Raw genomic sequence first — 144,179 nt, 5'->3', positions numbered from 1 at the left:
TACAACAAATTATGGCGTGGTAGAGAGTTAGCAATTGCTCGGGCCTTCGGTAGTTGGGAGGGGTCTTACGGGCTGATTGTCCCTTTGTTGGAGGCAATAAAAAGGTCAAATCCGGGAACCCAATATAAAATTGTTTCAAAGCCAACCACTAAGCCAGGGTATCGTTTTTTCATGAGAGCAGCATGGGCATGGGGACCATGTATTGCCGCAGTCGGTCACCTCAGACCCATCATCAGTATCGATGCTTGTTTCTTGTCTGGCAGATACAAGGGTAAGCTGTTAATTGTAACCGGATATGATGCAGAGAACCAGTTAATCCCTTTAGCATTTGGACTAGTAGAGAATGAAGATTTTGAGAATTGGGGATGGTTCATGAAGTGGGTGAGGGAGTTTGTAATTGGGCGAAATAGATACATGTGTGTGGTATCTGACCGACACAAGGGCATAAAAAAAGTGTTTATTCAAGATGATTTGGGTTGGTGTGAGGAGAAAGGGGAGTGTGCTCACCGCTACTGCTCTCAACATGTGTTTGAGAATTTTGGAAAGCACACTAAGGATAAGGTAGCTTCCACTTTTTTCAAGGTTATGGTTAAAAAGAAGAAGAGAAGAAGATTGCAAGAAGGACTTGATGCAATCGGGAGGCGAAATCCTGCTTGGTTGGCTTATTTGGATACATGTGGCAAATATAATGAAAATGACGAGGAAGAACTGCCTAAGCCATGGAAGGTGTATCAATCTATGGATGATGGATCTCGTTGGGAAATAATGACTAGCAACGGTTCCGAATCGCTGAACCATGTCTTCAAAACTTCTCGCAGGTTTGTATTTTGTAATCCTCCTATTTTTTATTATTTTTTTCTTCACTTAGTTGTAATTTTAAATTCTCATAGATTACCAGTTGCCGCAATCATTGAGGAGACATTCTACAAGTGTGTCAGCTGGTTTGAGCAAAGAAGTGAGACGGCTGTGCAATTTCAAGTAGCAGGTCAGCTTTTTTCAACTCGCGTGCATAAGAAGCTGGATAAGCACATTGAGAAGACTAAAAAAATGTCAACACTTGCATTCGGCCATAATGAATTTATGGTGACCTCACATGGCGAAAAGATTAATTTTGACATGGAGAATGGCAGATGGGTACACACGTCTAGCGACTGCAGGTACAAGGTAATTCTGAAGAACGATCATGAGGTGGAATGTCAGTGCCAGAAGCCTCAGATGGGCGGAATACCATGTGTTCATGTGATGGCGGTGTGTCGTTTAAGGTAAAATTATGTTTTATTTAATTTGAAACTTCATATTAGGGACGGTACTACTTACTAATGTGTTAACATTATAGGAACTTGAATCCAAATGACTTCGTCAATTATTATTACAACATTCAAACACTCATAGACACATGGAGTGGTGAATTCCATGTGTATGACAATCAATGTGATTGGCCGGTGCACGAAGGAGATCTCTTAGTTCCAGAGCATCGGTTGGTAAAGTTGGGTAGGAGACGACACAATCGGATCCAAATGTGGATGGATGTATTGGAAGGACGACGAAAGGGTCACCGAACTAGTAGAGAAACTCTCGAGAGGAATGCGAGAAGAAGAAGGGATGCGAGAGGAAATACGCAATAGGGTAAGCTCTTAAAATTTGAAAAGTTTTATGAATTAACAATTGATTTAACAAATATATTTTTCCATTGCAGTTTCATCGTTCGAGGGGTGGTGATTTAATTGTAGTAGAACTTGTGTTTTTTCTCTTTAGATGAACTTATGTGTATTTTTATTGTAGTAGAACTCATGTTTTGCTTGAACTTGAATTGTAATAAATATTGTAGTAGAACTCATAAAACACAAGCAAGCATAAATCAAAACAGTCAGAATAACATGATAACTAGATAATAACTAAATAACAGTCCAGAACAGTACGAATAGCATAAAAGTCCAAACAGTCCGAATAACTACATCAAAGTCTGAATAGAAGCTACATAGATAAGAGTCAACTACTTGGTCGGTGGTGTATACGGCTCCTTCCTGGTCTTATGTCTCTTACCGCGCCCTAACTCCTCTTCTTCCTCCTCAATCTCCGAACCTAAGAAATTGAAAGCAGGCGTATACTGCCGCGATGGCTGTGGTGGGGTCTCCTCTGGTATCTGTCCAAACAAAACCTCCTCAGATGAGCTAGGAACTAACGAAGGACCAAAAATAGAAGCTACAGCAGTCTCTGCTAAGGATGAAGCTGTCTCAGTCTGGTACACTGCTGCACTGTCCTGTGGTGGTGGATCATCCTGTGTGTACAAGTGAGGATAAGAGTAACCCGGAGTGTATATGGTATCATACGTCGAACCCACGTCAAACTCAAAATCCTGCGATGGCTGAGTCGGCTCAAAATCCTGCGATGGCTGAGTCGGCTCGAACCGGGGCTCATCTTCCTGAAAATAGATGCTTAAAAATGAATAAGAGTGTTTCTCAATAAGTAGGTTATTAGAAAAAATGCACGTACCACTCGATCTCCAAAATGCTGAAATGCTGCCTCAGGCGTCGGTGCAGATAAGATCTCTGAAAGATCCGGCTCTGGGGTGCTCATCTGCTCCGCAGAATCTTCATCATTCATATCCGCCAAATCCTCGTATCTTGGAAGATCTGCTAGCCTAAGGATCTTGTCTAGCTGGTCCTTGTACCCGGCGACGACCACCGGAGGTGCAGATGTGCACAACAAAATCTTCCCTATCTTCTTCCAGCCTCTTGTGATCCCATATCTTGCAGCTCTCAGAACTTGCTTGATGTTCATGAGTAACTGCGAATAAACTATTTGATCAATATTTGAAAAGATGATTACCGTACATGTATTTGAAAAAATATACAAAACTTACAACTTGTGCAGCCGGACCACCGCTAGGGATGAAACCATACTGAGGCCAAATCGTGTCGCGTGGTACATGAAGCGGCTTCTTATTGATCTCTGACATCTGACCGAACATGTACACCGTGAATGCACAATTTTCCTGATACCACTGCCGATACTGCTGGTCCCACTCCTCGAAAGCATAAATCTGATACATATCAGGAACCATGTCATCCAGACTCATAGCCTCCAGTTGCTGTACATGCAAGGCATGCTCCGTCCGCCAATCCTTCATCACCGTAGTGCATAACGGTTGGTGAAGTTCATACCAGGCGTCCTTTGTGATAGGATCTGGGACTGGAAAAAACTGGGCCATACCAAACTGTCTCATTACCCGTCCAGGGTAATAATGCTCAACAACCTGGTAGTAGATAAGCGGCACCTGCAAATATAAAAGTCTAAGTTCCAATTGTAAACTACAATATGTTTATTAAATGTAGACTAGAAAATAAAAAAATAAATTCACTCGCACCTGAGCAAACCAGTATTTTCGCTCGCGATTGCAAATCGAAGGAAGTTTTGTAAGGAAAGAGTAAGGTTCTTCATCTTCTCCATAAACTGTGACGCGAAAATCATACGGCCTCCACTCGACATGTAGATCTGGAGTCATCTGCTCGAATTGAGTTCTGAAAAAGAAAACTCCTGAAGGCTTGCCGTGAGGGGTCGCGACAAAGTTCTTTCTAGCGCAGAATCTCTGAGCATACGCAGGACATGTCTCCCCGTCCGGATGACCCCAGTTTGGAGCCCAACCGGCCTCTAGTGGTTGCGGACGACCAAATGGAAATCTCGTCCACGACCAATGCTGAAGGAGACCAATCGGTCCGTACAGACCAGCTTTGTCGATCTATTTTTATACAAGTTGCGGTTATTTTTAATTCAATAAGAGAAAACAATTTATTTACAAAAAGAAGAGAAAGTATTTTATACCCGGCACGCAATGCATAAGGCTCGGTATAGACATGCCAAGACCGCTGCCCCCCAATTCATCTGTGGAGGGTCTGCCAAGTCCCTTAGCCACTGGAGCATACAAGCAGGGACGGTGTTTCCAGAGGAATCTGGAAACAACCAGCAAGAGAACAGCTCCATTATGTAAGCCCGTGTCCACCGATCTATCATCTCCTCAGACGCCTCTTCTTCCAATTTACCACTACAAATACGAACTAATTTAGTACAGGGTATGAAACATCACAATCAAAAACTTACTATTAGAAAAAATGCAACTTACTTGAATGCCGCCCGCAAAGAAGGGATACTAATGTCATTCTTTGATGCAACCTTCGACCTCTTGAGGGACCTTTCCTTCATCAGGTTGGGTCCCAACAGTTCTTCAACGTCCTTTGTGAAGTCCCCGTACTCCACACCCGTCACAGCCCGTCCAGTAATAGGTAGTCCCCAGAGACAACTGACATCCTGCAGAGACACTGTAATCTCTCCAACGGGCAGGTGGAATGTGTGTGTCTCTGGCCGCCACCTCTCGACTAACGCAGATAGAAGAGCGACATCTGCGACAATGGGGATCAGCTGTGAGACATGCCACAGACCTAAACTCTTCAACGCGGGAGCATAACGCTCGTCGTAGAGGATACTCATCTTATTGTTCCGCGTCCCCGTCAAGGTATGAGCCTGCATTTAATTTCAAAACATACAAACATATAACTTACCTATTTTTATCTAAATGAAAATTAAAATAATTTGCATTTCTCAAAACGTAAACTTACATATGCGTTTCTGATCTTGTGCTCCTCGAATTTATACCAGCAAAGAGGGCTGATACTCTCTTTCGTCATATTTGGAAATATGTTTCGGGCCAGTGATAAATCCAACTGTAAATCATCTTGCGTACGGTTTTCATTGGTACCGCTGGTTGACACCATACTAATATCAAATTTATCAATTTTGTCAATTTTGGCCTCTTTATTTAATTTCAAACAGTACAAATATCTATGGTAATTCAATAATATATCACCATTCTTGGATGAACCGGTAAAAAATCATACAATCTACGCTGATTCAGAAAAAAAAATTCCAAATTGGTCAATTTCCACTCTAATATATTACAATTTTTGGACATTTCTAAATTTGTCAATTTCTAAATTGGTACATTTCTAAATTCTAAATTCTAAATATAATTTATAAATTCTAAATACAATTCACAATTCTAAATTGGTCTAAATACACAAATATTTTGATATCCAACTTAACTAAACTAAACTACTATTTTGATTTAATTTACAATATACTACAACATACGATTTTGGTCTAATTTACACAAGTATCTACAAATTTTTTTTAAAAATGGTCTAATTTACAATATAATACTATTTTGATACCTACCTAAATTATACTACTTAAACTAAACTAAACTAGTTAATTAAATTAAACTAAACTAAACTAATTAATTATACTTAAACTAAACTACTTAATTAAATTAAACTACTTAAATAAATTAAACTACTTAAATAAATTAAACTACTTAAAATAAAAAATGACATTTACCTTTTTTTTCCGTCAGGTGCGCAGACAGAGGAGCGGCTTGGTAAAAAAATGCCACTGTCATTCCTTTTATCCGGATGCACCACGTTCGCCAAACCATTTAGCGAACGGGTCATCGGGAGCGGGTCGGGCGGTAGCGGGTCAGGCGGGCGGGTCATGTCGGAAACGGGTTCGCGGGTCGGTCCGCAAAATGGTTTTGTGAACGGATCAGTCCGAACGGGTCAGTCGGAAACGGGTCGGTTCGCAGAATGATTTTGTGAACGGGTCTGAAAACGGGTCAGTCGGGAACGGGTCGGTGCGCAAATTCATTTTGCGAACGTGGCGGAATCTTAAATTTATTAAATCCGGTGGTATTTATTTTATTCCGATTTATTTGGGTGGTATTAAAAAAAAAACGGCTCATAAAGTAAGTTGGTTGGTAGTCTAGTGATTTGAGCTCTAGTGGTTTCAATTCCCACTAGCCACATTATTTTGTTATTTTTTCATATATTACATTTTATAAATTAGTCCCCCTCTTTAAATTTTCTAGTTCCGCCCCTGGTTGCAACCGAGGCCAGTAATATACCTGGATCAGAGATTACATCAACAGTTTATCTCAAGTTGAGTTGGATGTAAAAAGTAAGAAATTTTTTTTTCAGGTTATGGTTTTTAACTTTCTAAAAACATCAAATTTGATATCAATTTGGTTCTCTCTTTTAGAAATACTAAGGTGATTTCCGAGCTTTCAATTGAGCAAAATCAACCTCGAATTTTTAATAAAAAGTAAGATGTGATTTTTTTTCCAACTTCTCTTAAATTAACTAATTAAGCTGTGATTTTTCATTTGAGGGCTGGATCCTCATGTTTCTTCTTCAAAAAAAGCTGTGATTTTTCAACATTGTCATTCTTTCAGACTTCAAGAACCATCATAATCTTTTTTTTTAACAAGTTCTAGGATTAGTTTGATATAAATAAAAGTGTAAGGACTAACATAGTTATTTTGTAAAATTCCCTAAAACCTTATTTTTCTCCCAAAAAAGAAAAAGGAATAATATATAACGTACTTCTACCAGGGAGTATGGGCCCCACAACTCTTTTCTGGGCTTGTCTTTAATGAGCGTGGACCTATCCATCATTTAATTATCCAGATAAGCAGTAAGATCTAATAATACAACAGGCCCATATGACTTAAAAGGGCTGTTTACAACTTTTAACTCAGAAAAATAATATTGGATTTATGGGCTATTCTTGTAGGCCCAAAAAAAGATTTAAAAAAAAATAGAAGCGTAGGTATGTTATTATCGAGGAGGGTTCCAATACTCATTTTTTTTATACTCATCATATCTCATATTTTATATTTTCATTTTCTTCATATTCAAAGTCCAAATTGTCGATCCGAACTGTTCAACATGATATCCATACTAAAATATGGTTAGGGGTGAAATTTTATAATTTTTGGAAATTTTTTCCTATTTTTTAAGATGGGTAGAAAATCATTGTCTTTTGAACGGTTCAAAAACAGTGATTTTGTACCTATCTTAAAAAATAGCAAAACAATTCCAAAAAATATAAAATTTCATCTCCATGGATATTTTAGTATAAATATTTTGTTGAACGGTTCGGATCGACAATTTAAACTTTGAAAACGAAAATATAAAATATGAGATATAATGAGGTATGAAAAAAAATGAGGCATTGAACCCTCCTCGTTATTATCTCCAAGTACCCAGTATACACCCTTGGATTGTCCAATTTTTTTTTTGTTATAAGTAATATTCTTACAAGTATTATACTAATACTTTATTTGCGAAATGATCCCTTAATTTGTACTTGAGTTTATATAAACCCTTATCGTTGCGGTTTTGATCCTCTTTGTGATCCGGATAGATGATCACAATATGATGTCGAAAATGCTCCAATTTTCTTTTCTTTTTTTGGTTAATAATAGTATATTTTGGAATCGAATTTTTAAGAATTGTTCTCCACTTCTTTTAAAATTTAAAATCCAACAAAATTTATGACTCGTTCAGTTGTATAGTATAAATAATATTTTCAACTTAGGCTAACTATTTTACTGAGATGCAAGCAATGTCTCTTCTCATAGCTTGAGAAGTAAACAATGTTTTTCAAACAATAATATCACACTACATACAATTAAATTGAATAAAAAAAAAGACTGCAATGGATCATTTTAGGATCATAGGTCTTTGGGTGGGGCATGGAAGAAACAAATTAAGCAATTAATGCTACTATTATATGGAGCTTTAAGCGAAGAATTGAGAGTAGGTCTGATGTCCATCGGATCTACTTTGGTTTGATGGGTTCAACTATTGTCTGATGTGTATTAAGATGTGTGCGCTTTACTTTAAATTCCATACAAGTTTGTTTTAATTTTTGTGCGCACAAATCTTAATGCAGACCAGATGATATTGAAACTTATTGAATCCAAAAGTGAATCCGCCACTCATCAGACCTACTCCTTTCTCTTAAGCAAAATACTTACTACCATGAGTTATTTTGTACAAATTCAAACAAATAATATCACACAAACACAAACACTCTAATTATAACCATGAGATATTTTGTGAAAATAAGGAGGATGTATTACGAACTTATAATGTTTAAGAAAGTAACCTTCAAAATTCTAGGCGTAGAAAAAAAAAATCCGATAAATTCTTAAAGCCACATGCAGTGGAAGGTAATTAATTTGGTTCAAATCATACACTTGTACGGTATAATTAATGGTATTGTTTAGGTCGTTTTCTAAAAAGAATGAATTGAAAGATTTAAGTACAAAACTAATTAAGTACTGAACAACATACGTATATACGCGACAATTCACTAATGTTTAGGTCCCAAGCTACGACGGGACATGTAGTATTCCTTTATTTTATATTTTATTTTAATTAGTATCTCAATTCTTAATATTATTAGAGTTTCTAATTTGAGATGACAGATTCTATTCAGATTTTACGAATGTACACGAGTTTCTTATTTAGAAATTATGTATAGAATTTTCTTATTAAGAAATCGTTTATAAACTCTACATAGTCGAAATCATTGGCTGGAGTTTCTTTAATTTTAGACGTGACCTTAATAGAAACTTTAATTTAAATTTCAAAAATGTGAGATTTATAAATTAAGATAAACTTGATTTCTATTTAGTAGTTAACATTTATTTAGAAATTAATTAAAATTGCTGAGATAGAGATGCTCAAGCAGATATGTTTTTAGGACTGAGTACCTCTAAAGTTCTTGACTGCGTAGAATTCTTTCAGTTGAGTTAAAATCACTTCAAAGTTTATTTGAAATATATAGAGGGTCTGCTTTATGGGGTAAGACTAAGGTGCTATGGTCTAATATTTGAGTTTTCAAAATTCAAACGGTCGATCCGAACCGTTCATTTTGTTCTCCATATTAATATGTGTTTTGAGACCAAATTTTACATTTTTTGAAAAATTTTTACTATTTTTTTAGATAGGTAGAAAATTAGTTGATCTAAAAAATTCTGCACCATTCAAATATTTTATTTTCTACCTATCTAAAAAAAATAGTAAAAAATTTCCAAAAAATGTAAAATTTGGTCTCCAAACACATATTAAGATAGAGAACAAGATGAACGGTTCGAATCGACCGTTTTAATTTTGAAAACTTGAATATTAAACCGTAGCACCGTAGATTGCTATGCAACCCATAGCACCTTAGCCTTACTCCTGCTTTATGATTCATGTCAGATTAAAGCCGCTCCCTATGCGCATGGGCGGATCTATTCAGGCCCAATGTAAGTTTCCATGTGTGCCTACCCCTGGAGCAAAATTGTGCCCAACCCTGGCCCAGAAAAAAATTAATTGGTAACCCTTCCGCTCAGGCCCAATCCTGCTGCCTCCACTCCGAGTCGCCAAAAGAATTAAATTAAGTTACGTCTCGTGGATCCCTTCACGTGAGTGAGTCAAAAGTATATATATATTATAAAAAGAAAAATAATTTCGTTGATCTCGTGGATGGTGGATCCCTACACGCGAGTCAGAGAAGTAAAAAAGGACCTAAGCTATTCATTCGTTGGAGAATCGGAGCTATAAAAGAGCTCCGCTTTGGAAGAGAAACTAAGTTAAATATAGGGTCTTTGTTGGCATAATCTCAACTCTCAAGTCAAATGAGAGAGAAGCAGTGTGCATTCAATTATAATAACGGGAATTAAATGGCTACATGCACTTTCAAGTTTTTCTTAGGATCTAATTTAGAGTGATAGGCAATTTCAGATTCCACTCTAAATTTATGATATGTAATTTAAGTATCTAATTTACGGTATGTAATCTTTTTGAACAACACTTCTCAAGTACAACGATGAATTGGGATTGGTTCAGGTTGGAATAGGTGTGTTGAGCTGTGATGTTTAATTTGGGTAGTTAATGAATTTGAACCCGGTTAGCTATTTAAATCCGATTAGTGCCCTATTCTGACGAGAATCCTGAATCCGCCCCTGCCTATGCGTTATGCATAGAACCATATATATCCTCCACCATGAGCATCAATATACACTAAAAAGGGAATTCACGGATATTGGTGTGTACTATGGACTAATATTTTTATTTTTCAAAGTTCAAATGGTCAATATGAACCATTTAACATGATTTTTATACAAAATATGTACTTGAATATCAAAAATTTAGAATTTCTCTACTAAAAAATAGGTAGAATATCACTTGATATAAAATATTCTATAATTTAGACCATTCAAAAGTAATGATTTTTTTATCTAAAAATTAGTAAAAAATAATATAAAATATAAAAAAAAAAGTTCGTGAGTACATTTTGAATTTTGAGAATAAAAATATAAATCTATAGCCTCATATCATATCCCATTTTTGCACTAAGTTTCAGTCAACTGCTCAGGTATACGTAACCACTAAAGTCAGCGTCTCATCATCCTATAAATTCCCCAAAATGATGGAAATTAGAAATGAAATTGACTGCTCAGGCATGCGTAACCACCAAAATTAGCGTCTCATCGTCCTATAAATTCCCCAAAATGATGGGAATTAGAAATGAAATTGAACCGAATAAAATGGATTTCTCTCTGTCTTGAGTCTGTCTCGTTTGTCGCCTTAATTCAAAGCATCTTTTGTTCGATTGTTACTATCAATTTTGTTCAAAATACGTCCATATAACATTTTTATAGATTTGTAATTCGTTGCCTACAACATCAATTATTATTAAATAAAAAATTCAAATTAAATACAATTGATGATTCTTAGTGATTTATCGTTGTATCGCGTGATCTTGTATAAACAAAGTAAAAAATTATATTTGAAACATTTGATTTGGGTTCATAGTTCAAACTTTGTTTTGAATTTTGATTACTAGCTGCGAATACAAACAAATAAAGGGATCTCACTGGGAAACAGAAAGGTTCGGATAAGATGGAACTACAGTACCACACAGAAAGGCCTCAGACCATTCTAGAGATATTATCCGTTGACTAGAGTCAACCATCAGTTGCTCAAGTCATTAATTATAATTTTTAAAATATGCACCAAAAGGTCTTTACCATTATTAACATATTTTATTAAAAGATTTCAGAGAATTTCACCGTCCAACTTCTCCTTTCACATTTTTTTCTCGGGTTTCTTTTGAACTTTCCAAGTCAACAACCAGATTAAGAACCGACGAAAGATGCCAACTACAAAAAGTCAAAAATAGACATAAATATGAGGTCGTATTTTCATAATCCGGATAGATCATAAATTTTTTAAAATAATAATTTCTGTGTAAAAGATGTAAATTTGAAAATACAAAATAAAGAATCATCTTTTGTGATATTATACAGTTACAGTAAGAACAAAAAGAAAATAATATGGGTTGGACCGGTAGAAGGACTAAGGACCACCGCATTAATTAATTGACAAAGAAATTTTGTAAGAATATGTTGCGAGGAGTATCTATGTTTAGTATTGACAGCACAAAGCTAAGTATATATGCAGAGTAGTTAAGATCAATGTAGTAGTTTTTTAGTCTTGATGCTACAAATTTATTTTTACAGTTAACAAATTTAAATTGTCGATCTGAATTGCTCAATATTTTCTTCATATTAAAATATACTTGGGGACCAATTTTATTTTTTGAAATTTTTTTACTATTTTTTATGATTTTTTAGAAATCTGTGTTTTTCAAATTTTTAGGAATCTGTTTTTTACTATTTTTTATAATTTAAACAATAATTTTCAAAAATTCTTAAAAAATAGTAAAAAAATAAATAGAAAAAAAACATACAATTTGCTTTCTAAGTACAATTTAATATGAAGAACACGTTGAGCACTTGAGATCGACTATTTAAACTTTAAAATCATAAAAATGAATTGATAGTATCAAGACTTAGAAACCACCATCTTAATCTTAGTATTGACAGCACAAAGCTAAGTATATATGTAGAGTAGTTAAGATCAAAGTATTAGTTTTTTAGTTTTGATGCTACAAATTTATTTTTACGGTTAAAAAATTTAAATTGTCGATCTGAATTGCTCAATATTTTCTTCATATTAAAATGTACTTGGGGACCAATTTTATTTTTTGGAAATTTTTTACTGTTTTTTATGATTTTTTAGAAATCTGTGTTTTTCAAATTTTTAGGAATCTGTTTTTTACTATTTTTTATAATTTAAACAATAATTTTCAAAAATCCTTAAAAAAAGTAAAAAAATATATAATTTGCTTTCTAAGTACAATTTAATATGAAGAACACGTTGAGCACTTGAGATCGACTATTTAAACTTTAAAATCATAAAAATGAATTGATAGTATCAAGACTTAGAAACCACCATCTTAATCTTAGTATTGACAGCACAAAGCTAAGTATATATGTAGAGTAGTTAAGATCAAAGTAGTAGTTTTTTAGTTTTGATGCTACAAATTTATTTTTACGGTTAAAAAATTTAAATTGTCGATCTGAATTGCTCAATATTTTCTTCATATTAAAATGTACTTGGGGACCAATTTTATTTTTTGGAAATTTTTTACTGTTTTTTATGATTTTTTAGAAATCTGTGTTTTTCAAATTTTTAGGAATCTGTTTTTTACTATTTTTTATAATTTAAACAATAATTTTCAAAAATCCTTAAAAAAAAGTAAAAAAATATATAATTTGCTTTCTAAGTACAATTTAATATGAAGAACACATTGAGCACTTGAGATCGACTATTTAAACTTTAAAATCATAAAAATGAATTGATAGTATCAAGACTTAGAAACCACCATCTTAATCTTAGTATTGACAGCACAAAGCTAAGTATATATGTAGAGTAGTTAAGATCAAAGTAGTAGTTTTTTAGTTTTGATGCTACAAATTTATTTTTACGGTTAACAAATTTAAATTGTCGATCTGAATTGCTCAATATTTTTTTCATATTAAAATGTACTTGGGGACCAATTTTATTTTTTGAAATTTTTTTACTGTTTTTTATTATTTTTTAGAAATCTGTGTTTTTCAAATTTTTAGGAATCTGTTTTTTTAGGAATATGTTTTTTACTATTTTTTATAATTTAAACAATAATTTTCAAAAATTCTTAAAAAATAGTAAAAAAATAAATAGAAAAAAAACATACAATTTGCTTTCTAAGTACAATTTAATATGAAGAACACGTTGAGCACTTGAGATCGACTATTTAAACTTTAAAATTATAAAAATGAATTGATAGTATCAAGACTTAGAAACCACCATCTTAATCTTAACGACTCTCGAATATATGTGAATGCTTTGTAAAAAAAAAAATGTAAGTATTACAAAGTGGCGTGGTAATAGTTTTTTTTTAGAGAAATTATCGCAAAAAATTTTCTAACTATCAATTTTTGATCGAGATTAATTGTAAAAAGTCGCTAGTGTATTTACATCTAGCGCGTACAAGTATTTATGCTTATGTGTGCAAATGTTCATATATAATATATTAAGCACTATGCTTAACATACCAAATCTCTATAAAGACATAACATATCAACTCTTTATGAATATTGGTCAGTTGGGCTTTAATTTGAATTTGAATCTTCTATAGATGCTCTATATCAAAAATAGAACTAGATAGTGTAAAATATTTAATAATTATTGATTTTTAACTTTTTTTTTAATGCCTATAGAAATATCAAGTATTGATACATATCACATCAATCATTTATATCTAATGAGTAAAGCTATGGTGTGATATGCTTACCAAGAGAGTTTGGTGAGCACAACTTCAAAAGTTCATCGGATCAACTTCAAATGTCAAATCAAAACCGTTGAAATCCATGTACTTCATGAGTGATGTATATAAATGCAAACTTTTAAAAGTTTTGAGTTTATTTGCTACACGGTCAAGCGGTCAAAGAAATGAATACTTTATAAGTTAATTTATGAGTTGTTTTATATATATTCAATTTTTATTATTTCTTTGACCGCTTGACCGTGTAGCAAATAAACTCAAAACTTTCAAAATTTTGCATGTACATGCATCACTCATGAAGTACATAGATTTCAACGGTTTGGATTCGGCATTTGACATCAATCTGATATACTTTTAGAGTTGTACTCACCAAACTTTCTTGGTGAGCACATCACACCCTAGCTTTGCTCATATCTAATATATCAAGTATTTATACCTAGCATATCAAGTCTCTATACATAGTATATTAACAAAAGAAAAAAAAAAGTGAATAGAACAAATGTGTGCCTAATAAATATATAAAAAAATTCAGAAGCTAAAATTTGAAAACTAGATTGGATAAACAATTTCGTGTGCCTAATATTTTCTCTAACATAACCAGCAAAAGGAAGAAAAAGAACAAATGTGTCCTGAATCAAATTTGAAAATGCAGAGAGAGTTCATATATATATATCCCTTTCCAATTTTGGGTCAGAATTAATGGTTTGTTTTTTTCATTTTTAGAAATTAGCTTGCAAATTAGTAAGAATGTATTTAAAAAAAAAAATACTGGTCGGACCGGTAGAAAAAGGATTAAGGACCACCGAATTAATTAATTGATAAAGAAATTTTGTAAGAATATGCTCCGAGGAGCGGCCATTTTTTTAATAACAAAAAAAAACATAATTTTAAAAATAACTCTGCATCCTATTTTTTTTCAAAAATATCCGGACCGCCAGGTCCACGGGTGGCCCAGAATAATAGCGGACCGCCCATCCCACGGGCGGGTCACTCCCCAAGCAGACCTCCCCCCCCCCCCCCCCCCCCCCCCCCCCCCACGAGCAGTCCTCTTTTTTTTTTTTTAGATCTTAATATTTTGATTTAAATAATTTTGTGAAGAAAAAGTTTTCTTGTTTAGAGTGTATGCCAAAAAATAAGACATTTATATATTTATGAAGTGATGTCGTAACTCTTTATAACTTTGATTTTATTTGTGAGTTAGATATCACAAGTCTAAATATAATACTAATTAAGGACTTGACTTTTATTTAAAAAATTTCAAGCTCTGACAGCTTTTTGATCTTCTTCTCTTTATTTATGGTACTAAAACAATAGTTTATAGCTACTAAAATATGTTCAAACCTCAAATTAGATATCTGTCAATGCACAAAGCACCCTAGACTGACCTCTGGTATGGTACCAAGTCCAAACTCAGTAGCCAAGCACTAGGCAAAGGCCACTGGTATAGTGCAATGCACTAAAAACATCAAATTTGACATCTGCTAGTAAATTAGCAAGTCTGGACTAATACAGGGACCAAAATGAAAAAATAATTATACCAGCATGTAGAGCATTCAAAAATACACATAATTGATACAAATTTCAAAAAAAATACGGGGGTATTTAAAAAAAAATAGAATGCGGGGTTATTTTTAAAATTATGTTTTTTTTTTTGGGTATTAAAAAAAATGGCCGCTCCGAGGAGTATCTATGATTAGTATTGACCGCATAAAGCTAAGTATATATGTGTTTATTTTGTACATGCATATGCATTACATCATGATTCACCCAATTGTTCATACATAATTAAATGGGAACTCTGAAAGAATTTTAAAATTCAGTAGCTTAGATATGGAAACTTTATAAGAAATTTTGTATTGCAAATATTACAAAATATTAGTTGCAATTTGTGATTTGACAACAATATAGGATAGGTTGGATATGGTGTATTGGTCTTCATAGAAAAGTAGTAGTAGTAGTAGTACAAGCTAAGGGGAAGATGAGCCTTCAAAAGATAAGGTAGGTGATATCTCATGGAATTTTTTTTCTAACATAGAAAATCCCATTTTTTTTTTAACTATAGGAATCTATATCAAAAATAAAATTTCAAATTTTAGCTGAAAAAAATAACAGTAAAGCAAAGGGCAAGATGAGCTTTCAAAAGATAAGGTAGGTGATATGTCATGGAAATTTTGTCTAACAAAAAAAAATCCCATTTTTTTAAAATAATAGAAATCTATATCAAAAATAAAATTTCAAATTTCAGAAGCTAAAATTTGAAAAATATATTGGATAAACAATTTATGGTGCCTAATATTTTCTCTAACACAAACAACAAAAGGAAGAAAAAGAACAAATGTGTCCTGAATCAAATATTAAGATACAGATATTTCATATCCGTTTCCAATTTGGGGACGGGTTAAAATCTTGTCTATCTTTTTTATTTATTTTTTTTATTTTTCTATCGTCTGCCTTGGATAAAATATATTGAACCAGAATTATTCCTGAGATAAATAGAAACTAGTCCACCGATTTCTTATAACCAACAAACAATTTTACAATATTTACTGGTAACACCACTCTTCTAACAAGATACAACAAAACAACAAAAACTATTCCACCTACACATATATATCTTCAAATATTCCAACAAAAATATAAAAAAATAACAGTATAAGAACCTATTTATTATAAATCAGTACTTCCTCCACCAAAGCCACCTATGAAATTGTTCCAAAATCCTTTTGAGTCACAAGGCAACATTAATATTTAGTTTGAAATAAGAATAATTTTTTTACTGCTTGCACCAAAAACTTGCTATTGCTGTAATTTGAGCCCTTAAATTTTGCACACTTTTGCGCTGACCCCCTTAGAAGTCAAAATATTTCTTTCCCAGCCAAATAATCCACAATTGTTGTTCTGGTGAAAACAATAATATAAACTAAATAATAACTTCGATTTTTTTTTTCCAATATTCGAAGGCAGTTTTTGAGTTATATATCTTCCTTATTTTCTTAAAAATAAGGACTTTCGTTCATCTCGATATTTGTTTAAAATCTCTTGAAGAAATTAAATATGCCTCTTCGAATAAAAATAAAAAGTCGTTATCATTTGTATTAAACTAGCTTCTTGTTCTGTATTCATTGAATAATTATACATAGAACTTGGAATATGAGACAAAAAAATGTCACATAAAGTGCAAATATCAAGTTGTGCATGGTTTGGAAATAGAAATAATAACGACAAACAAAACTAACGATCAATATTGACTTTTAAAATCAAAGCCTTTTGCGTATAAATTACGAAGAAATGAGAGTTTATTAAAGTGTAAAATCAATATTGCGTGCAATTGCCGAAACTTTTTGAGTTACCACTAAAATATTTCAGATATCACATTGATTTCTGCAAAATTGAAAACTTATCACGTGCACACCGTGGTTCTGTGCATAGCTAAAAAAGTAATATACATATTAATGTTGCATATGATTTCTGTTACCCACTTTATAATGCACAACATCAATCTGCGCATGACTCCTAAGTCATGTGCAGAACCACAGTGCGCACGTGCATATGAATTTTGCACAAATTAGTGATAAAATCATAATTTTAAAATATTGAGGTGGTAACTAAAAAAAATTCAGATGAAGTTGTCATAGAAATATTTTTTAATTAAATAATAGCAGTGTCTGTCTGCATATTCCTAAATCTTGCACAATTAATGATAATTAAAAACATAAATTTAATAGTCTCTACCAAGTATTTAAAAAATTAATAATAAAAGCATAAAAATGAATATGGAACATTAATTTCAAACTCTCCTTCAAAACCTCATAATTTCTCAATTATCCTTGGCTCCCTCACTGATGATCTGACGGATAACTCGCTGCTTTCCGTTGGTTCATAATTTATAAATTTGGTGATTTTATATCTATTTAAAAAATAGTAAATTTTTAAAATAATTTGTAATTTTTTTTTAATGATTTAGATCGACTGCTTGAATTTAAAATGAAAATATAATTCTATTGCACGGAACGATTAGTAATATGCATGTATCATAGCCTCGCTCATTATAATATAGTATTGATAATGATTTTGAATTCAGGATCGGAGAGGCAAACTTTCAAATGACAGGGTTCAAACCTCAAAAATTTCATATGGTTCAATCATATAAATTTCACAGCAATATGGGGGTCAATTAATTTATGGTAGTCATAGCATTTTATTCTAAATTATATAGCAAAGTCATGTATAAGTAAGATTTGAAGATGAATGGGGTCAATTGACTCCATTTATTGTTAGTAGATCTGCTACTTATGCTGATAATGATGATGACTATCATATCATAAATATGTTTAACTTTTTTTATTTGTTTAACAATTTTAAAAGCTGCCCCAGTTTCATCTTAAATACTCAATATAACTATTTTTAAATACTAGACAATGCACACTTAAATTGATTATAGCCATATGTGCTTGTTTGCTGACAATGTTGTAGATGCACATTTCGGACATGTTCGGTTGCCAGTCGGGAACGTAAATGAGTTTGGGTTCGAATCCAATTTGAATGGCCGAAACACTGTTCCCGTGGGAAAAAAAATTCACTCTGAGTGAATTTTTTTTTTCTCACATAAACAGTAAAAATCGAATAGGCCTTCATCAAATTAGTTGGAGACATTTTGGAGGTGAGGACTAAGTCATTAATATTTCATTTATTAATATATCTCTTAGTTTTAAAGTCGGAAAGATAGTTTCCTTTCTGCATAAGAAATTTGAAAGAATCATTCTTAGAAATATTTTCTTAACCATGGCATTTTTCTTAACCATGTATTTTTGCTAATAAGGAATTCTTTAATCATGCATTTTTCTTCTTTAAACTAATAATAAAGTAGCTGTGGCCTAAATTATTTTTTCCAATCTTTAATTAATTATAGTCAACAAGAAAACTTTCTACGCCGAGTTGCAAATAGTTATTTCAGATATGGACATGCACAGCACCACAATATCGAGATCTTTCAGCTCTTTTAATAATATATCATAAAAAAATATGCAAAATATGTGATTGACCTTACAACATGTGCAAATATATATTTCTGATAATATGTTTCACGTGTGAAAATATAAAAAACAGGCAACAGCAGGTCCCCCATCTTGTCTTGACGCGGATACGTGGACCCGTTCTTTTCACACGGGATAAGTGAAGTGGCCCCGTTTATCGGTCTACACATTAAATGCTACACTTTATATCCTGGTTCATGACTTTCTTTCCCACTGTATACACATCGGTCTAGGCATTAAATGCTACACTTTATATTCTGGTACTTAGACTTTCTTTTCCAACTATATAAAGAGAGCCGTGCTTCTCTAGCTGGAGCAAACGCAGATAAAGAGATAGAATAACTTGATAGAGAGAGAGAGAGAAAGTACTGAGTGAGATAAGTGTATTTTAGAGAGAGAAAATGGAAGACATGGGAGCAGAGTACATATCATACTGGGAAACCAAGATGTTCTTGGAAAATGAAGAGCTTGACAGGTAAGCAATCATTCATTAATTCGTGATGAATTAACAAAATTGAGAGCTCTTAACTTAATTTCCTCATTGGGTTATTAGAAACAAATAAAGAAATATATACACAGATTAATAATTTTTCGATACTTGCTTGTATTATTTTGATAAACAATGCTGGTAATTTGTTAAATTGAAATGAATTAATACTGATTTAAAGATTTTTCAATTGTGAAGAATCTATGGATTTGATGGATTAGAGGATGCAATGTCATGCCAGGATGCATTGTCATGCCAATACGACTCGAGCTCGCCTGATGGCACCACATCATCACTTGCTGATGGTGGCGTTGCTTCTCCTTCTGCTTCTTCCTTGGCAAACCCCAATAAAGCAATAATGATGGAGAGAAATCGGCGAAAGAAGCTTAACGAGAAACTATACACGCTCCGAAGTGTCGTGCCTAATATCACAAAGGTGAATTAATTTTCCATATATATGATTGTAAGAAAAATGAAAAATTGAAGTTCAATTGAAAATGATCTGAAGAAATTGTTTTGATTTCAGATGGATAAGGCGTCGATAATAAAAGACGCAATCAGTTATATTCAAGAGCTGCAAGACGAGGAAAAGAAGCTACAAGCAGAAGTTACGAAGCTCGATTCAGTGAATGAAATTAAACCGAGTGCAAGTGAAGATAGTGAGATTGACCATTTGATGAGATTCTCGCCTCCAAAGAAGAAGAAGGTGATGTCGACATCATCGTTACCTCTCTATTTAAGCTCTTCCATGATTGAACTTGTCGAGGTCTCTCTCTTTCTCTAATAACCATAGTTAATTTATATGACTTGTTAAGTATGAATTAAATAATCAATTAAAAGTGTCTAATTGGCTCAAACTAACAATTAATTGGTAGACAAAAATGATAAATTTGAAAAGGCACATATGACACAATTGATGCAACATTGTGTGTTAAAAGTTGCAAGTTTGAAATTCAGAATATATTAATTTAGATAATTCGAGTCTATTTCCTAATTTCATTCTTAAAAATGATTTTTTAATTGTTTGCCTGTGATTTAATATGAACATAAATCTTACTTCAATTTTGCAGCTAAAAGTGTCTGAAATTGGGGACAACGTACTAACCGTTAGCCTGACATGCAACAAAAAGACAGGCACTATGGCCAAGCTATGCCAAGTGTTTGAATCTCTCAACCTTAAAATCATCACTGCAAGTATTACAGCTATGTCTGGTAGCCTTCTACATACTCTTTTTGTTGAGGTATAATTTACTTTTATTTATTTATTATTATTTTTTTAATTACGTAATATTTTTACATAAAAGCATGACCTCACCATGGTGAGCTAATGAGCCTTTTGACCTTAAAAAGTGAGTTGATTTGGGTCTTTAGCATCTAGAAGTGAAATGATTTTTTTGTTGCACTTTGTTGAATATATTTTGGGGAATACTAAGATTCCTATATGTTAAGAGTGTCCTTTTCATTGACATATTTACATAATTCTCTTAAAATTTATTAATTTTTTTTGGAATGAACAATCACATAAACACATTTTGCACAAGTAAAATGAGCCCAAAATAGATTGGAATGGACAGCACAAATTAAATAAATAAACATGAGCTTTTTTATTTTAATGAAAATGTCGGCAGTAAACTTGCTACCTGACCTTCAAAAAATAAAAATAAACATGAGTCCCAAATGACAAATTTCTGTGTGGCACGAGTTTAATGTTTAATTAACATTTTTTAATCTCTAATGCTATTGAAGTAGTAGAAATAATCACATGGCTAAAATCATTTATAAAAATTGACAAACTATTTTATTCTAAAAGGGCACATGGAACGTGACAAATTAAGTTTAAAAATTTGGAAGGGGACACCTCGACACGTGACCATAAACTATAAGAGAAAGAAACTTAAAATATATATCACACATTGAAAATATAATTGTTTATCTTTTCATCCACAAGTTACACGCGCTGATTAAAACAATGAAAACGATAGCTTTTCGGGGAATTCGCATCCTCTGAGATATCTCATATTTTGCGGGACGTTTTGAAATATCACAACCGTTCAAAGGCGTTTTGCACGAATCGTAAAGCTCAAATAATACTGGCCTTGCGCTCTCCCCGAATAGGCACTGGACACGTTGGTCACGCAAAATGTGAGATATCTCAGATAATACGCACTCGTTTTCGGGTTTATAATATTGTAACGAGATACTGAGATCAACCTGTCACATCATTCATTTTCAGATTCGCATTATTTAACGGTTGCCAGAATGCCAGGTCAGTTGTTGATTAGGATTTGTTAGAGTTGGTTGTAACAATTTTAAAAAAAAATGTGATATATTAAAGCTATAAAATTAAGGCTTTAAATTAATTTTAGGCTGTCGTCTAGATGCCGTAAACATAATATATATAAATAAATCGTTATTAAGATTACATTTTTATATTGACAGGAAATTAATTTAATTTTTTCAGACTGAGAAGATGGATCGTGTTCAATTGAAGGAAAAGATCGAGGCGGCTATCGCAGAGTTCGACACGCCGAAGAGTCCGATCAGCTCGATGAGTTTCTAATTGAATCACAGTTAAGATGATTTTTAGTCAATGGAGCGCAAATCTAAAAGGCAATTGATATGATAACAATAACACATGTAACATATAGATCTGAGCTTGTGAGTGAGAAAGATATTAGCTATTGATATAACAATGAGTGTGTATTGAATTTTGAAGATCTTTATTTTCTAGAACTATTTTATGTTTCATTATATTTATAAGAGTGAGTCTATGATACTATGCATATTACGATTTGTTACCGTACTACGGCTCTATATTCGAGTTTTCAAATCCTAACGGTCGATCCAAACCGTTCATCTTGTTCTCCATATTAATATGTGTTTGGAGACCAAATTTTACATTTTTTGAAAAAAATTTACTATTTTTTTAGATTTATTGAAAATCACTGTTTTTGGATGGTCCAGAATTTTCAGATCAAGTGATTTTCTAAATATCTAAAAAAATAGTAAAAAATTTTCAAAAAATGTAAAATTTGGTCTCCAAACACATATTAATATGGAGAACAAGATGAACGGTTCGGATCGACCGTTAGAATTTGAAAACTCGAATATAGAGTCGTAGCACGGTAACAACCCGTGATATGCATAGTACCATAGACTCATTCTATTTATAATGAAAATGTATTTTGTACAGTGAATAAGATAATTACTTTTTATGTAAGAGATCGCATGTTTGAAATACGAATTTTCATCTGAATATTTAAAGTACTAAACCCATTTTTATCTCTTAAAAAATGTGCTGTGTACATTTTTTTAGATGCTTCCACGTTGAGGAGTTGTATTCGGTGCTTAAATACAATAACATAACTAGATAACATGCTAAGTCGATGCTTACACTATAATAAGTTATATTTTATTATATTTTTAAAATATTTATTTTTCCATATCAGAATTTACCATAATTCAAGCTTAAAACATTTTTTTATCATAGAAATAAGTTTATAATAATATGAATCTGATAGTACATTATAAGGAAGAGGATGGTTCAAATGCCTCCATGTTTTTGTGCCTCTATCATGCCTCCATCTTTCTTCATCATTTTCAAAGTTCAAACAGTCGATCCGAACCGCTCAATCTAACCTCCAGACTAAACTATGTTTGGAGACCAAATTTTATATTTTTAGGAATTTCTTTACTATTTTTTTAGATAGGTAAAAAAATACTGTTTTTAGATGGTTCAGATTTACTGATTTTGTACCTATCTAAGAAAATAGTAAAAAAATTCCTAAAAATATAAAATTTGGTCTCCAAACATATTTTAGTATGGAGGTTAGGTTGAACGGTTCGGATCGACTGTTTAAACTTTGAAAATGATGGAGAGAGATGGAGGCATGATGGAGACACAAAAACATGGAGGCATTTGAACCCTCCTCTATAAGGAATAATATGGAACTTTGTTCTAAGAAGATAAATATATTTTTAAAAGTAAAAAAAGGTAATTTCTATAAAATATTTTGATTTTAGCAAATTTTGGATAACATTTTGTCGAAAGTCTAAAGACATGTACAATGAAAGATAACACAATAAGTTGGACAAACTTTCTTATAAAAATACAAAAAAAGTTATAATATTTTTTAAAAGTTTATTTTGCACATTAAATACATCAAATATTTAATCTAAATAAGAAATTAAACATGACAACACTTATATTTGATAAATTAAATAAAAAGATGTAGAACTGTCCTCAATGGCTCAAATCTAAGACTTGTGTAGTTACAAGGCTCGATCAATGTTTACCTTTAGCCGCAGAGAATCCCTGAAGACCAATGTGACAACTTCGACCAAATAAATAAAATATGACATAATTAAGAAACTTTAAAGTAAATTACGTTTTTATATGTGAGATGATATACCAATAATTTTCATTGCGGCAAATTTTATAAATTGCTCTATCTTCCAAAAATTTCAAACAAAATATGCTCAATAAAATACAATAAGAGATAATTTTAAATTTTTTTTACGTTTTTAAAGTGCACAAATTAAATATTGAAACATTTAAACTGAATTGAATGACGAAATCAAAATTTTAAGTTATGGAGATCAAACGTGAATGAAAATTATTTATATAAAATTTTCATTTTACATCAGGGTTAATTTTAAATATCCATAATATTTTATTCTAAACTATATAAAAAAAATGTACAAATACAAGATTTTTGAAAAATAAATAAAGTCAATTAACTATTATTTTCTACATATGGATCCGCCTCTCTTCCGATCACCCGTGCTCTATGTAGTGAATTCACATCCTTAATTCTCGATACCGTAAGAGATAATCTTTTATAATTAGTGGATTCAGACTGTTATTTTAACTTTGCACGAATCTTGAAACCCAAATAATGTTGTTGAGAGTAACTCTTATACCCTATTTAGATGGAGAGTAGAGGAAGGAATGGGAGGTAAAGAATAGAAGAGAATGGAATGTAATAGAAAGGAAGATTAACATATTTAACCTCTTCGTGTTTGGATAATTAATGAGAGAAAATAAATTTAACTTTTATTTCCGTCTTATTTCTTGTTTGGTTGATTAAAATTTAGGAGGTTAATGAGAAATTCGGTGACTGCTTTTTTTATTTTTATGGTTAATGATACCTCGCATATTTAGCCTATATTTGACTTGATTTCGTACCAAATTCACGTTCTAAATTGTCAAAATCATGTGCATTTCATTGATATATCTTTAGAATTTGGTACTGCTGAGAGTTTGTTTGTTTTCTGCAGGATTGGAGCAAAATAAACGAAGAAATGGTGTTTTTGGACTTTCTGGTACGGCCCTTACCAGGCTTAGTACGGCCCTTACCAGACTTAGCCGATTCAGCCCATCTCCCATCTTGTACGGCCTGGCCGTACCACCTTGGTACGGGCCGTACATAGATGCCGCCTGACAGAATTCAAATCTAGGCAGAGGCTATTTAAAGCGAGGGATCTCTCCATTTTCGAGGATTCCATTCCATTCCAGATTGAGAGCTCAGAGAAAGAGAGAAAGAGAGCAAAGGAGCAAGGAGAGAAGAAGGAAGAGGAAGAGGCGAAAATCGACGGATCAACCTCTTCTCCACATCCGATCTTCGATCTAGTTCTATCATGCCTCTCTTTATCTCTTTACTTGTATTTCTGGACAGATCCATGACTTGTGAGTAGTAGATCATTGTTTCTAGGGTTTGTAGATAGATTTTCTTGATTTGTGTTGCTTTTCTTGATTTGGATCTTGTATGAACTCTTTTGATTGAATTGATTGTGAATTTGCTTGTCTTGATTGCTTTGTTTCTCTGTGATTGCATATGGTGTGCCTATAGTGGTAGATCAACCCTAACAAGGTCATGTGACCATTGCTTTCTCTCAACCAAACCAATTCCTTTAGGTAGACTTGTTCGAATTGAAGCCGAAAGGTTGAATTCTCCCCTAATTGACAAATTAGAGGATACCTTAGATCTCCAATCAATCAACTAGAGGATCTGGACCAAAACACGAGAGTTGAGGTCTAGAAACCCTAGAAGGTGAAGAATTGACTCCAAAACCTAGATCTTGAGCCAACAAACGAGAGTTGAGGTTTAGGAACCTTAGGTATGGTCAATCGAACCTTTCTGAAGAGTTTAATACGAGGTACCAGCAAGAAATGCATCAACTCGAACTTGTAAGCTCTGTACTGGTACATCAGTACGGGTCTTACAAGAGTGGTGCGGCCTACCCGTACCAAGCTCCACTCGGCTTGGTCGGACCAGGTTGGTGCGGCCTAGCCGTACCAACTTGGTAAGACCCGTACCACTAGAGGCAAATTAGAGATGAAGTCTGAAACCCTTGAAACATCTTTTATCCCAAATCAAAACACAGTTTATACTTTTCCTTGCACATTTACTATTCTATTGCATTGTTTGATTGCTTGAGTTGATTCTTTAGGAAAATTAAGTACCAAAACTCCCTCTTTCTCACTTCTAGTCTTTAGTCGAGATAAGTAAATATCTAGATAAAGGAACCGTCCCTGTGGATCGATACCCGATTATACTCCTCGATAGGGTTGTGCACTTGCAACCCTAATCGGAAGGTGTAACCGCGGTTTTAAAAGGTACGCTCCCAAGCGTACCGAAACTTGCGTTGCGCTTTCACGCGAACAGTTAACTAGCAAGCGTCAAGTTAACAAATATATTATAAGAAAAGTTTTTTTACAGGGTCACAATTCACAAGTCATGTTTGGTTAACTAGCTATTTAAATTTGTCAAATTCGGTGACTATTATAGGTTTGAGGAAAAAAATATTGTATGAGAACTATATATGTAAGATATATAGTTGGACATTTGTATCATTTTTTCTAAAAATATTTGTAACAAAATTTCTTTTCATCCGTTACACTCCAATTTAAGAGGGAAACCGATTCTATTAATTATAATAATAAAAAGTTAAACATTTCACCTCTTGTACCCTTCACCTCCGATATAATTTTATCAACCAAACACGATTCAACGGAAAATGTTTTATTCCTTTCCATTCCCTTCCTTCCTGTACTCTCCAACCAAACAAGGTGTTAAGGAATCTTTTACATATTGGAGGGGATACCTCTAGCATGCATGTTCGTGACACCACATTGGTACCATGGGAGGATTCATTATTATTATTGGTTTTTTTTTTTTTTTGGCACTAACATAGCCCGTAGGCACCGAAATTTTTATTAATATCCAAAAAAAATTAGAAAATTTCAAATTCTATCAGCTTTTCAGCGGGATTTCAAAAAATGTCTAAACTGATGAAAATCTCACCGGTCCTATAATTTCTTTCCGGCGAGAATCTGACCGGTTCTATAATTTCTTTCCGGTGAGATTCTCACCGGTTTTGTTTTGTTTTGTTTTGTTTTTTATTTTTACAAAATAGAAATTTTTAATTAATTTATTTTTTGTATTGAAATATTAGAAATGTTCAATTTATTTCTTTGAAAATAGATGAAATACAATATAATTTGATTTATTAGAACGACTGCAACAAATAATCCGGATCAACATTTTTTAGGCCGGATTTTTCGCGAATGTAAGAAAAATTAATATATTTCTTTGTGTTATTGAAAAAAAATTAATATGCTTTGAATATGAGTTATTGATCACGGTTTAAAAGTTACTTGTAGGTAATACATAAAATCAAGGTTTTAAATAGCGATTATCGCGTCATAAGAAAAGGCTAAAAAAAAGCTATTGCGAATAGCGTAGCTATAGCGAAAGCTATCCTACATATTACTTTTTTTAAAATTACATTTTAAATTTCTACTAATTATCAATATTATCTAAAGTCTCATAGAGCAATAAGTAATACAAAATTGATTAAGAAATTAGAATATTCATATTGAACCAGTACAAGGTCCAAATTGTTATTTAAAATATCTTTAATAATATCATAAATTATATTTTTTTTTTCATTCAAAATAACCTAAGCATCATGGCATAAACTATTTTTTTTCTATTAAAAAATAGACATCATGAAATAAACTATCTATTTTTTTATTTGAAAGCAAAATCAATCTGGACCTTGAAAAAAATAATCTTTAAAATTAATTTTCAGTTTGGGACTTTATATAAAAGCCTATGTAGTATAGTGTGCGCTATAGCGCGTAGCGTATAGCATAGATAGCATACCACTATTATCGCTATAGCAGTCGTAGCTCAAATAGCACACTTTTATCCCATAGCGTAGTATTTAAGGTCCGAAAATGCTATTGCGTCGCTATAGCGCGCTATTTAGAACATTGCATAAAATATTGTGATATTTCTAGTACATTTAATTTCTAAACAGTTGTATCTATTTTAAAAATTCTTTTTGAATAATAATCACTAAATAATTTAAAGTATTTTATTTTTTTTTCAAAAATAAATACAACATTTTATAAATTAAATGTACTAGAAGGATGACAATATTTCTCATATACAACAAAGATTTCTAAACCATACGGCCCCGTTTTTACAATATCTCAGCCCAATTAGCTTTTTATTTTCTTCCGAGAACTCTAACTTGGTCGCTTCGTTGATTTTCAAAATGACAACTTTGTTTTTGCTTTAAGTATTGCTGTATTTATTATGGTAGATGGCAGATCAATTTTTTATAAAACAAAATAAAATGCACTTTTTTTTCGGATGAAAGGAATTTTACTTATTTCTCATTCCACTTAATGTATATAACTATATATGAATTTTCATTCTCTTTGGTAGCTTAATAAGACGGTAAAAATACTTTTTGTTTGAGAAGTTGCAGATTCATCTTGAATCTAATAAACAGAACACTAAGGGAAGGGATATTTTGTTTGGGAGCTTGTATACGGTTATACCATTAGATCATAGTCTCAGTGACATTAAGGCTGTGCTCCAGTATCGCTTCATTAAAGGGACGGGAGGGAAGGGGACGAAGGGGAAGGCTATTCTCATAACAGTGAAATCTACACCCCGAATCGGGGGTGCCAGATTTCACCTAAAATTGTATTGGCTCTCTCCTCCGAACAGTGTGCGTTCCCCCTCGCTCCCCTTCGCTCCCTCTTTGATTCTCCTCTTCTGGAGCAGGGGACTTGATCTGAACTGACCAGATTTTCAGAGTTTTCACCTCCGATGCCGTTCCTTCCCTCTGCGTCTCTCTTTTTGGAGCAAGCCCTAAGAGCATGTTCCACAACAAACTGTGTAACAAAAATGAACGGAAATGAAAGGGAGGAGGCAACCGGCAGAGTTCACACCTCTACACTTGATTCAAATTTTTATTCAAAACTTTCAGCTCTCTCTCAAAATATTCGATTCTAGAACAAGTAACCCATCTCGATCATTTGCGATTATGCTCTAGCTTTTTTCTCATTCCTTCCCATTCTTTAATAAAAGCATGTCCTAAAAGATGAAACTGACTCTTTTACTGCTATTCGGAATAGCAATGTGTACACAAATAATATTTTTGTTATTCAAAATAGTTAAAACAGTTGCTATTTTTTATTGCTTGTAGATATTGGTATAGCTACTATTCAGAAGTGTGAAAAGAGAAGAAGAAAAAAAATATTTTCTTCTCGGATTTCAGCCAACACAGTTCCAAAATGACAAAGTTGACGTCACTTTTATCATTTTCATGCCGTGACAATTTGTTTGAAGCTCTGCTTGTCTATCTTTCCTCTTAACTAGAACATTGTTAACATTATTTTGTCTCAAGTACAGTTATTCACTATTTCAAATGTACAGTTCAAACAACACTTTTACTAATTCAAATAGCGTCATTTTCACGCTAATATGAAAATCACTATTTTCTCTGTATTCTCATTTCCCAATATCAAATTTCACTAATCTAGCTATTATATTTCTCATCCGAATTGAGCTATAATAATATTTTTTTGCCTTTTGCAATAATTCTATATTAAATCATGACATCAGCTTGCTGAGGTAATGAAGTTTGACTACAGAATTAAGTTTTTTGGCTGAACTACAGAATTAAGTTGACGTACTTGAGTCGTGGGTCTAAAAGTTTTTTTTTTTTTTTGCTTTGATCATAAAAAAGTCTAAAAGTTAGATTTGACCGAATGAATTTTGTCTCATTCTACTAAAATTGATTATAAAATTGTGCTTCATTCAATTTGTTTTTCCTCTCATTTTACTTTTTTTTTTTGCTCCGTCCTGATCGTAATTTTGTTTTTGTTAAAATTGAACCGTGATTAGTCCTATTGCTAATTTACTTTCATTATTGAGGTATAATAATATCTTTTTCATTTTTTAAATAATAATTTTATATTAAATCATGACATCAGCTTGCTGAGGTAATTAACTTTTTTGAGTCTTTTGACTACAAAAGTGAGTTGACTTGAGTCTTTGGTCTAAAAGTGATATATATATTTTTTTTTTGCGTTGATTCATAACAGAGGTCTTAAAAGTGAAATTTGGGGGAATGAATAATTATGTGTGTATAGATATCAAGATTCCGATGCTATGGATGTCTTTTTCATTGACATTTATGACTAATTATGTATGTCTTTATTTGTGGGTATATTTGAAACCAAGAATTAAGGAAAAGGAAAACAAGGATTCCTTTCATTGACATTTATGACTAATTATGTATGTCTTTATTCGTGTACATACATGTAATCATGTCAAATTAACAAAATTAATTTTTAAATCGATAGATATAATGTTGAGTATGGCTAATATAATATCAGTGTCATTTCAGTCTATATAACATTAACTCCAAAACTTATCAAATCAAATTTAAATGGTGAATCCAAACCGTTCAAACTAATTTACTTTATGAGTGATGCGTTTATATGCAAACTTTTTATATTTTCGAGTTATTTTAGTATCAAATCAAGTGACAAAAAAATTGAAAAATGAATGTATTAAAATTAACTTAAAAACTTATACATTTGACAGCTTGACTTGATACCAAATAAACTCAAAAACTTATAAATTTTACATGTAAACGCACAACTAATGAAGTAGATCGGTTTGAATGGTTTTGATTCACCATTTGAACTCGATTTAATAGGTTTTGAAGTTGGTGTTATGTAGACTGAAATGACACTGATGTTATATTAGCCATAGTGCGGTTTGTTGACGATAGCGACGAAAGAAAGAGACGTGTATAATTAATATGTCATGCATGATTTGATTATGTTATGTTATATATGACACGATCAATTTTACTTTTATGTGTTCAAAGATGATATAATCAAAGGTAATGTGATTGATCACTTTTAACTATTTTTTTTAATAATAATTAGGAAAAATAGAAAAAAACAATATGCCAAAATGCATGAGAAAAATGAAAAATAAATTAAAATAAAAAACAATGTTGGAAAAGTCGAGAATGTAACGTGATCAAATAAGTTTATATGGAACCGAATCTCCTACCTCCCGGGGTGCAGGAAATTCCTGCCCCCAGAGTCACTACGGGGTGGGACCAGTTACTGTTAAAGGGTTTAATTACTGTTACTGTTTTTAAATTTGGGCCCACCCGCAGTGACTCTGGGAGCAGGAATTTCCTGCCCCCAGGAGGGTAGACGATTCGGTCCTAGTTTATATTACATGTCAAGCTGTGTTATTTTTGAACGAGAGATATACGTGTACGACACGCAAATTACGTGACGTGATATCCTGTACTATAATATGTCATGATAAAACTAATAATAACGTGACTATTTTTCTTTACTAACTGACATATTCCAAAAATTAGTCGTACAACAAAATGGTTGTTCACTATTATTGTTTTTTTTATTATTAATAGACTGAAGGACAAAATAAATAATTAACAGAAACGCAGACCGTATGTAGCACGAATTTCATAAGAATTTTTCTCTATGCCATTTTTTTTAAACGGGGCTAGTAGGCTCCTCTATGCCCTCAAAGTATCATACATAGTGGAAATTTGAAAAAGACTGGAATATGTGAATGTTTAAAAAGTGAAAAAAAAAAAATGGAAAGAAACTATGGAAGTGAAAAAAAGAAAAAAAAAAAAAAAGAAGAAGGGAAAAATAAAAGATAAATATGGAAACTTGCAATGGACTTGGACTTGGGCTCTTCCTTGTGGGCTTCTCCAATTATGTTTGCGAGGATTACTGCAAAAAAAAATTCATAAGACATGTATTCAAATCAAGGTTCTAAATAGCGTTTATCGCGTCATAGCGGGGAGCCTCCAAAAAAAGCTATAGCAAATAGCGACGCTATAGCGAAAGCTATTCCAAATAGCGTTTTTTATTTTTATAAAAATTATATTATATATTTGTACTAAATCTCAACATTATTTAGTCTCATAGAACAATAAATAATATCAAATTGATTAAAAAATATATAATATTCTTATTGAACCAATACAAAGTCCAAATTGCGACTCAAAATATCTATAGTAATACTAATATCATAAACTATCGATCTTTTTCTATTTAAAATATCTCCAACATCATAACATAATTTATCTTCTTTCTATTTAAATTTCAAAATAACCTAGAAATTGAAAAAAAAAAAAAATCATACTTCTAGTAAAATAAACAGATGATCCTTGAAGAAATTCTTGTTAGTCCCTAAAATTTCCATAATTTAGCAATTATTTATTTGATTTATCATCAGTTAAAAAAAAACCAAGAGCAAAATGAAAAAATTATTATAGCAGACCTGAATTTGATATAATGTAATATTCATCAAAATTAAACAATATCTTCACAATTTATTTATTTTAAAGCTCATATAAATTGAAAAAAAAAAACAGGAAATGTTGCATAGCTTGCGCTATTTGCGCTACATGCTATACGCTATAGCGGACCGCTATTACCGCTATAGCGTCTGTAACGCAAATAGCGTGTTTTAATGCCATAGCATAGCGTTTGGTCTCCAAAAACGCTATAGCGCGCTATTTAGAACACTGATCCAAATGTTTTTTACTTGAATAAAAATAAAATAAAAGAATAATTTATTGAAATTGTAATGTTTCTGTGCCATGAAGTAATGAAATGTTATTAAAATTCTAAAGCTCTCAAAATGGAGATGATTCATTTTATTACTACTAAAGAGAAGTTTGTTAAATTAAATGAACAGGAAAATTTAGTAGATTATTTCTTAAAACTTGTGTTTTCTCTAGGATAATAAATAATGATTTGTATTATGAGGTTACTAAACTATTTTGTAACTACACGAACAAAGTAATTGTAATTTCTTCACTTCTTAAGGATTTTCAATCCTTTTCAAGATAATTTTAGAACATTTTAAAATAAAGGTTTTTAATGGTTTTCAATCCTTTTCAAGATAATGGTTTTTAATGCGTCCTACTTATCAAGATAATTTTAGAACATTTTAATCCTTTTCGGCTACTTGGATTTTCAACATTGAAAATCCTTTTTTTTTTGTTCTTTTTAAAATTATAATTCCGGACTACTTTTTCTTCTTCTTTTTTTTTCTTTTTAAAATTGAATACCATTTTTTACTGATATTTATTATAACGATAAAGACAAAAAAATTGTATGTTCAAACTAGAAGTTGATCTGTCCCTAACTAAGATCGCTAATTTAAGATTTAAGCTAAAATTTGTGTACATTTACCTTTTGTAGTAACAGATTCTCAAATTATTATAATTTCTTCCTCGTTCTTTTCTCAGAAAACCTAGTATTTATCAATTTATTTTTAAACTCTAGAGTTAGATGATTGGATACTGGAATATAACTAAAGAAATAAGAGAAAGTTTAATGGGTATAGATGCAACTCACTCATATTTTGATGGGAAAACAAGATATATTGAAATTTTAATGAAAAAATTAGATATAAAAAAGGTTTTAATGGTTATAATTAAAAGCAATCCCCCCTTTAAAAAAAATCTGAACTCCTGGTGTGCTGTGTAACCTGTGTTGGTTACGCTGGAATATCCTTGTGGGCTTCTCCACTTGTGTCTGTGAGTGCTGATTACTGAAAAAAAAAAATTATATTTTATTTGTTTCAAGAATACCCTTAAAAAAAAACAATTGCTCTTCAAATTTTTAATTTGAAAATAAAAGCTTTTCACCATCCCATCAAATATGATGCTTTCTTTTTTCTGTCTTTCATCTTCTTTTATTATTTATATTTTTTTTTTCAAATAAAGTGCTAAGCAAGATTCGTCATTTGAAGCATATTTAATGGATTTTAGATTTGAGTTTATTTAATGGATTTTAGATTTGAGTTCATCAAGAAGCTTTGTGAACTTAAAAACACCCTAGTTCTACTCCATATGTAGATGTCGACTACAAGATATTAGAGTATAATTGAATTACTTAAAAAAATATATCCAAATCCAAATATAAGAGGATAATTTATCTTAATAACTTCATTATCATAGTTGGTAATTTAGAAAAATATTGTGTATGTTTTTGTTTAATCATTCTAATATTCGCAAATTCAATTTCAACACTCAAACAGAAATTTATCTTAAAAATCAAGTTTATTTTTATTTTTGTAATTAAAACTAATAGTCATATAAGTTATGCATATCTTAAATCATTTAAGAATATAAGTTAGGTTGAAGTTTAAAATATATCGAATACACATGATCGTAGAATTTATTTGAAAGAGTTGGATTTAAGATATCATATTTGGAAATTTTCTTGTATTAAATTTTCAGTGATTGCATTTTCTTATGAATTAAAGTAAAATACAAAAACTATTTTTCATTTCATAGATTTGATTGTGTGATCGACGAAAAGAAAAATATAAACATATAAAACCAATTTACATCCGTAATAAAAATCTACCTAAGCCATTTTTCTATTTTTTTTTACTTAAAAAATATTGAAAAATCATATTATTGAAGACTCAATTGTTTTTGTGCCATGAAAAATGCAATGTTGTTAATTTTCTACGCCCCAGCGAAATAATATTATTTTCATTTTCTTAGTGAAAATAAATAAAAGTCCACTACACAGATATAAAAATTTAATAAAATGTATTTCCTAGAACTTGAGTTTTCTCTAGTTTAAAATATAATTTCCCGTGATGTGACTTGACTTTACTTATTTGCGACAAAAAAATAGCAAGTAATTGTAATTTCTTCGTTACATCACTGTGCGGTTTTCTTATTTCTTAATATAATACTACGTTTTGTTAAAAAGAAAAAAGAAAAATAAAGCGTGATTTCATTTGATACATCATAATATATCACAATATGTATGTCGATTATGTGACGTGACTTGTATATATTGTATCGATTTGCAACTAGAAATACTTTCTGAAACACGACATGCAAATAAGTATAGTCATACCATGATACAACATAATACCACGCGTAATCAAAGCAATATAAAATTAATTCAATTATTTATTTCAAACAACAACTAATATTCTGACAAAAATAATATTTTTACTCTTAAAATTCCTTATAACATTATTTATTTATTTATAACCTTTTACCATTTTTTTACATTTTTGACATTTTACATTTTTTAAAAACTTAAACTTTAAAAAATTATTAAACATGGCCAAAAGTAATTAGCGTGATCAATTACGTCAATAACGATGTGACTTGATCATGGCATAATTAACATGTCGTGACTATTCACGTATCCTGGTTGTTTTCTATAATTTTATTCACAATACGACACATAAAAATTTTACTTAATCATGACATAATATGACATATTACCCAAGTCATGACACACATGGCACAAATTTATATCCCGATCTTGTGATACTCGATCATATTATAAGCTCTGTTGCTTGGTGTCAATATTGGACAATTTTTATTTAGTTTTAGGCTTCTTGCATTTTTCACATAAAACCCTTGTTTTTATTTTCTTACTTATCAAGATAATCTTATGTCAACCTAAAAATAGTTGTGAGCCCAAAACGGTTTAATGTAGAAAAAAAAGATCAAACTGGATTTTAGTATGATTCTTTTTTATTGGGCCGACATAACAGTGAATATGTAAAGATAAAAGGCCCTTTTATTTTCTTGCTTACTCATCAAGATAATTTTATCTCCAAACTAAAGCTGTACCGGTCAAACAAAGTCTGGTACACATCTCAAGTATATGAAACTTGACACACGTTGATACAACCAGTTTAGTTTAAGAACATAATTAGTTGGTACAGTAGATGTGAGAGATTTTCAGAAAGAGTTATGGGCCTTGGTTACTCAAAATGATAAGCCCAAAAAAGGTTTAATTTAGAAAGAAATTATTAAACTGGGTTTTTAGTATGATTCTATATTATTGGACCACCATAAAAAAAAAATAATAATAAATTTCCATTTTTGTGCTAAACAGTAATTTCATTCTTCAATTTCTTCTGTTTGTATATTTTTGTTTTATTGTGAGAGAAGGCCAGAAGGGGGCATAAAAAAAAAAAAAAATACATATGGGTGAACGGAAGTGGGGTTTCTAATGGAATTTAGACCATCGGATTTATATAGAGATTCGTGCAAATAGTTCTAACCTGTTTTTTTTTTTGCATCAATTATCCTCTATGTCGTCTGATTATGATAAATGATAGAAATTTGTTCAGATGGAACTAGTCAGAAATGCTACTTTTGAACACATCCATTGGATTTATATCAAAGGATCCATATTCATTTAACTAGAGTTTTTATCTAATTATATGCCATTAAATGGAGGTTGGCAAAGATCAAAGTGGTAGTTCCTGAGCTTTGATGCTACCAATTTGTTTTTCAATTTTCAAAGTTCAAAACGTCAATCCGAACCGTTCCAATTGATCTCCATATTAAATTGTGCTTGGAGACCAAATTTTACATTTTTCTGATTTTTTTTAATATTTATTAAGCCACTTTGAAAATCGCTGATCCAACGGTGGCTTAACAAAACAGTAAAATCAGAAGCCACCGTTGGATCAGCTGTTTTCAAAGTGGCTTAATAAATAGTAAACAAATTCAGAAAAATATAAAATTTGGTCTCCAAGCACAATTTAATATGGAGAACAACTTGAACGGTTCGGATCGACGTTTTGAACTTTGAAAATTGAAAAACGAATTGGTAACACCAAATCTCATGAACTATCACTTTGATCTTAGAGCATCTACATCCCTGAAACTATTAGAGTTTCTAATCTGACGTGGCAGTTTCTAATCCAGTTTCAGGGATGTGGGAGAGTTTCTTATTTAGAAACTATGCATGAAAGTTTCTTATTAAGAAACTGTTTATAAACTCTATGTTGGTCAAATGATTGGCTCAAATTGTTTCTCCTTTTTAATTTGTTGCTGATGTGGCTTAATAGAAACTCTAAAATGAGTTTCAGAAATGTGAGAATTAGAAACTTTAAAGACCATAATTTCTAAAAAGTAGTTAACAGTTATTTAGAAATCCTTTTGAGTTTTAGGGATGTAGATGCTCTTAGTCAACCTCCCATTAAATGATATATGGACACTATCAATTGCAATTTGATATACCGTGATCGTAAATTGCATCTTCACCACACAACGAATCGTGCCAAGCATAAAAATTGAACATTGCTATCAACTTTCAAAATTTTAAAATCCACATTGCTATCAATTGAAGAAATTACTAGATGTCCTTAACAATTGTACCTCGTTTTGTCATTCCCTACGAGTTCAAAATTTTCAATTATGTCCTTATTTTTTTTATAAGTAACAATATCTTTTGCGTTTCTTATAAAATAAAATTACATTACATTAATTTATTCAGCGTTTCCAATCTCATTTTTTTAATTATGCCCCTGAAGATCGCTAAATTACGATTTACCCTAAATTTTGAGTACTGTATATTTTGTAGTGATAGACTATCGAATTATTGTAAATTATTCGTTGTTCTTCTCTCACTAAACTTACTAGTTAAAAATCTACTTTTAAGCCCTCAGGGTTGATTATAGGATATGTGAGATAAAACTTAAGAATTAAGAAAATGAGGAGGGATTCAATTACACTATTTTTTGGTGACACCGAATTACACTCTATATTTTCAAAGTCTAAACAATCGATCCAAACTGTTCAACATGATAGATATGTTAAAATGTGCTTAAAGATCAAATTTTACATTTTTTCGAATTTTTTTTACTATTTATTAAGATGGGTACAAAAATTCAACGGTCTAAATATAGCGATTTTGTTAAATACTTAATAAATAGAAAAAAATTCAAAAAAAATATAAAATTTGATCTGCAAGCACATTTTAATATATCTATTATGTTGAACGGTTTGGATTGACTATTTGAACTTTAAAAACTCTGAAAATTGTGAGCGTAATTCGGTGTAAAAAAAAAAGGTGTAATTGGATCCTCATCTAAGAAAATAAGAGCCAGTAGAGCTCCAATAGAATATATTATGAATTTCTTATGATTTTTCATTCTTCTATAGAGTAAACTATATGTGACCAATACTCCCAAATGTTAGTTGATCCTTAATTTTTTATTATTTATTCCATGTATATTTGTATATTTATTATTTTAATTTATATGCCATTCTATTTTGGTAACATTGCACAAAGTAAAGCGGTTTGTACATCCACAAGGAATCTGGAATTTTTTTTTTGTTGGTTAAATTTAATTGCATTGATAGATATTGTGCTTTCATGTGTTTGCATTTCAAAAATCAGAGTTATTAATTTTTTTAAATGAAACCGTTGCTCATCACATCAAAATAAATGGTTATCTTTGAAAATATTAACTCTGATTTCTTACAATTTGATTTTGCTGTATTTGTCTACATAAATTTAGATGGAAAAAGGCGGTGTTTGCTTTCAAAGATAACCATTATTTATTTCTGATGTGATGAGATCCTTATACAATCTTGATCAAATTATATAATGCATAAGACTTGATCTATTCTAAGGGTCTGTTCGGTCTCCAATTGAGAATGGGTATGGGCACAAAAATTGAACTGTTCCCGTGGGAAAAAAAATTCAGTTGAACTGAATTTTTTTTTTCCCACGAAAATAGTAACGCAGCCGAACAGGACCTAAGTCTTTCAGACACTGATTTAAAAAAAAAAAGTCTTTCAATCACTTTCATGTCCTTGGATAGTCGTTGCACAAGAAAGAATAAATTACTTAATTTGACTCAAAATAATTTAAGAACTATGGATATAAATTATGAAGGTGTGTTTGACAAATATATCGCTTTCTCATGGAATTTTGTGGCACCTGTTCCTGTCCAAAGAATTGTTTTTCTTTTTTAAAAAAAAATAATTCTTTGGGAAACTTTTATTTTTCCATACTATTTCAAGTAAAAACACCAATCAATTTTTTCCAATTGTTTGACAATTACTTTTTCTCATGTCACTTTATATTTCCATAACATCATTTTCGTTGAAAAAAATAACTTCTTCATTTTTTTGTTTCATGATCTTAATTTCTTACAGGTACGTGTTTTTAGAAATTACTTCATCATGTGATCTCATGTCCATTCCATTTAGAACACATGATAATTTAATTCAATGAATATATTTTTTAAGCAGTGTATATTTCCAATGTTTATTGCAAAATATTTTACAAGCATTGTTTGGCAGACATTATTTCCGATGTCATTTGTGTTTTTTTTTTTATAAGAGCTTCGTTTGCATATACAACGTTTTAAATTTCGAATTTATTAGCATCAAGAGATTAAGAAAAGAAAAAATTTAGCTGATCTTGATGCATTAATTTTTCTAAATTTTTTTATTTTTTTAAATAGTAAAATACTTCTAAAACATGTAAAATTTAGTTTTCAAACATATTTTAATATGAATATCATATTGAACAGTTTGAATGTATTGTCTAAATTTTAAAAATAGATGTATGACTTACAAATATATTCTCATTTACTTATACAAGAGGTGGATTTTTTTTTATTTAAATAGAATCAATATTAATTATTTTAACAGAATAAGTTTCATTGGTTTATTTTTTAGAAAAAAACATACTATGATCGGTGGAGGAAGAAATAAGTATAAATGACCAATGTAGATTGCTTAGAATAAAATTAGATCGGTGGATTTTTTTTTCTAAAAAAAAAATCCAATGGTACTTGTTTTCTTAAAATAATTAAAATTAATTCTATTTAAAAAAAAAATTAAGTAGTGGAGTGCTTATCCTCTGAGATATCTCAACTTTTGCGTGACCGATGTGTCCGGCAGTCCGGTGCCTATTTGTGGATAGCGCAGGGTCAGTATTACTGTGCATTGAGATTCGTGCAGAACGTATTTGAACGATTGTGATTTTCAGAAAAATTGGATGTGAATTCAGTAGTGGAGCCGACTCCTCCGTCCATATCAAAAATTTTAAAATTCGTGGGAACCTTTTTTTTTTTTTTTTTTTTTGAGAAAAAATTCTTGGGAACCTATCAAGCTTGAACATGTTCTTGACACGTGTTAAAAGAAAAGTTCGCGAGTATACTAGGGGAATCAGATCTTTTGCTCCCTGGGGTGCAGGAAATTCCTGCCCCCAGAGTCACTGCGGGGTGGGCCCGGTTACTGTTAAAGGGTTAAAATAGTTTTGGGTTTAGGATTATATGGGGACCCACTCTGCAGTGACTCTGGGGGCAGACGATTCGGTTCCTATACTAGAACCTAGGTGACCAAAATGATGTGTTGGCAATGGAGTGCGTATCCTATGAGATATCTCAACTTTTGCGTGACCGACGTGTCGGGTGCCTATTCGGGGGTGATGTAGAGGGGTCAGTATTATCTCTGCTTTGAGATTCATGCAGAACGTAGTTAAACGGTTGGGATTTTCCATAAAGTCACGCAAAGTTTGAGATATCTCAGAGGATATGAATTCTTGGCGATGTACCTGAAAGTTAAATTGTGGGCCAATTTTTTTGGAATTTTATATATAAAAGCAATGAAGTATGTAGTTTTTGCCACGAAGCTTGTTTCACGGGCAGCCCGTTCCTCAATTGCAATTTTGATCCCGTTTAATTTTAATTGGAGTTAAGAAACACTTATTTGGTAAAATCGGATTAAGAAAAAGATGCTAAGTAGGTTAAAAATGTGCTAAAGAGGTTGTTCGGACGGATTAAGCTTTTAAAGAGTCTAAAGAAAGTCTAACGAGTTTTAAAGAGGGGTTGCCGAACACTCACTTTGATTGTCAGGAAGTGTACATTTTGATGTCCACATAATCTGCTAATTTATTGATCAACAGAAATGATATAATGCACTTTACAAGTTAAACTTCTTCGTGTTTGCATTTTCTAACTTGCTCATATCTCTTGACCAAGAATAATGACAGCACTTATTTGTATATAAAATGAGAGAATTAACCTGCTTTTAAAGAAATTGAAGGAATTAACAAAAATATAAAAATAAAGGACTTGTTACTTTACTGAAACAATTTTTGTTGAAATATAAAATGAGAGAAGTGCTCACACTAATCAGACAAGGGCGGAAGGAGAGGCAGTGATAAGGAGGCTAAATCTTCTTATAATTTTTTTTCATTTTTTTATTTTAATTTATACAAAAAAAATTTATACTATTAATTCTCCTTCTCGTAAAATAAAATTACAGAATATTTATTTATTTAGCCTTAGTTCCGTCCTTTTAATGAGAAAGATACTTGTCACAAAATACAACTAATAACTCTTCTTTCGTACAAGTGGGTATTAATTGCACTTAAAGAAATCTTTCATATTTTGAAAGAGGTCCACATCACTGGAAGAAAAAATGAAATTGACACATCAGTTTATGAAATTAGATTTAAGAAACGTTGGAGATGCTCTTAGAAATCAATATTTCCCCTCAATAAGCTGTGTTACTTACATAAAAATTATGGTACCGATTTACCTGTAAAAGTATTGTATCTTGTAGATGAAGAGAACAGCTGAGAATTAAAAAATCAAAATAGCTTGTTTTAAAATGAAATAAAATAAAAGCATTGCATATTTGCATAATAAGTAATTGTGTGATTTATAATTGAAAATTATCTTTTGCATACACCAATTCTCCGTACACATTTATACTACTTAATTAAAGTATATAAACAAAATACAACTGTGCGCTGAGTGCATGCAAATTAATTATCTATTCAATTATTTTTTAGCACAGAATCTGTTACAAATCGTTCAAATCTCATAGTTTAATGCATGTTTTAATTAATATTTACAGAACAGAGCTATCTATTATTGCTTGACTAGGAACAGGTTATGCTACAAAGTACAAAGTCCATGCACGTAATTGAGAATTTAGAGTCCACGCACAAGTTGTCACTGGATATAATCATCTCCATTCCTTCAAACACTAGGTATCTGAAGTCTTTTCTTGTATGGTGAATAAGCATATTACGGATCGAACAATGTTATATATGAATCTATATCTTCGTTTTTAAAATCCAAACAGTTAATCCGAAACACTTTAAATGTTTTCATAAGAAAATATATTTTTTGAAGCCAAACTTTACAATTTTTAGATAGTTTTTTTTTATAAGTAGAAAACTACTTCTTTCGATAGTGAATTTTAGAATTAGTGATTTTCTATCTATCTAAAAATAATTAAATAATTAAAAAGAATAAAAGTTTGGTCTTCACTCTTTAAATATATTTTCTATGAATATTATTTGAGTGATTCGGATTGACTGTTCGACTTTTGATAACATAAATATAAATTCAAAACATAGATCACTATGTAATATTCATATCACCCCCTCATAAGCATATTATAGTATTATATAACTTTAAAAGACATTCAATTCTAATATACACATTGGGAAACAAAATAAATGAAAGGATCTCGTTAAAAAAAAAAAATTTTAAAAAGAAGAAGTTAATTTCTAATTGACTCATTCGAAATTGACAGTCTCTTGCGTGTTGAAGCTTTAATCAAATATTTAGAGATAGCAACTTGGTTTGATATAACTGGGAATAGAGCTATTTTAAAATGCAGATAATAGATGTCTAACAAAAATTATATATTACTTGACTATTATGTAAATTGAAAAGAGAAAGAAACATAGATAGGCAACCAATTGTTATTATGAATACTTCACGATACAAGTTAGTTATCATACCTATATATTTCGTTTTCATATTTCCTTTGACAAAAAAATAAATAAATCATATTTTGATAGTGTTGGTTGTCATATCTATATATATATATGTCGTTTTCATTAATTCCTTTCGAAAATTACAATCTAATAATATTTTCGTGATGCGAACTTGTATGCGCCCATTGGACAGATCATAGAAAAAAAGAAGCATGAAACAATGGATATATCCAGTACTTTTAAAATGGACATAACACTAACACACTTTATTTAGTCATGACTCATGAGGCATGAGTCAATGACATACCAATGTGAGATCAGGAAAGTAGGAAACCTTCTATTTTTTTTTTCAAAATTAAATCCTATGAGTGGAGAGGAAAACTTGGAACTTGGAACTTGGAAGTCACGACTCATGAGCTCAAATAAAATAATAATAAATAAAAAGTTGAATCGAGATGACACCCCAACCGTACGAAAATAATATATTGTTATAAACCCTTGAAGAAGAAGAATTTTTTTTATAAACCATAAATAATTAAATGAAATTTACGTTACCAATATGAATATTTTTTTTTTTGAAAAATCATAAGGATCGTATGGTTCCTACGGTCTCTAAAGTTAATTTAGTTATTTATGGTTTATAACAAAAATTCGAAGAAGAAATCATGAATGACGTATAACAAGTACAATTTAGTCGAATTTTATTCATTTTCGGCGTATTATGTACGACAATACCGGGTGTAAGAGAAATTTCCACGCTTTCCAGTGGCGTCGTACGGATTTTGCATTTGCTGTTGATGGTGATATTATGTCGACGCGACGACATCTGGTTCACGAATTCGGATCACCCAAAGTAACTCATTTTTTTAGTATTGATTCGGACCGTCCGAACTGATCTAACACGAATATTAAAGAGATGCATGCATTTTATCTCATCACATGTCGAATTTGCTCGAATCTCTGGACTCTGATTGCACAGTTCGGATCAAAACTCAAAAATTGAATTAGGGGATACGCTCATACGCACTCCTGGTTCACGCGGTGTTGACTCCAGACTGCGGTTTTTGTAATATTTACAATTAATCCAATTGTATGCAATTGCAATATCTATAATCTGATACCATTAAATTGTAGGGTTTACACAAATTGACAAGACCTATTCAAAAAATTTGATGTCATTCCTTGAAAGCTTATCTGATATTTTATACCAGAATTTTTATGTCTAAATTTATTTTGCTTTTATTATATCAAATAAATGAAAAAATAGTTAAAAAAAATAGTCATATAATAATGTACTTAAAATAATGTAAATACATATTTTAAAAATAGAACTGCGAACCTTATTTTTGTTGTCAAAATACGTTTTATCAAAAATTAGTTATGTTATTTATATGTTCAGTTTTATCATAAATAAGCTATGTTATTTATATGTTCAATAGCATGAAGCTCCGATACTTGCGCAGAATGGTTTATCCTATGAATCAATATCTTAGTTTATAAAGTTCAAATAATTAACCTGAACCGTTAACATAATTTTCATATACAAATATACTTAGATATCAAGTTTTACATTCTTTTAGAATATTTTTACAATTTTATTGATAGGTAGAAATTCATCATATCTCAAGATTTTGAGTCATTCAAAAGTACTGCTTTTCTACTTATTTATAAAAAATCTAAAAATTTAGTTTTCAAGTATTTTTTTTTATGTAGATAATATATTGAATAGTTCAGATTAATTATTTAGACTTTAAAAACATAAATATAAATCTAAAACACAAACCTATCAACGTTTTGCAAGATACTGTAGCCTCACTTATGTTCAATAACATATCTATAAATTGATCTTCTCGTTTTTAGTTCTATTTGTATTTTAAAATATTAATAATACTGTTAAAATAAGGATTGCCAATTTGCCATGGAGCCTTCTGCCTTCTTCTCTTTCTAACATTCATTTGTACGGACTAATGCTCCAGGTCCAAACAACATCCTCTCTTGTTCTCTCTAATCCCGAAGTTGCATAAATTTACACTCAACCAAACACTCCAAAACTAGATTATTTTTTTTCCAAGGGAATTTCGCTTCCATATGCTTCTAGAAACTGTTACTGTTATACTGTATATCAAGAAAAACTCGTTTTTTTGTACTTCTACAACAACCTCAAATCCCGTTCAAAGTTAGATCTTTCTCAACTTAAACAATTTGATTGCCTCATTCGGTGGGAACCACCTTCCGTATCAAATTGAATCTCTTATTAAATCTTAATTTGTGCCTTCGTGGCAGGAATTAGACCTGACTGGTTTTGATTTTGGATTTTTCCTATAAAATATTGCGATATTTTAGGCGCAAAACCACCTCACCGTTCGGAGATTTTCGGTTCTTTCCCATCTCTTGGGCAGTTATTTCTCCAATTTCAATCCAATTGGTATTCAAATTGGATTCTATATTCTATAATTCAAGTTTGAGTTGTTTCCAGTTCTGAATAAAGCTCTTTCCTTTCTCTTTCTTTTTTGCCAATTCGAATTGTATTTTGCTGGAGCCAATTGCCACCAAAGATTGAGACTATGTTGCAGTTGTTAAGAAAGAATTCACCAATTCTTACAATCATAGTAATAATCTCGGGTGCTGTATTCTTCTCTTATTCTTTGATGAGTTCATACATAACCATTTGGCCCCAAATTTACAGTGTCAGAACTAATAAAAACATCTCTACTTTGAAAGTGGGGCCTGAATATCCCCCGTCTTTTGCATATATAATCTCGGGCACTGGAGGAGAGAATAAAAGGATAATTCGGTTACTTCAATCGGTTTACCACCCGAGAAATTACTACCTTTTGCAATTGGATTCTGGTTCGACAGAGGAAGAGAGAATTGAATTGGGAAAGTATGTAAAAAATGAGCAAATTTTCAGAACTTATGGGAATGTTTTTGTTTTGGGAAAGGCAAATGCGGTTGAATGGTCGGGATCTTCTATGGTTGCCACCACGCTTCATGGTGCAGCTGTTTTGTTGAAGCTTTGTAAGAATTGGGATTGGTTTATCAATTTGAGCTCTTTGGATTATCCTCTGGTGACCCAAGATGGTATGGATTATAGTAATCAATTGAATTGTTTATTTTTAGTTATGAGTGTTCTTCTTAGAATGGTATAGATTGTCCTCTGGTAACCCAAAATTATATGGATTATTGTTAGTTTAATTTTATTATTTTTCTGGTAGTTAGGTTCTTAGATTCTCAGAAGGACACAATCTATCTACAACTGGTACCAATACTTGTGTTTTTTTTTTTCAGATTTTATTACTTGATCTGTACCATGCCAGATACACTACTGATAATTGTAGCATCTACCAGAATATACTGGCTTTGAGTTTATTATACCAAGCTACCAACTTAAACATGTTACGGCCTTAATTTCTTTCATTTTGGACTTTGTTTAGATAAATTTCTTTCGAATTAAGGAGGCGAATACATAATTTGAGCTGCTCAAAGGATTAATAACTGATCATAAGTTTCTATTCTATATTGGTTACGCAGATTTGCTGGATGCATTTATGTCAGTACCTCGAGATTTGAACTTCATTGATCATACAAGCCAGCTTGATTGGAAAGAGTAAGTGGGCCCCACCTCTTAGAAACTATATTGATCTTTTCAAAGCAATGTTGGTCTAATTTTATTTTAAATCTAAAATCTTTTCTTTTTTACTGTCAGGGATGCAAGGTTCAATAAAATTTTAGTAGACCCAAGCATATATTCAAGGAAAAGTACAAAATATTTCATATCCACTGCAACTCGAAAGACCCCAAATGCTTTCAAGTTATTCACAGGTATAACTTTTTGTATCTCTCAAACTTAATTGAGCTTATGTTATACATTCTTTGTTTGTATTGATGAAAATCCTAAAAGTATACATTAAAAAAAAAAAAAGTTTAGTACAACCGCACAAACTCTGTACCATTTAGAAAAAAGCTTTATATGGTACATTCCAGGGTCTCCGTGGGTGATCCTTAGCAGATCCTTTGTGGAAGATTGCATTCTTGGCACCGACAACCTCCCCAGAAGGCTCTTGATGTACTTCACAAATGTAGTGTACTCCATGGAAGCCTACTTCCAAACCGTTTCATGCAATTTACCAGATTTCATGAACAAAACAATAAATGCCGACTTGCGGTTTTTCTTATGGGGCAACCCACCGGGTTTAGACCCGTTATTTCTCAAAGGATCAAATTTTGACAAGATGATATCAAGTGGGGCTGCCTTTGCCAGGCGATTTGTAGAAAACGAACCGGTGCTAGATCGGTTGGATAAGGAGATATTGAGGAGAAGTTCTGGTAACTTTACTTACGGGAAGTGGCTTGAACACGGGGATATAAACAATGTAGCAAGTGGGTCCATGGGTCTGAAGCTGAGGCAGTTAATTTTAGGGGTTATACGGCGAAGAAGTTGCATATAAATAAACAGTTTTTCTTCAACATATACCTCATATAAGGTCTAGGACGAATTGAACATGTATTTGCTGACATCGCGGCTTGATTTTGGCGGGAAGTTATTTTCGTTTTTATACATTTACAGATAAGGATTTCATTGAGTATAGGAGATCTCATACATGTAGATATGTCATAAATTTAGTGATACAAATATGCAACTTCTTGTTGTATGTTGTACAAACTAGAAAGACCACTTATTCCTCCTCAATTTTTGAATATAGAGAACTAGTTTGTTGTCTTACAATAAGACAACCCTGAAAAATACATTTTTTCAGCGCCTGGTACAAAAAATAAATTGTCCACTCAGTTTTCAATTTTTTTTACAAACTTGTAATATAGAGAATGAATTTTCCTTTTATACAAAACCAGGAATTCATATGTAATTCTCTTTGTAATATTGCCTAGGTTCAATTACTGAACATCTCCAGTGGCTTTGAAAACGGAGGTAAATGTTATTCGGTTTTGAAGTGGGCAACCGTTATGTATTAAATGGCGGCAATGCATTCAATGTCAAATTAATTGATATGAGCAATTGCATTGTTTTTTTCTTTTCTTTTTTTTGTTGTTGGTTGAAAAGATAAGAATCTGGATTCTATGTAGCAATTGGCAATGATTTGCAACATGTCACTACAGTATGGCCCCACATTAAATGGACCCTGGCACATGTAATCTCTTATAATGTTCAGTTTCCACATGGCATATCAGATTATGAATTTTTACCATATATGGGTAAAAGCTTAATAAAATTAATTCCTCAAGAATAAATTTATGAAAAAATAAATAAACTATACAATAACTTGTTCATTTATAATTCTGACATATGAAAATGTACAAACATTACCCAAATTTCTCACATTTTACAACTTAATATTGCTAACTAGGTCCTAAGCTGCAAAACCAAGAAAATCAAGGGTAACATCAGTACATCAACACCCTGATTCTCCGAGCTTGATTTCATTGGGTCAATACCCTATACTGGTATGACATCCACCTCTGAGATCTCCTCGCATTTGACCACGATCCCATCCAGTGTTGTGGGGAGGAGGCACCGGGCCCACTGGCAGCCAGTCGATATCGGCTCTGACGGTGGTACAATCATCAACACGCTGTCGTGTCGTTTTACCACCCCCATCACACTTACAGTACTCCCCTCTTTTATAAACCTTGAAAAAACAAAGATAAATTTACTAATGGCAAACTTTTGGTACAGTACCAGCAAGATACCAGAAATATCACTTACCCTTCTCTGATGCGCATGCTATGCTCGTCAGAGGAGAGGTTGCGCTGAGAGAGCCACTGTATTAGCTCAGGAGGCAGATTCTTATTTTTTGGGGCATTCGTGTTAGAAACGGTGCACTCATCCACAAAAGGGATTACTTTTGCACCATTTCCAGCTTTGATTAGAGCTCTCAGTCCTGACTGGAAATCTGACACATAGAAATCCACCACGTGCCTCTGCCACAGACAAATATAATGTATTCAAAATTGTTAATAAACTATTATACGCTTGAAAAATGAGAAATTTCCTATTATAAACAATCTCACATGGTGACATATGTATTGTACCCCTTCAGCATTAAACTGTAGAAGACACTGTAGATATCTATTTCATTTATACCCTTTAGCCATCACATGCTTTTGCCCCAAGTGATCAATAGAGGTTGTCAAATTTAAGGCTTATAATTTTCCATCCATGCCAATAGCTAATAAAAATTTGAAAAATTTCCTTAAAATTATACAAAATTCCTTCCTTGATGAGTTCGGAACTATTTTGTCTTCAATCTATAAAAGAATTGTAAAATATCTATTACACTCCTATGCATTGAAATCTTAAAAAAATAAATAAATAAAAAGCTTGCATCACCAATTCAAGAACCAAGGCAGGTTGAGTGCCTCGGTAGCTGTTTTTTATCCCCTCTTTTTTCCCCTTTGTGGGGTGTGTGGGTGGGTGGGTGGGTGGGGGGGGGGGGGGGGGGGGGGGGGGGTATTGGGGGGTTGGATAGGTTTGGTAGTTTGTATGTTTCAGTAAAATAACTAGATTAATTAGAAATTTCCATATATACTCCCTGAAGAAAAATATTAAAAGATCGGAACTATTTTGTCTTCTATAGAGGTTGTAATATTAGAGGCTCATAATTTTCCATCCAAGCCAATAGCTACTAAAATTTCCTTAAAATTATACAAAAATTCCTTGATGAGATCAGAACTATGTTGTCTTCAATCTATGAAAGAATTGTATATTATCTATTACACCCTCCTATTCATTGAAATCCTTTCTCAGAAAAAAATAATTTGCATCACCAATTCAAGAACCAAGGCAGGTTGAGTGCCTGGGTATCTGTTTAGTTTGAACGTTATCAGTAGAATAACTAGATTATTTCAAAATTTTATATAATCCCTGAAGGAAAATATTAAAAGATCCCACTTTCAAGTTCATGTGCATAAATGCTCAAAGAAAAAGGAAAAAAAAAATCACTAGTGTCTAAAAAGTACCTCGACAAAGCGACTCTCCCAGGAGAAGACTTGCCAACTCTTGGAGCAGCAGTCTGTGGAGGTGTAGACACAACGAGGCACCTTCTGAAAGGACGTCTCCAGTGGCACGTTGCCACATGTGACGATCTGCATCAGGGAGTCTCAGATTTCAGTACAGTACCAGTAAATACTTGACCGCATTACTAGGAAGGTTGTTTGCGGAGAAATATATAAAAATGGAGCGGATTCTTTCTGAGAGGGATGCGTCTTTAGCAATAGCACTAACCCCTCTTATATAGGCTGAGACAGGAGAGAAGCCACCTTGGTCATTTAATGCGCACGCCGGGCTCACATTAAACTCAATCAAAATTCTAACTTTTGGTTTCTTAATTTTAAATTTATATGGTTCAGAATTCCAATGGTCAGAAATAATTACTATTGTAAATACTTTTTGGGTAATGATTTTTGTTGTTAAAGTAAAAATTGGCAGATGCACCTAGGTTAGCCTTTTTGTTATTTTCCATACCATATATAGATTAGTCTTTTATATTACAATTATTTGCTTTTCTGATGCAGTGGTATGTCCCTTTTAATATAGTGTACGTTTTCTCATGTACAGTTTTGGTCACTGTCATGGTTTTGTTTCGCAGTCGTTTTCAGACATAACAAAAAATGAAACAAATCTATCCATGCCATGCATAGTATAGAGGATCCAATTATAAAAGGTAGTGAACAACACAAGACGGAAATAACTGGCTTATCAGAAGCAACTTATCTAAATTTGGCAATTTAGTGAGAATGTAAACATATAACTTAAATGGAAAAAAAAAGTTTGCCAAAAAGTTATAACATGAAAGAAAAAGTCATGCATACATACCCCGGTAACCTTCACAAGCTGTCCATCTTTGGCTGACCTCAGTTCGGCATCAGCATACCTTTTCATAAACCCTAGCACTGTCCGTGGGCCCCGCCACCAGTTCCAACCCCACAAGCTCAGAACCACCACGAAAACAACCCCCACAACTGCCAAAAGCACCACATTCCTCACTGCATAAAATATAAACGCCCCGGCACCAAACCCCACAAGAAACAACACCACCATTAGACCCACCAGCACCTTAGGTAGGCCCTGCTTCACCCTCCCATTATTAGATTTCCTGCTGAATTTGGTCACAGCTGGGTTATTTATAACAGAACTACTCTGCCGGGTGAGGTTAGAACTAGAACCTGGCACAACTGACTCAACCAATGGGCCGGATGATTTCAGTGGGCCCGAGGTAATCAATCCAGTAGCCGGGAGGAGAGGTGCGGTCATTGGTGTGGACCCACCAGACAGAGGCCCAGAACGCTTGACTGGATCTCCGTGCTTGTTTATCGGGCCTGAGGAAGATTTTTGTTTAGCCAGGCCAGTACCAGTACCGGACTGGGGACCACTAACAGGACCTGACTTCTGCCTGGGCCCTGACATGGGACCAGATTTCTGTCTGGTACCGGAACCATAAATAGGGCCCGATTTTTTGGGCCTGGCTGGGTCTGCTGGTGGGATGTCAAACATTTTCCCGAGCTCTTGAGAGTTTTTCACGTCACCTCCAGTGTAAGGAGCAGCAATTGAAGATGTAACGGCATTTTTCTCTTTGGGTATGTCGGGGCGGCCTGAGACATAGAGACCGCTGCTTAAGTAGTAACCCGGTTCCCTTTTGCTCATTGTGGGTCCCGCACTTCGTTTAAACTGTTTTTGGATTTGATACGAGGAAGAGATAAGATGGCAATTCAACCTGATATCAATAAAAAAATCAAAGTAATTGCTACTGTTTAAGACCAAAATTTGCATGATGGTTATGCCAAGCATTGTTCTGGTATCTGGTACCACTGGTATTTTAACAGGTGCATATAATCGAGCATGCATTCATGACAGCTCCATTTGTACTTGGTTTGATGCCGGTGCACAGAACTGACAAATTCAGAGTTGTTGAAATTTATACAGCTAAGGAGTTTCATTCATTCATAAATTAATTTATAGTAAGAAAAAAGCGCGGGTCGGACAACTAGGTCGTAACGGCTACTCATAATTCAAATTAATAAATGCCATATTCACGCACCGGCATTGGATAAGCCCAAAAGCATATGTATATTCAAATTCATTGAATTTGAGTTACGAGTTTCCAAAATTTCATATCTTTTTCTATGGAAATTGTATTTGTACAAATAACTTGGCTTACCAAGATAAAATTTTGTAAAATTATATATATTCAGAAGAAAGCAAATGTGTCATTTATACAATACAAAATGATTTTAAATTAACTTGAATAGCTTACTAACACAACAGGATAAATCTCCTCAAACACTTCAAACTTAAAATAAGAGGGTACAGATTCCTTAATTTTTTTTTTTTTTTTTTTTGTTGGGATAAAAGATTCCCCAAGTTTTGTAATAATGTCACTTGGACCCCAGTCAGAATTTCAAGAGAAAAAGATCCCAATTTTTTAACGCAATCTACAATTTGGAAGACCCAACATTCACATTTTGCAAAAGAAATAAAATAATAATAAAACTACAAATCCAAATTCCAACTAAACCCACATCTCAGTGATAATGTTTGACTTACAGCTATCGAGACAACCCAAAGAGAAGTTGTAAAATTTAAGTTACAGCAAAATAAACAAACGTTTGTTTCCTTGATTACTTATATCTCAAAATCTATAGAGACCAATTTTATTTGAGTAAAAAAAAAAATTATTTGAGTAAAACAAAAAAAAGATAAGAAATTGACACAGTAACTAATATATATCACCACCATGACCTATGAAATATTTTAAACAAAAGAAAAGAAAAAATGGGGAAAAAAATCAACAAACAGGAATTAAGGCTTTCAAGTCACGGGATCCATACCTTTGGAGAATGCTAAAGCGAAGAGATGAAGAACAAATGTCGGTTCTTTGTCAAAGAATTCGACCTTTAAAAAGAGAAACAACGTTGTCAGAACTCGAAAGAAACCTCGTCTCTTTCTCTCTCTCTCAGTTTAATCGCACAGCAAGCACTTCACCAAGAGGCGGAGATGAGAATGGAAAGAGAAGTGTAAGAATTTATTTATTTATTTTTTATGTAGTTATATAATAGAAAACGAGATAGGCTCAGTGTATCTGAATATTTTGCAATGACCATGTTGCCCCTCTGTGACTTTTGGGTGCCGCTTAATTCTGTTTTGGATCCTCTCCAATCCGGGAGAAGAGGGTTCGACGGACATCAGATCTAAATCGTTCGATTTGTATCGATATTTTTAATAACGGTTTACATTCATTGGACAGTTGAGATTAATACAGCCTTAATTGTACATCAGAAGTATTTCGAATTGACCCCTCCAATTGTACTAAATTGAATCGATGATTCTATCAATATCTTTGTCAGAAGTATTTGGCTCTATTCACTGTTATTGGTATTTAATTTAAAATATGGACTCAGATGAAATATGAACTACTTCTATGGAACCGAAATATTTATAAATACTCAAAAAAAAATATATAAATAAAATTACGGAATCTACCCACTATTTGAATGAAATTCGAAAAATACCCAATCCGGTTATCCAATAACCGGATTTGTGACAAATTTCGGGTTAATGGATTCCCGGACTCAAAACAATATATCCGGTTAACCATTCACCGGAAAGTTGTATTTTTTTTTTTTTTTAAAACAACATATCCGGTTGGAAAGTTGTATTTTTTTTTTAAAAACAGAATTTTTATTTTTTTTATTTTTTGTATTGAAATATTAGAAATGTTGAATATATTTTTTTAAAAATAGATTAAATACAATATAATTTGATTTATTAGAAAGACTGCAACAAATAACTCGGATCAATATTTTTCAGGCCGGATTTTTCGCGGCTGTAAGAAAAATTAATATATTTCTTTATGTGTTATTGGAACAAAATAAAAATGTTTAGATTCTGAGTTATTGATCCCGGTTCAAAAGTCACTTCTATGTAATTTATAAAATATTGTGATCCTTCTAGGACATTTAATTTATAAAAAGTTGTATCTATTTTGAGAATTCTTTTCGAATAACAATTATTAAATAACTTAAAGTATTTGTCTCTATGCACTGTTATTGGTATTTAATTTAAAATATGGACTCAGATGAAATATGAACTACTTCTATGGAATGTACAGCACAGATCTGTTTGAAAATATCCAACAAAATCTATGCATATGGAAAGGAGCGCATCCTGTAGGAATAGTTTATTTTATCATTGATCAATTTAATAAATTGAATTTACGTTTTAGTAAATGTACATTATGAAATATGTTATCAATTTGAAAATATTTTCATATCAGGCAAAACGAAAAATGTGAATTTGTTGAGCTGTTTTGTTGAATCTTTTGAGCTATATATGCGTTAGTTTAGAAAATGGAACTCGTGTCAGATTTCGCTCAGGTCAATGTTTTTTATAATGAAGTTTGAGTGAGTCTATGGTAATATGCATATCACGATTTGGCACCGTGCTACGGCTCTATATTTGAGTTTTCAAATCCTAACGGTCGATCCGAACCGTTCATCTTGTTCTCCATATTAATATGTGTTTGGAGACCAAATTTTATATTTTTTGAAATGTTTTTACTATTTTTTTAGATTTATTGAAAATCACTGTTTTTGGATGGTCCAGAATTTTCAGATCAAGTGATTTTCTAAATATCTAAAAAAAATAGTAAAAAAATTTCAAAAAATATAAAATTTGGTCTCCAAACACATATTAATATGGAGAATAAGATGAACGGTTCGGATCGACCGTTAGGATTTAAAAACTTGAATTTAGAGCCGTAGCACGGTAACAACCCGTGATATGCATATTACCATAGACTCACTCATGAAGTTTTGTGCATAGAAGAATGTAATGTTTAAGTATAATCTGTCCAACTTTGTTCAACTAGATAAGATCCCATCTACTAGGTTTTTAATAATTTGAACTATTGTGGTCCTTGATCTCTTTTTTAATAATAAAATAGTTCTCGTACTTTTAAAATGAAGTTGGTACTTAAACTTTTAAAAGGGGTATGAATAATGTTTTTAATTTGGAAGTGAATACGGAATTCAGATGCGGCTAATTATCTGAATCCAATTTTTGTCCTTCTGAAAATTGAATATTCGTTTCAGAGGTCTATATATCATTTTGATTAGAATTTTGAAGTATAAATTAGTATTCTAAATAACTAGTTATAGCTTTTTTAACCATAAAAGTTAAATTATGAGATAAAAGTGTGCTAATTCAGTTACGACCGCTGTAGTTGTAATAGCTAACTACTATAAATGTTACGAGATGCATGCTATTGATGTCGCTATGCTATATGGGTTTTTCTTTCTTCTTTTTTTGCGATTTACATGGACTTTTGTGTTTTTGTTTCTATTTCTAATGTTGCACGATCTGCTATGATAAGTATGCTAAACCGAACTATATAGTTTTGTTCCTATTTGTGATTGGTTTCTCATTCTATATTGAAAAACATTCAAATATTAATTTTTCTTTTTGTTTGCTCTTCATCTAGTATTCACTTGTAAAATTATCGCCGTTTGTTTCATTAAAAACTAATTTTGATTATTATAATATATAAAATTATAAAATAGGTATACTGAATTCATTTCATTTGTAAAATTAATTGGTCTTCATCTATTATAACCTGCAATACTATGAACTATTAAATAATGTTACTTTGTAAATCCTTTTTTTTTCTTCTTCTTATTTGCATGATTGAAAAAACTATAAATTTAGATTAGTTGTCATTTAATTGTTACTCTAATTCTTCAATATTGATCATGTTGATATTAGTAGAATATAGAATATAAATTTTGAAAAGAGAAAAAATGCTATGTACAATAGCTTCCGCTATAACTACGATATTCTCAATAGTTTTTTTTTTATTATTTCACCGCTATGCCGCTATAATCGTTATTTAGAATTTGAGTATAATATAAAATCTTATCACAAATCCAATTAATTTGAGATCTCTAATTACTCGACTATATATACTCATGTTTAATTTTTTTTATTAGGATTTATAATTTTCAATCTGTATCCGTATTCAAGACCATGTATCTATATCTATATTAAAAAATTAAGATATAGTTTAGCTATTATTCATGGATATCTAGCCAGTTTCAGGAAACAACTTAATTTTTTTAATAACGTTCAAGGATAAATTTATTTTCTTGGAAAAGTTAATAGACCCAAATTTGAATTTTCCTTACCATTTTTGTGTTCCACGGGTAGAGGGCAATATAACTATATAAGTATAATATATTTTTGTTAATAATATTTTCGTTGAAAAAAGTGGGTAATTTCCATGGACCTGTCACCTGTGTGTTCCACAAGCATGTTAAAGTAGATAACTTATTATTTGAAAATTTCGAAATTGCATTTGTTTTTATGCCTGCATGATCAATTTTTATTTTATGTATATCTGAAACGCAAGTTTAGCGTAGTGCATGGTGCGAACTCCTCCTCTCACAATTTCAATTCTCGAAAAATAATATATAAAAAATGTTGGATATATTGAAACTCTTTAATTAAAAAATTCTATTGGTGACTAGGGAGCCCTAAATAATTATAAGAACCCCTCTTAAAAATATTGTCCATAACCAAAACTTTCTTTAATAAAGTATTTCATTAGATAATAGCTAATATAATTTCTCTTTAGAAGTGTCTCATATCATTTGTGTTTGGTATTTAATCTGTGAATTTTAAGTAATCATATATGAATATGTTTGGGATTTAATTGTGCACGAATCTTGATACAATCCTACGACTCAAAATGTACCTAAAGGGATATCACTTTTCAGTTTTTTCCGGTCCTTCCACCAGCCTTTTAAAGAATACAGATTTTCTTTGTTAATTATGCTATGTTTTAGGGGCGGATCTACTGTAGCACAGGGGGGCAACCCCTCCTCCCCCTTCCCCCAGATTTTAAGTTTTAGTGGTGATCTTTTGGGACCAATCGATTTTGCCTCTCTCTGGAAATTTTTTTGCCCCCCTCTGGATATTTAATTTGTAAATCGGGTTAAATTTAGTGTTAAAATCAAAATAAATTTCTTTAATTATGATTGGTAATATTAATTTTAAGTTATAGGATAAAAAATTATAAGTCAGGGTATTAGAAAATATAAGTCAAAACATTGTTTTTTTTATCGAGTACCCAATTAGTTAATGAGTTTAAATTCGATAAACTATTTACACCCGATTCGATATTTTTTTTGTCCCCCTCCCCCCGACGAAAATCCCGGGTCCACCCCTGACTATGTTGGCAAGGACAATTAATCATTTAATAATTTTAGATAATGAAAATTAATGGCAAAACCTACTTATGAGACAAATGATGGTTTGTTTATTGCATTTATTGGTGATAAGGATATATATCTTAATATGTGTATATCCTATCTCTATAATTGATTTTGTACCAATTGAAAATAATTATGTTTCTATTAATTTAATTACACATTTTAATTATAATATACTCTTTCTTATAGTTTGGAAAAGCCTTCTGAGTTTTCTATAAGATGTTTGAGCTATTTGTTTATTTATTTTTTATATTTTATCCACATTGTTCTTATAATTTAGAAAAAATGAAATCCGTTTTTATTTTGCACGGTTTCCCAGGTTTATCTGAAATTTTATTAATTATGTTCATTTCATCCTATTACAATATCAATCTAGTAAATCTCCTATAAAACAAATATGTGTATTTATAAAGATTTTGTGTTAAAAATATTGCCAAACTAATAAATTACATCCATATGCGGAAAATCCGGTGTTTAAAATAATTTGTTATTCTTATTTATAATTTTCTTAAGTTTCCGTGCTATCAAGTTGACATATATTCTTAAATTAAAAACAAATTGCTTATGTTCAACGGAGGATCGTTCAATTAAAAACAAATTGATTACTGACCCAATTTTCTAGTCAATTAATTGTTACTATGTCCAAAAAAGTGCCCTTTATACTTGAGTTCGGATCATCTGCATTATTTCACTGTTTCAGTTTAAATCCGGACCGTTCAATTAAAATCAGAGTCAATTCGATTCAAACTTGTAATGCATGGGACTTCTTTAAAATTTGTACTAATATAAAACAAACAGACCGGATTCAAACTTAAAAGTTAAAAGTAAAAGGCTGAAAATTTTGCTTCTGTTTTGTTCTTAATTTAGTAGTATTAGAATTTAGAAAGTAAAGATACATTATTAGTTTGACTTGAAATTTTAATTTTCAAAATTTGAATGGTACATTCAAACTGCTCATTACGATATACATATCAAAATTTCTTTGGAAACCAAATTTGTTAGTTGATATTTTTTTACTATTTATTAATTGAAAAAAGAGTCCATTGATTAAAAGATTCTAGACCGCTAAGTAATAATATTTTTCTCTCTAAACTATAGTAATAATACTTAATTGAGCAATATTAATCTCGGGTGTTTCCACTATCAAGTGATATACTTCATAATTTTGATACATGGCATCTTAATTTGCCAAACTTTGTGCGTCCATTTTCTATGTGAAAATTAATCACTTATCTACAAGGGGCATCTAAATTTTTATATAGGAATAGTACTCTGAAACTATTCTATTTTGTCATATTCAAATCATGAGATGTCAGTTATTATATTAATTTAAATCAACATCTTTCAGTTGACTCAGTGGAATCCAAATCATTCAACATTTAATGCAGACACATACTAAAATATTATAAAATTATCTGCTGGTGAAGAGGGGTTCAATAATATTAATACTACATAACTCCAGGGGCGTTTTCGGTAAATTTTAAGGCATTCTCTCCAAAATTTCAATTTTTAGAAATATATTATATATCTTGTCAAAAGATGATTTTTTTTCTTAAAATGCACTTGAAGAAACCCAATCAATAATTCAGTTCATTTAGACATTTTCTAAATAATCAAATTATTGATTTGATTCCTCAGAGTATGTACACATATTTTAATTCTTAACCACTGAAAATGTCGTATATGTACTAACTCTAAAAAACTTAATTAGTAATTTGATTCTTTAAAAAAAATATCCGAAGGAACCGAATCAATGTTTCGATTTTTCCATGGTGTAAAAAAAAAAATCATCTTCATAGTTCTTTGCCAAAATAAAAAAAAATCCAGGGATTCAATAATAATAGTACATAACTCCAGGGGTATTTCGGTAAATTTATGGAGATATCTCATCTCTGCCGACAATAATTTGGAGAGGAATAGAACATAGTAACATACTGTTTCGTGTCTCATTTTTGTCTTTTGTACCATACGGTGAGGGACATCATACCAAATCGGTACAAATTTATGTGCGCTTGGTTCATTCTGTACAAAAATATACTTCACAAGTTTACATTTTACAGGATTAATATTACTGAGAGTAAATTACACACGTGCCCTCGAGGGGATTAAAAATTAAAATTAATACAGTGTAATTTTATTCAACAAAAGAGATTGACAAATATTTATGCATACAAAATTATAAACTTTATTTTGTATGCATACAAAATTGTATTTTGGTACCTATTTTTTCAACAGTTTTATTTCGCATCACATATCTACAAATTAGATGAAAATTTAATTAAGCACCATGTAATGACAATGTCCGTGATGAAAAAAAATACACATAAATATTATAACATTTTATTCAGCCTATCAGACATTGGTGACATTTTTTTTTTTGATTGAAAACCCGTAGGCGGTATTTCTATTAATCAGGCCAAACCAATTACATAGTTTTGTATCAATACATGTAACATTTGTACCAGTACATAAAATATTACAATTGAACCCCTTTACAAAAATAGACAAGAAAAATCAGAAAATAAAAGCAGAATTTGGAGTTTCTACGCTCAGATCAATAGGTATATATTGAGCCTTCAGGATTTCTGTGTTTGTACTCAGATTGGTAGATTGTGAGCCTGCATACTTTCTTGTCGTTGGCACAAATTAGTGCTTGATCAAAGCAAGGTAGGGGTATTCAGAAGAGCCTTTGTGCTCAGATAAGGTTTGTACCTGAATTATTAAAAGAAAAACACCGAAAAAGGAGATAGGAAGGAAGAAGAAACAAAAAGGGAGGAGGAAAGGGGTCAACACATCATCATTAACCCTAAAACATACCTTATTTATACATAGATATAGTAGATATTGCGGTAGAAGTGGAGTGAATTTATAGCCCATCCGAATTCGGAGTCGAGACGTAGCGAAGGGCGGTTTGACGGAGCGACGAGCAGTGACTAGATCTATTAGACGGAAGCATCTGCTTAGTAAGAGTGCAACGAGGTGAACCGGACAGCGGAGGAGGGCAGGGCGGAGGAGCCGAGAGGGACGATCGACACTCAAACCCTCGGGTCGCGATTTGAGGTCGAGTGGCGGGAGCAGCGAAGACAGAGAAGAGAATGAGTAAGAGAGGCAGCAGAGGAGAGGAGGGGCAGTGGGGCGGAGGCGGGGTGAGGAGCGGCGAGGCGGAGGTGGAGGGTGGCACCACCGACTCTCAAAACGGTAGAAATCCTAATCCTAGCTTTTTCTTTTCTGTGCGGAGCTCCCTAGGGAGAGCAGGATATGACATTGGTAACATTAATGTTAACATTTATTAAGTCAGTGCTTGATGTTGTAGATAATGAGCTTAGTATTTATGTCATCTGATTTACTTGCACTTGTAATATTTGTAATATCGAAATTACATTGAGTTGGCACTGATAAGATATTAAACTCATTTTGAGTGAGTCTATGGTACTATGCATATTACGGATTGGTCCGTAATACGGCTCAATATTCAACTTTTCAAAATTCTAACGGTTGATCCGAACCGTTCATCTTGTTCTCCATATTAATATGTGTTTGGAGACCAAATTTTACATTTTTTGAAATTTCTTTACTATTTTTTTAGATATTTAGAAAATTACTTGATCTGAAAATTCTGGACCATCCAAAAACAGTGATTTTCAATAAATCGAAAAAAATAGTAAAAAAATTTCAAAAAACGTAAAATTTGGTCTCCAAACACATATTAATATGGAGAACAAAATGAATGGTTCGGATCGACCGTTAGAATTTTGAAAAGTTGAATATTGAGCCGTATTACAGGCCAAATCGTAATATGCATAGTACCATATACTCACTCTTAAATTTTTTAGATGTAAATTTAGTCTACATCCTCAATAAAGAAAAATCTGTTCTAACACAACCCCACCATCCTTATTGGATTTTTAGGGGAAAGTATGAATTTCGATAAATTGTATCAATGTTCACTAGAAAAATTCCAGCACTAGAGAGGATACGAATTTCGAATATTAGTAGTAGGATCAATTTAATACAAACAGGCGCAGAACCAAAAAATTGAGATGAGAGGGGGGACTTAATAAATAAGTGTTTTGTACTTTTTATTTTATGAGAAGACTAATAGTACTTGAATAAAAATTAAAAATAAAAACTAAAATAATACTTACAAAGGGATGACAAATGCTTTTAGTTTAATTAAAGACCATTCTGTATAATTCAATCGATCTAAGAACAAATAAGATGAGAAATGCTTGTATTCTAGGTATTTGACCAACAAAATTACGAATAAAAAAAAAAGAAAAAGAAAAATGTTTTTACTGCAATTTATATCATTTGATTAAGAGGGTGATATAACAAATTTTGAAATAACTTCTCTTGATGCTTACATCCACTTGTTTAGTGTTGGAATTCGTATAATTGAACGCGCATGCATTTATTGTGACAAAATAATATATTGGCTGTTACCTCCAAAAATATAGTATTTACCAATATTAATTTACCGTTGAAAAGGTTATTGTCAAACATGATGGCTAATGTTATACACATTGTTATTATAAAAAATAGTCATAAACCAAAGAAAAATGACATCAAAGTAATTTCTAATTTGTCACATAGGTGAAGATTAAATTTCTAATTAGATCTTGACTTCCATATTTGTTTGTTTGTTACCTACGCTTATAAGTGTATATATATATGACATAAATTATAAAATCATATTATAAGGTACAGAGACATAATGAACAGTTCAGATCCTCTGCAATATCTCACCGCGTATGATGAGCTCCAACCGAACCAGGTTAAAAAAAAATGGTTTATTTAGATGCATGGAAGTGCTTTAAGATTCATGCAAAAACATAATTAATGAACAGTTCGGATTTAACCTGACATGATTAGCCAAGGCAATTAATTCGAGTGATAACAAGATGAGAGAGGGGTGTAATAAAGAGAACAAGAGGTTATATCTCATAAAATAATATTCAAATATTTATCATATGAAGAATCAACATTTAATCTAGTGATAAAAAAACATCATATCTTTCGTATAAGACGCTATGTCTTCAAAATATAAATAGAGATTCTTTATAAACATTAAATAAAAGTTGAAAAAGCTAAATCTCTATTTTTCTATCTTAAAAGCAAATACATTTACCACCAATTCACCATCCTTCCAAAAAAGCTATTAATTTTATTTTAATCATTCTCTTTGAATTTTGTCTTAAATCCATTGTTCAATTGATGTGATATCTTACACTATTTGGTATATAAAATGTTTGAGACAAGTTTTCCGTCGATTGTACATGATATATTTTATTTTTATCAATTCAATAACCGGTACCAACTCATTTTACATGTAATTTTTGTTTTGTTCTGTTCATTTAGTTTTATTTTGTTTTTGTTTTCTTCTATCATGAACTCATTTTACATGTAAGTTTTATTTTGTTTTTGTTCTTGTCACATAAATGAAACTTGGATGCATTGCATGACCTCAAAATTTTCCTAGAAAAAAGAGAAAATTAACCGGTACCAACTAAAGTAAATGAAAGGGAAATTTCTGAACAATTTGATAGTACTGAAATAAAATGGTTTCCGAACAGTTTGATACTACTGGAATAAAATAGTTTTCTCTACCAAAAGAGACATGTCATAAATTATACAAAACAATTTTGGATATTATTTTATGTCACAAGCACAAAAAGGCTGATTTGGAGAAAGCCGTTTGTTTATTTGCACTCATTAATTTTGACGAAGTCAAAATGAGGAATTAGGGAGAAGACAAAGGAGTGTTTGGTGTGATGGGTAGATCCAGAGAATGAGTGACGCTGACATGTGGGGGCCACAATGTCAATATAATGAACTAACGAGAGGCATTGTAAACGTAGTTACTAATTCCTGCCTCCAGGCCTGCTTCCATTATAAACGTTACTAGCACGTTGCTGAAGTCAAGTTTCTAACTAAATATGACATAATCGCTATTTCTTATCTTATTTTACATTCTTTATTATTACTATTATTAGGAGATGAGCTACGCTACTCCATGGAGTAAAACGCGTTTGTACTCCACGCTGTATTTTCATTTTAAAAGTTCAAACGACCAATTCGAACCGTTAGATGTGGTCTTCATATTGAAATGTGCTTGGAGACCAAATTATATATTTTTTGGAATTTTTTTACTATTTATTAAACAATTTTGAAAATTGCTGTTTTGCTGTAAATAGTAAAAACAGTAAAAAATTATGGACCATCGGATTAGCGATTTTTAAAATTGCTTAATAAATAGTAAAAAAATTCCAAAAAATGTAAAAATTGGTCTCCAAGCACATTTCAATATGGAGATCATGTTCAGCGGTTCAGATCGGTCATTTGAATTTTCAAAATAAAAATATAGTGTCATGGAGCACCAACGCATTTTACTCCATGGAGTAGCGTAGCTCATCTCTATTATTAGTATTATATTATCATTCTTATCATTAACTAAGCAAGTGTTCATTCTGAGCAAGGATCAAACTTTTTTTTAATAAAAAAATAAGCAAATATTCACTAATTATCATTATTTTATTAATCATATTGTATCAAGAAATAATATATTTAAGTGATTATTTTTTTTGCAGTTAGATCTAAAATTAATTGGATTTGTAACAAAACTTTGCATCATCTTCAAATCAAATGAAGTGATATAATCTGAAACATATATTCATATTATCCAAATCAGATAATTATTTGTATCTGTAATCGTTCGCTTTGAATTAAAAATCACATATGTTAGAAAAATATCTGTATTTGTAATTTTATATGTTAAATATCTAATTCATAATCGCATTCAACAAATAGCTGAATACGGATTTGAATATGAACGGATAAAGTATGGGCTCAATTAAATCCAATTAACCCATGAACCTAAAATAGAGAAACAGAAACCCATACCTCTTCAGACCCAATTAAATTTTATTGAACTTCACCTTTTCTATATTGCCCAGAACAGAGAGCCTTTAAGCCTTGAGTTTAGTTGTGCAGTATGCTTAATATAAATCTTGTATCGAAACAAAAAAAAAATATATAAAAAAAATGAATTTATATTCGGGATGTTTTCAAATCAGGCAGAAATGTTAAAAAAAAAAAAAAAAAAATGAACCTCACCATTGTGTTACATACTTACATTTACATTGGACTTGGAATAAACTATTTTAGCTTTTAATTCTAGACAGCTTAAAGAAAAACAACACTATGGCCCAAGTAACCCAAAACTAACTCAAACTGGGGTCAAATTGGTACAAGGCCCATTAATATTTTATCTATTTAAACATTCTTACCAGTAAAATCACTTCAGTTTCTGCACAAATGAGAGGGTAATTCTATCGTAAACAAATTAGTGCAATAAATCATACATGTATAAAAAGAGAATTAGGTCAATTTTAATGTTGGCGAGATCAAAGAATTATTTTCTTATGAAATATTCATTGTTACAATAAAAATTAAAATTTACATTACTGAGGCAAAACAGCACACATGATGTTTGCTTCTACAAATTAACAAACTTCAAACAACAAACCATTCTCTGTGTTTAAACTTAAATCAAACTAATACTTTTTATTTATTTTTATTTCAGTCAAGAAAGTTGATTCTTCAAGCATTTATCGGGTGAAATGCGATCGTCGAGTGCTTGGCAATGTGAAGACTAAATTGACCTCCTTTCTCACTAATATCGAGCTTGTCAACGCCAGGTGGCGTAACGAGCTCAAAATCCTTAACTAATTTTCCAACAATCAATCCGAGAATCGGCAATGCCAGTATAATTCCAGGACAGCTACGCCTCCCTACTCCGAATGGCAAAAATCTAAAATCAACCTTTCCACCTCCAACGGTCGCATCAACTTGGGTCTCTTCCTCTAAAAATCTCTCCGGCCTGAACTCCTCGGGGTCACGCCACATCTCGGGGTTATTCTGGAGCCACCAAGCATTTACCACCACCTTTGACCCCTTTGGAATGGTGTAGCCTCCAAGTTTGGCTTCCTCTAGGTTCATGTGTGGGACCAGGAGGGGGATTGGTGAGTGTAATCTTAGGGTTTCCTTTACAACAGCTTGTAAGTATGGTAACATGTTGAGGTTTGACTCAGTCAACGGCTGGTCTCCTAGGGTTTTGTTGAGTTCTTCTCTGATCTTTTGTTGCACGGTTGGGTGGTTGACCACCTCTGCTATGGCCCACTCAATTGACCACAGTGTGGTTTCTATGGCTGCAAGGTTTTAATTTAGACATTAGTTAATTTTAGATTTTTCAAAATATACATGTAAATTATAATTTAGACATTAGCTTAATTTAATGAAGATTACTTTAGGTTTTCAAATTACAAATATAAGTTATAATTTAAACATTAGTTTAAGATATGCAGTACAATATTAAATTATTAATTATTCATTTGGAAATAGTATAGTGCATCTATTTAGTAAAAAATATAGATGTATTATACCTGCTACATTGATGTTCTCCACAATATAAATAACATTTTCTTTAGAGATCTCTCCATTCTGCTCTGCTTCTATTATGTAATCCATTGCACATCTCAACTTGTTTCTGTCTTCAGGTGTTGACATCACCTTCCTGTAAACAAATACAAATATTTCAAAACATTAAAATTCAAACCAATAAAAAGGTGTTCAAAATTTATTAATATTACAATAAAGGGGGTCAATACTCAATAGTCAATACTAGGCATATAATGATGATTTAGCCAGTAATGGGCAGGCAAGGAGAAAAGCACTAAATATAAATATACACGTGCTAAATTAAGAAAAGGAAAATGCCCATCCTTTTGTTGACTAGTCATTTTGGAATATTACATACTTACCCTTACAAACTCTTAAAAATGTTTTCTTAAAACTGGGCCATTCATGGACAATTTACAATTTATTTTGAATTGTATTATAATAATTTTTCTTATCTTTCCGTGTATGTAATCACTCTTATAAAATATTTCATACATTTTTCATGTAAGGATGTAAAACCAACTAGGTACCTTCTCTGCTCAACATAGTTGTTATTGAAAAAGGCCAATCTCCTGCTCTGCAAATCCTTGCACTTGTTCAAATAACCCCTCAGAAAAGGCCGTAATATCGGGATGAAATCCCCGTAGTTGTACTCGAAGCTTTGCGCAAGCCGGCTCCTCTCTGAGTTGAACTTGGTGGCTTGGATAAAATTCGGGTCGGTCTCTGACTCGAACCGTGTATCAAACATCATGCCGTACATGATGTTGTACAGCATCAGTTGCAATCTGCGGCGCACCACCAGACCTTCTCTCTGGGCTTTGGTGTTGCTGCGTAAGTCGGAGACAACCATGTCCATCTCCTTCTCCCACATGTTGCGGTATTGTTGCACGACCTGTATGTTATTACATTATACAACATTACTAATGAATTATTTTATTTTCTTAACTCTTTTTGGTATAATTGGTATAGTTGTACCAGTATATATATTCATCAGAAAGGCACACCAAGTAGTAGAAGAATTTTTTTTTTTTTTTTGAGAATGATATAAAACAGAACTGAAATTAATAGTTGTTTCCAGTTATAATGTTGACAACTAATCTACGTAGCTTACTTGACAACATTTTTTTAGACATATGTTACTAAAGCATATGAATATTTCAGGATAAACTTTGCAATTAAAATTGAAAATAAAATAATGCAAAATTAATTCTCTCTCTTTTAAAAGAAAGCACTTTCATTCTTTCTCAATTCTCAGTTAAGTAATTACCTTCTGAGTGAAGAAAGGGAGAGTCATGATACGACGCATCTTACGCCAGTGATCGCCATATTCGGTGAACACCATATCTTGCCCATTGGCCGTGAATATGTCAAACACGACATTGCGTGGACGGGACCCGAACTCAACTCCCTGTGTGTGCAAAACCTCTGTAGCCAATTTCGGATCCGAGACTACCACCAAGTTTCGAACCCCTAGCCGTAGCAAAAACACGTCGCCATATTTCTTCGCCATGCGTGCCAAAAACCTATGGTTCAGGTCATTTCCAACCTACATTGTTTATAACACAAAACATCAATCTCTTAGAAAACCATATAATTATCTTTATAAATGATCAATTTCATATGAAAGAGAAGCAAATGTACCTGAAGCCAGTTGCCGAAAATGGGCATGGCCACAGGACCGGGAGGAGAGTTTGGTGCGGCATCGGAGAAGAAGAGAGGTGCCAAGAACAGGATGAAGGGAATAGGGATTGTAAACAAAGATTGTGTTTGGAAAAATGATTTTATGACCCAAATTGAGGCTAAGGAAAGGAAGGTGGAGACAGCCACCTTTGAAAGGGAGAAAGCCATTATACTGGTACCAAATCTAATGCTGGTGCTTTGTTTTCTATCGGGTTGTTGCTAAATAGGGATGCTGAAAGAGAGAATTTATAGGTGAGTATTGTGGAACGGTTAGGTGAGAAACTGAGAAATCAAAAATATTTTTATCCTTGAATTTTAAGTGACGTGGGCAAAGGTACAATCAAGTTTTTTTAATTATATTCTGATAGCATTTATTTTCTCATTATTATCACAGTTGGTTTTGATCTCAATTCTCAATAAGAAAAAGATGAAATTGAACAATCAAAATAATATAGTACTTTTGGAAACTTTGAGTTAATCATACTTGCTTATCTTAAAAGAATGAATAAAGATTTTTGCAAACGTAAATTACGATGATAAATTATAAAAGAAACATATGTATCATATTTTAAATTCGTATAACAAAAAATATTATAGTTTATATTATACCTCCAAAATATTTTTAATACATTTAATTTTGATTATATGAATCATACAAACTACATATTTTGAGTCTCATCATTAATATAACATCAGATGCCGTAATTTTTAAAAATACCATATTAAAAAAAAAAAAAAAAACCAAACAACCACGTTTTCTGAAAAATTTGAATTTTGACACGGCCGCATCTTTTAGGTGCGGCCACTCTTTTTTTTCCGTTCAGATTGAACTACCGCACGAGAAGAAAAAAAAAAAAATGGGCCGCATCTCCTAAATGCGGCCCGCAGAAAAGTGGCCGCATCTAGGGAGTGCGGCCGTTTAAAATTTGAAATTTTCAGAAAATGTGATTGTTTGATTTTTTTTTTTTTTTTTGGGTATGGTATATTTGAAAATTTCGGCATCAGATATTCAGATGTAAGCAATTAGCTCAGATAAAAAGTATTATAATAACAATGAGCAAAATACAATTTTTTTTATGGGTTTGTAATGAAATCAATGGGCTGAATGAAACTAGGTTGGAGAGGATTGAAAGAATGGCGGGCTAGGTCAAGGTGGACCCACAACCATTTCCAAGGTTGGTAGGCGAATTAACAATTTTTTAAAATTCAAACAAGACGTGGTTTACCATTACTTTTCAATTTTTAGTCACAATATATTAATGATAATGAGGAGGGTTCAAATGCCTCTATTTTTTTTGTCTTCATCATGTCTTTATTTTTTAAAACTTTAATAATTCAAAATTTAAATCTTAAAATTTAAAATAAAACCATTGGATATGAACTGTATCATTTTATCTATACACGTGTAAAATATTATTGCATTTCAACTTTGTTTCGGTTGTCATCTTAAACTTGTAAAAATGTATACTAATGTGAATAATTTATAGAAGTTGATTTTTCAACTTATTGATTCATATAAAAGAAAAATCAAAATGTGATAATTTTTTATGGGTACATAGTGAAAATAGCATAGAGCACATCTAACGGTTTTATTTTGACGTTTAAGTTTTAAACTTTGAGTTATTTAAGTTTTTAAAAATAAAGACATGATGGAGGCATAAAAAATAGAGGCATTTGAATCCTCCTATATTAATAGGACAACATAAGTGTATGTTTTTATATGTTTTAACATTTTTGCTTTTAGATAAATCGTTTCAATATCTTAGTATCTTATTAGATGGATCATTTTCTTCATATAATTCCACATATGGTAAAAATATATAACCTTAGTATATAGTATTACCATGTTAAGATATGTGTAGCTCAAGCCAAAAAAAATAAAATAAGGAAAACATAATTTGTGTTCGGTGCTCACGTTTAATAGGAAAATTATAGAAAAAATCATTAAAATTAATGCTAATATAAATAATTATCAGAGAAAATATTAAATATTATCTAAATTTTGAGCGTTGTAAAAAATACTCTTCTCTTGAAAACATGAAATTTTTGCTTGTTTATGACCTATTGGCTTTGCACATGGAAATAATGGTGCGCCATGTCTACCGTTAAAATATACATATTGAGAGAAGTTGGTGGCCTTCATCTTGGACTTCATAAATTTTGATTTTATGTGGCTACACATCAAATGCTATTTTATTACTGTACAAGCTCTCACTAGTTGGCCTACGGGCTTTCTAATGATCAAAAAAAGAAAAGAAAAGAAAGAAAGCTCTCACTAGTCTCTATCACTAGTACATTTTTTTTCATTGAAAATAAAGTTCAATACAAGATACTGTGAAGCGTAAAGGTTGAAAACAAACAAGTGAGGAATCTATTTAAAAAAAGAATGAAGATATTAGAAAATTGAGAGCGTCTTTGATTTACTAGTTTTGTTTATATTTGATTATTTTGTAGTGGTCTAGTGGATTATATATAGTTATCTTCAGATTTGAATTTAAGACTTGTTAAATAGTTATTCAAACTTAGCCTGTTAAATGCAGTCAAAAGATCGAATTCAATATTTAATTATTTATAGTCTAATAATATATTATTTTGTAATAATTTTTATTTATTTGAGGAGTCATTATAATTAGATCAATTATTGTTGAAGTTTGTCATTTCCAAATATAGTAAAATGTCAAATTATTTTCAATTTTTAACCCCTTCAATAATTATTTTCCCTCACTGGATCAAAATAAAAATTATATTCTAAAATACAATTGTTTGAGCATTTTTTTTAAAAGACTCTTAGTCATAAAATCAATATATAACGTAAGAGAACAAGCATTTAAATATCATATTTTTAACACTATATCTCAATTTATTATTCTTTTAAGTCCTACCGAATGAAATATACAAATATGCAATTTTATGTTTTTTTGTTCTGCTGATACATAGGATATACCAGTGAGGAGATGGAATCTCTTATACTAATTACTTAAGACTCAAATAATAATATTAGATTATTACTGGTTCATTTAAATTACAAAACTGTTTTATCTTTCATTTCATGTTAGAATGATTTAATTAGCTAAACCATCAAAAGTATCTTTCTTTTCAAACATTGTTCTTATATGAATTTAGAGTGGTATAATTGACATATAATATCAGTTATCAACTTATCAGTGATATTATCATATTCATAGTTAATAGCATTTAAAGCACAATAAAAATGAATTTAAAGACATACCAATATTACGATTTGTCCTTCGTTTTATTGCCATTAAATCTCTAAAAACCATTTTATATCTTAGAACTGATAATCATATTGAATAAAACATAAACTGTATATATATTGTAATAGTTAATAGAATGGTTGTCTTGCTAACAAAAATCTAGTATTAACAATCATAGTGACATAATTAGCGAATATTTTTTTTTTAATGTTTCTGAACAAAACGGCGAATTATTTGTGAATAAAACACGATTTTTTTTTTTAAAAAAAAATTGGTTTTCTTTTTGCTTCCTTGTGGGACATAATCATTCCCAAATTACACCCGAATTATTCCTGAATCATGAACTTTTGACTTCGCCTAAGTGAACCGAATAATTCATTTGTCACATGTTAACAATAATTAACTAAAGATTACAGATCGGACACAAATTTAGGCCACAGAAAATCAACCCCAGCATGCCAACTAACTTACAGAGACGACAGCCATTAATTTTTTTTTTAACCTTCCAGCCCATGGTTTTTCCGTTCAATATATATATATATATTTTTAATAAAATAAAAATGGAGATCTAGCCTTTGACTGACGCTAGAGATGGCAACAATTACAGGCGTTCAATAATTTTGACTCCCTTTAACTTAATGTCATTTACTTTTTTAAATTATATATTTATCTTTAGAGAAAACATGTAATTGAAACGTGCAAAATACGGTGTGGGAGTCCTGCCAACAACTCCAAAAAGGGGCAGAAAAGAGAGAAAAAAAAAGAAAACAAAAAAAGCGATTCAGAAAGTGAAAACGAAGAATCCAATTTGAGAGTCAGATTCGTAGCCGGTTGCTCCATTCCGCCCCTCCACTCGTTTGTTCTCATCTGTCCGATTTATTTTGCTTGTCTTAATTAAGTGGATGGACTCTGTCTAAGACTTCCGCCGCTTGTTTTTGTTTGTTTGTTTTGACACTCCGGATTTGACTAAGAGTTTGTTAATTCATTTCACCCCGTAGTATCTATTATATTTATATGTGAATATGGTATGTGTAATGTATTTTTTTTATTGTTGCTGATGAAAAAAATGCAAAGAGTTGTCTCTTTCTTTCTTCTTCTTCTTCTTCTTTTTGTTTGAGTGGTGACTGTTCTGGTCCGATTAATTTAGTTTCCAGTTCCGGTTTGATTCAATGCCATCTCAGCTAAATGGTGACTGTCCTGATTCAGTTTGATTCAGTGCCATCTTCTTTCTCCTCTTTGAGTGGTGACTGTTCCGATCCAGTTTAATTCAGTACCTCTCAATTGTGAATTCCTCTAGGCAATGTCAAATTCGAAAAGAAGAAGACGTTTTGTTCTCAAGGAAGGGCTCGACACGGCATAGTCTGCGAGCTATGCAACTCGAAGAAATTACTGCTGTGTCTACATTCTCAGAGTAGAAAATCGAAAGACCCACCTACTTGCTATTCAGAGCGAATAGATCAATTCGTATTATCTGACTTCGCGTATTTTTTATTTTCTAACACAACAAATTAGATGATTATACAAGTAGCTCAATGTATAAATTTTGATACTTAATTTAAACAAACAAAACATATGTAAACTACTTTGGATCAATGCAATCGCCTACGGTCTTTTAAAAAAAAAAAATCTAAAAAGGGAAAAAGAGAAAAAGAGGAAAAAAGGAGAGGAAAAGAGATTTCCATTTTCCATTTTATTTTCTTTTGCACTATTTTTTGACATATCCAATTACATAATATGAAATGCCCCCCCTAATTTACCTAAATTAATTCCTAATGCTCCCAAAAGTGCCGCGAAAAGAGGCACTTTGGTCTGAAGTTCTAAACATAATGAACAAATTTACAAGAAAATATGCCATGCTGAGAAGCTTTTCAGATACTGAGATCCATGGTCGTGTACATATCTTGTTGAGCAGCAAAAAGACTTGGGCAATTGACTGAAAAGGAAAAGAAGGCTATTTAATAAAATGCACAATATATTGAGAATTATATTTATATGATCTCAAGAAAATGATTTCAGAAAAATTAATATCTCACCATTCTTGTTTGGCATTACCATGTTTGTACTCTAGTCTGGTACAGCATACAGGTCCAAGCTCTGCCTTTTCCGATCATTAATTTGATTTTATTACGGTTGTCTTCTATTTATGGCTCAAATCAGGCTTAAACCAGAGCAAACTGTTATCAATTTGTTACTGGTAATTGATTGGTATAAGTAACCTATTTACCAGTGTTACAGTTCCACTATCACAAAAGCTTCTTTATATAGAATCGAACAATGAAACTGGAGAAGGCTCTTTATAAGCTCAAAATAAGAAAGGGCTTTTGCATAAATTTATACTGCAAATATACTGATACATACTCAATAGAGGCCTAGCATACGTAACTCCATTATATGACTTGATTCAAGTTCAGGTACACTCTCACTTTTCTCTCTGTCCTCCACTATAAATTCCTGTTTATATATGGAAAAAAAAAATTAATAAAAGCGAAAATCAATAAAAAGTTCATTTATTTTCCTGCAAAACCTCATATATATCACATTTACCCATGTAAGCAAGAATAATAATATACATACACTAATCATGTGAATTACCACCTACACCTCTCCACTTTTAGTTTCTTAAAGAAAAATACCCAAAAAACCCTTGGTCATTTTCCTTGGACGTGAAAGGGAAGAGAGAAGAATAGGGCATTACTTTCTTCTGCCTCTCTTCTAGAGGTGCATGTGATATTTTGCTATGTTTTGCCGGTGTGCATTCATTCTTGTTTTGCATGGGTCTTATCGTGCTATTATATGATCCGAAAATAAAGGTACATTATGAGCCTTCAAATTAAATGATACTTCAGGAACAACCACGTTTTAGCAAAAATAATTATTTTATGCTTACTGATACCTCCAGCCAGCAATGTACCAGTTATTACAGGTCTTTATTATTATTATTATTATTATTTTGTACTGCTACCGATCTGAAATCTTTCAGTCAGTAGGATTTGGTCTTGCCATACCAGTATGTAATGGGAATAGCAGTACCACAATGAGCAACAAAATTTACAAAAAATACATATCAGTGTTTTTAATATACCTTAGTGAGTTCTTGTTTGGCAAGAACATGATAATGCCTTTCATGGATTCTCTGGCCACAAATTATGGCTATGAAGAAACCATATAATAAACCCACAAGTAGTACCGCCATTACTGCCATTTACATTTGTACCACTTGTTAGATTAATATACAAATATCTTATTTACATCCCCTATTCTTATTATATGTCGATACGATACCCTATGACATTTATTTGTAACTGCTTAAGTTCCATGCCTGGTATAATAGCAAAGGGTGTGAGTTAATAGGGATTTGATAAGACAGCTGATAAAATCGGCGATAAATATAGATTAAAATTCAAGGAAGAGAAGATGACATACTAGACATGCCATAAAAGGCATAAGGGTGATCTTCATACTCAAACATTTCACGCAATTCCTCTCCGTAGAATTTATATACCAGCATGGCTAACATCGTCACCACCTTTCCAATAAAGAAGAAGTAAAATATTTGTACTGTACAAGCTGAGAACTGGGACCAAAAGCTAGATTGTACAAAAACAATCATTAAATTAATTTAAGATATGGTCATATGGAGCTTGTTAGTTGTTATTATTCAGTTATGAAGGTCAACAAAAATCCACTGATAACTGGTACAAAAACCTTAGCTATGTACCACTTATGGAGCAAAAATGGGCAATCCTGAGCCAAATCTTTCTTTTGAGAAAATGAAATATATAAATTATTTCATATTTTATATAAGAATAATTTCTTGTCTAATATTAAAGATAGGTACAGATACTCGATGGAAGCTTTTCTGACGAATAGAGTTTATTACGTTGTATTACTAAAATTTCTCTATCAAAATAAGAGAAAAGACAGCTGTATATACCAAACAAAGACTTGCACATATATAATAATTAATCAAATTATTAATCATAATAATAATAAAAGTCACAAAAACAAATATAATAATAAAAAAAGAATGCTCAAAACTAATAAGACAGAAGAAATCTAGATTGGTAGAGGAGTAATAAATCGAGTGAAAACCCTAGTACAAATGCATAAAAATGGTACAAGACCGTACCAGTTGCACAATGAAGAAGATGACAGTGTGGTCACGGGCAACGAGGAGCTGAAACTTGAGACGCAGCCACCAACGATCAGGTGGTACATTTACTCTCAGTAGAAATACAGCCCTGCACTCCGTACAGTGTGCAAATGCAAAACCTTCCTGTCAGAAGTTTTAAAACTAAAAAAGTAAATGGGCAAACAAATAAATTAATAAATTGGACAGTAGCGGTAGTAGATAAATAGCAGCAAAAGAGTGAGGCTACGGTACTATGCATAGCGCACTTTGGTCCGTACTACGGATCTATATATTAATTTTCAAAGTCTAAATAGTCGATCCAAACCGTTCATCATGATTTTCATATGAAAATGTACTTGGAGAACAAATTTACATTTTTTAGAATATCTTTACTATTATTTTAGATAGGTAGAAAATCACTACATTCGAATGATCTAGAATCTTTAGATCAAGTGATTTTGTACCTATTTATAAAAATAATAAAAAGTTTCCAAAAAATGTAAAATTTGGTATCCAAACACATTTTCATATGGAGGTCATGTTGAGTGGAACTGACTGACTGTTTGGACTTGGAGAATGGAGATATCATCAATAGTACGGACCAAAGTGCGCTAGGCATAGTACCAGAGCCTCACTCTAGCAGCAAAAGACTTAGAGAGAAGTCAATTAAGCTCTGGTTTAGCAATAAGATCTGAATAAACATGCAAAGAAGAAAACAAAAGTACATGATTACAAAGAGGCCCACCTTTGTAGATCTCCAGTGGTCAAGGCAAGATCGGTGTACATATTTCTGTGTACCTCTACAATGGCATGGTGCTATCATATCATCTCCTTTAAAAGGGGAAAAAAAAGGGAAACCAGTAAATGAGAAGTATCTGATTGCAATTTCAACAGAAGAGAAGTTGTTTTGCTCTCAAGTTGTATAAGCATTACTCTATTTATCTTGACAGCCTGATTAGACCCATTACTTGCTCAAAATAAACAAGCAATTATTTACATAGTACACCCTTCAAGGGCTATAAAAGTATAGAGTCACTTCTGGTATATGCAAATTCAATTTAGAAAGCAAGAGATACAGAGCAATAGAACACCATTATAGTTCAAACACAAAATGATGCATTTGGTACATCCTTTCCAATGTTCAGTTTTGATCTCAATTGATGTCAGCAAATATACAAATCCAATGGTACTGGTAAGGTTAAACCAAAAATCCGTATAATACAAGGGAACATTTCTAAACCACGCCAATCAGGCCTAATACTGGTATGAACTGAGCTATACCCAAAGGCTCAAACTAAATGAATAAATAATACCAGAAAACAAATTACCTCCAGTGTCAAGACAGATACGACATTGCGGCTGGTCTTGTACTAAGCTCTCCTCACTTCCTCTCTCCTCAATTTCTCTCCCCTGACTCTCCCTTGTAGAGACAGATTCACCTCCACTTGAAATATTTCCTATTCTAATACTGATCCTGCTTTCATCCCCACCGCTGCTGTTGATATCATTTTCGCTTTCGCTTTCACTTTCATTATCGGGTTGGAGTATTGGCACGGATTCTGACTCATCAGAGCGATCAGGCACCAGCTGCATTTGGATGTATAAGGACCAATCATGTCCTGGCATCACCCACCACTAACGGGTTAGGTACTCAGGTCCGATCCAATTTCTCGTATGATATGTGCACGTCTCTTTTTAAGCATTTCAATTTACTGAAACAATTTGAAGTGCTCTGCAAAAGGTTAGAATTGAGTTCACTCTTATGTGTGAAGTTTAGGAATATGATTATACGCAATATAAGAAACTTGCAGTAAGATAATAAATATTATATGGCACCCAAAAAATATGGTCTTTTGAAACGTGTACGCATGAGTGGATGCATGCGTCATTGAGACTTTTCCTATGAATTTACCATAATTACCCCCCTAGGTTATTTTTTTCACAGTTTCTTCCTCTTCAATTCAGTTTTTTTGACAAGTTCTTTTACTATAATCAACGAAGGAAAAAGCTATGTGCATAGAGATAGGACATAACTGCATGATATAATAATAGGCAGGAACCCATTCTAAAGATAAATATCTGAAAGGTTTTCACAAATCGTAATACCAAATAACCATGAATTTAGAATCAAATAGTAAATTTTCAAACACCAATTCCATGTGCACTTCCTCAAAGGCGGGATATCATGTTCAGATATCAATAAACGAACCTATTTTAATAAAAAGAGAATAAAAATTGAATAATAATCACTTTTAATGGGGGCACCTTATAATTTTCAAAAGAAAAGGAAAGAATGTTGAAGTTCAATAGTTGATACAACGAGACAATAATTCAGCGGGCCAAATATAAATTACGAAAATAACTGCATTAGCAAGAACCAATAACCTTTGTTAATTTCAAAGAAAATTAAGAAAAAAGGTCAAATCAGATCTCACAAGTACCCTGGCGCAAATCTAAACTACCCGGTTTTAAAAACTAGTTAGATCCGAATACAATTCAAGAGAACCAATTACCTCGAAATACAGAGAGGCTGCGAGAATGCGGTTAACGGAGAGAAAAGAGACACCCAAACGAGATAGGATTGACGACTGAGAAGAAGAAGAAGAAAAGAAAGAGAGGAGGAAGGTTTGACCCGATTTTTAGACCCGACCGTGCTCGGACCAGACGGAAGCGAACCGGACCGGTTCACCAATTGAATAATAATCCCCTAAGATAACCCAAATCTTTTTTTTGCATATGAACTGTTCGATTATCTCTGGCACGAATATTAAAAGAGACCGTGCATTCCTCCTATGGCCGGATTGGTCCAGATTCTTATCGGACAGTTTGGTCAAAACATAAAATTTGATTTACTTGAGGGGATCCGGACCCTCACCAATTGTGGAGGCAGACCGTTCTCGTCACTTGTCAAGGAAATGTATTTAAACAACTAGTTAACACAAAAGATGTAGGCCAAGGTAGGGACCATCGTACGAATTTTATAAGATTTGGAAAGGATAAAATATTCAAGTTGTTAAAAGGAATTAATGATGGTAGAAAGGTTATTAAACATAGTAGTTTTAACTTCATGCAGCGCACGGACTTTAAAATTAAAATGGCAGTGCATAATACTTCGTGCGCTGCGTGAGTTAAAATAGCTCTATTAACATATTTATTCTACTTGGGTCCAATCGGAGAAGAACACTGGGCCAATATAAGGCCCGATAAAGAATGTAAAACCATCATATTTCTGAATTCAAATAAATATTGAATGTAAAACCATCGTCAATTCCAGTGTTTTAAAATGCGGTTTTGTCCATGCATGCACAAGGCCACTGCATACTGCATATGCGGATTTTAAAATAAAAATTCACGTGTATATATATATAGAGAGAGAGAGAGAGAGAGAGATGTGCTACGGTGAGTTGCGAAGTAAAGCGACTATTTTACTTCACGCTCATATTTTGCGATTTTAAAGTTCAAAACGTCGATCCGAACCGTTCATCTTGTTCTCCATATTGAAATGTGCTTGGAGACCAAATTTTATATTTTTTGAAATTTTTTTACTATTTATTAAGTAATTTTGAAAGTCGCTGATCTGATGGTCCAGAAAATTTTACTGTTTTTCACTGATCACAGCAAAACAGCAATTTTCAAAAATGCTTAATAAATAGTAAAAAAATTCCAAAAAATGTAAAATTTGGTCTCCAAGCACATTTCAATATGGATTAAATATCTAACGGTTCGGATCGGTTGTTTGGACTTTCAAAATAAAAATACGGCGTGAAGTAGAAACGTGTTTTACTTCGCAACTCACCGTAGCCCATCTCTACACACACACACATTTATATTCATATATTTGAATTTATTTCTGCATAATGACATAACCAAGAATAGTTTTTTTACATAAATTCTAATTAAAATACAATAAAATTATCAAATTAATCAAGCATATGCCGCATATTCGGACCACATATGCGGTCACATGCTCAAAACCGTATGGAAGGACCGCATGACCATTCTGAGCACGGCTGCCAACTGCATAGGCATATGCGGCTCATGCGGCCGCATTTTAAAACACTGGTCAATTCGATAATAAAAAATAGCCGAAAAATATAGAGTTTTTTTTTTTTTTAATTCTCATCTTCTCAGGATCTCTCACGTGTCGGATGAGATGTCAAGAATGAGTTTAGGAACAACCTTATACTGTGTTGACAATCCACAAATATTATCCAAGACATTCTTTAGGCTGCCAAGGCTTTGGTAATATTCAATTTATCTCATTATTAAAATGAATATTACTCATTAAATTCTACAAATTAAAGATCAAAATTATATGTGACACATTAATGACCAATATAACCATAATCGTACTAATCATTTTATAAACTAACAGTATATGATACATAGTTACTTTACATATAACTCCAATGGTAAATTAATGATCCAAAAACGTTGGACTTGAATTTACTTTTATATTCTTCATTAATATAGAACAAACGTTTCAAACATAACACCCTAATTGATGTTATTATCTAAAAGGTGGAGATCTGAGTCCGATCATAGAACTGGTCAGTGGGCCCTCTTTCAGCCAAAGCAACCATCACCGGACCTTCAGCACCTTCACTCACAGTTAGAAGCCCGGTGTTTAGAGTCATGTCGGTATTGACGAAGCCTGAACACACACAATTAATTGTTACACTGGAAAAACTCTTTGCAAGAACTCTTGTGTAGGCATTCATTAAAATCTTTGACACACGGTATATTTGAGGTTGTGGTGTCCATCTATTTTCTTGCAATGTATTGTCTTCAGCAAATTTCAGAAAAGATTTTGCAAGATCATCGATCCTCTCCACAGTTAGGTTATCAATATCCATAAATTCATTCCTGAACTTGTCATTGATCACATTCTGTAAATAATAGAGTAATTTAGTAATTGTGATGGTGGTGAACTGGTGATGATGATCATGATTATTAAAAAAAATACCACCAAATTAGTAGAGCAAAAGCAGGTAGGGGCATTAGAAATTTACATGAGTTATCAGGTTCTTTTGAGTAATTTGAAAATTTTACCTGTAGTTATGCCATTGTTGATGAGACATTCACTATTCTTCCAAAATTGGACAATTGTACAAGCGGTAAAAATACTTCCATCATGTTTTTGACTCCATAATAGTTTGTTTTAAAGCAATCAACAGCTTTCTCGTTGCTGTCTGTTAAGTTATTTACGAAAATTGCAGCCCTCTCTTGTTGCGAAAGCTGTTAAAAAAATCATTAAATAATTAATATCCATATACCAGTAAAAGCAACCTAAATAAAAAATGAATTCGCATTATCATATATGTTATTAATGTACCTTTTCATCAATTGTGTTTGTGAATCCAAATTCTCCAATCCCTGCATTGTTTACCTGTTGACAAAATTTGTTAGTAAATGCACAGTATTTAATTTGTGCACACTATTCAGGCCTAGGGTACACTGTACACCTGTAAATAAACATATTCAGTTTACCAGAATATCTAATTTTCCGAACTGGTTTTTGACAAAATTAGCTAAGGATGCAATGCTCGAGTGATCAGTGACATCCAGCTGATAAAAGATTATATTCGTCAGATCATAATCTCTGGTGAGCTCCTCTACTGCCTCCTTACCTCTTTTTTCATCTCTAGCTGTTAGAATAACATCTACTCCATTAGAAGCCAGTTTCTTGCATATCTCCCGTCCTATACCTTTGTTCCCTCCAGTTACCACAGCAATCCTGAAACAAATTAAAAATAACATTATGAAGCAGTTACAAAAAAAAAATTTCAAAGAGAGAGAGAGATGTAGAAAATAAATAATAATTGTGTACTTCTTGTCTGCTTCCATTTTACGCCCGTAAGATGAAACTTCGGATATATGTTATTGGTGCCATTCTACTATGGTATTTATATATATACTTACGTGCTAGTTTGAGAGACTGGTTTAAGGGAATTTTCACCACACAGGCGTACGGTAAGATGCTCAAATTACCACACAGATGTACGGTAAGGAGATGGCAAGAAGAGGGGAATTAAGTTACGGAATGTTAGATTTCTAATATTCTTTGTTCCTCCTTTTGTCAACAAGTTTTCTACGGTAAAATCCAAATCAAATTAGTGTTTGTGAGGAGAAAATTCAATACGATCAATTAATCCCAGATTGCTTCACTGCTTGCTGTATTTGATGGTCTCAAAGGAGGGCGATTTTAGTACTTCTTTGGTCAGATAAATAACTATTCCTTTTTAAGTAACAGATTGCACTAAGTTTGGTTTACAGTTGGTTGCGGAATGCGGATGCTTTATGCTACCTGAGCTTCTGTTAGCGCTGGTGCATGCATTTGGTCAAGCCATTAATTTTTTTTTTTTTTGAAAATCTTTGCAGAAGCTGCGAAGTCGTGAGGAGGAATCGAACTCTCGATCTTTGAGTACAACAACTCTAGGACTTTTTTCTAGCTAATTGTGCTACCTCTCCTTTCTCAAAAGCCATTAATTTAAAGAACAATTATTTTAGTATCTGCGCTACAGTACTCGTGCTACAGTACCGCACTTAGAGGAATATTGTATTATGCTTTCCACTAATTATCATTCTAAAATAACAGCAGCATCATTTCTCTATGGTCCCCACTAATTATATAGTTTTTCTTTTACAATCCCCGCACTCGTTTCCACATCAACATTTTTCTAACAAAAATAGTTAACTTTATAGGAATAAATACTTCAATGCATAAATATAAATACTTTCAGTACTTAGATATTAATACTTTCAGTGTCATATGTAAATAATACTTAGATATGCATACATTTGTAGTTATAAATACTTAGAAGATAAGATTTTAATACTTAAAAAAAATATTAATACTTTAATGCATGACTTGTTATGATTATCCCTTTTCGAGTTCCCCAATCATCCCCGCATCAGTCTTCCTCTAACAAAAATAGTTGATCTCATACATATAAATACTTCAGTGAATAAGTATAAATACTTTTAATACTTAGATATTAATACTTTCAGTGTCATAAGTAAAAAATATGTGCAAGTATAGGTATAAATACTTGTACGGTGAGGTATAATTACTTTCGCGACGACGAGTCTGAAAGTACGTCATCATGGATCTCATTTGAAAGAAAAAATTGCGTAGGTATTAATAAAATGAAAATATTAAAATTGTGGAGATTTTGCAGTTCCTGGAGGAAGTTATCTTTCTGCATTTAATTTTCGGTGGCCCCCTGCGGGTACAGTGGGGGTACAATGCGGGTACTATTATCTTCGCGCTACAGTACCCGCACAATAAATAATTATTCACCTCATAGCTATAAATACTTCCGTACATAGGTATAAATACTTCTATGCATAGATATTAATACTTTAGGAAAACAATTCAAATTGTGGAATTTTTGTGATCCCCACAAAAGTTATATTTTCACATTTAATTTTCTGTGGTCCCCTGTGGGTACAGTGCGGATACTGTTATCAGCTTCCTAATTTAAAATTGGACCATATGCATAAATCAATCAATATACAAATAAGGAGCCCTTACTTGTCATAAAAAAAAAGCTTCTCAACTATTTAATAATGCAATCATAAGACCGTCTAACTGGATTCCATAAAATATTTTCCCCCTTTTTACTAACTTAGGTTTTCAAATCGAGTCTGGATTTTCGGCCATTTTTATTAACACTCTAAAAAAAAAATTTTTACATATCTGCCCCCGCATTCAGGTTTTTTTTTTAAATTGCCTCGATCGCCTGGCCCACGGGCGGCCCACCCTCTCTAGCAGACCGCCCAGGCCAGGGATGGTCCACTAGGGACCAGACCGCCTGAGGTCTGGGCGGTCCTTTTTTTTTTTTTAGAACTCTTAATATTTTGATTTAAATAATTTTGTGAAGAAAAAGTTTTTTTGTTTAGAATGTATGCCAAAAAATAATACATTTGATATATTTATGGAGTGATGTTGTAATTCTTTATAACTTTGATTTGATTTGTCTTTAAGTTATCACAAGTCTAAAGATAACACTAATTAAGGACTTGGCCTTGATTTTTAATAATTTATTTTATTCAAATATACACAAGGAAATATAGTTAGATTGCCTCAATGATGTCAACTTTTCTTTTTAGAGAATAATTGGATTATTGTCAACATATACCATTTGCATGGAGATAGGCAAACGGACACAATAAATAGTAAATACATTTTAAAATAATTATATGAATAATTCTTGAATAATCTCTTAGGCTTTCGACTAAACAAAATACTTATCATTGTACGTCTACCGTTGAATGAAAACTTAAACTGAATTTTTGAGGAACTAAATAACGTTTTTTTTAATTCTGATGCTTTAGATGCTTGGGGGCAACCCTCGGGAAGATATTCGGATCCGTCTCATCCCCCCTTTCCGAAAAGTGGTCATACACGCAAATCCGAGTTTCCGAGCCAAAGTTTATGGCTGTTTAAAGTTTTTTCGAAAGCTGAACTTTGAAAATTCATAACTAATTGTAGAAAAATCCAAATAAATTAAAATTTGTGTCAATTCTGTGTATTTTTGAATGCTCTACATGCTGGTGTATTTTTGAATGCTCCACACTGAAATTGAAAACATCGATCCCTGTATTAGTCCAAACTTGCTGATTTACCTGAAGATGTCAAATTTGATGTTTTTAGTGCATTGCACTATACACCTTTGCTTAGTGTTTGGTTGCTGAGTTTGGACTTGGTACCATACCAGAAGTCAGTCTATGATGCTTTGTGCATAGACAGAGATCTAATTTGAGGTTTGTTCATATTTTAGTAACTCTAAACTACTGTTTTAGTACCAGAAATAAAGAGAAAAAGATCAACAAGCTGTCAGAGCTTGGAAATTTTTGAATCAATGCCAAGTCCTTAATTAGTGTTGTCTGTAAAGTTGTGATATCCAATTGACAAACCAAATCAAAGTTATAAAGAGTTACAACATCACTGCATAAATATATCAAATATCTTATTTTTTGGCATACACTCTAAATAAGAAAAAAATTTCTTCATAAAATTATTTAAATCAAAATATTAAGATCTCTCTAAAAAAAAAAAAGAGGACCGTCCGGACTCCAGGCGGTTTGATCTCTAGTGGACCACCTCTGGCCAAGGCAATCTGCTAGGGAGGGTGGGCCGCCCATGAGCCAGACGGTCGGGGCAATTTAAAAAAAAAAAAAAAACGAATGTGAAGGCAGATCTGTAAAAAACTTTTTTTTTAGAGTTTTAATAAAAATGACCGCTGGATTTTCTTTTTCTAAACTGGTAGAGATTCAAATCGCGTCTATAACTCTCTTTTCTGCAGTCTAAGCCGTCTCTTTTGTTTTGTTTTGCTTTTTTTTTTAATTGTGTTTTTACTCATTTGGGATCGTTCTTGCATCTGATGAGATTTTTTTTCGAATTACGCTCTGCACACAAATTGGATTTAGAATTTTTTTTCTAAACAAGTTGCTGCAAAATTGGATTGGGAAATAAGAAATTAAGGGTAGACAAATATCTCTCCTTCTTATTAAGGAGCTTAATGTCTAGATCCTGCAAGGGTTCTGATTTACTTTTTTTTTTTTTCAGAATGATGCTCAACCGTTGAATTTTCAGATCGCATATAGATGAATTTTCCAAATTATGAGCTTCAACACTTAAGTATGCACTGGTCGCGCCGCATATGATCCCAGTGCCCGTAGACCGTGCGCCGCATCCGTGGAACATGCCTCTGAACCACGCACGGCACCTGCGGACCGAGCCTGTGCACCACGCACCCTTTTTCTTTTCTTTTTTCTGCTGAAGGCGGGATTCGAACCCAACTTGGTGCTAAAATTCTTACCACTACACTAGAGTTCACATGTGTTATCTTGTAGATAAATATAGTATTTAACTATTTTTCTCTACAAATTTAATTTAAATTATCTCTCCTCCTTATTAAAGAGCTTAATGATTTCTATTACATAATTTGCTCCCGTTGCTGTGCACGGACACGATTACTAGTAATTAATTTATATAGATGTAATTAATTTTTAATTTTTAAAATAGATAGTTGCCTACTCATGTAAAAAAATGTCTCCGTCTCTTATGCAAAGATATTAAATTTTGGTTTTCGAGATTTGGAAGAAAATCCCACTATCAGGGTATAAAATAAAAATAGATTTGGACGAAAATCATTGTACCGGATGGTCGAGAATCTTCAGATCAATTTATAATTTATGCTTTTTAACACCGATTAATTGAATTTTTCCACACCATATATTTGGTATTAAATGGGCGAGTCCCAATTATCCTACTAAATATTTGAAAATATTTAATGCGGCCATAGTGCAGTAGCCAGTAATGGGTTCGTCGTAATTAATTGTTCCATAAGCCTTGGAAAAAATAATAATACATTGAAAGACCAGTTGATCCATCTTTTTGCAATCTAATTGTGATAATAAATCATTACGACCAAACTATTCCATACTACATCTTGGAATTATTAATTTAGTTCAATTATTACTCATTATTTTTTTTTATGCTCTCTCTCTCAGATCTTCCTCCACAACTCCCCTGAGACTCCTTTAAAATAATCTGTACGTAACAATATAATTATATGCATGCCTCTTGTATTGTAAATTAAATTTAATTGACATGTCACAATAACATATCAAAATTCCTTAGGATTATTAATTCTATACATAATATATATTTTGCCATATGATATATAAAATAATAAATTACAACTCTTGTAATTAATTTAATCAACACATATTCATATCAAGATATGATATGCCTACTTAATTATTTTCTAGTATTTTCTCATTTTGGTGTGACTGATTGATATTAATGTCGCGTTGGTAATAGAATCAAAACCATTTTTTAATTCTATAAATTATAACTTATAAGTGACACCTAACAGTGCATGAAGATTATCCCAATAGCACAGATGATGTGTTTACTACAGTATCCTTAGGCAATAATTATTTTATATTAATTTTCATGTCACATGATATTATGGATAAATTTAAGATAGAAGTGTGTCATCTTTGCAATATTATTCTTTTCTTAATTCTAAGTAACTCAGTAAAATATCATTAACTCCTTAACCACAATTACATAGTATACTTTTGTACTTTATCAAGAGGTCTAAAAGTATAATCACATATATCATAAATATGAGATACATTAATATTCTTCATGAATAATTTTCTTCAGCACAAAATACACATATTGATACATCATTTTTATAACAACTAATTACGGATAACGTTAGACAATATCTAAAAAATACTTGCATCTCATGTAGAAAACTACCCATCTCATACTATATATTTCAACAAATAAAACATAATTGATACAAAACACAATTCATATAAAGTCTCATTTGAGGTTTGTCTTGCATCTCATGTAGAAAACTACCCATCTCATACTATATATTTCAACAAATAAAACATAATTGATACAAAACACAATCCATATAAAAGTCTCATTTGAAGTTTGTCTGGTATCAAGTTCTCCAACTTTTATCTATATAATTAAATTAATAACTTCTTATCACATAATCTATAGGACATAACTGTCATTTAAACCACATACTCACCTTTCTACTGTTTGAATTAGTGCTCCAGATAATTACCAAAAGTAGATACCCTTAGAGTAGTTATTAATTTTCATTATAGAGTTTCAAAACTAAAGTTTTAAACTTGTATATCCATAAATAATAAAATACTTGAGAAACAAATGTTTTATTTGATATTCTTTTTATGAACAAAACTTATAGCACAATCATTAATTGATTGGTTTCTAAATCATAATACTAACATGATGATACATTCCTCATTTAATCTAATCGGAAGGCTCAAATTTTACATGTATCTCTTCTCGTTTAGTAAGTGATTTATGTGTTTAATACTTTAATATAAAAAAAATTAAAAGTATTACAACATTTTTTGCGATTATCGTGTTATTTTTATTATAGATAAATATTTTTTTGGAAGAATAATATATTAATTAGTGTTTAAATTTTGTTGAGTTTAATATATGTATTTTAGTTGTTATATTATAAAAACCTAACTTTTGTCAAATGTTCTCTCTTTCCCCAGCGAAGTTCGAACTTAGATGCGTTTGTTTGACTTTGGATTGGTTTCGTCATCACAAAATTATAATTTTAAAATGACAAATATATATATTGAACGAGTGATATACCGATTTTTTTTTATTTATATCCAAAAATAATATAAAATTTTAAAAAATAACCAAACCGCTGCTGTATTTCCAAAACTACCCAAACCGGATTTTTTTTTTCTGGTTTTAGCACCAATTACTGGAAATTTTTTTTCCGGAAATTGATGTCTAAAACCGGAAAAAAAATTCCGGTATCCAATTCCGGAAATTTTTTTCCGGTTTTTAGTCCCAGAACTGGAATTTTTTTTCCGGAAATGAGATTTTCCATTTTTTTTTTATAAAACTCATTTACATATATACATATACATATATTATATTATATATACATATACATATATTATATTATATATGAGTTAGGCTGGGGTGCTATGGATAGCATAGTGGCCTCCCGTGCTACGGCTCAATATTCAAGTTTTCAAAATCCAAACGGTCGATCCGAACCGTTCATCTTATTCTCCATATTAATATCTGCTTGGAGACCAAATTTTATAATTTTCTGAATTTTTTTACTATTTATTAAGCCACTTTGAAAATCGCTAATCCAACGGTTTTACTGTTTTGTGCAGCCACCGTTGGATCAACAATTTTGTAATATACTTAATAAATAGTAAAAAAATTCAGAAAAATGTAAAATTTGGTCTCCAAGCAGATATTAATATGGAGAATAAGATGAACGGTTCGGATCGACCGTTTGGATTTTGAAAACTCGAATATTGAGCCGTAGCATAGAGGCCTCTATGCTATCCATAGCACCCCAGCCTAACTCATTATATATACATATACATATATTATATTATATATACAGAGTACGGCTAACGCGCTTCCTCTAGCATATGGGCCGAAATGCTTCCGGTGGAAATTTGAAATTTCAAAATCCAAAAAGTCGATCTGAATCGTTCAACTTCTTCTCCATATTAATATCTGCTTGGAGACCAAATTTTACATTTTTCTGAAATTTTTTACTATTTATTAAGCCACTTTGAAAATTGCTGATCCAACGGTGGCTTACCAAACAGTAAAAATCAGAAGCTACCGTTGGATCAGCGATTTTCAAAATGGCTTAATAAATAGTAAAAAATTTCAGAAAAATGTAAAATTTGGTCTCCAAGCAGATATTAATATGGAGAAGAAGATGAACGGTTCAGATCGACTTTTTGGATTTTGAAATTTCAACTTTCCACCGGAAGCATTTCGGCCCATATGCTAGAGGAAGCGCGTTAGCCGTACTCTATATATACATATACATATATTATATTATATATACATATATTATATTATATATACATATATTATATTATATATACATATATTATATTATATATACATATATTATATTATATATACATATATTATATTATATATACATATATTATATTATATATACATATATTATATTATATATACATATATTATATTATATATACATATATTATATTATATATACATATACATATATTATATTATATATATACATATATTATATTATATATATACATATATTATATTATATATATACATATATTATAAAAAATGAGTTTATAAAAAAAAAAACCCAAACGACATTTATAAACAAAATACCAATTGTTATATGCCTACCATTGAACGAAAACTTAAACTGAATTTTTGAGGTACTAAATTTTCCGGTAATTGATGTTATGACTGGAAAATTTGAAAAAAAAAAAATTTGATATAAATGAAAAATTTATATGTATAATATATTAATATATGTATATGTATATCAAATTTGACCTTTGTTGGTAAATTAGCAAGTCTGGACCGATACAAAGATCAAACTGCAAAAATGATTACACCAACATGTAGAGCATTCAAAAATATACAAAATTGACACAAATTTCAATTTATTTGGATTTTTCTACAGTTGTTATGAATTTTCAAAGTTCAGCTTTCGAAAAAACTTTAAACAGACATAACTTTAGTTAGAAAAGTCGGATTTGAGCATATGAGCACTTTTTGGAAAAAGGGGGACGAGACGGATCTGAATATCGCCCCGGGGAAAACCCCCGAGGCGATCCAAAGCATCAGAATATCAAAAAAATGTCGTTCAGTGCCTCAAAAATTCAGTTTAAGTTTTCGTTCAACGGTAGGCATACAACGATCCGTATTTTATTTATAAACGTTGTTTGTGTTTTTTTTTATAACCTCATTTTTTTTATAATATATGTATATATAATATAATATATGTATATCTATATATAATATAATACATATATATATAGAGAGAGAGAGAGAGATGGGCTATGGTGCATTGCAATGCATGGAGGGGTTTGTGCATTGGACCATAAATTTAAAATTCAAAATCCAAATGGTCGATCCAAACCGTTCATCTTGTTCTCCATATTAATATGTGCTTGGAGACCAAATTTTACATTTTTCTGAATTTTTTTACTATTTATTAAGTATTTTACAAAATTGTTGATCCAACGGTGGCTGCTGATTTTACTGTTTTGTTAAGCCACCGTTGGATCAACAATTTTGTAAAATACTTAATAAATAGTAAAAAAATTCAGAAAAATGTAAAATTTGATCTTCAAGCACATATTAATATGGAGAACAACATGAATGGTTTGAATCGGTCATTTGGATTTTAAATTTTAGATTTATGTTCCAATGCACAAATCTCTCCATGCATTGCAATGCACCATAGCCTATCTCTCTCTCTATATATATATGTATATATAATATATGCCGAAATTTTTAAAAATACTATTTTTTTAAAATTATTAAACCAAAACACCAATTTCGGTTGGAAATTATATTTTTCGCATGGCCGCTTCCCGGGGAAGCGGGCACTTATTTGGGCCGCTGGGCCCAACGGGCTGGGCTGCTTTGGGGGCCAGCGGCCACATTGATTTTGCTTTTTTTTTCTTTTTTTTTTTGGAAAACAGAATTTTTTTTTGTATTAAAATATTAGAAATGTTGAATATATTTCTTTGAAAATAGATGAAATACAATATAATTTGATTTATTAGAAAGACTGCAACAAATAACCCGGATCAATATTTTTCAGGCCGGATTTTTCGCGGCTGTAAGAAAAATTAATATATTTCTTTATGTGTTATTGGAAAATAATAAAAATACTTAGATTCTAAGTTATTGATCCCGGTTCAAAAGTCACTTCTAGGTAATCCAGAAAATATTGTGATCCTTCTAGTACATTTAATTTATAAAAAGTTGTATCTATTTTTGAAAAAAATCAAAATCTTTAATTTATTTAATTATTGTTTTTCAAAAAGAATTATCAAAATAGATACAACTTTTTTATAAATTAAATATACTAGAAATGTCACAATATTTTCTGGATTACCTAGAAGTGACTTTTGAACCGGGATCAATAACTAAGAATCTAATTATTTTTATTTTTTTCCAATAACACATAAAGAAATATATTAATTTTTCTTACAGCCGCGAAAAATCCGATCAGAAAAATATTGATCCGGGTTATTTGTTGCAGTCTTTCTAATAAATCAAATTATATTGTATTTCATCTATTTTCAAAGAAATATATTCAACATTTCTAATATTTTAATACAAAAAAAAATTCTGTTTTCCAAAAAAAAAAAAAAGAAGAAAAGAAGGCAAAATCAATGTGGCCGCTGGCCCTGCCCGCTGAGCCCAGAAGCGGCCCAAATAAGTGCCCGCTTCCCCTCGCAGCGGCCCGGTTCTAGCTGGCCGCTTCCCCTCGCAGCGGCCATGCGAAATTTAATAATTCCAGTCCAATTTGGTGTTTTGGTTTATTAATTTTAATAAAATGGTATTTTTAAAAATTTCGGTAATATATGTATATGTAATTATGTATACATGTAAATGAGTTTTATAAAAAATAAATTTGAAAAATCTCATTTCCGGAAAAATTTTCTCCGGAATTTTTTTTTCGGTTTTAGATATCAATTTTCGGAAAAAAAATTTTCCGGTAATTGATTCTAAAACCAGAAATTTTTTTTCCGGTTTGGGTAGTTTTGAAAATACACCCGACGTTTGGTTAGTTTTTTAAATTTTATATTATTTTTGGATATAAATAAAAAAACGGCAGATGATGTATGTAAAACTAATTTTATTATTATTATTATTATTATTATTATTATTATTAAGATGTTCATGCCTCTATATATTTGGTTTATGATAATTTTGACAATTACTCATATAATAATAAATTTATTTAAAATCATGACAACTGACTAAACCATATGAAAATTATAAACTAAAATTACAGATATTTTTTTAAATTGTACAGTAAAAAAGAACATGTGTCAATCAACGTTTACAAACCAAAATACTTTTATCTCAACTTCTCAAGGGAACACAAAAATGTGAACAAAAAAAAGGGAGGCTTTGGAGCTGCGAATCAGCACTGGGGAAAACAATTGCAGCATCTTCTGGTCAAACCTGACAAGTCAAATATTGAAATCCCAAATCATCTTCCCTTTTTTCCTCACCTCTCTATTTCATCCATCTCCAAAAAAATAGAAAGTCAGAAGATATATTTCTACAAATAGCTCAAATTAATCATATATTGGGATATATCTGAGCAATCATTGATCAATCCATCAGTCCAAGAGCTTAATTTGTTGAACTTCCATCCTATTTTGAAGTCAAACTGTTGGCACAACTAGAATCAAATCAATGGCCACCAAAATCTACATTGTGTAAGATCAATTTATTCTTCAAAATATCCATTTTTTCAATTAGATGATAACCTTCATGCTATACATACATATCAAGGTTTTATCAATTTTTTGTTGTGTAGTTACTATTCCATGTATGGACATATTGAGAAATTAGCAAAAGAGATACAAAGAGGCGCCTCATCTGTTAAAGGGGTTGAAGCAAAGCTATGGCAGGTCAGATAAAATTTGATCACTTCCATATGTATCTTCATTGTCAAAATTACCCAACAATATATATTTTTTTTCTTTTTACAAAAATCAGGTTCCTGAGATACTGCCGCAAGAAGTTCTCGAGGAGATGAACGCGCCACCAAAGAGCAACGTACCAGTAATCAGTTTAAAGCATCTTCTACATGCCGATGGGTTTGTTTTCGGTTTCCCAACTAGGTTTGGTATGATGTGTGCTCAGTTCAAGGCATTTCTTGATTCGACCGGTGGCCTCTGGCAGCGACAAAAACTTGTCGGGAAGCCAGCCGGGCTGTTCAGTAGCTCCGCTACACAATGCGGTGGTCAAGAGACCACTCTGTAAGCAATTTTTAGAAGAATTCACATATTTGATCTGAATTGGAATTACCAATTTTATGAATTTGTTGGTTCCTTCTTGTTTTCTAGGTTGTCGGCCGTGACTCAATTGGCTCATCACGGGATGATTTTTGTGCCGACAGGTTACAAATCTGGCAATGGCATGTTTGAAATGTCAAAAGTGAAGGGAGGCAGCCCGTATGGTGCCGGTACATTCGCAACTCCGGCTGATAGAGTGCCGTCAGAGGCCGAGCTGGAACAGGCTTTCTATCAAGGGAAGAACATTGCAATCATAGCAAAGAAGCTGAAGCAATCTTAACTGATCCTGTCATATATATACATTTTTGATCAAATCATACTTGAATTTTTGACATGGTTTGTCACTGGAGCGTGAACAAAATCTGTGCATTTGTTAATTTATTTTACTTTTTTCTTTTTGTTGGTGGTATAATGGAGTGTATAAATTTATTTTGCATTATTTGAATTATTATATGGTTATTGCGATTTTGGTATGTATTTAGTTTTTTTTTTTTTGAAAAAAACTTGCTAAAGAAGTAAAGAACTAAATAGTGTATCTTTTTTCAACCCTTAAAACCCAAAATATCTCTCTTTTCAAGGCGACCAGGCCCAATACAGCTCGGCTTTTAGAAAAGCCGGGGTTTACATCCACACCGTAAATTTTTACGATTATTCACATAAGCAGGTTCCTCGCTCCCCTGCTTCTCCGCTTAATTTAATAGCTATTCTGATCTAGCGCCAGTGCAGAACTAGGATTTAAAGAGACCGAATCGTCTGGGCAGGAAATTTCTGCCCCCAGAGTCTCTGCGGGTGGAACCTCATTTAAAAATAGTAACAATAATTAATCTCTTAAACAGTAACCGGTTCCATCCTGGTCTCACCGCGCAGAGACTCTGGAGGCAGACGATTTGATTTCGGATTTAAATCCTCCGTGGGAGGGTAAACATCATTATTTTCATATTCAACTTGTCATCCATAACATAAAGGCTCGTAGATACGAGATCCTTATATATATAAATCAAATTGTAAAAAAAAAAAAATTGATTTCTGCATCATATTTTTATTTGTCAAAAATTGTCATAACCTCATTTTTGTATTTAATTAATATATTCACATTTGGAGTCTAAAGAAGAGCGTGAACCATTAATCTTATTATATTGCATAAATAATATATTCACATAAAACTTTCTATTTTTTCCGAGTTTATTTTAAAATAGGAGATGAATTTACCATATAAAGGTTGCCTCATCTTAATATGTTACTAACAGAGGAAGCCAATTTTATGAAAATGATATATATATTAATAATATAATTGGAATTCCAAGTGTTGAGCTTTATACACATTCAAATGTTTTCAGTAGTTTCTTATGTTTTGTTTTTCTTAGTTGTGTGCTTGTTCTGTGAACTTAGTCTTCTTTTGTTTTTTGCTTTATTTTGAATAGATGTATGACTTGTTATATTTGATTCTGGTACTATTTTGGTACTAAATCAGATATGTTTTGATTTCAAATGAAATCGGTGGTATATACCATTATTATTCAAAAAAAAAAAAAAAAAATTCCAAGTGTTGAAAACAGCACACTTAAATTTTACATCAGTACTCACAGAAACATCCAGAAATCTTATCAAACTTGAACGATGAAGGTTTGTAACCAGTACTATAAAATGTTCAAGCTAAAGTAATTGATATTCACATCAAATGATGATTTATTGATTACACATCTAAAGGAAGATCTATAACATAGTATTGCAATATTCTAACAAATATAGGAAGATCTATAACATAGTATAACCGGTACTATATATGAAGATATGTAACCGCTCCTATAAAATGTACAAGGTATGTTAGAATAGCCTATTCTGAATAGCTTAATACTAACTTTTAGAATAGCCTAACCCAACTTTTTTGAATAGAGAATAACAATCTATTCTAGCTAACCCCAACTTTTTACTGCCAACCAAACATTCCGAATAGCCCTTTTCGTGGTTGTCTCAAATTAGGTTGCCTGGCATGAGGCAGTACTGGATCACGATTTTTGAACAAACGCAAATTGCCTGGACATTCACCAACGATGACGTCGGGTAAATTCAATTCGACTCTAGCTAAGTTGACTAGTCTTGAACGTGCATGAATCCTTACTTGTTCACTCTGAAATTCTTGTTTAAACCTGAACTTTTCGCTCTCAAATTCTCGTTTTCGCCTTTCAAATTCTCGTTTTTGCTTTAAACGATGAAAGTCTCGTGTTACCCTACATGTTGTAAGAATAATGAAAGTGCATGAAAGAAGGGAAAAAAGAATATAGAATTAGTTGCAAGTGACAGTAACTATCTTATTCAAAATAAAGACAAGATATCTCAAAATTGTGAGATTGAGAGCATCAGATTAGAATCTGTTTTTTTTTCTTTCATGGTTTTGAGTTTTCATTTTTTTTTCAACTTGGCTACATATATATTGTTCACCTGATAGCTCAGGGACGAACCAGGAGTGCATATTATCTGCGGTACCGTAGGGCCAGTGGATCAAGTTAATCCCAAGTTCCCAACCAAGCCAAATTTTAGATTCACAAGATCCCTTTAAGATTCGTACCACATATTGAAATGGACGGTTTCGACCTCACTCTACACCCGACGATACCATACTGGATCAGAATTTCACTGACAAGCCAGCCCCATAACAGTGGAAAAGGGTCCCCTCTTGTCAGCACATGTTCTCTCTGGTATGTGGAACTTCCAGATTCATCAAATCAGTGTACGCACACATCTCAAAGCATTCAGATGAATGGATTAGATTGATTAGAGATTGGTCATGTACCTATGCCGTACCGAGACATATTTGACAGAAAAAAAAGTAGAAAAACAATGGAAAGATTGTTTGAAATGAAACCAGTAAAATATCCTCATAGCTTAACCTGACCCAATCTCACAACTTGATTGCCTTACCTCACAAGTTTGATTATATATCTCAGAATGAAATTGCAATGAAAGAATCAAAGAACTTACACATGCTTATGGCGATAAACGGCTTTTGAAGGAGCTTGTGATAAACGGAAAATTGAGGAAAAATCACGAGAAAAGAGGGTGGCCCACAAGGCAGGATCCTGCGTCACCTGATCAAAGCGGCTGTTTACTATTGCGAGAGAGCAGAGGTCGACGTGGTTCAATCGTTTCTTTTGAATGCCAATTTGTAAGATCCGGTACCAAATATCATCCGGTAGGGATTCCATTTTTGGTTGTCCAAGTTGCCTTCTTAGGAGAAAAATGAATTTGATCGATTATTTTCTCAACCCTTATCCAAAAAAATCTCTAGGCCCAATCCAGCTTTGACTTTTCAAAAACCGGGTTTTACTTGCTCACCGTATTTTTTTACGATTATTCACATAAGCAGGTTATTTTTCCTTCCAGGGTGAAAACGGATCCGAATTCGGATATTCTTTTTCTTTACCTGTATTCGGTCTCTTCTCCATTTTATCTTTATTTTTATTTTTCATTTCCCACGTTTCAAACTATTTTTATTTCTTCTGATTTTTTTTTTCTAATTTTCTTAATTAACATTTGTATCTTAAATTTATGAAAAAAATTCTCTGATAATTATTCATTTATATTCGTGGATTATCCACTTCATATCCGTATCTATTTAAGACGGATATAGCTTAAACTTTAACATCCGTTTATTATTCATATTCGTATTTGCATCCGTCAATTTGGTATTAGTATTATCCACTCCGAAGTGGCTCCATTTTGCTTCTCTGCTCAATTTAATAGCTATTTTGATAATGATGTCATGGAAATAAATATAAGTTAATATAAGAGCATCTATAATGGTGATTTCTTTTAAATTGCTAATATGATGTGTTAATTATTAATATAATTAATGTGTGATGTACCACAGTTTCTAAATTAGCAAATTTGCTCACTATCTCACTAACCCAAAAATAAAAAAATCAAACAAACCAAAAATTCTAAATCCCTTCTCAGCACCACACCTTTTTCTGTTCTTATCAGCAACAACAAAAATCCACAAAAAAACAACCATTTACAGGTAACTAATACCAGTATCACCACAACATGTTTCAAATCACTGACAACCACAAAATCACAACTATAGTTCTCAATGGCAACAAGAACTATATTCCCTGGTCCAGATCTGTCATCATTGGGATCAGTGGTGGAGGTCAACTTGGCTACATCAATGGTACCAAAACCAAACCCAAACCCAAAATAACAGATGCCACAAAACCCACAGAAGCAGAAAATTTCAAAGTAGAAGAATGGCAAACAACATACCATCAGGTTATGACCTGGTTGATCAGCACGATGGAACCCCAAACCTAAAACATGTTCATGTATTGCAAAACCTCCACGGATGGGTGAGATAAAGCAAAAAAAATATACGGCCAGTAAAAGAATTTCACACACATCTTCAGCCTCAAGCAAGAAATCTAAAAAATAAAGCAAAGCAACCTGAAAAACACAGAATTATTAACTGAAATTGTCACAAAATAGGAGCTCAACACATATCTACCTCCAATAATCGATGCAACAGACATTCAACAAGAAATGAGCATGACTTGATCTTTACTTATCTGGGAGTGCTTGAGGCAAGCTAACTGCATTATTGTGTCAATCAAAAAGTTCTCGTTTTAAAGTTTAAACCAATGTCTAGATAAAGTTATATATCCTCTTATTCATTGAACTTTACCACAGAACGAACATATATACATATAACTATAAAGGTAAAACTATATATGTTTTATTTTTGCTCCCTTGTTTTTAAATATATAAATCTTTTTGACTCAAAGAACATAGATAATTAATGGCTGGTCATGATATATCATGCCACATATATATGTCAGTCAACTGTATCATTCAATTCTTATTTCTTAACTATTACAAGTTTACAACACAACGAGCCTAAAAAAATACTGCCATACTTTGGAACTCATTTTAAGTTAACAGATCATAAAAGTTCTCTAAAGTCTAAACTATGTATTTTCAAACATTTCTTCACAGATCTTCCTCTGAAAGATGAACTTCATGAAGGTATCCTCCCAAAGCCACCTCTCCCTCCTGTGAAACCTCTGCCTGTCATTGCACAAGGTACAGATGTATATGAACCATTGCATAATTTACCTCTGTGCCCTCCACCTCCGGCTCCAATCCCAACTCCTACACCCGGTCAAGCTCCAACACCAACTCCTACACCAGGTCCAGATCCAGCTGCAACACCTATCACAGTGCCAACTCCAGCTCCCTCTTTAACTTCCTACCATTATATGGCAATGTATCACTATTCCAACAAATTATGTTAATTGCAAGCATGTTGGAAATAGTTTTAGAATTGAGGAAGAATAATTGTGCTCGCAAGTGTTGTCTAGTTGTTGCATGCAATTAAAAACAAAATTCCAGTGTGCTGATGAATTTTAATGATTTTCATTAGCAATTGTCATCTTTTTGTTTTTTATTTTATTATCAAATCTGACTCATATATAGTCATATGAGATATTTTTCCATTATGCATGTCAACTGACTCAGCTCTTAGCCCATTAGGTAATCTCAGTTGGAGAACCAATTTCAGAAAAATAAGAAGTGCACCTCACAGTAAGTAGTAAATTGATTAGCACCAAAATGAGAGAAGAAAAAATTACAACAAATTGATTAGCAAGTAATTACTGCATTAATTATTGGCAGGACAAGTAGTTCAAGTAAAGCCCACTTGTTTAACTAATTAAATCATATATAAATTTTCATTGTTTAGTCATTGTGATATGGAAATTAAAAGTACTGGTATGATTTCCTCAAAAAAAGGTACTGAGACAAGAGAAATCCACCAAGTACTAGAATAGGGACTCAAATTGGAGAGGACTCACCATTCTAACTTCTGATTCCAAGCACAATTAATAATTTACAATGCCTTTTCATCAATCTGACAATGTACGTACTTGCATTACTGATGTCATACGTTTTAATAAGACTCATATAAACAAAGCAAAATTGCTACACCTTGTTCATGTATAAGAAATTTAAATTCTTACTGAATTTCACTGAGACTAGTATTTTCTCCAATTACTGCTAAAGAAAGAAATATATCAGAAACTAGTGGTCTCCAATTTAACTTACCATCAAATTACAAACACTCCCTCAAAATTTGAAACAGTGCCATCTAATCCTACAACCCAATTAATCTATTCAAACTAAGCACTGGTAAACTTGGTAACAGCTTTGGTCCCCTCAGAGACAGCATGCTTGGCCAGTTCACCTGGGAGCACAAGCCTCACAGATGTCTGAATCTCACGAGAAGTGATGGTGGGCTTCTTGTTGTACCTGGCAAGTTTGGCTGCCTCCACGGCCAACTTCTCAAAGATATCATTGATGAAGGAGTTCATGATCGACATGGCCTTGCTAGAGATACCGACATCCGGATGCACCTGCTTCAGCACTTTAAAGATGTAGATCTTGTAAGTCTCAGTGTTCTTTGCCTTCCTCTTCTTCTTCTCCGCTCCTTCCTTCGGACCCCTCTTCTTCTTCTCAGCAGGGGCCTTCTCCGCCTTCTCTGGCTTCTCGTTCACGGGCTTCTTCTCCGCTGGCTTCTTCTCTGCCTTGGGCGCCATTAGAACTTACAGAGGTATGGTTTTGGAGGGATTGTGAATTTTGTGAAGGGGAAAGAAGAGATTTGATTTGAATTTGAGCCGGGATTTGATTCGTTTATAACGACAGAGGGAAAGGATGGTGATTGGTTGGATCAAAGCGGCACGGATCGCTGAGGTGGAGGTATTAGGTCCGTTAGATGATCTTTAGTTTGAACGGTGATGGAGGATTTGGTGCGGATAAAGAGGGCAAGATAATATAATATTTCTGGTGGGCTGAAATTGGGCTACTATTTTGTTTACTTAACTGGGCTATGTATTTGCGGCCAGCCTGTTTAATTAACTCTGCTCGTATATGCAATATATAGTTCCTTGATGGCGTTCTCTATTGCAAACCTCACTATGACTAGATTTTTATGTTGACTGGCGATTTGGAGAAAAGTTTTGAAGGTACAGCTGACATCTTGTATTCTTTCATTGAGATTACATACCACCAATTGCTGGTAGCCTGGTACATGCCAGTACATTGCCTCATCATCAAGAAAAGCTAACTCATATCTCCAGTATGTCAGACAATAATGAAAGAATGCTCCAGTTTACATGGCAGCGATTTAGGCCGTAGATGAAAGAAATTGAAAATAAAAGAAAAGGACTAATGAAGGAAGCAAACCCAACAAACAGAGAAAAAAATGAGTACTTAAATATCACTGTTTTGTTGGAATTTAGTACTTTTTTTGCTGTTTGTTGGAATTTAGTACTTAAATATCACTAGTTTTAACCAGGTTGAGTCTGAGTCGACTCTTTAATTAATCCATATGGGTCAGCCTTAACCGGGTCGAGTTGGCCATAGGTGGGTCATTTTCAAGTCATAGGAGAAAGCTTAGGGGGTCATATTGGCATTGGGCCTCATCATATACTGATTATGTAATTGTATCTTTTTTAATAAAAATTAAAATTTGTACTTTCTAAAGTTTAAAATGAGCTTTAATAGAAAAGTTAATAAATTGCAAAAATTTGTGAGTTTTTTAAATTTAGAAGGGTAAATATGATATTATGAATTTTTAGGAGGAACACGTAATTTCGAAGTTTTTGAGAAGTACACATGAAATTTCCTTCAAAGTTAGGAAAAAGATAGTAAATTTCAAAGATAACATATAAAATAATTCTTATCATTTAACTTTTTCACCTTCATTCATCTTCTATAATTTTAACTTGGCAGCAAGATTAATGCTCCTCGTTGTCCCTCTCCCTTCTAGATTTATTTTACCATTTTGTTCACTGAGAACGAACTAGGTTCAATAGGTATTAAAATTATTTTAAGGTTCATACGTAAGAAAATTGACATGAGCATGCATGACTATTAAAGTGGAGTACACGAATTTTAAACCAGATCAGACGATTTTGAAGCTCATCGAATTCCTAAGTAGTTCCAATGGAGATCAGACCCATCTGACCTACTCCGCAGTCTGATTCAATTCACCTCCATCAATTATCAATTACATTTAAATTTGCTTTTGGTATTTAAAATTTGCACGAGGCACACCACTATTCTCTTTTGGTACTACCTGATTTTATTCTAGGCTACGGAAAAGACACAACCTAATATTTTTTGGTAGACCAGATTAAAATTGGGCCTTTCACTTTGCAATTTTGAGAACAGTTGCCGAAAATATAATATTGGATCTAAGCTAATGATATATGAAAGCAACAATTTCTGAAGGAAATTTATATCATGCATGTTGAAAAAATAAAATAAAATATAATTTAAGCTGAAGATAACAAAAATTAATTAGTACCACAAGACAATTTTTAACTTAATTACTAAAATCTAACCCTAACTATTTGAACTCAAAAAAAAAAAATGTGAATAGTATACCAGCGAAACAAATCCGTGAAATTTCACACCACAATTGCATGCAAATTAACTTTAAAAAAAACTAAACGGGTCATTCGGTTCAAACACGAACATGTTCTCTTGTGCACCGAGAGAACCTTGTTGTAGCAAAGGGGGTTGCAGCGGTTGCTGCTGCTCGGGTGCATTTTGCGCTTCATACATGGATATTTGAGCGAGAGTTTTTGCCAACTCGCATCGAATGACTGATATTTCTTGTTGAATGCGGATCACAACACCTGTACTTCCATAGACTGGTTCCTTCACTCGCCAGTATGCCTCCGTGGAAAGTGAATTTGCCGCATGTGCTCGCTCATCGACCGGGAGCATCTACATGTCACGAAGCAGTTGTCAGATTGCAAGAAAATTTCAAATTCTTTATTTTTGTACAAAGCGTTGAAATCCATGAGGAATCAGACAACAAATTAATTAACTAGTAATTAATGAATTAAATAGTCTATTGTTGCAATGCAAATCGGAATATTTTCTAACCATATATGACGAATCAGACAGCAAATTAATTAACTAGTAAATAATGAATTAAGTGATATTGAATTTCAGGGGGAAGAATATAAAAAACAGTTATAATACACTTTGATGCAATGATGATAAATTGATAATAAACAACTAACATGGTCAATTATTTTACAATCATAACACATTTTGATGAAGTTAAATAATAATTAATTGGTCAAAAGAACTATCAAAAGGATTTCCCCTTTTGCTCAAATGGAAAAAGATCCAATTGGGTGTGTTAATAATTACATGAGAAAAAACTTGAATCCTTCATTTCATGAGCATTGTCAATTTGTCACAATTTAATCTTTCAAATAAGAACACTGCTCGGAATTATTTTGTGGTCGCAATTAAGAATAAAACATTCATTTCTTGGGCGATTTATATTGCATTCTCCCTACATGCATGGACTCCAACGTTGATTTTTTTTTTTTTTTAAATACTTGACCACACAAATTCTTATATTAAAATTGGAATACACTCAATCACTCATATTTCTTAATTGCACCTATTATTTCATTATACTTTTATAAAAAAAAATAATTGCATACATAAAAATAGTACCTATACAGATCTTTTGTAACAGAAAAAAAAAGTTGGTTTGTAATATTTTTATCATAGTAGTTATACCTCATCCCCGGCCCCCTATTTAATATTATATAGTTATGCCCCTTATTTATATCAAATTTCTACATACATAGACGAACGAAGAGAAGTAATTAAAATAGTTACCTTTAACATCCTAGCTACATTTCCAGCTCCAAAGATTTTGTGAACATATTCAAATCTCTCAGGATTATTTGCTGGAAAATACGGTGCCAAAATGCAATCTTCAGTGCATCTCCTTCTTAAATATTTGCAGCCTGCGCATCTCTTGCTGGAACTGCCTTCAACTGAGCTTGAACTGGTAAACATGATTTAATAAATATTTGTTTTATCTTGGTAGATTATGAGGATCCAATGGAGAGATTTGATGGGGATAATCGGAGAGAAAATCTTTCAATGGATATGCTTGAGCTTATGATGATTTGTTTATATGTTGTTTAGAGGAAGGGAAGGGTTTGTTTTACAAGGAAATAGTTTAACGGCTAATAGCCGTTTGCTATTCGAAATTATTTCCTGATTTAATGTTCTCAAATGAAATGGGTTGCAAATTTTAACAGATCCAATATTAATTGCTGCAGGGCGGAGGTCAGAGAAACTTTTTTTATGGATATATATTATCCTCTCTCCCAAAAGGAAATTAATAAAGCTGTAAAATTGTAATTAAAGGAAGAGAAAATATGTTTCTACAAAATAGCTCTATCTGTATAATTTTATTAAATTAAATTTTTTTTTGTTATAATTAGTGTAAGGATATAATTTTAGGTGCAAGAAATGGGGTAATTTCAGTGCACTTGTATGCAGTGGTGGTGTGAAATTTACGGATTTTTTTGCTAAAAATATTGTTTGGGTTAAATAGTTATAATTATATTTTGTTGTTAAGCATTTTCTTGTGGTATTTATTTTCTTATTTGTAACTTATAATAACTATGATTTTTTTTTCACGTTGCAAGTACATGCACGGAATACATTTCCTTCAGAAATTGTTGCTTTCAACTCATCAGCTTGATACAATATTATAATTTTTGCAACAGTTCCCAAAATTCCTAGGTTGTTTCTTTTCAATATCCCAGAATAAAATCTAGTTAGAATTAAAAAAAAGAGATAAAAAAGAGTAATTAATGGTGCGTCACGAGCAAATTTTATTTTACCATAAACAAATAAAAATGTGATTGCTAATTGATGGAGGTGAATAGATGGTAAGATGGAGATGGGAGAGGAAAGAAAGAGGAGCATTTATCGAGTCCGCATCGTCTGCATTAACTCAAAAGAGTATCTTTTAAGTTGATGCATCTCGATCGTCTAATTGTAAACGGAGTCCATCTGATTTCCGCTTTTAATGTCGGAGGTCTTTAATAGCGGTGCAGAATTAATCCGCACGAAACTTCAAGCTGATCGGAGGGTTCATATGCATTAACTCAAAAGATTACTTTTTGAGTTAATGCAGAGGATACGAATTCGCATTAATCTTGCTTTCGAATAAAGTTATAGAAGATGAAAAAGAGAAATGATAAGAATTATTTTATCTATATCTATGAAATTTATTCTCTTTTTAACTTTGCAGCGAATCACATAGTACACGCAAGACGGCACGAGCTGAGTTAATTATACAGGCTGGCCGCATATACAAAGCCCGGTTAAGCAAACGACATAGTAGCCCAGTTACGGTCCACCAGAAATATTATATTATCTGGCCATCTTTGACCGCACCAAATCCCCCATCACCGTTCAAACCAAGATCATCTAACGGATATAAGCCCTCCACCTCATCGATCCGAGCACTCTTCCTCCAACCAATCACCTACCTTTCCTTCTCTCTTTATAAACGAATCAAATCCGGCTCAAATTTGAATCAAATCTCCTCTTTCCCCCCTTCAAACAATTCACAATCCCTCCAAAACCTTCCCTTTGTAAGTTCTAATGGCGCCCAAGGCAGCGAAGAAGCCAGCGGAGAAGAAGCCAGCGGAGAAGAAGCCTGTGAACGAGAAGCCAGAGAAGGCGGAGAAGGCCCCTGCTGAGAAGAAAAAGAGGGGTCCAAAGGAAGGAGGGGAGAAGAAGAAGAGGAAGGCAAAGAACACTGAGACTTACAAGATCTATATCTTTAAAGTGTTAAAGCAGGTTCATCCTGACGTCGGTATCTCTAGCAAAGCCATGTCGATCATGAACTCCTTCATCAATGATATCTTTGAGAAGTTGGCAACAGAGGCAGCCAAACTTGCCCGGTACAACAAGAAACCCACAATCACTTCTCGTGAGATCCAGACCTCAGTCAGGCTTGTGCTCCCAGGTGAACTGGCCAAGCATGCTGTCTCTGAGGGGACCAAGGCTGTTACCAAGTTTACCAGTGCTTAGTTTGATTAGATTAATTGGGTTGTAGGATTAGATGGCGATGTTTGAAATCTTGAGGAAGTGTGTGTTTTTGGTCAAAAGGGTTTTGTAATTTGATGGTAAATTAAATTAGAGAAAATACCAGTTTCACTGTTATATTGGGAAATTTTTGTACGAATTTATATTTCTATAATTTCTACTTATAAAAAATTCACCCCAAAAGATGGATGCCATTGCTAATTAATAAAATTAATTTATTAACAAGGTTTCTTTTGTTAAAGAGTTAAAGAAAAAAAAGGTATGCAAGAGGATGTGCATTTATTGCAAGATAATTGAACGTGGTAATTACTGCAAGCAGATATATGAACCAGCAATAGCAATTTTTCTTGTTTATATGGATCTTATCCAAACTGACACCATTAGTGGTGCAATTTAATTAGTTTGTCTTGCTCCAGGGATGTTAAATTAAAATATATATTCAAATATTGAATTATTCCTACATATAAATGAGGGATGAAAATGAAAAGATTCAATAGTGTGTGAAATAAATAGATGTTATTTGAAGCATGATTTTTTGTTAATATAGTAGGAAATATCATATTTTTTACAATTCTTGGGATGCATGTGCTCTGGACTCTGGTAATGAGAAAAACTTAAAGAGGTACTGTATAGTTGTATTCAATTTCGCAATGGATGCAATTCAAAACTAAATCATGATCAATTGAGCAAGAAGAAAATAATAAAGGAGGAACTTTTCTATTTTTTAAGCAATTTTACCTGCCACTGCCACAATTAGAGTATTAATTTTGTCCGCCTAGGGCATGCCCGCCCTACCTGCTCGTGTACATGTGCCCTAGCCTGGGTATAGGTCGGGTACTCGGGTACACGGGTATGGGCAAAAAAAGGGCCAGACTCGATTTTTTGGGCAAATACCCTACCATACCCGTACCTGACCATACCCGTACCCGTGTACCCGTGCCCGTACCCGTTTACCCGTTGTACCCTACCCGGGTACCCGTACCCGTTGTACCCTACATGGGTACCTGTACCCCTTTAAATTCAAAATTTCAAAATTTTCAAAATTCCCCCCAACCCATTTAAATTCTGTTTTTTTTTTCTGTTTTATAAATCTGTTTTTTTTTTTTTTTGTTTTCTAATTTTTGTTTTTTAAATCTGTTTTTTTTTTTTTTTTTTCTAATTTCTGTTTTTTAAATTCTGTTTTTTAAATTCTGTTTTACTTTCTGTTTTTTAAATTCTTTTTTTTAAATTCTGTTTTTTAATTTCTGTTTTTTAATTTCTATTTTTTAATTTCTGTTTTTTAAATTCTGTTTTAATTTCTGTTTTTTTAAATTCTGTTTTTTAAATTCTGTTTTTTAATTTCTATTTTTAAATTTCTGTTTTTTCATTTCTGTTTTTTAAATTCTGTTTTAATTTCTGTTTTTTAAATTCTGTTGTTTTTTTATTTTATATGTTAGATTCATTTTTAATAGGTTAAAAAAATTGGTTTTTTAATTTATGTTTTTGAATATGTGAAGTAATTAGATTTGTTTTTAATAGGTTAGATTTTATTTTTGAAATTCCGATTTATTTTTAATAGGTTAAAAAAAGATGTTAGATTTATTTTTGTGAATATGTTACATTAGATTTTATTTTAAAAATGTTAGATTTATTTTTAAATAGATTAGATTTATTTTTGAAAATGTTAGATCTATTTTTGAATAGGTTAGATTTAATTTTGAATATGTTAGATTTATGTTGAATAGGTTAGATTTATTTTTAAAAATGTTAGATTTATTTTAAATAGGTTAAATTTTTAATTTATATTTTATTGTTTTAAAGTAATTGATTTAAGATATTTTTTATTTATATTTTATTTAACCTATTAAAAATAAATGAACGTTTAGAAAATATATTATCAATTTAAAATGTAAACTAAAAAATTCAAGATATAAATAAATTATGAAACTATATAGTTAGAATGAGAATTTGAAAATAAAATAAAATGACTCGTGTAAAGAAATAAATAAACACATTTGTACTTAGCCGAATAAACATACAAATTTTCTCAAGAATAATTTTTATATATAAGTTACAAATTTTATTTATTTAGGAATTATAAATATGTGACTTGATAATTTTATGTATATATATATACACTATTTGATATTGAAGTATTGAACTATTCATATTTTAAAAGTCGAATTATAAACACGTAATAATATTTATACGACACTGTTAAAAAAAAACAGAAAAAAATATCCTAAAATTAAAAAATATATTAGAAATTGATCAACTTTTGATCTATAAAATAGTTCTTTTAGACAAAATCAATTGTCCTAATCTGAAAATAGTTTAATATTCTAATTCTCAAATGAAAAAATCACTTTTATGCCTGAATCTCTGTCTTTGCTCTCTTCAATGATGGAAATTAATTGTTTTGCTAATATTTTTTTTTGAATTTATTTGATTAAATATTAAGTGATATTTGACAATTTTCAAATTAAGTAATGAAACTGTTGAGTTTAAGAGTGGAAGAAAAAAGATAACAAAAATAAACTCAAATATTAGTTTTAGTGAAACTAAATAATTTGTCAAATATCACTAATTGACACAAATGTGATACACTAGAATTGCATAACACTTTTTATTATAACATTAAAAAATACACAGAATTGACACAAATTTCAATTTATTTGGATTTTTCTACAATTACTTATGAATTTTCAAAGTTCTACGGTAAGAAAAAACTTCAAACATCTATAACTTGGGCTACGAGTGTCGGATTCACGCGTTCTTCGACTTTTCGGAAAGGGGAGAACGAGACGGATCCGATTTTGCAATAATAATTAGAATGAGAATTTAAAAATAAAATAAAATGACTCGTGTAAAGAAATAAATAAATACATTTGTACTTAGCCGACTATACATACAAATTTTGGCAAGAATAATTTATATATATAAGTTACAAATTTTAATTATTTAGGAATTATAAAGATGTGACTTGATAATTTTATGTATATATATACACACTATTTGATATTGAATTATTCATATTTTAAAAGTCGAATTATAAATACGTAATAACATTTATACGACACTGTTAAAAAAAAACAGCAAAAAAAAAAACCAACAAAAAAACAGAAACAAAAAAATCAGAAAAAAAAAACAGCAAAAAAAAAAAAAAAAACCCGTACCCGCCCTACCCGTACCCGGACCGCCCTACCCATCAAGGGTACACGGGTACGGGTATAGGACGGGTAAGGTATGATTTTTGAAAAAAATACCCGACATACCCGTACCCGTATACCCTAGTACCCGTCATACCCGTACCCGAGACATACCCGTACCCGTGCCCGGGTATACCCGGGGTACCCGTACCCGCCCGACCATTAATACACTAGCCACAATCCAAAAAAAAAAATTCCATCAAAATAAAAGAAAGATATAAACAAAGACACTTTGTAGTATGATAGATACAAAGTGATGTACCAGATCATCAGTACTGAATTCCTTAGCTGAAAACTCCATCAATTCACAGCAATACTTTAATGAGAGCAATAAGATAGAGAGAGTCTGCATTTATTACAGATAGAGAAAAGGACGTATTATATTATTAATTTTTAGAATGGTGGATTTAGTGCATTGGCACAAGCTCTTATCTTTTTTGAGAGGGATGTAGTCCCAATTCTTTTTTTTTTCTTTTTTTTTGAAAAATTGGCAGCAGCTGTCAATTGAGAAATTTTACGATGTAGTCCCAATTCTTGAGAATAACATCTAAGAGAAGCTGTGTACCGGGACTTTTTAATAATATATATATATATATATGAGTAGAACTAGGGTGCTCTTAAGCTCACCAAAGTTTTGGTGAGCTTAACTCTAAAACTTATCAAATAGATTTCAAATGACGAATCCAAACCGTTGAAACCCGTCTACCTTATGTGTGATGCATCTACATGTGAAATTTTTACACATTCGAATTAATTTAGTATAAAGTCAAGTGGTCAAAAACGTTCAAAAAATGAATGCACTAAAATTAATTTATTAACCTTCTAATTTTGACCGCTTGACTTTATACTAAATTAATTCGAATGTTTAAAAATTTCACAAGTAGATGCATCACACGTAAGGTAGACGGATTTCAACGGTTCAGATTTGTCGTTTGAAATCGATTTGATGAGTTTTAGAGTTAAGCTCACCAAAACTTTTGTGAGCTTAAGAGCACCCTAGTATATAGAGTAGAACTAGGTTGCTCTTAAGCTCACAAAAGTTTTGGTGAGCTTAACTTTAAAACTCATCAAATCGATTTCAAACGACGAATTCGAACCGTTGAAATCCGCCTACTTTATGTGTGATGCATCTACATGTGAAATTTTTAAACATTCGAATTAATTTAGTATAAAGTCAAGCGGTCAAAATTAGAAGGTTAATAAATTAATTTTAGTGCATTCATTTTTGAACGTTTTTTGACCGCTTGACTTTATACTAAATTAATTCGAATGTGTAAAAATTTCACATGTAGATGCATCACACGTAAGGTGGGCGGGTTTCAACGGTTCGGATTCGTCATTTGAAATCGATTTGATAAATTTTAGAGTCAAACTCACCAAAACTTTGGTGAGCTTAAGAGCACCCTAGTTCTACTCTATATATTAATTGGGCTTGGAATCAGAAGTTAAAATGGTACGTCCTCTCCAATTTGAGAGCCCCTACTCCAGTACTTGAGTGATTTGTTTTTGTCTCGTACCAGTACTTTTAATCTCGATATCACAAGTAGTAAACAATTAATGCTTCATATTATTAATTAGTTTAGGAAGTGAGCTTTACTTGATCCTTATTGGCTTGCCAATTAATGCAGTAATTGCTTGCTTAGGGGTGAACAAAAAGCTCACGACTCGAAACTCAGTTTGGAATTAATTCGGATTCAACTCACTAGTAACTCGAGTTGAAACTGACTTGGTTGATTTATGAGTTGAATCGGAGTTACCTCCAATTTGGTTTGGAATCAACTCGGTTGAACTCACATCAAATCTATTGTATTGCTACTTGAAACAATATAAGGTTTCGATCCACAATCTATTAACTAGAAATATCGACATATTAATATAAAGTTTCCACAATCTATCGTATTGTTACTTGAAACTAAAAAAAAAATCATCACTTCTCAAACGAGTAAATCTTATCTGTTTGGTAATTTTTAATTATGTACTATTTTAATACTTTTGATATTTTTAATTATGTATTGGCTATTGTCTCATTATGTACTGCTTTAATTGTGTATTATTTTAGTAAACTATGTAATATTTCTTTTGTTATAATTAAATTAGATTGTCTCAGTATGTACTACATTATGAGTCATGAGTTGACTTGTCTCGACTCGAGTTGCTCGTGAGTTGATTTCAAATTGGAGTTTTTAACTCGGACTCAACTCGGCTCATGAGGAGCCCTATGCTTGCTAATCAATTTGTTGTAATTAAATTGTTGTAAATTTTATTTTCATCCGGTTTTGGTGCTAATCAATTTACTGCTAACTGTGAGGTTCACCTCTTATTTCTCTGAAACTGTTTCTCCAACTGAAATTGCCGAATGAAGGGCTGAGAGCTGATCAAGTTAAAATGCATAATGAAAAAAATATCACATATGAGTCCGACTTGATAATAAAAGAAGAAACAAAAAAAAAGATGAAAATCTCTAACGAAGAATTAACCCAATATTAAAATTCATCAGAACACTAGATGTTTTTTCTTATTATTGCATGCAACAATTAGAAATCACACTAGCAAGCACAATTATTCTTCCTACTCAATTCTAAAATTATTTCCAACATGCTCGCAAATGACATAATTTGTTGGAATAGTGATACATTGCCATCTAATGGTAGGAGACACTAGGAGCTTAAAGAGGGAGCAGGAGCTAGAGTTGGTGCTGTGGTGGGTGTTGGAGCTTGAGCTAGACCTGGACCTGGTGTAGGAGTTGGAGTAGGAGCTGGACCTGGTGTTGGAGTTGGGGTTGGAACTGGACCTGGTGTAGGACTTGGGGTTGGAGCCGGTGGAGGAGGGCACACAGGTAAATGGTCTAAATGCAATGGTTCATATGTGTCTGTACCTTGTGCGGTGACAGGCAGATTCAAGCAATGGGGAGGTTTCACAGGAGGCAGAGGCGGCTTCGGAAGAATGCCATGCAGTTCATCTTTCAGAGGAAGATCTGTGAAAAAATGTACAAAAATACATAGTTTAGAGAACTGTTATGATCTGTTGACTTAAAATGAGTTTTAAAGTATGGTAGTATTTTTTAGGCTTGTTATGCTGAAATAGTTAAGAAATATGAATTTGAATAATATAGTCTACTGACATATATATGTGGCAAGCAGGGCCGGTGCTGAAGATTTTGGGGCCTGGGGCGAGAGAAAAGTTTGAGATATTAATATAAATATATTTTTTTAAATGTCAATACATCGTACAAAATAGGGAGGACACAAAAGCAATACATCTCAAAATAAAACATATACAATGAGTTAACGATTAATATACCTATCAATAAGTTCTCTATTTCTTAATTTTGATCAAAATAATATGTAGAGAATCCCCTACTGTAATAATCCTTGGGAAAATTAATATTAGAATCTCTAGGATCATATATATTTACAGATAACGAAGAATCTAAGTACTTAGACACATGATTAATTTCTTCACTATTTTTACTAGTCTCATTTTCAAGCACATTTGTTATTTCTTCATTTACCTCATTTTCATCTTCAGACATATTTGTTGTTTCTTGATTTACCTCCTTTGCATTTACCTCATTTTGATTTTGGTTTTCATATACATTTCTTGTTTCTTCGCGCACGTCACTTTTAATTTGGTTTTTCAAAGACTCATTATGTAGTTTAATTTTCTTCCAAAGTTTTTTAATATAACTTTTTGGGGTTTTATTTTTTCTTCTCCCTCTCTTTTTTTGTTTATTTTTTCGTTACCTGATGCATATTTTCTAGGAAGCATTGTTTTAAATTAAAAAATAACACAAAATAATAGAAGGATAGAACCTAGGTAATTAGGTAGAGGCAGTCCAATTCAGAGGCTGCGGTCCGCTGCCTTGGACACCAAGTCCAGTCGCTGCCGTATTGCCGTGCTGCCGCGACCGCTACTCGTGAGAAGAGAAGAGCTAGATTTCTTAATTTCTTTTTCCCTCGTTTATTAATTTGCAGAGAAGAACAACGGAACTAGATTTTTGATTTTTTTTTCTTCTACGGCGGAACTAAGTTTTCAAGAATAGATTTACAGATATTTTTCTTCTTACAGCAGAACTAGATGTTCAATAATTTTTTACTCTGTCGGCTGTTGCTTTGCTATTGGGTTGGGAAGTTATTCAAAAGTCAAAACAAGAAACTTTTTGGATAAAGAAACAAAGAAATGAAAAATAGGAAATAACAAAATTAAAGGATTGTAAACCTTTAATTTAGGTAGAAGATTGAAGAAACGAAAAAAACGAATATATTAATTTGAGCCGTCGGCTGTCCATAGGTTTTATCCTTTTTACCTTTTCTGTTTTAACCTATATATATTTTTTTTGGGTTTGGGGCCCTTTTGGCTTTTGGGGCCAGGGCCATCGCCCTGGGTACCCTGGGTCAGGGCCGGCCCTGGTGGCAAGATATATCATGACCGGCCATTAATCAGTGTTCTTTGGGTCAAAAAGATTTTTATATTTAAAAAAAAAAGAAGCAAAAATAAAACATACTTACCTTCATAATTTATGTATGTATGTTAATTTTGTGGTAAAGTTCGATGAATAAGTCTTACTAACTTTATCTAGACATTGGGTTAAACTTTAAACTTTAAAATGAGAATTTTGTTTGATTGGCAAGAACGCAGTTACCATTAGCATGCTGTAATTGTTACTGTAACAACTCAGCAGCACCAACAACAATAGCAGCAATTTACAACTTATACATACATATTTGGTTGTCAGAGCGATTCTACCCTGCCATGTAAAATGAATAATCAAGTTAATTTAGGCTAATAACTGTACCGGTTTGCAATATTGCCGCCTTGTCAGAAGGATTCTGCCGTGCTGTTACAAAAGGAACAAGTGCAACAACAATCAACACAAGGAAGTATCTTGAAGCCATTCTCTCTTCTCTTCATGGCATTGGAGCAAAACAAGGAGTGCTTATATAGACATGGAGGTATGTTGTGACGCAGGAACAACTTCAATCCACAGATTCTTAGTAATTAGGTGAAAGATTTATGAAGAAATATGTCACACTGCAGTGTAGTAATTCATTGAGTCCCATTGACATGTGAAAAGTTTATTTGTGAAATCTTTCTAATTAACCACAACCTCATCCTTTGTTAAGAGATCAAGGTTTATGGCGGCTGATCGAGACCCCACTAGTTTTAGTCCCATAAATTTGCCATTAACATAGCACATGATGTATAATTGCATATGTAAAGTTTACCATTTCACCTTTTTTTTTTTCTTTTCTTATGAGAAGGTTCACGTATCACGTAAGATTTTGATTTTCTTTAAAAGGTTTGAGTATGCATAACAATTTTCTATGGTGGAGGAATCGAAGAGAGAAAATGGTAAATTTGCAACTTATAATAACTGTGATTTCTTTTTTCACATTGCAAGGTACGTATATGATATACATTTCCTTCAGAAATTATTGCTTTCAACTCATCAGCTTAAATGCAATATTATAAATCTGGTCTACCAAAAAAAATATATATTAGGTTGTAAAGTTGGACTAGTCTAATTTTTCTTGGGTTGATTCTTTTTAATAGTCCAGAATATAATCTATATTAAAAAAGAGTAATTGATGATGCAACGTGCAAATTTTATTTTACCATAAACAAATCTAAATGTGATTGCTAATTGATGGAGGTGAATAAATGGTAAGGTAGAGAAGGGAGGGAACAAAGAGGAGCATTAATCTTGCTTCCGAATAAGATTATAGAAGATGAAAAAAGATAAATTACAAGAATTATTTTGAGTGGAAGTAGGGTGTTCCTAAGTTCGCCAAGTCTTTTTATGAACTCAACTCTAAAAAGCTATTAAATTGGTTTCAAACGACAAATTCAAACCGTTGAAATCATTCTACTTTATGAGTAATTCGTGAAAATTTTATAATTTTGACTTAATTTAGTTTAAACTAAAGTTGTCAAAATTAGAATGTTTATAAATTAATTTTAATGTATTCATTTTTTGAACGTCTTTTGACAACTTGAATCTATACAAAATTAATTTAAAATTTTAAAAATTATACATATAAATGCATCAGTCATAATGTAGAAGGATTTCAACGGTTTAGATTCGTCGTTTGAAATCAATCCGATAGATTTTAGCGTTGATTTCACAAGAGACTTGGTGAACTTAGGTGTTACACGCACGAGCCGAGTTAATTAAACAGGTTGCCCGCAAATACATAGCCCAGCCCAGTTAAGTATACAAAATAGTAGCCCAATGTCGGCCCACCAGAAATATTACATTATATCGCCCTTTTTGACCGCACCAAATCCTCCATCACCGTTCAAACTACGATCGTCTAACGGATCTACTCCCGCCACCTCATCGATCCGAGCACTCTTCCACCAACCAATCACCATCCTTTCCCTCTCTCTTTATAAACGAATCAAATCCAGCTCAAATTCGAATCAAATCTCTTCTTCCCCTTCAAACAATTCACAATTATTTGAAAACCTTACCGCTGTTAGTTCTAATGGCTCCTAAGGCAGAGAAGAAGCCAGCAGAGAAGAAGCCCGCAGAGAAGAAGCCGGCGGAGAAGAAGCCAGAGAAGGCGGAGAAGGCCCCTGCTGAGAAGAAGAAGAGGGGTCCGAAGGAGGGAGGGGAGAAGAAGAAGAGGAAGGCAAAGAGCACTGAGACTTACAAGATCTACATCTTTAAAGTGTTAAAGCAGGTTCATCCTGACGTCGGTATCTCTAGCAAGGCCATGTCGATCATGAACTCCTTCATCAATGATATCTTTGAGAAGTTGGCAACGGAGGCAGCCAAACTTGCCCGGTACAACAAGAAACCCACGATCACTTCTCGTGAGATCCAGACATCTGTGAGGCTTGTGCTCCCAGGTGAACTGGCCAAGCATGCTGTCTCTGAGGGGACCAAAGCTGTTACCAAGTTTACCAGTGCTTAGTTTGAATAGATTAATTGGGTTGTAGGATTAGATGGCGATGTTTTAAATCTTGAGGAAGTGTGTGCTTTTGGTCAAAAGGGAGTTGTAATTTGATGGTGAATTAAGTTAGAAAAATACCAGTTTCAGTGTTATATTGTAAAATTTTCGCACGAATTTAAGTTTCTACAAAATTTCTACTTATCAAAAATTTACCCCAAAAGATGGATGCCATTGCTAATTAATAAAATTAATTTATTAACAAGGTTTCTTTTGTTAAAGAGTTAAAGAAAAAAAGGTATGCAAGAGGATGTGCATTTATTGCAAGATAATTGAATGTGGCAATAACTGCAAGCAGATTTATGAACCCGCCGTAACAATTTTGCTTGTTTATATGAATCTTATTAAAATTTATTTGTCTTGTTATTTGTTATGGAAGAGATGTTAAATTAAAATATGTATTCCAATATTTTAATGGAAAAATTTCTACTGTACTCATCAAAACTTTTAAAATAGCCAATATTCTCATCAAAACATCTTAATATCCAATATATCCATGAAAGTTAAACACTCTTTCTTCTATACCCATTTATTCATTTCTTCTCTAATTAAACTCTTTGACCAGTCAATTCTGCCAACAAATCTTCCAAAATCACGATTAGATCAAGACATTATTTTTGGTCTCGATTAGAACAAGGCATTTTTCTTCTTCCCAGTAATTTCTTGAAAAACTCTTTCCCTCTATCTTCTTCCCAGCCCATGCGAATTGCAGAGTGAGTTTTTTTTTTTTCCTTATGAAACTTCAGCTATTTAGTCTTTTAGGATGGGCTTTCATTCCTTTAGCACTATCAACCTTAGTATTAAGTATTCTATACACTCTAGCTCTATCAAGTATTGAACTATTGGAGTATACGGCCGGTATCCTCTTTGTTGGTTGGTCAGCTAACTACCGAACTCTAAATATGCTTCTTTGTATCACTACGATTTACTGCTCAAATGATCAGTTAGAGTTAATTTCTAGTGCAACTGTATTAGCAGCTATCATCTTTTGCCAAATACCGAGACCTTCAGTTTCCATGATCAAAGCGAATGAGTTTAGGCAAAAAGACATCTCCATTTGAAAAGAACATCTCCATTTGAAAAGGACATCTCCATTTGAAAAGAACATTTCCATGATCAAAGCGAATGAGTCTCTTCACTTTTTTCTCCTGTTCAATTCAACCTTGCTTCAAAAGGACATCTCCATTTGAAAAGAAGGGGTATATTTGTCTATTTAACTTTTAAAATAACTAAATAATAGATTTAATGAATAAATGGGTATAGAAGAAAGAATGTTTAATTTATATGGATATATTGGATATTAAGATGTTTTGATGGGAAAATTAGCTATTTTTAAATTTTTGATGGGTACACCAGAAATTTTCCCTATTTTAATATATATACTATTTGAAAAGAAAAGATTCAATATTAAATGAAATAAATAGATAATATCTGAAGCATATTTTTTTGTTAATATAGTAGAAAATGTCATATTTTTCACAATTCTAGGGATGCACGTGGTCTAGTAATCATAAAAATAAAAGAATTAAAGATGTACCATATAGTTGTAATTAATTTCGCAATGGAAGTAATTCAAAACTAAATCATGCGCAAGTTGAGCAAGAGAAAATAATAAAAATGGAAATTTTTTCAATTTTTTCAATTTTTTCAATTTTTTATTTTTTAAGCAATTTTACCTGCCACTGCCAGAATATGAAAATAAATAAATTAAATTTCATCAAAATAAATAAAAAAGAATAGAAACAAAGACACTTTGTAGGATAAATGGATAATAGATATACATAGTGAGATGAGTTACACTACTCCATGGAGTAAAATGTGTTTGTACTTCATGCCGTATTTTTATTTTGAAAATTCAAACAACCGATCCGAACCATTAGATGTGATCTTCATATTGAAATGTGTTTGGAGATCAAATTTTACATTTTTTGAAATTTTTTACTATTTATTAAGTATTTTTCAAAATTTCTGTGAACAGTAAAACAGTAAAATTTTCTGGATCATCGGATCAGCAATTTTCAAAAATACTTAATAAATAAAAAAAAAATTCCAAAAAATGTAAAATTTGGTCTCCAAGCACATTTCAATATGGAAATCACATCTAACGGTACGGATCGGTCGTTTGAATTTTCAAAATAAAAATATAACGGCGTGGAGCACCAACTCTGCGTAGCCCATCCCATACATAGTTACATACAACTATGTTGATAAATGATAACTGGTACATCACTGCTGAATTCCAGAGCTGAAAACACCTTCAATTAACAACAATACTTTAATGAGAGCAATAAGATAGAGAGAGTCTGCATTTAGGACCGTGGATTTAGTTCACTGGTACAAGAGGGATGTAGATTTAAAAGAAGCTGTGTACCGGGATCCTTTAATGAAAAAATATATATTAATTGCGCTTGGAATTAGAAGTTAGAATGGTACGTCCTCTCCAATTTGAGAGCCCCTACCCTAGTACTTGGGTGATTTTTTTTTGTCTCATACTCTCATATCAGTACTTTTAATCTCGATATCACAAGTACTAAACAATAAATGCTTCATATGATTAATTAGTTTAGGAAGTGGGCTTTACTTGAACCTTATTGACTTGCCAATTAATGCAGTATTTGCTTGCTAATCAATTTGTTGTAATTAAATTGTTGTAAATTTTATTTTTATCCCGTTTTGGTGCTAATTAATTTACTGCTAACTGTGAGGTTCACCTCTTATTTCTTGAAATTGTTTCTCCAACTGAAATTGCCGAATGAAGGGCTGAGAGCTGATCAAGTTAAAATGCATAATGGAAAAATATCTAATCAGACTATATGAGTCCGACTTAATAATAAAAGAAGAAACAAAAAAAGATGAAAATCTCTAACGGAGAATTAACCCAATATTAAAATTCATCAGAACACTAGATTTTTTTTTTTTTATTATTATTGCATACAACAATTAGAAATAACGCTAGCGAGCACAATTATTCTTCCTACTCAATTCTAAAACTATTTCCAACATGCTCGCAAATAACATAATTTGTTGGAATAGTAATACATTGCCATCTAATGGTAGGAACTTAAAGAGGGAGCTGGAGCAGGAGCTAGAGTTGGCTCTGGGGTAGGTGCTGGACCTGGTGTAGGAGTTGAAGTAGGAGCTGGACCTGGTGTAGGACTTGGGGCTGGAGCCGGTGGTGGAGGGCACAAAGGTAAATTGTCTAAATGCAATGGTTCATATATGTCTGTACCTTGTGCGGTAACAGGCAGATTCAAGCAATGGGGAGGTTTCACAGGAGGCAGAGGCGGCTTCGGGAGAATGCCATGCAGTTCATCTTTCAGAGGAAGATCTATGAAAAAATGTACAAAAATTCATAGTTTAGAGAACTGTTATGATCTGTTGACTTGAAATGAGTTCCAAAGTAAGGTAGTATTTTTTTAGGCTCGTTATGCTGAATTAGTTAAGAAATAAGAATTTGAATAATATAGTCTACTGACATATATATGTGGCAAGATATATGACCAGTAGTTAATCTGTGTTTTTTGGGTCAAAAAGATTTATATATTTAAAAACAAGGGAGCAAAAATAAAACATACTTTTACCTTTATAGTTAATTTTGTGGTGAAGTTCAATGAATAAGTCTATATAAATTTATATAGACAGTGGTTTAAACTTTAAAAAAAAAAGAACTCTGTTTGATTGGCAAGAACACAGTTATCATTAGCATGCTGTTATTGTTACTGTAACAACTACAGCAGTACCAACAACAATAGCAGCAACCTACAACTTATACATACATATTTGGTTGTCAGAGCGATTCTACCCTGCCATGTAAAATGAATAATGCAAGTTAATTTAGGCTAATAACTGTACCAGTTTGCGATATTGCTGCCTTGTCCGAAGGATTCTGTCATGCTGTTACAACTGGAACAAGTGCAACAGCAATCAACACAAGGAAGTATCTTGAAGCCATTCTCTCTTCCTTTCTGTTTGTTTCTTGTTCTCCTCCAATTTTGTTCATGGCATTGGAGCAAAACAATGTGCGCTTATATAGACATGGAGGTATGTTGTGACGCAGGAACAACTTCAATCCACAGATTCTTAGTTAGGTGAAAGATTTATGAAGAAATTAGATGGCACACTGCAGTGTAGTAATTCGTTCAGTCCCATTGACATGTGAAATCTTTCTAACCACAATTCTTTGATAAGAGATCAAGGTTTATGGCGGCTGATCAAGACCCCACTTTCATCCCATAAATTTGCCATTAACATAGCACATGATGTATTATTGCATATGTAAAGTTTACCATTTTACCTTTTTCTTTTTCTTATGAGAAGTTTCAATAATCATGTAAGATTTTAATTTTCTGTAAAATGTTGAGTATGCTTAACAGTTTTCGATTAGAAATAAAACTTGTTTATAATTAGAAGCGTGCAGGATTTAATGTTTTCTTTTGTTCCTTTAAAAGATCAAATATCATATTTACGCCTGGTAACTTTCATTCTTTCAACCCGTCAAAAGAAAATTCATTGTTTCAAAAGATGCCTAGTAATTTAACAGACTTAAATTCAGCTGCTTTTGCAGATAATCAGCACTTCCAAAACTGTAAATAAAGAAATATCTATTGTTGCAGGTAATTTCAGGAACTCTAACAGTCCCTTTTATGTGTGATTAAGATAAATACTTCCTCTCCAGCTGAGATCAAAATAGGAGAAAATGATTTTGAAAAAAATGGTCACATCCACATCTCGGTCCAGCCCAGCCCAGCCCAGCCCAGCCCATAAATTTAAAGTCAATTTGAAACCCAATATTGAATTGATTCTCCTGGTTACCATCTCAATTGTCCCAGTCTTTTATTTCTTGAATGTGAAGAAAGAAGACCGCTTCTCACCCTCTTGAAGAAAATATGTCAACCCAAACGAACTACTTAACAAGAATCGGAATAATAGAAAATGCATACAAACAACATAATAATCCATCAAATTCATATATCTTTTCCCCGAAGGAAGCGACTTGGAAGATCAAAAAATGGAATCCCTACCTGATGATGTTTGGCATCATATCTTGCAAATTGGCATCCAAAAGAAACGATTGAACCACGTAGACCTCTGCTCCCTCGCAATTGTGAACAACCACTTTAATCAGCTGACATAGAACTCTGCTTTGTGGGTCACCCTCCTTTCTCGTGATTTTTCCTCATCCTTCAATTCATCTCAAGCACCTAATTTAAAAGCCGTTTATCAGGTGAAGCATTGGTTAAAATTTAGGCTAAAGCGAGAATTTCAACGTGAAAAGCTCAAACGAGAATTTGAGCGTGCAAGGTTAATTAAATCTAGAATTACAGCGTCAACAAGAAATGATTCATGCACTTTCGAGCCAAGTCAACTTAGCTGAACCCCAATTGAATTTACGCGATGTAATCACCGATGAATAGGCTGCCATGAAGATGCCTGTCTATGCTAGGAATTTTTAAAAAATGATGTTCGTTCTGATTTTTTTTTTTTTTTTTTTTTAATGAGAAACATGTATATTACAATACTATGTTATAAATCATCCTTTGATCGATGTGTAATCAAGAATATAAATTGTCATTTGATGTGAATACCAATTACTTTGAGTTTGAATATTTTATGGTATCGGTTACAAATCTTCATTTTTTAAGTGTTGATAAGATTTCTGGATGTTTCTTGTGTGAGTACGTATGTAAAAGTAAAATTTGGAATTTCAATTACTATGAATATATATCATTTCGTAAAAAAGGGGAATTTCATGTATACCCTTCAAAAACTTAAAAATTACGTATTTGCCCCTCTAAAACTCATAATATCATATTTACTCTGTTACAATGAGATTAAAAATGTACTTCGAAAGAAAACAATTATTGCACCTCAAAAGGATGCAACTAACGCACCTCAAAATGAAACAACTTTATAAAAATAATGTACAATGAAAAATAAAAAAAAAAGTATAAGAAGAATTTAACAATATTTTTTTTTCATAACAATTATCCCCTTAGTTATGTAAGTGTTATTTGTTAAAAGGTACAATTTTTTCATATTAGAAGTGTTGGTACTGGTAATGTACAATTGAATGCTTTCTTGGTTAATAAATTTATAACAAAAATTTATGTTCTCTTACAGGATATTAATTGATGGTCGAGAAATTAGCAATTACATTGGGGCTAAAGGTAATAAATTTTCTCGAGAGTGGTTCCACACTACAATGAGACTATCAATCCAAAATAAATGGAAGAAAACTCTAAGTTATCGGACTCGTTTCGTATTTAGAGCATCTACATTCCTGAAACTCTTGGAGTTTCTAATCTGATGTGGCAGTTTCTAAACCAGTTTCATGGATGTAGATAGGTTTCTTATTTAGCAACTTTGCTCTAAAGTTTCTTAATAAGAAATTGTTTATAAACTCTGACGTGGCCAAATAATTCGCTTAAATTCTTCTCTCTTGTAATTTATTTGTTGATGTGGCAATTAAGAAACTCTAATTTTAGTTTCAGAGATGTGGGGCTTTAGAAACTTTCAGAGACAAAATTTTTAAAAATTAGTTAACAGTTATTTAGAAACTCCAAGAGTTTCACAGATGTAGATGCTCTTATAACAACTATAACGTTTGTTGTCGCTTTCACACAATGTCCGGAGGTTATAACTAAGACCACGGTTCACCAGTTCTAAGGAGAATATGTTCCGTATATTTATGCTAGTAAATGCCTTGGCTTCATACAAGGATTTTTAAGCATATTTGTACTTCTTTTGAGAGCTCTGTCAGTTAGGGGTGTCAATGGGTACGGTACGGGTCTGATGGAGGCATTTTCATACCCATACTCATTAAAATTGACTTTATCCATACCCTACCCATATCCATTAAAAATTGACTTTACCTTACCCTACCCTTACCCGTTAATATTATCAGGTAATGAAACAGTAGCAGGTGATAACGAATGTTACTAATATAATAATTAGTTTTATTATTTTACAAATTAAACATCAAAAACTCACTAATTTCACATATATGTAATTGCATTTCTAATAAAAAATAAAAATAAATGTGCAATTAATTTCAACTAAATTATTTTTATTTATAAAAAAAATTCAAAAACACGAATATATATTTAGGTGAGTTTGGAAATTGAATTGAATATATATATTTAGATTTTATAATTACCCTATAGGGTAATGGGTACGAAATAATTATTACCCTTACCCATTTGGTTAAGGAAAAAAAGTTATTATCCATATTCATATCCAATAAGTTAATGAAAAAAAATACTTTATCTATACCCGTCTTATTAAATACGATACGGATCGAATAAACGGCTAAAAAGGTGCCATTGACACCCCTACTGTCACGTCTTTCTGGCATCACCCTCCAATTTGCAATATGTGCATTTGTGTTTGCATAGAGCAGTATGATTGTGACATTTGAATTGAGGTTGTATGTGACACTTGCTCCAGTTTGTTTGTCTATCACCATCCTCCTCCTTGTTACCACACCATCCTCCTCCTTGTTACCACTCTATTATTAAGATCTCCTGCCGTGCTTGTTGTTATAAGAATCGGGCAAGTCTTTTTTAAATTCGTTTATAGCAAACGTGGTGATCTGGCATTGTATGTTGGCTTTTCTCCTCTATGTATTCACGTCTATCTTCTTTTTACTGGATAAAATTATGAAGACAATTCCTTTTATTTTTATTTTTTTATTTTACCAAGCTAATTACTTCTTTTTTTAATGATAAAGTTTAATTATCTATATTTTAAAAATATAAAATTTGGTCTTTAGACACATTTTCATGTGAAGACAAATCAACCGTTTGAGCCTTTGAAAGTAGAGATATAGTCATATAGAATTGTAGCGTGGACCGTGTTAATTGGAAAAAAAAAAAAATCATAGTGATGCTTAAGTATTACACTGCAAAGTACTATATTAAAATGGGCCTGTAACCATCTATCAGGCCTTCTGAAAGTAAAGCCAGTACGGCCCATGTCTAGTATGGTACAGTGGCAAACCCACTTATAGAAAATACACAATGAGTAGGGGTGTCAATGGATACGGTACGGATCGGGTGAAGGCATTGTCGTACCCGTACTCATTAAAATTGACTTTACCCATACCTTATCTATATCCATTAAAAATTGACTTTACCCTACCCTACCCTTACCCGTTAATATTATCGGGTAACAAAACGGTAGCGGGTGAATAACGGATAAACTATTAAAATAATTAGTTTTATTATATTTTACAAATTAAACATCAAAAACTCATTTATTTCACACATATGTAATTGTATTTCTTATAAAAAAATAAAAGTAAATGTACAATTAATTATAACTAAATTGTATTTTATAAAAGAAGAAAATTGAAAACCACGAATATATATTTATGTGGGTAGGAAACTAAATTGAAAATATATTTAGATTTTATAATTACCCTATAGGATAATGGGTACAAAATAGTCATTACCCATACCCTTATCCATTTGATTAACGAAAAAAAATTCTTATCCATACCCATACCCAATAAGCTAACGAAATAAAAGCCTTACCCATACCCGCCTTATCGAATACGATACGGGTCGAGTAAACAGCTAAAAAGGTACCATTGACACCCCTAAATATGAGTAGAACTAGGGTGTTCTTAAGCTCACAAAAGTGTTTCGTGAGCTTAACTCCAAAACCCATTAATCGGTTTCAAATGACGAATATGAACCGTTGGAACCCGCCTACCTTACGAGTGATGCGTCTACATGTGAAAATTTTAAACATTCGAATTAATTTAGTATAAAGTCAATCGGTCAAAATTAGAAGGTTAATAAATTAATTATAGTGCATTCATTTTTTGAACGTTTTTTGACCGCTTGATTTTATACTAAATTAATTCGAATATTTAAAATTTTCACATATAGACGAATCACTCGTAAGATAGGCAAATTTGAACAGTTCGAATTCGTTATTTAAAACCGATTTGATAGATTTTGGAGTTAAGCTCACCAAACACTTTGGTGAGCTTAAGAACACCCTAGTTCTACTCAATACAATATAGTTCTCTCTAATGTCACTACATAGCGGTTTTAGTTGGTAAAATTATCATAAAATTTTGTTGACTTGCCCCATCTCAATTAGGGTTGGTGATATTAACAAGTGAGATCATGCCTTCATTAACTGGGCAAGATGGCTTGGTTTGATAATTGGGTTTGTGTCAGAGTTCATCATTATTTAATTCCAGTAATTTTATTGCGAGTTGAAAGAACACTCTGAACGGTCTAACCATTCAGTTTCAATCGACAAATTGATACAATTATTCATAAAAAAAATTATCATCATTTGAGTAGATCAAATTATACAATTTCCTTGCTTATTATACATTATTTTCTATCATTGGTTTTGTGTCAGCAATACATAATTCCAGTAGAAAAGAAAAGTCAATTTCTACAAGTAGGAGATGGAGACCTACATAAAACCATTGATTTCCACATGTGTTCTTAAATGACACGTTTGTACCGACCATGTGGGGTCTGTTTTACGGTAATGTAGCGGGTCAGACCCAGATCTTGGTACCATGATACCATCCCAGATTGTTGGTTACTCTGCATGTGGCTACCTCTGATTTCGTGTCGACATATGTTTCCAAGAAAATGGTAGCTGTCCTTCTATTTTTATACCAGTTTTCATGGCTTCATATAGAGTTGACCAAAATGTTAAGGTAGTTACAACACCTGAATAGTCACGCTATATGAGTTACGTCGTATTCAAATATACTGTGATTAAATGTAACTTGCATGACTATTTAATTATAATTTAGACTTTAAGATTTAATATTGTCAATTACACGTGCCGTGCTGTGATTAGATCTTTCGCGTAACGTGTCATGTCGTGTTAAATTTTCAAAAGATGAACACAGTACGTGAATAATCACGACACGGGACATACATATCACTACACATAACTGACACGCGTGTCGTGCCATTCCGTAATGGAGCCGGCTCCTCCGTGTTATTTTTTCCACTCTAGTTTCAATCAATTGACTCGTTAGTGTTGTTTTGGCTTTTGAAAAATGGAATTATGAATTAATTTTTTCAATAAAAAGGTTGTGTTTAAGGATTTTTTTTTTTTTTTTTTGGGTTTAAGATTTTCAAGTATCTAGAAAAGGTAGTCTAAAAGAATAATTTAGTGTAACAACTAACTACACGATACTGAAATAAAAATCAGAATGATATATAAAATATTTGTTGTCCGTGCTTTGTCAGCCACGGAATACAAATATTCCTAACTCTAGTTAGGTAGATTATTATTATTATGAGACATTTAAATATACAATTGATACACTACATATTGTTTTATATGAAAAAAAAAAAAATAGTTTGTATATATTTTGAAGAGCTAATTAGAAGCACCCATCTTACTATTCCGATTTCATTACGAAACATGATTGTTCTTACATGAATGGTACCAACCAATGGAAATAAATCTGCTACTATCCTAAGGAGGATCCTACGATTCCAAATTTAACCTTTTTTAGTATTACGAATCTCCATAAAAGTTATTTTTTATGCATGAATCTCAAAACAAATAAAAGATTGGATTTGATATCGTAAGACCCTACAATCCCTTTAGAATCGTAGCAGATTTATTTCCACCAACCAGCTGGTACCTACAAAATATAATTGCTAATACAAAATAAAAGGATGGAGAGCTTGCCATTTCCAACCTTTATGTACATGAATTTTTTTATCAAGATCATGTCTATCTTACTATTAATTAAATTGCATTTGGTTTTGAAAATAGTGTTGTTAGTATGGATTCTTCTGGAACAAATTATATAGACCTAATAATGCTCTATGAAAATTTTAGAAGAATCCAAAATGATGAGAGTAGCATGTATAACTTATATTTCATCTTTTTCCCATCTTTTACTTAAATAACAAAATCGACGGCCATTTTTATTAATACCCAAAAAAAAAAACATTTTTACAATAATAACCTGACAATTTTTTTTTTTTTAAATCTGACCAGACCGCCGGTAATTGGGGCGGTCCGATTCCATACCAGACCGCCAGGACCCTGGGCGGTCCAGTAGGGACCAGACCGCCGGTAATTGGGGCGGTCCACTATGCTGCCAGATACCCGACCCGTTAGCCCCCCCTCCCCTTCTTCCTTTCTCTGTTTACCGAACCAGAACGAAAAAAAAAAAGAAAAGCGCAGCGCCGCGCCCCCCACCCCGCCCAGCTCCGCCACGCCCGCCCAGCTCCGCCACGCCCGCCGCTCGGCTCCGCCAGGTGCACTCTCTCTCTCTGCTGCCCCTCTCTCTCTCTTCTGCCTCTCTCTCTCCCTCTCTCTCTCTTTCTGCCTCACTCTCCCTCTCTCTCTCTCTAACCAATTTTGAATATTTTTGCCCCTCTCTCTCTCGTAGGGGTGTCTTTGTGGTACATTGATCGTGATTTGGTGCTTTTGGGAAGGTTTGGAGGCGAAGCGAAGGATCTCGAAACCGACCGCAACCCGCTGACTCGTTGTGTGTTCAAGCTATCTCAGGTAATTATCTAAATCAAAACTCGTTATGAATTGGTTGTTCCGAATTGCTTGTGACCTTCCCGGGTTGTTGATTTTCCCGGAAGGCGACCCGATTAGGGTTTAGGGTTTGGGTTAATTGGTTAAATTTGTAAATGAATTGTGTTAATTGGTTGGTTTTGTAAATTAATCGGTTGAATCTGTAAATTAATTGGTTTAGTTCGTAAGATTGTTGTTGGTTGAATTTGTATGGAATTGGGGCCATGACTTTGTTGTTGGGCTATATTTGAATAAAATTAGTTGGATATCGGCTTTAGAATTGTAAAATTGTGGTCGAATTTGTCGAATTGGTTAAAATTTGGGTTATTAATAAAAATTTATGGTTAGGGTTTACGGATAAAAACTCAAATTGATAGTTTAGGGTTTTAAGAACAAAATTGATAATTTTTAAGAATTTGTAAGAATTGATTAGGAATTATAAGTCATAACTCTGTTAAATTGTATGTTTATGGAAGCTTCTCCTTTAATAACTATTTATGTATCTATTATTCTATTTATGCACTTGTAATTGGTTATACTTATAATTTTAAGCCTTATATATCTGATATGAGGACCCTACTATTTGTAGCTTGGATTGACCACTTAAATACAAATATTAATATATTATATCATTTAATATAATGGTTCCGAATATTCTTAGGAAAATCATAATTTTTTTTTATATTATGCAACATTGTTGTTTGAATTTAGAAATTTAAAAATTGTAAGTATGTTATTTAGTTAATTATTTTTTAAATATTTCTTTTAATTATTTGTAAAAATTGTAAATATTTCTTTTAATTAATTTTTAAATATTTATTTTAATTATTTTTAAAATATTTATTTTAATTATTTTTAAAATATTTATGTCAATTATTTTTTAAATATTTTGTAATTATTTTCTAATTAGTCGTTGATTACTGTACAGTTAGTATTTAATTACGCACATAATTAGCCTTCCTAATCAATTACTGTACAGTTAGTATTTAATTACGCACATAATTAGCCTTCCTAATCAATTGTTGTCACTTGAAACCCTAGTTATAATGGCACCCAAAGTTGGAAAAAATAGAGGAAGAACTGAAACCGAACGCGAAGCAAAAAGAGCACTCATTAATAATTTTTGGACGGCTGAAGCCTACGCGATGCGGAATTTGGAAAGATTGTTTTCACCCAAAAATAATGAAGAATTTCTGAGCACTCTTGATTCATCAATTAGAAAAATGCTGATGGAAGGCTGGGTGGACAGGGTCCCTCCACCTGGATGGGGACAGTGCTGCTTATGTGAGCTGAAGGGAGATATGGTGGATATGTTCTTCTGTTATAAATGTGGCAAAGCTGTTCATCCCAATTGCATGGACCTGCATGCAGATCTGCTGAATGACGCTCGTCTCACTACGTGGGAGTGTCCTGCGTGCGTGCGTCGGGGTGAGGAAAAAAAGGGAGCAAGCTCCTCGTCTCGTAAGGCTTAGACCACCCGTCTTCTTAAAAATTGCATAAAGAATCCCCAGTTCTCACCATCCTCTTTCCGAACAATTGCAAACGCCAAAGGCAACAGCTGGTTCTCAGCATCATATGCACATGCTATCAGTAGCCTCCCCTCGTAACGGCCAGACATGAAGCATGCATCAATGCTGATAACGGGTCTGATGAATGGCACAGCTTGGATACAAGGACCAAAAGCCCATGCAATGCCCTTGAATTGTTGAACTCCCTCTATTAGTACTCCATTCTTATCATAAATGGGGCCATGCCACCGCTGAAATACAGTGCCGGGATTTGTACTTGCCATAGCCTGGAGCAATGGTGTCAGATAGTTGTATGAATCCTTCCAACTACCGAATATTCTGCAAATCGCAAGTTCACGACCTCTCCACAACCTGTTATATTTTGGGATTACATGTATGTATTTGTGTCTGACGGCCATAGCCACCGCCTTGATGCTCATCGATGGGTCCAACTTAATGTCTGCCTCAATTGCATCGGCAATTAGTGATGCTGTCAGGTTTGAATGGTCTGTCCTTGTGGACGCAGACTTGCATGTATGAGGTGGTTCACACTTTTTAATTATCCATGCTTCCCCCGAACCCGCAGGGGTTGCATAAAGGCGAAACTCACAACGAGGGGCATTTTTGCATATCACAACCAATCTTTTTGATTCTCTTTTTTCTAATATACATTCCCAGTTGCCGTGAACGTGAGTCTCATAGATTTTCTTTACAAGTTCATCTATGTTGGTATAGACTTGCCCTGGGGCAAGTTCACGATTGTATACAACACGAGGACCAAAGAAACTAATGTCAGCCTCTTCAAAAGCTGTGGTATCGTTGAATGTGGCGACAGGATGCCTATTCCCTCGACCCCTGATTGGGAATTTTTCTTCCCTGGACAAACCTGGTACATTTGCATCACCATCTGATAAGTCATCAGATTCCCAAATTCCTTGGTATTCATCTCCGGTTTCCATTTCTCTTTCCGGTATGGCATCAATAGCATCAACATCAATATTAGTATCATTTGGATTAACGGATAACTGTATCGGTAATGACTCTGGTATAGCTGGAAATGTAGGGATTATGGGTGTCTGTCTGGGCGGTGGTGGTGGTGGTGGTACAACTTCAGTAAACTCACGGGAGTTATGGTACCCCGGGTTGTCATAACAGGGACTGTGGTACCCCTGGTTGTCATGAGGGGAGTGGTGGTACCCCTGACTGTCATGAGGGGAGTGGTGGTACCCCTGGCTGTCATGAGGGGAGTGGTGGTACCCCTGGCTGTCATAAGCCGAATTGTCATAACCTGAAGGTCCAGCAGGGGGAGCCCTAGAAGGTCCAGCCCCAGCCGCACTAAAAGGTCTAGCCCCGGCCTGGGGAACCCTCCTGGAATATAAGTCTATCATAGCGACCCCCCTAGACTCAAATTGTTGGTACACAGCCTTCCACAACTCCTCATCTGTTATAGGAAAACTCACAAAGTAAGGTCTACCCGCCCCAGCCCGTTGTGTGTCAATTCGGGTAGCCAATTCTAATTCATACCGGTCGGGGTTCACACCAGTCTTTTCATATACTAGTTGCTTAAGTTCAATAAATGTGGTTCTTTCATTAACCTGCAAGCCGAATGAGGCATCTTTCGAGTAATACACGCCATCTGCACCCTTAATTAGCCTACCGCCCACGTACAGTGCAACCAGCATTTTGTCCTTAACAAACTACATTTAAAAAAAAACATTCATAAGAATTACAGTATAATAGATTCATTATTTTTTGGAATTTAAAAGTTAATTATAATATTACTTAAAGCCTAATTTATAGTTTTTACAGACTGCGGGTATAATAATTATTAATTAAAAATTAAACATAAAATAATTAAATAAAAAATAATATACCTGTAGCAATCGCCTCTAAATCGCTTAAAATCGCTTCAAAATCGCTCTCTCTTTCTTCTCTGTGGTTTAATAAATGATACTGTGCTAGAGAGACAGCAGACAGAGCTGCTATATGGCAGCATAGTGGACCGCCCCAATTACCGGCGGTCTGGTCCCTACTGGACCGCCCAGGGTCCTGGCGGTCTGGTATGGAATCGGACCGCCCCAATTACCGGCGGTCTGGTCAGATTTAAAAAAAAAAAAATTGTCAGGTTATTATTGTAAAAATGTTTTTTTTTTTGGGTATTAATAAAAATGGCCGCAAAATCGATGAGCCAAATAATGCCGATTTTTTAAAAAAATCCAAAAAAAATTTATTTTATTAAAAATAACCAGGTTTTGAGTGTAATTTTAAAAATACCCAGGCCGCAGATTTTTTCCGAGCTCCGGAATTTTTCTTCTGGGCCACGGAAAAAATTCGCGCCCCGAATTTTTTTTTTTTTTTAGATTTTTTAATTCCGAGCGCGGATTTTTTCTGCGGACCGAATTTTTTTTTTTTAGAGTTTGGAGAAAGAAAATATCCATGTTTGGAATAAAAATTCCGGAGCGCGGAAAAAATCTACTGCCTGGGTATTTTTAAAATTTCACTCAGAACCTGGTTATTTTTAATAATTTTTTTTTTTTGGGTATTTTAAAAAAAATCGGCAAATAATGTCTATTCAAGTTGTAACCAAGTATACAGCAATAAAAGATGGGTTGTTTTTATGTATATCATGATGCCAACACATCAACTACTAAACATTTTCAAACAGGAGTTTGGAATCTTCTTTTAAAAGTCAAAAGAAAAGTTGCCCAATAATGGAGTTAATTTGTTTGCATTTGGCCGCGTCAAATCTCAATGAAAAAGAAAGGCAATTATTTACAATAAGTGACCACTAATTTCAGAATTCAAGTGTCCATTTTTAGGCAACACGCCATGTACTTTTCACTGTTCCGTTCGGCAGCCCAGTAGAGAATGGGAATGGATGTGGGAATCAAAATTTTTAACTGAATTTTACTGTTCACCGTGGAAATAAAAACTTAACTCTGAGCAAATTTTTTTTTCCCACGGTGAACAGTTGTTCACCGAACGGACCCTTACTGTTCATTTAACAACACTTGCAATCTTGATGCCAATTTTGCATATCTGACCATGATTTTTAACAAGTCCAAAATACATCTTCCTCAAAAACCATAATCTTTTTTTTTTAATCTTTGCAGAGCCTGTGAAGTCATGAGCGGAGCTCGAAATCTCGACATTTGAATAACCACAGTCCTAAGACTTTTTCTCATAGTCAACTGTGCTATCATTCCATCTCGAAAAAAAAACTATAATACTTTTTAAACGTTTGAATTAATTCAATTTAAAGCGAACGGACCAAATCAATTCAGTTTAAAATGGATGGACCGAATCAGTTCAATTTAAAATTTAGGAGATCCTTTTTAAATGTTTATTATAAAAATAACTTTTTGGGTATAAAATAACAATAAAATTGTCAGCGTGATCCTACTTTCTATCCTAAAAAAAAATTCTGCTAACTTTTTTACCAAATAGTCTCTTAATTTATTTCGGAAAATGAAAAAAAAAACAAATTTCTTTTTCCCTTCAAACTTCTTTGTTCGCTAGCTTTTGTTTTTCTCAAGACCCTTCTCTTTTGGCTTATAGAATCTGTTTCCTTTTTCTTGAAGTACTAGTATAAAATATCACTTTCTATATCCGGAAGAAACAATTCATGTGTCTAGATTATAATAAATTATCATAAGAATTAGAACGATTCCAAAATTATTATGCATCAATGAATATATTCTCTGTATTAGATAAGTTATCACGCCCAATATAATATGCAAGTACAATTCCAAGTATTTTTTAAACTTTGTTGCCAAACAATAAAGAATAAGAAAAGAGTGATGCTATGGCACTATACATAGCGCATATTGGTTCATGCTATGGTAATATAAAATTTAATTTACAAGTACATATTCATATAGAGGTCATATTAAACAGTTTAGATCGACCGTTAGAATTTTGAAAACAAAAATATTGATTCATAATACGACCAATCCGCACTATGCATAGTATCATAGACTCACTCATAAGAAAAATAATTGAGAGGATGATGCATATTCCTAATGGTTCTTTGAGAGAAGCGTTTCTCTTTTTTTTAGCAAATGATTGATTGAAGAATTTTCTGATGTATTATTGCTCTCAAAGTGAGCATGATTTGCTAAAGCGGATGTATCTTTTAGTGGGAATCTTTGTACAAATTTCCTTCACGTCATGTTTGTGTTCAATTTTCCATTCCAAATATATCACCTTGTACTGTATAAAAATAGGAGAAATGCTTCAACACACCAAAAAGCACCTGAACGGTACTGACAAATTTAATCACTTACCACTTTATCACAAAATTTATTGTTGAGGAATTTGCAGTGTATATATCCTACAATATATGAAATATTTTATACTGTGCAATTAGTGGAGATTACTAAAAATTGAAATATGTTACATTGAAAATAAGTTTCTATAATAATCGTGACAATTTGGACTGTACTTATCAAAATTGAAAATTAATATTATATATGTTCTATCTGATTTTTAGAGGTTATATTAAAATTCCGTATAATTTGGAGTTGGAGATTATACATCAAGCAATTCTAAAAATTAACAGTTTAATTTTATCTGTGCTTGTCCTATGACGAAATGATTCTTAAATTCTATCAATTCTAATATATGATTTTTCTAAACTTATAAACACAAATTGTAGTTTTAATTTTGATATTGGCAAATTTTGACATAAGCTATCACAAATAAAATTAGTTATCTATATATCTCCTTCGTCATTCAAGAATATATTCCAAAACCCATGATCTATTTTAATACATGTACATATTTAGGAAACTAGCAGTACTTAGATTTCTTCAAAAATAATAATAAGTAATGACGATTTGAATAATTTGACCTTAATTACTTCTTCATACTCTTTATGAATATATTATTTGTTTTTATTAGTAAAGTTGAGGTCACATATCATTCAACGGTTTTAATATTTTAAAAAAAAAAACCAATTCTTGTCCCCATTGTGGCCATTATATAATGCAATAATAGAGCTTATTATATTAGGCCAGAGAAAGCGTGTACCTTTTAACTTACCCCCATTGTGGCCATTATATAATGCAATAATAGAGCTTATTATGTGATTGAAAACTAAGTGCAATTTAGCATGTGACATTTTCGTTATCTTTTCATAGAAGTGGATAATGGGTCATCAGACAAGGGAGATTTATAAAAGTTTTAAAATGATGCAAAATTTATTCAATTTTTAGAATGGACATCATGTTAAATTTATTTTGAGTTACATATTTTTTTTTTGTATTTATTAAATATCATAGAGAAAATATAAAGGACGTACCTTTGAGTCAAGGTATACCTGCCATTTCATGACTCCATTCCAAGTTATCAGACTTGCTGTCTTATAAAAAAAATACAAAATAAAAAAACTTAGAATGTATGTAGAGCCCATAACTTGTAGATTTTAAAAAGAAAGTTCAGATACTATTAACTAAGGAGGGATCAAATGACACAATTTTTTTTGTCTCTATCACGTCTCTATTTCTTTAATTTTTAAAAATATAAATTTTAGAACTTACAATGCCAAAATAAAACTATTAGATGTTATCTCTATTGTTTTCTTTACATGTACATAACAATTTATTACATTTTGATTTTGTTTTTATATGAATCAATAAATTCAAAAATCAATGTCCAAAATTTATCTATATCAATGTATTTTTTGCAAGCTCTTGATATCGATCAAAACAAAGTCAAAATGTGTAAATTTTTATATGTGCGTAAAAAAAATGATATAGATCAAATCTAACGGTTTTATGTTGATATTTGAATTTTAAATTTAAATTTATTAATGTTTTAAAAATAAAGGCATGATAGAGGAACGAAAAAAAAGGCATTTGAACCCTCCTCATCTTAATTACTCTTATCATCATTACATTATTGCTACCTTAATGAGGAAAAATAATAGCTGCATGTCAAATTAATGAGGAAAAAGTTTAGACACGGCAAAAATAGAAAATTAGTAATTCTCAACTATCAAATAAAAAAAGTATTTTTTTTATACTCGAATTAATTCTTATCCATGAAGCAAATGTCCTTTCCTACAATGTAGGACTCAGTTTAGATTTTATGTACTTAAAATTCATATAATGTTATCTAATCTTGTGATATGTTATATTATTTCCTAATTTATAATTAGATTACTATCCTACTAATTAATTAAGAAAACATAGAAACAGTACATCGTCAAAGATTCTTCAAATATTCTACTTTTTATTATTTTTGTTTTGACATTTCTTTTTTTAAAACCATAGTTGCTTAACGAAGATGAAAGCCAATCGGCATCAGACATGATCAACATGCTTATTTGGTCAATTATACTTTATTTTGAGATATTTTGAAATTTTCAATATCTTCGTCCAAGTTCTAGGTATGAAACCAAATCATCACAGCAAAATCAAAGATTAAAAACGACAGTGATGAGATTTTATATTATGATTACATTGAAGAAAAATAGTGTTTAGTCGAAAGATCAGGGAGAAAATTAGATAGCAGTTACGGATCGATGTCGGAATTCGTACAAACAGATTTATATCTTCACTAATTTTAATTGTTTCATGAATTTAAATCATTCACGCAAATTTTAATGCGAATCTAATTAACAACTTAAATAAGACATCAGACGAACTGCGGTCAGATATCCATCAGAACCCTCATGTTATCTTGGAGAGAGATCCAAAACATACAACATAGAAGAGCGGAAGTGGAAATTTTAGAGTAGGGATACGATTAAAAATAACAAAAATTTTGTGAGAAAAATGTCTTATTTAAAAAATTGAAATAGGCAAATTCAAGGTTCTAAATAGCGCGCTATAGCGTTTTCGGACCATAAAAGCTATGGCGCTATAGCGCGCTATTTTGCACTATCAGCGCTATAGTGTGCTATTTTGCGCTATAGCGCCGCTATTTGAGTATAGCGTTGTTTTTTTAGCCAGTCCGCTATGACGCGATAAACGCTATTTAAACCTTTGGGCAAATTTAATACCAAAAGGAAACAAAAATGTTGAAATTGATAATTTCCCAAATGAGAAATTAATTAATCCCTGGAGACAGATTGGGGGACATGAAGTTGGTATTCTAGCATTTATTCTTTAAGTTGTAAATATAGTCATTGCTTAGCTCAGTTGATCAAGCTAATAAATTAATAAGCCAACGTGGGATAATATATGCTACCATCCCTCCCAAGTTATAACCGTCCCAAGTTGTACCCGGTTTCACATATAGTCCCCAACTATTTATTGTGAATTGTGATAGGTCATAGGTGATTCACATTAGTTGTCTTTTTATGATCAGGCTTCGTGTAAGACGGATTTAGATTCCATACAATTTCTGTGGATTGCAGATTTCTACAATCATTTTTTTGTTTTTGACATCTGTAATTGTGACACGTCACAATAGAAACAAAAATACAAGTAATGGAAAATTCAAATTGTATAGGTGGAAATTTCCACTGAATATCCTCCCAATGGAGTTGTGAGAGAGAAAGAAAGAAGGGTTAGAATATTAAATAATGTATTGCAACAGTTAACCATTAAAACTCAGAATATGTAAGAGCAAAAGTTAGGGTGACATATATTTATCAAGAGATTGATGTGCATAATTTTAAAAATTTATTGAATTATCTTTAAAAAATAAATTTAAATTATTGAAATTAATCTACTTCATGAGTGATGTATTTACATATAAATTTTTGAAAGTCTCGACTTCATTTAGTACAACATGTAGTAAAAAAAGTGATAAAAATTGAATACATAAAACAACTTATAATGTTTTTTTTTACTGCTTGACTTTGTACTAAATGAATTCAAAACTTTCAAAAAATTTCACGCACATAAATCACTCAAGAAATAGATTAATTTCAACAATTTGGATTCTTCGTATGAAAATAACCTGATAGACTTTTAAAGTTGTGCTCATCAATTTCTCTTAATAAACATATTACACTCTAACTTTGCTTATGAAATAATGTATTCATATTTTATAACAGGTTTTAAGTAAAATAAAAAAAAACAATCCGATAAATTTGACACTGATTTGGATTCAAAACAATTTAATATTTCTAAAAAATATCAGTTATTCAACATATAAATTAATTTAATACTCGAGCAATCGGTACCCAAAAACCAACTCAATCCAAATTAAAATTAATTCTAACTTAAATTAATTTAAATTTGGATTGAGTCGGTTTTTGGGTACCCTTCTTTCATATTATCAAATATAATCACAAGTCAGATTGGATGGATTATTAAATATTAATCTCTCCAATATGAATTGTAATTATATTTAATAATATGAAAATCTCAACCACAAAACTAATTGCAATCCAAAGCTCAATTTCGAATTGCTCGATAACAAATCCATCTAATTTAAAAAAAAAAATCAAAATATCCACATAAAATGTTTTATGAAATAAAAAGTATGTTATTATTCACATTCACGTACGTGAGGATATATATTTTTTTATTATAAAGAGGCACAAGGGTTACAACAAAAAGTGGGCCCTTATTTTGAAAAATTATAATATGTTGGCACAAAATAGACAGATGGTGTTTTATACATACAAGTAAAGGTTGATAATGACCGCATAGATAAAATCAACTAAATAATTGATAAGTCAAGAAAAACACGTAACTACATTATGGGTTGTTAATATTATCGCTTGTAATAATAGATACCAGTTACCAGTATTAAAATGAAATGGTATGAAAAGCATATATATGTGCACCAGAGATATTTTTTTTTATTTCATATTGATAAAACATTTTTTTTCATTTCCTTTCACGATAAATCAACAAATATTTTATTAACAAGAAAGATGCCAAAAGGGGCCGATTTTTTTTTTAATTGCCATTTGAAAAAAAAGAAAAGAAAAAATAATACAAAGGTGTCATATTTGTTTTACCCAATACATAGGTATATTATCTCACATCCTTCAGAGAGAGCACACAGATATTAAATAGAGATATTATCTGCACAACCAATTGATAAATTTTGATATAGTTTGTCATACTATTTGATTACTTCTGAGGGATCGTAGATAATAGATGCGTACCACATAAAAAAGAATTTTTAAAAAAATACATATAGATTAATTTTAAATGGTAGCTAAAAAAGTTCAGCAAAAGGGGTGCAAGTTGGGCCATCTAAGAAGGCTCTTATCTAATTGCTACTTTTGACATTATTTTTAGGGAATCCACCTTCACCAACCACCGTGATAAGAGAGGAGAGAGAGAGAGAGAGAGAGAGAGAGAGAGAGAGAGAGCTGATAGGATCATTGCATTTGTTTCGAGAAAAATGATATGGGCTCATTAGATAAGAATATAAGATAAGATGGATGGATAACACAGGTCTTCTGTGCCAATCAGTCTATATAGAGTGTATAACGAGTCAATTAAATGGTGCACCTATCATTAATTCATTTAAATCATAGTGACTAAAAACAACCACCAACAAAATAGATGTATCCATTTAAAGAAGTATATAAGCATTGGAGCTACTTAAACTAATTTAGGAATCTTATAAAAGTTTTCAAGGTTTTATTTTATATTTTCAATCATTTAGCGTTTTCAATTTCATTGACACCATAAAAACTAATAAACAATATATAATAAGGATTTAATTCTTATTTTTTCTAAAATTGTTTTTTTTTTCTGGTACCTTATTTGTGTTTGCTTTTTTGGGTGCATGTCATGCTGGATATCCAAAAACGGAATCAGAAATTTACTATTCCAGAATTAGCTGAGTTTGATAAAAATAATATTGAACAACATATATTTTAGAGGGAGGCATAAATATTGCTTCATTAATAGAGAGATGGACTATAAAATTTTATTAAAATTACCAATTAATTAGCATAGTTACCTTGTGCTCCTGTTAGAAGAAGTATTATTTAAGGGTTTTTCTAGTACTTTCAACAAAAATTCACAACCTAAAGATTAATTAGTACAAGCAAGGGCGTAGTCAGAATTTTGAACAGAGATAGACAAAAAAAATTACTAGTACAACTAGTCAGTTGTAAAATGTAGTGAATTAATCAAAATGTCTAAGAGTAGATAAAATTGTCTCCAGAGATCAATAGACAACAACCCAATTATACATAGACTTACGATTTTCAACATCCAGAAGTAGAGAAACAATTATCTACTTCTAATTACATGTGGCTCCGCCACTTAGTACAAGACAACAATTCAATATTTAAAACCAATTATTGTTACGAGGTTTTTGTAACAAATTCCATTTTGCAACATGATGGTAAATTTTGTCTAAAAAATTTAGGTGGATGTTGAAAATTGTGAAATTTCAATAATATTTTCCTCATCAACTAACTTGCCCCATGGAAAGCTTGAATAAAGTTTCTAAGGGTAAAAGAGACGCAGCTCTGCCAAATTTCTTTTGCTTTTCTATTTTTTTTTCTCCTTTTTTACTGGCTATATTTTCTTCAATGTTGAAAAGTGAGACTACCTCCAATAAATATTTAAATATTATAATGAAAATGATGACAATAGGCATGCCATTATCTACTAATATAAATTATATTATCAGAATCGGATTGTTCTTTTTTTTTCTTTTTTTTGGTTGAAAATGCCCGTAGGCTGAATCGGATTGTTCTGGTCGCATTGAATTAAATAAAAAATTGAAACATAGAAGGTATAATTTTCTATATTTAATTTTGACCGAATGACTTATAATAAATGATAACATGCACGTCTACTGTTATCATCATAAATGACTTATATAAATAATAAATTATAATAATTGTCTACGTTTACAATTACAAATTTTTGAACAACTATTCATATAAATCTGAAGCTCTTGTTTACAAGTAATTTAATATTTTTCTTGATAAAATATAAGAATGGCTGCAAGGAAAGAACAAAAACCGAATGTTATTATCTTTAATTTCTTTTTGTTTTTTTGTTTCCATATTTCTACCTTTTGCTTCAATTTTATTTATATACTGGTATCAGTTTTTATTTTTAGTTTCAAATTACATTCAACTTAGGCTTAAAACGTTATGTTCTCAATTTTTTTTTTCAAACAGATTTCTTCATTTTACTTTCTCCATATTAGAAATAATATATTGAAGAACTATTCAGTATTATAAGTCAAATTTGTTAGATTTATTAAGAATCAGTCTTTGATCTAGTAGCAAAAAGCAGCATCTTTTATGTGAGAGATTGTAAGTTTGAAATCTGTATGAAAAGTCTTTTATGAACATTAAATTAAAGTTGTTAAACTGAACTTCTATCTTTCTATCTAAAATACATATTATATTTGTTATTACAAAGTTATAGAAAGGAATATTAGTTGATCAAAATAAATTTTAATATTTTTTATTTTACAAAAAAAATTGTAATCCTAAGAGGGTGCAAGATTTAAACTCGAATGAGATTTTTATAAATATTTAAAGATAAGAAACTTGCCCTTCATCTTTATTTTAAAAAATTTTGAGTAGCTATGGGCCTATGGCCTATACACAAATCAAAGACGAAAATAGAACCTTTTAACTTTTCTAAAAATAATAATAATAAATTGCACACAAGCATTGCTTTAAAGTATAAAAGTACAGATTCTAGAATGGAGGGATATTACTCATCAAGAGTGAGTCTATGGTACTATGCATATTAAGATTTGGCACCGAGCTACGGCTTTATATTTGAGTTTTCAAATCTTAACGGTCGATCCGAACTGTTCATCTTGTTCTCCATATTAACATGTGTTTAGAGACCAAATTTTACATTTTTTGAAATTTTTTTAGATTTATTGAAAATCACTGTTTTTGGATGGTCCAGAATTTTCAGATCAAGTGATTTTCTAAATATCTAAAAAAATAGTAAAAAATTTCAAAAAATGTAAAATTTGGTCTCCAAACACATATTAATATGGAGAACAAGATGAACGGTTCGGATCGACCGTTAGGATTTGAAAACTCGAATATAAAGCCGTAACACAGTAACAACTCGTGATATGCATAGTACCATAGACTCACTCTTATGATAACAAAGTAACAATATCATACAGAACTAAAGCACAATGTGGGCTCCACAAATCCCCATCTATAACTAAACAAGTGCAATAATGCATTTGGTTGTTCTTTGTTTTTTTTAACAGCATTTATTTTGTCAACAGCATTTATGCTGTACAAAAACTAAACAGGGCACATGGTATGGAGGTGGTCAGGTGGAGCACTAGTTGATTTTGCCATTGGCTTTGCTACGCAACTCCAATTATCACGTCTCAAATATTTTTAAATAAAGGTAAACGTCTCTCATTTAAACATTTATAAAGGATTTCATCTGAGTTCTTATCTGTAAATTCTCAGTTTCTCACACAAAAAATATTGACTTTAGTTATTAGCTCAGATTAAGAATGTTTTTGTCACCTCTTAAGAGTAACTATGTTAATAATTATAATGATAAAAAATATAAATTGTGATGTTGCATTTTTTAGATATAGACGGGTAGATTTAGTTAGATTTAATGTGGATCAATTGATCCTATTTTTTTTTTTATATTATATATGATTTTCTATATAATTTAGTATAAAATATTATAAGTATTATAAAATTGATCTCCATTCGCAATATAATTTTTTTTTATTAATTGACTGTATTCAAGTTTGATTCTATAATTTGAAAGTTTGACTGCACACCCCCCTAAATATAGATCTAATATAATTTCTGAAAAATATTACTTGTATATTTAAGAGACAAATTAACAAATATTAGTCTGTTAAAGTGAACGCATGATCTCCTCGTTTATTTTAGCAATAATACATGATAAAAGTTTGTTATCAGTTTGGACCCTAATTTATTTTATATTAAAGTTATAATGATAGTCTTAAAATCTGATATTTTGATACCAAGCTTCACTACTGCTGGAAGAAATGTTAAAGTTGGATTTATTTTAAATAATTTTTTTTGTTAAGGGACAATTGTGTAGTACATTTTTGTCGTTTATATAGTACATATATTATATATAACCTTTGGTTTTAATATCTTAAAGCACATCACAAAGTTAAAACAAATTAGTGATGTACTTATCAAAAAGTTAAATCAAAGTTCAATATCAGAACAAGTTATTGATCAAAGATATTAAAAACTGAAATATGTTAAATTTTGCAAGTTTTTATGACAATGGAGACAATTTGGACGGTGCTTATCATAACTGAAAAGTTAATTTTAGATAGGTTCTAATTGATTTTGAGAGATTATATCAAATTGCATATAATTTATAGTTGGAGGGTATTTATTGGAGCAATTTTGAAAATTATAAGCTCAATATCCACGATAAAATGTTTCTTGAATTCTAGTACATGATCAATCTAAACTTGAAAAGACAAATTATATTTTTAATTTTGATATTGCCAATTTTTTTTAACGAAATTCGATGGTCAAGCCTTTATCTCTGAGATAGAGGTTTGATCAAAATAATTTTTTAAGATAATATTTAAATATTCATAAAAAAACGTTACAAGCGGACCTACATAATCACAGTGGTAGACAGTTATCTACCTTTAGATTTTAAAAATTCTACAATGATTCTTGCATAATTTGCATGATAGACATTTTGCCTACTCTGGTTGGGACTTTTGCTTATGCCTGATTGGGTCTTTTGTCTATAACCCAACTTTGTTTGTCTAATTTTTCCTACAGCATGACTAATATTTTTTTTTGTTACCCCTGATGAAAATTCTAGATCCGTCTTCGAAAGACGCCATCTGAGTCTCGAATATGTGTTCTTCGATGTTATTTTTGCCTACGCATTAGACATTACTTTTAGTTACTAGGCTAAACATTGGTTCTTTGATGTTGATATTTTTTTTGATGAACTGTTGATAAATTTTGACATCGGCTATCACAGCTATCAAATCAAGTTATCAATATATCTTCTTCCTCATTGAAGAATGTATTCTAACATCCATGATGTATTTTTAATACATGTACATTTTAAGAAAACTAGTTTTTTTAGCTCTCTCAAAAACAATGTAAAAAAAAGGAAAAAGAAAATAACGATTTAGCTAGTTTGACCCAAAGGTTTAAATAACGTTTATCACATCATAGCGGAATGAACGAAAAAATGGCACTATATCCATATAGTACCGCTATAGCGTGGAATAGCGCAATAACTTTTATAGTCTGAAAACGCTATAGCGACACAATAGCACGCTATTTAGAACCTTGGTTTGACCTATTACCTGTATGCATGATTTACTTGTTCAGTCTCTTTCTGTGTGCATTGTTTGTAGTGGTAGACAATGGGAATTAATATATTAGGTCCTAGAAAGAGTGTACTTTTTAACTGACTACTGGTGGGCCCATTATATGTGCAATAATAGAGTTTAATATGTGATTGAAAACTATGTGCAATTTGACATTTGACTGCCTTTATATAGAAGTGGATAATGGGTCATCAGATGAGAGAAAAGGGAGAGTAAGAAAATATTTTAAATGATGCAAAATTTATTGATATTATCAGAATAGGCATTGTGTTACACTTATTTATTAATCCTATATTTTTTTTCCATATTTATTAATATTAGACACTATTTAGGTCTATAATATGGATTTTGTTGTGTTCTCTTTTTTTTTAGTAAGCATGTTTTTTTTTTAATAATTCAATTAGCATGTGAATAATCAAGTCCTTGCTTTTCCAAATATACAATTTATCTTAAATAGTGTTCTATGATAAATCTATATAACCATTTGCCATGCATGTATTAATTAATTAAAGAGGCATTGTTTGGATCATAAGTGCATGAGCTTTACACAATTTGCCCTATTGAATGGAGCACATACAATTGGATTTTGGACACACCACTATGCATTATTTTAAAATTGTAGTCCTTATACACGACAAGGACGCTCAATTACTTGTCATTTAGAAAATGTAAGTTTAGTGGTCGACAATATTTTCGAGCAATAATAGAGAATTTGGTGAACCATGAAAAAAATAAAGGAGCTAACTTTTGGATGCCATCCTCAAGTATGATATAATATACAAAGAGTGAGTCTATGGTACTATGCATATTACGATTTGGTCCGTAATACGGCTCAATATTTGATTTTTCAAAATCCTAACGGTCGATCCGAACCATTCATCTTGTTCTCCATATTAATATGTGTTTGGAGACCAAATTTTACATTTTTTGAAATTTTTTTTACTATTTTTTTAGATTTATTGAAAATCACTGTTTTTAGATGATCCAGAATTTTCAGATCAAGTGATTTTCTAAATATCTAAAAAAATAGTAAAAAAAATTTCAAAAAATGTAAAATTTGGTCTCCAAACACATAACAAGATGAACGGTTCGGATCGACCGTTAAGATTTTGAAAAGTCGAATATTAAGCCGTATTACGGACCAATCTGTGATATGCATAGTACCATAGACTCACTCATATACAAATAAATAAAAAAGATTGTGGATATCATCTGTTTGATAAAACTTTATCGTTTTTCTAGAAGAAACAAAGATAGGACTTTTTAATTTATCTCCTCTTTTTGTTAAAAAAAAAAATAGAGTACGAAAAATGAGTATGAACAAGATGAATTTCTTTTTCAGAGTATGGTATAATTGTACAATATTATTCTAAACACAAACATATTTTTGTATTTTTCTAAGAAATAAGAAAAGAAACAGATATTGGAAAAAAAAATAAAGACAAGTGTCTTCCCATGAGCCCTTCTGGCTCCACCCCTGAATCTGAGGTTGAGCCAAGAAAATGAAAAAGCAAAAGGAAAAAGGACTCTTAGTAGTTTGTATGTGTCTCATAAAAAACTACTTAGCTTTCAAAATTTGAAACATGTGTACTTCTTTTACAAAATTGCATGATTTTCCAAGCTTAAGAAAGAATAACTATTTGTAAAAAACATATCTCACATCATGAAAAAAAAAACTCTAATTTGCTGTAAAGACGTTCTATTGTTAAATTTACGGATAACTTTTGGCCTAAACTGAAAATTATCTCTCAATGTAATTATTAAAATTTTCAAGGTTCATATAAGTTTTTTTTTTCTTCTCTTGAGAAAGCAAGGTCCATATAAATTTACTACACTTTATTTAATTTTGAAAACTATAAGTTGTCCTAGCTAGAATAAATATCTATCTCATACTTATAATTGATGTGGTTATTGAAATTTTAATTTGTTAGGACATAGTTATATATAGGCCGGAGTCAGAAATATATTATAGAGGAGACTGAATTTAATTCAACAAGATATATTTTTGAGTGTGGCATAATTATTGTTTTAATTAAACAAATGTTCATCAAAGACAAACTATAAATATTATTTAAAATAAAAAAAAGTAGTAATTACACACGGAATTTGCAATTTTCTTGAATTATACTCTTTAAATTTACCCGGTGCATAGTTGTGTTACAAAATTAACAAATTTCAGATATAACTTGTTGTAACCTTCGGATATTATGTGAGAGTTACATCGTGGAGATTGAGCACCTTTTAAAAGAATAATTAAATAAAGCAATCTAATTAATGATGAAATTGTTTCATGACGCTGAGTTCGTAATTCAAATGTGGCAAACCACCTGAATTATCAAGGGCGGGTCTAGTAAAATGGTGGGGGTGGCTAAGCCACTTGCATGATTTTTGAAATCTTGATTATATATATTAAATTTTAATTAATATTTCTATGTTAGTATGTATTGTCTCTTCTATTATCATGTGGAGTCTAACAAAAAAAATCTGTATTATTGTGGTCAAGATTATTTTCTTAATTTAATTTGAGCAATAAAATATATCGCTAAATTTTTTTTAGAATGATGTTAGTTCTCTTAATATTAGAACCCTAGTTCCAATAGTGATGCTTATCACTATAAAACTTAGTTTAAAAAAATCAATATTATTGTAATCTATATTATTTCCTTAATTTAATTTGAAAAATGAAAGAAACCACTTAAAAATAATATAACAATAAAAACATTTAGGGATGATATTAATTTTCTTAATATTCAAATCCTAGTTCCCGCTCACCTGAATTGCATAAGAAAAAAAAATTAGTGATGTTTTTAAAAAAAAAATTGATGATTCCTGGTAATCTTGGGTCCATTTTCCTCTAAACTTGAACCAATCGACAAATCTTGCATCAAAGTACTAATTTGCATTATTTTAATGTGTGCACAGATAAAATGATAGTGGTAGTTTAATTGGTGATACATATCAAGTCTTTATATAATAACATATGGCTCTCCTTGGGGTGTGCTGAAATGGTACCTTTAATTTCCTTTTTTATGTCAGATGGACAATAATTGAGTTTCCTTTTCTGAAATCCAGTTTTGCTTGGTGATAAGTAAAGTTAAGGAGTACAGATCCTCTCAAGTACCTCACATTTTGAGTTTAGATCCAGACCGTCCAATTAGAATCCAAGTTAATCCGATCTGAGATAAAATGTAATATTAATATTAAAGCAGATCGGATGGTCCGGATATAAACTCAAAATTAGGTGATGTGAATTACAAGTTGAGTGGGTTGGATTTTAAACTGAATTAAATTTTGAGATTCAATGTAGACTGTTTGATTAAAATTGGAGTCAATTTAAGTTAATTTAATATTTCTGTTAAAAGTCAAAACTAATGGTCCAAACCAAATTCAAAACTTGACTCATAAAATTATTGGTTTATAGAAACATTTTTAATAAGATTGGAACTGTTACACACATGTACCATGAATGAACAAAATCCTTTTTTTTTTTTTTTACTTTACTAACTCAAAAACCATCTAAATTGTGAGTCCTGAAAATTGCATTTTACCTACCCTGATGAAATAATTTGGTTCATTTCTTGTATGGGATATCTTCTTCTTTGAAAGGTCCAAAATATTTGGCAGTTGCACAGAAATTACTTAATTCGTGCTATAA

The 144,179-nt window shown here is 32.0% G+C and overlaps 12 protein-coding genes, 2 long non-coding RNA genes and 1 pseudogene across 24 annotated transcripts; 6 read left to right on the top strand and 9 right to left on the bottom strand.

The window, feature by feature from the left end:
- Positions 1 to 1,993: 1,993 nt before the first annotated feature.
- LOC144560280 (uncharacterized) lies at positions 1,994 to 3,450 on the bottom strand. Its single transcript, XM_078309445.1, has 4 exons — positions 3,368 to 3,450; positions 2,864 to 3,311; positions 2,494 to 2,787; positions 1,994 to 2,422 (listed from the first exon to the last, which is right to left on the bottom strand). The coding sequence occupies exons 1-4, from the start codon at positions 3,448 to 3,450 to the stop codon at positions 1,994 to 1,996; spliced, it is 1,254 nt and encodes a 417-aa protein (XP_078165571.1).
- Positions 3,451 to 18,897: 15,447 nt separating this feature from the next.
- Positions 18,898 to 21,764, top strand: LOC144560416 (transcription factor bHLH35-like). The gene is made up of 5 exons (XM_078309611.1): positions 18,898 to 19,065; positions 19,276 to 19,513; positions 19,604 to 19,843; positions 20,148 to 20,318; positions 21,539 to 21,764. Exons 1-5 carry the CDS (start codon positions 18,992 to 18,994, stop codon positions 21,635 to 21,637), a joined length of 822 nt encoding a protein of 273 aa, XP_078165737.1. The 5' UTR covers positions 18,898 to 18,991; the 3' UTR covers positions 21,638 to 21,764.
- A 22,283-nt stretch (positions 21,765 to 44,047) lies between these two features.
- On the top strand, positions 44,048 to 46,743 carry LOC144560405 (beta-glucuronosyltransferase GlcAT14A-like). The gene is made up of 4 exons (XM_078309598.1): positions 44,048 to 45,076; positions 45,527 to 45,602; positions 45,702 to 45,817; positions 45,980 to 46,743. The coding sequence occupies exons 1-4, from the start codon at positions 44,560 to 44,562 to the stop codon at positions 46,441 to 46,443; spliced, it is 1,173 nt and encodes a 390-aa protein (XP_078165724.1). The 5' UTR covers positions 44,048 to 44,559; the 3' UTR covers positions 46,444 to 46,743.
- Positions 46,744 to 47,242: 499 nt separating this feature from the next.
- LOC144560404 (putative membrane protein At1g16860) lies at positions 47,243 to 52,039 on the bottom strand. The gene is made up of 5 exons (XM_078309596.1): positions 51,839 to 52,039; positions 49,827 to 50,724; positions 48,971 to 49,096; positions 47,718 to 47,932; positions 47,243 to 47,640 (listed from the first exon to the last, which is right to left on the bottom strand). Exons 2-5 carry the CDS (start codon positions 50,652 to 50,654, stop codon positions 47,448 to 47,450), a joined length of 1,362 nt encoding a protein of 453 aa, XP_078165722.1. The 5' UTR covers positions 50,655 to 50,724; positions 51,839 to 52,039; the 3' UTR covers positions 47,243 to 47,447.
- Positions 52,040 to 63,689: 11,650 nt separating this feature from the next.
- LOC144560377 (cytochrome P450 CYP73A100-like) lies at positions 63,690 to 66,636 on the bottom strand. Its single transcript, XM_078309557.1, has 5 exons — positions 66,374 to 66,636; positions 66,000 to 66,278; positions 65,263 to 65,624; positions 64,717 to 64,847; positions 63,690 to 64,482 (listed from the first exon to the last, which is right to left on the bottom strand). Exons 1-5 carry the CDS (start codon positions 66,578 to 66,580, stop codon positions 63,875 to 63,877), a joined length of 1,587 nt encoding a protein of 528 aa, XP_078165683.1. The 5' UTR covers positions 66,581 to 66,636; the 3' UTR covers positions 63,690 to 63,874.
- A 4,656-nt stretch (positions 66,637 to 71,292) lies between these two features.
- Positions 71,293 to 76,431, bottom strand: LOC144560378 (RING/FYVE/PHD zinc finger superfamily protein). Of its 7 annotated transcripts, none has more exons than XM_078309561.1 (8): positions 76,273 to 76,431; positions 75,088 to 75,491; positions 74,505 to 74,590; positions 73,757 to 73,903; positions 73,051 to 73,153; positions 72,710 to 72,822; positions 71,986 to 72,078; positions 71,293 to 71,560 (listed from the first exon to the last, which is right to left on the bottom strand). In XM_078309561.1, the coding sequence occupies exons 2-7, from the start codon at positions 75,383 to 75,385 to the stop codon at positions 71,986 to 71,988; spliced, it is 840 nt and encodes a 279-aa protein (XP_078165687.1). In that variant the 5' UTR covers positions 75,386 to 75,491; positions 76,273 to 76,431; the 3' UTR covers positions 71,293 to 71,560. The 7 variants fall into 7 exon arrangements, 5 of the variants coding, with proteins under 5 accessions (XP_078165687.1, XP_078165684.1, XP_078165685.1 ...); XM_078309558.1 differs by having other exon boundaries at positions 75,088 to 75,471; positions 76,273 to 76,335; XM_078309559.1 differs by lacking the exon at positions 76,273 to 76,431 and having other exon boundaries at positions 71,965 to 72,078; positions 75,088 to 75,899.
- On the top strand, positions 74,603 to 75,255 carry LOC144560381 (uncharacterized). The gene is made up of 2 exons (XR_013513386.1): positions 74,603 to 74,972; positions 75,035 to 75,255. It is a non-coding gene; the product is annotated as an uncharacterized LOC144560381 (long non-coding RNA).
- A 1,666-nt stretch (positions 76,432 to 78,097) lies between the features above and the next one.
- On the bottom strand, positions 78,098 to 79,733 carry LOC144560585 (short-chain dehydrogenase/reductase 2b-like). 2 transcript variants are annotated; one of them, XM_078309819.1, is made up of 4 exons: positions 79,590 to 79,733; positions 79,250 to 79,496; positions 79,095 to 79,148; positions 78,098 to 78,648 (listed from the first exon to the last, which is right to left on the bottom strand). In XM_078309819.1, exons 1-4 carry the CDS (start codon positions 79,604 to 79,606, stop codon positions 78,274 to 78,276), a joined length of 693 nt encoding a protein of 230 aa, XP_078165945.1. In that variant the 5' UTR covers positions 79,607 to 79,733; the 3' UTR covers positions 78,098 to 78,273. The 2 variants fall into 2 exon arrangements, with proteins under 2 accessions (XP_078165945.1, XP_078165944.1); XM_078309818.1 differs by having other exon boundaries at positions 79,250 to 79,635.
- A 10,602-nt stretch (positions 79,734 to 90,335) lies between these two features.
- On the top strand, positions 90,336 to 91,644 carry LOC144560502 (NAD(P)H dehydrogenase (quinone) FQR1-like). 3 transcript variants are annotated; one of them, XM_078309723.1, is made up of 5 exons: positions 90,336 to 90,577; positions 90,679 to 90,772; positions 90,861 to 91,123; positions 91,211 to 91,263; positions 91,303 to 91,644. In XM_078309723.1, exons 1-5 carry the CDS (start codon positions 90,555 to 90,557, stop codon positions 91,437 to 91,439), a joined length of 570 nt encoding a protein of 189 aa, XP_078165849.1. In that variant the 5' UTR covers positions 90,336 to 90,554; the 3' UTR covers positions 91,440 to 91,644. The 3 variants fall into 3 exon arrangements, with proteins under 3 accessions (XP_078165849.1, XP_078165848.1, XP_078165850.1); XM_078309722.1 differs by having other exon boundaries at positions 90,341 to 90,577; positions 91,211 to 91,644; XM_078309724.1 differs by lacking the exon at positions 90,679 to 90,772 and having other exon boundaries at positions 90,342 to 90,577; positions 91,211 to 91,644.
- Positions 91,645 to 92,799: 1,155 nt separating this feature from the next.
- Positions 92,800 to 94,683, bottom strand: LOC144560784 (uncharacterized). The gene is made up of 2 exons (XR_013513483.1): positions 94,139 to 94,683; positions 92,800 to 93,387 (listed from the first exon to the last, which is right to left on the bottom strand). It is a non-coding gene; the product is annotated as an uncharacterized LOC144560784 (long non-coding RNA).
- A 2,411-nt stretch (positions 94,684 to 97,094) lies between these two features.
- LOC144560836 (histone H2B.4-like) lies at positions 97,095 to 97,821 on the bottom strand. The gene has a single exon (XM_078310069.1). It carries the CDS (start codon positions 97,744 to 97,746, stop codon positions 97,330 to 97,332), a length of 417 nt encoding a protein of 138 aa, XP_078166195.1. The 5' UTR covers positions 97,747 to 97,821; the 3' UTR covers positions 97,095 to 97,329.
- Positions 97,822 to 99,649: 1,828 nt separating this feature from the next.
- LOC144560279 (LOB domain-containing protein 23 pseudogene) lies at positions 99,650 to 101,044 on the bottom strand (annotated as a pseudogene).
- A 1,522-nt stretch (positions 101,045 to 102,566) lies between these two features.
- Positions 102,567 to 103,247, top strand: LOC144560459 (histone H2B.11-like). The gene has a single exon (XM_078309661.1). The coding sequence runs from the start codon at positions 102,653 to 102,655 to the stop codon at positions 103,082 to 103,084; it is 432 nt and encodes a 143-aa protein (XP_078165787.1). The 5' UTR covers positions 102,567 to 102,652; the 3' UTR covers positions 103,085 to 103,247.
- Positions 103,248 to 112,713: 9,466 nt separating this feature from the next.
- On the top strand, positions 112,714 to 113,332 carry LOC144560457 (histone H2B.5-like). Of its 2 annotated transcripts, XM_078309660.1 has the most exons (2): positions 112,761 to 112,802; positions 112,854 to 113,332. In XM_078309660.1, the coding sequence occupies exons 1-2, from the start codon at positions 112,776 to 112,778 to the stop codon at positions 113,205 to 113,207; spliced, it is 381 nt and encodes a 126-aa protein (XP_078165786.1). In that variant the 5' UTR covers positions 112,761 to 112,775; the 3' UTR covers positions 113,208 to 113,332. The 2 variants fall into 2 exon arrangements, with proteins under 2 accessions (XP_078165785.1, XP_078165786.1); XM_078309659.1 differs by having other exon boundaries at positions 112,714 to 113,332.
- Positions 113,333 to 126,243: 12,911 nt separating this feature from the next.
- On the bottom strand, positions 126,244 to 128,333 carry LOC144560278 (uncharacterized). Its single transcript, XM_078309444.1, has 2 exons — positions 128,158 to 128,333; positions 126,244 to 127,980 (listed from the first exon to the last, which is right to left on the bottom strand). The coding sequence occupies exon 2, from the start codon at positions 127,963 to 127,965 to the stop codon at positions 126,244 to 126,246; it is 1,722 nt and encodes a 573-aa protein (XP_078165570.1). The 5' UTR covers positions 127,966 to 127,980; positions 128,158 to 128,333.
- Positions 128,334 to 144,179: the final 15,846 nt, after the last annotated feature.

The sequence above is a fragment of the Carex rostrata genome, chromosome 10 (genome assembly GCF_964058835.1).
Source record: "Carex rostrata chromosome 10, lpCarRost1.2, whole genome shotgun sequence".
NCBI classification, from domain to species: domain Eukaryota; kingdom Viridiplantae; phylum Streptophyta; class Magnoliopsida; order Poales; family Cyperaceae; genus Carex; species Carex rostrata.
Note: the sequence above shows the minus strand (reverse complement) of the source record. Positions and strands in the feature narration are given on the sequence as shown.

Bases quoted from the DNA above. Each gene is read 5' to 3' on its own strand.
- LOC144560280 (XM_078309445.1), bottom strand. From the start codon at position 3,450: ATGGAGAAGATGAAGAACCTTACTCTTTCCTTACAAAACTTCCTTCGA. The intron at 3,312-3,367 runs GTGCGAGTGAAT...AACATATTGTAG, and splicing joins GAAAATACTGGTTTGCTCAG to TTTACAATTGGAACTTAGAC. The intron at 2,788-2,863 runs GTAAGTTTTGTA...GTTTATTCGCAG, and splicing joins GTGGTCCGGCTGCACAAGTT to TTACTCATGAACATCAAGCA.
- LOC144560416 (XM_078309611.1), top strand. From the start codon at position 18,992: ATGGAAGACATGGGAGCAGAGTACATATCATACTGGGAAACCAAGATG. The intron at 19,066-19,275 runs GTAAGCAATCAT...TCAATTGTGAAG, and splicing joins GAAAATGAAGAGCTTGACAG to AATCTATGGATTTGATGGAT. The intron at 19,844-20,147 runs GTCTCTCTCTTT...TCAATTTTGCAG, and splicing joins CCATGATTGAACTTGTCGAG to CTAAAAGTGTCTGAAATTGG.
- LOC144560405 (XM_078309598.1), top strand. From the start codon at position 44,560: ATGTTGCAGTTGTTAAGAAAGAATTCACCAATTCTTACAATCATAGTA. The intron at 45,077-45,526 runs GTATGGATTATA...TTGGTTACGCAG, and splicing joins TCCTCTGGTGACCCAAGATG to ATTTGCTGGATGCATTTATG. The intron at 45,603-45,701 runs GTAAGTGGGCCC...TTTTACTGTCAG, and splicing joins AGCCAGCTTGATTGGAAAGA to GGATGCAAGGTTCAATAAAA.
- LOC144560404 (XM_078309596.1), bottom strand. From the start codon at position 50,654: ATGAGCAAAAGGGAACCGGGTTACTACTTAAGCAGCGGTCTCTATGTC. The intron at 49,097-49,826 runs GTATGTATGCAT...TCCCTGATGCAG, and splicing joins AGCTTGTGAAGGTTACCGGG to ATCGTCACATGTGGCAACGT. The intron at 47,641-47,717 runs GTAAGTGATATT...TGTTTTTTCAAG, and splicing joins AGCATGCGCATCAGAGAAGG to GTTTATAAAAGAGGGGAGTA.
- LOC144560377 (XM_078309557.1), bottom strand. From the start codon at position 66,580: ATGGCTTTCTCCCTTTCAAAGGTGGCTGTCTCCACCTTCCTTTCCTTA. The intron at 66,279-66,373 runs GTACATTTGCTT...TAAACAATGTAG, and splicing joins TTTTCGGCAACTGGCTTCAG to GTTGGAAATGACCTGAACCA. The intron at 65,625-65,999 runs GTAATTACTTAA...AATAACATACAG, and splicing joins TCCCTTTCTTCACTCAGAAG to GTCGTGCAACAATACCGCAA.
- LOC144560378 (XM_078309561.1), bottom strand. From the start codon at position 75,385: ATGCCAGGACATGATTGGTCCTTATACATCCAAATGCAGCTGGTGCCT. The intron at 73,154-73,756 runs GTACGGTCTTGT...TTTATTGGAAAG, and splicing joins TCTTCTTCATTGTGCAACTG to GTGGTGACGATGTTAGCCAT. The intron at 72,823-73,050 runs GTATGTCATCTT...TGTAAATGGCAG, and splicing joins TGCCTTTTATGGCATGTCTA to TAATGGCGGTACTACTTGTG.
- LOC144560585 (XM_078309818.1), bottom strand. From the start codon at position 79,606: ATGGAAGCAGACAAGAAGTACACAATTATTATTTATTTTCTACATCTC. The intron at 79,149-79,249 runs GTAAACTGAATA...TTTTGTCAACAG, and splicing joins TCGGAAAATTAGATATTCTG to GTAAACAATGCAGGGATTGG. The intron at 78,649-79,094 runs GTACATTAATAA...TATTATTTACAG, and splicing joins CAAACACAATTGATGAAAAG to AATGTGATCAATGACAAGTT.
- LOC144560502 (XM_078309722.1), top strand. From the start codon at position 90,555: ATGGCCACCAAAATCTACATTGT. The intron at 90,578-90,678 runs GTAAGATCAATT...TTTGTTGTGTAG, and splicing joins GCCACCAAAATCTACATTGT to TTACTATTCCATGTATGGAC. The intron at 91,124-91,210 runs GTAAGCAATTTT...CTTGTTTTCTAG, and splicing joins GGTGGTCAAGAGACCACTCT to GTTGTCGGCCGTGACTCAAT.
- LOC144560836 (XM_078310069.1), bottom strand. From the start codon at position 97,746: ATGGCGCCCAAGGCAGAGAAGAAGCCAGCGGAGAAGAAGCCCGTGAAC.
- LOC144560459 (XM_078309661.1), top strand. From the start codon at position 102,653: ATGGCGCCCAAGGCAGCGAAGAAGCCAGCGGAGAAGAAGCCAGCGGAG.
- LOC144560457 (XM_078309659.1), top strand. From the start codon at position 112,776: ATGGCTCCTAAGGCAGAGAAGAAGCCAGCAGAGAAGAAGCCCGCAGAG.
- LOC144560278 (XM_078309444.1), bottom strand. From the start codon at position 127,965: ATGCTGGTTGCACTGTACGTGGGCGGTAGGCTAATTAAGGGTGCAGAT.